General features: G+C 46.6%; 1 protein-coding gene across 2 annotated transcripts; it reads left to right on the plus strand.

Moving 5' to 3' along the window:
• Positions 1 to 52,394: 52,394 nt before the first annotated feature.
• fam83b (family with sequence similarity 83 member B) lies at positions 52,395 to 121,527 on the plus strand. 2 transcript variants are annotated; one of them, XM_078213253.1, is made up of 5 exons: positions 52,395 to 52,510; positions 54,040 to 54,533; positions 62,453 to 62,617; positions 115,555 to 115,679; positions 118,653 to 121,527. In XM_078213253.1, exons 2-5 carry the CDS (start codon positions 54,090 to 54,092, stop codon positions 120,826 to 120,828), a joined length of 2,910 nt encoding a protein of 969 aa, XP_078069379.1. In that variant the 5' UTR covers positions 52,395 to 52,510; positions 54,040 to 54,089; the 3' UTR covers positions 120,829 to 121,527. The 2 variants fall into 2 exon arrangements, with proteins under 2 accessions (XP_078069379.1, XP_078069380.1); XM_078213254.1 differs by having other exon boundaries at positions 52,428 to 52,510; positions 54,043 to 54,533.
• The last annotated feature ends 8,731 nt before the right edge of the window (positions 121,528 to 130,258 follow it).

Below are 130,258 nucleotides of genomic sequence, written 5' to 3' on the forward strand. Positions count from 1 at the left end.
TATTCCTGATGATAACTACAGAAAGAAATATTATGTTGAAACTCCCAATAAACGGCCAATACACTGACAACTTGAGACATAGATATAAAATGATAAATTTAAACTATTGTTTGGCTTTGCGAGTCTTGTTATGCATGCGAGCAGCCAGTAAGGCAGTCAGTAAGGAAGAAAATCTCGGACATGCCTGCTCTAATGTATTGTTACCATCACTGCAGACCATCAATAAACTGAAAATATGTCGAATACCCATCAATCCCAATGAAATTCACTGATGGACACGATTTCAGTTCTTAAATCTCTTGAAAAACAGATATGTAGACAGATTTTGGCAAGGTGTAAAAGTAACAGGATTGTTGTGGTGGGAGATTTTAACTTCCCCTATATTGACTGGGACTCACTTAGTGCTAGAGACATGAATGGGGCAGAGTTTGTAAGGAGCATCCAGGAGTGCTTCCTGAAACAGTATGTAGATTGTCCAACGAGGGAAGGGGCCGAACTGGACCTGGTACTGGGGAATCAGCCTGGCCAGTTGGTCGACATTTTAGTAGGGGAGCAATTCGGGAACCGTGACTACATGTCAGTAAGCTTTAAGGTACTGATGGATAAAGATAAGTGTAGTCCTCAAGTGAAGGTGCTAAATTTGCAGGAAGGCTAATTACAACATATTAGGCAGGAACTGAAGAATATAGATTAGGGGCAGATGTTTGAGGGCAAATCAACATCTGGCATGTGGGAGGCTTTCAAGTGTAAGTTGATAGGAATTCAGGACCAGCATATTCCTGTAAGGATGAAAGATAAGTATGGCAAGTTTCGGGAACCTTGGATAACAAGGCAGATTTTGTGAGCTTAGTCAAAGAAAAAAAGGAAGCATTTGTCAAGGCTAGGAGGCTGGGAACACATGAAGCAAGTGTGGAATACAAAGAAAGTAGAAAGAAACATAAGCAAGGAGTAAGGAGGGCTAAAAAGGGATCATGAAAAGTCATTGGTCAGCAGAATTAAGGAAAATCCCAAGGCTTTTTATACATACATAAAGAGCAAGAGGGTAGCCAGGGAGAGGTTGGCCCACTCAAGGACAGGGAAAGGAATCTATGCTTGGAGCCAGAGGAAATGGGTGTGGTATTAAATGAGTACTCTGCGTCAGTATTCACCAAAGAGAAGGTCTTGGTGGATGAAGAGTCTGGGGAAGGGTGTCTAGGTAGTTTGAGTCATGTTGAGATCAAAAAGGAGATATTGGGGTTCTTGAGAAACATTAAGGTAGACAAATCCCCAGGGCCTGATGGGATATACCCCAAAATACTGAGAGAGGCAAGGGGGGAAATAGCTGGGGCCTTGAGAGAAATCTTTGTATCCTCACTGGCTACAGGGGAGGTCCCAGAGGATTGGAGAATAACCAATGTTGTTCCTCTGTTTAAGAGGGTAGCAAGGATAATCCAGGTAATTACAGGCTAGTGAGCCTTACGTCAGTGGGAAGGAAATTATTGGAGAGGATTCTTCAAGACAGGATTTACTCCCACTTGGAAATAAGTGGGCGTATTAGCGAGAGGCAACATGGTTTTGTGAAGGGGAGGTCGTGTCTCACTAACTTGATCGAGTTTTTCGAGGAAGTGACGAAGATGGTTGATGAGGGTAGGGCAGTGGATGTTGTCTACATGGACATCAGTAAGACCTTTGACAAGGTCCCTCATGGCAGAGTGGTACAGAAGGTGAAGTTGCATGGGATCAGAAGTGAGCTGGCAAGATGGATACAAAACTGGCTCGGTCATAGAATAAGTAAGAAGTTTCACAACACCAGGTTAAAGTCCAACAGGTTTATTTGGTAGCAAAATCCACTAGCTTCTGGAGCACTGCTGCTTCGTCAGGTAAGTGGGAGTTCTGTTCACAAACAGGGCATATAAAGACACAAACTCAATTTACAAAATAATGGTTGGAATGCGAGTCTTTACAGGTAATCAAGTCTTAAAGGTACAGAATGATACCAATCGGTCATCGAAGACAGAGGGTAGCAGTGGAAGGGTGCGTTTCTGAATGGAGGGCTGTGACAAGTGGCGTTCCTCAGGGATCAGTGCTGGGACCTTTGCTGTTTGTAATATATATATAAATGATTTGGAGGAAAATGTAACTGGTTTGATTAGTAAGTTTGCGGACGACACAAAGGTTGGTGGATTTGCAGATAGTGATGAGGACCGTCAGAGGATACAGCAGGATATAGATCGGTTGGAGACTTGGGCGGAGAGATGGCAGATGGAGTTTAATCTGGACAAATGTGAGGTAATGAATTTTGGAAGGTCTAATAAAGATAGGAAATATACAGTAAATGACAGAACCCTAAAGAGTATTGATAGGCAGAGGGATCTGAGTGTACAGGTACACAGGTCACTGAAACTGGCAACGCAGGTGGAGAAGATAGTTAAGAAGGCATACGGCATACTTGCCTTCATTGGCCAGGGCACTGAGTTTGAAAATTGGCAAGTCATGTTGCAGCTTTATAGAATCTTAGTTAGGCTGCACTTGGAATATAGTGTTCAATTCTGGTCGCCACACGACAGAAGGATGTGGAGGCTTTGGAGAGGGTACAGAAAAGATTTATCAGGATGTTACCTGGTATGGAGGGCATTAGTTATGAGGAGAGGTTGGAGAAACTTGGTTTGTTCTCACTGGAACGACGGAGGTTGAGGAGCGACCTGATAGTAGTCTACAGGATTATGAGAGGAATCATAGAAACCCTACAGTGCAGAAGGAGGCCATTCGGCCCATCGAGTCTGCACCGACCACAATCCCACCCAGGCCCTACCCCCACATATTTACCCGCTAATCCCTCTAACCTACACATCCCAGGACTCTAAGGGGCAATTTTTAACCTGGCCAATCAACCTAACCCGCACATCTTTGGACTGTGGGAGGAAACCGGAGCACCCGGAGGAAACCCACGCAGACACGAGGAGAATGTGCAAATCCACACAGACAGTGACCCGAGCCGGGAATCGAACCCGGGACCCTGGAGCTGTGAAGCAGCAGTGCTAACCACTGTGCTACCGTGCCGCCATAATGTTCAGAGTGGATAGTCAGAAGCTTTTTCCCAGGGTGGGGGCATAGGTTTAAGGTGCGAGCGGCAAGGTTTGAAGGAGATGTACGAGACAAGTTTTTTACACAGAGGGTGGTGGGTGCCTGGAACTCGCTGCCGGGGGAGATAGTGGAAGTCGATACAATAGCGACTTTTAAGGGGTGTCTGGACAAATACATGAATAGGATGGGAATAGAGGGATATGGTCCCCGGAAGGGAAGGGGGTTTTAGTTCAGTCGGGCAGCATAGTCAGTGCAGGCTTGGCGGGCCAAAGAGCTTGTTCCTGTGCTGTAATTTTCTTTGTTCTTTTGCACTTCGATATAAAATGAAATGTATTAACAGATTAATGTTATTTTGATAGAAATTATGAATTTTACTTCAAATAGTTGATACAAAAATAAGTCCTCAAATATACAACGATTCTCCCTCAGCTACTGAGTCCACCAAGACTTGTATTTCCCAGGTGTTAGGTTCAGTTCCTTTACCCATACATGAGGTAGTCCTGAAGTCCTTTCAGGTAGCAATCCTAACACAGATACAGCAAAAGGGACAATCTTCCAACCTTCACTGCTCAGCTCTCAGATTCTGTTCTTTTCATCTTATTTTGCCAGTTTCCCACAAATTCCTTCTATATTCCTTTGAAGTTCCAAAAATTCACAATCTTCTAATAGAAAAAAAATATTTTCCTCTATCTTAAATGGGACACCCCTTACTTTTAAACTACTTCAAAATTAGTAGCTCGCCCACCATACTTAAAATTAATAATCAAGGGTCAATTGAACTTGTTAACAAGGGGCAGCCTCCCTTAGATGGTTCCCAGCCCCCTTTCTTCCTACCTGCCTGCTCTTTATAAACCACGATTCACTGCCCTCCAGCCCCCCTCACTAAACTGCCCAAACCCACCCCACTCTACCCCCCAGGCTACTAGGGTCCAAGAGTCTGATTGCAGTTCCACCAGCACTCACTGATGTGTTCTTGGCACTGCAGGGATCCATGGAGCTGCCGGCCATTCAAATGGAGCTCCTGAGAATGGGGCTTCCTTTCCCGTGAGGTGCAAAATTCTCACAAAAACCTCATTCCCCCGCCGCCCATCATCTCCCCTCCCCCCACTCCCCCAATCTCTTGTGACACTCCAGCAAGTTTTTAGGCAAAGTTCTGATGGCTTTAAAGCATCACAATGTGAAGTAACTCCTTAGATGCTGATGTCCCTTCACCAGATTCCCTTTATTTACAAAAATATCTCCAGTCCGAAGAGTGCTTCAGGTACAAAGTCAGATTGAGGAGTGCCAGTGGACCTGATACTCCTCATTATATACACAGGAGAGACTCCTTCCTCAATTAGAGACATCTTCTGGTGCCCAACCAAATAAACAAAATTAACTTAGGGACAACTCAGAAGGGGCAGCTCCCAAAAGGAGGGGGAACTGCTCATACTCCAAGAAGCCCACCTCATGGGCTTTGTCATTACACCGTGATTAATATTAAAGTTGCACTCACTTGCTTTGCCTTCTGATTGACCTCCCATTGCATTTATGAATGCTGTGCAGGTGTGATTTAGCAGGGTGCCCTGTGCTGATGCACAGGCACTTCCCTGCTCCACTCCCTGCCATTCCTCCCGACAGCCCCAGGATTTCATACGCTGCGAAAATGGCCTCAGGTGGAAAGTGAGGCAGGACTTCCACTTTTCTGACTTGGCAACCATTTCCTTCCCAATCCAAATCATTCACGCAACTGCAAAATTCTGGCTACATTGTTTGGATTTCAAATACCATGTTCCAGTTGTTAATAATTAACAGGTCACATTGTAATTCACAACTGTGAAAAAAGTTACGGTTGGATTTATAAGGCTGCAATTAAAACACATGCACCAGGAAAAGTGAATAAATACTAAACAATAATAACTAAACTAAAGAGATTTAACACCTAAATTAGCATAGGGGGCAAACTGGAGCGTTATATAAGCACATTAAGTATTCACCTGCTAATGCTGTCAATCATCTCATTCCATCTCAGTTATCACCACTTCCAAATTATCAATCTTCATGTCCTGACAGGACAAAAATGTCAATGTTTTTCATAGTTCTCTCAGGGTCCTCCACCTTGGTCAATATAATAACAGGTTCCAAAGATGTTGATCCTCCCCGGAAAATCCAATCAATGCAGACAGTGAACATAAAAGGTACAGAGAAGAAGCCTGTCAAAGGCAACAAACTCTTTACTTTAGATATTGGTGATACGTGAGATCAAGGCACAGTTAGTCCATTTGGAAAAGGCACTAAAGAGATCACTGCATTAAAAATATGAAAAGATAATTTGAACATATCCTTGCCATTTTGAATTATTAGTGATTCTGGCCAAGCTCGCAGCCCTGTTTCTCTTGTCTTGCTTTCACCATCTGTCTTGTAGAAACCTCTTGATCCTGTTTTTTTCTTGCATCTCAACACACACGCACTGTCGCTAGCTAGACTGTTGTCTGGCACACATTGGGGTGGATTTTAGTCCCCACTCGCACATTAGAAGGTGGGGGAGCTTGTAAAATAAAGCAGTTGGCCAGCCTGCTGCCTTGTCACCCATCCCTGCCCTGACAACTATTTAACAGGAGGAGTGGGCGTATTGAGGCCCTTAAGTTGCTAACCCAGCATCATATCTCTTCGAGAAAAAGTGAGAGGGAATGGGATCCAAGGGGCTGCTGCCCTGTGGATCCAGAACTGGTTTGTCCAAAGGAGGCAGAGACCGGGTATAGATGGGTCTTTTTCTAAATGGAGGTTGGTCACCAGTGGTGTGCTCCAGGGATCTGTTCTGGGACCCTTGCTGTTTGTCATTTTCATAAATGACCTGGATGAGGAAGTGGAGGGATGGGTTGGTAAGTTTGCCGACGACACGAAGGTTGGTGGGGTTGTGGATAGTCTGCAGGGATGTCAGAAGTTACAGAGGGACATAGATAGGATGCAAGACTGGGCGGAGAAGTGGCAGATGGACTTCAACCCAGATAAATGCGTAGTGGTCCATTTTGGCAGGTCAAATGGGATGAAGGAGTACAATATAAAGAGAAAGACTCTTAGTACTGTAGAGGATCAGAAGGACCTTGGGGTCCGGGTCCATAGGACTCTAAAATCGGACCCGCAGGTGGAGGAGGTGGTTAAGAAGGTGTATGGTGTGCTGGCCTTTATCAATCGAGGGATTGAGTTTAGGAGTCCGGGGATAATGATGCAGCTATATAAGACACTCATCAGACCCCACTTGGAGTACTGTGCTCAGTTCTGGTCACCTCATTACAGGAAGGATGTGGAAAAGATTGAAAGGGTGCAGAGGAGATTTACAAGCTTGTTAAACAAAGAACAAAGAACAATACAGCACAGGCACAGGCCCTTCGGCCCTCCAAGCCCGTGCCGCTCCCTGGTCCAACTAGACCATTCTTCTGTATCCCTCCATTCCCACTCCGTACATATGGCTATCTAGATAAGTCTTAAATGTTCCCAGTCTGTCTGCCTCCACCACCTTGCCTGGCAGCGCATTCCAGGCCCCCACCACCCTCTGTGTAAAATATGTCCTTCCGATATCTGTGTTAAACCTCCCCATCTTCACCTTGAACCTATGACCCCTCGTGAATGTCACCACCGACCTGGGGAAAAGCTTCCCACCGTTCACCCTATCTATGCCTTTCATAATTTTATACACCTCTATTAAGTCTCCCCTCATCCTCCGTCTTTCCAGGGAGAACAACCCCAGTTTACCCAATCTCTCCTCATAACTAAGCCCTTCCATACCAGGCAACATCCTGGTAAACCTCCTCTGTACTCTCTCCAAAGCCTCCACATCCTTCTGGTAGTGTGGCGACCAGAACTGGACGCAGTATTCCAAATGCGGCCGAACCAACGTTCTATACATCTGCAACATCAGACCCCAACTTTTATACTCTATGCCCCGTCCTATAACGGCAAGCATGCCATATGCCTTCCTCACCACCTTCTCCACCTGTGACGTCACCTTCAAGGATCTGTGGACTTGCATACCCAGGTCCCTCTGCGTATCTAACCCTTTATGGTTCTGCCATTTATCGTATAGTTCCTCCCTACATTATTTCTACCAAAATGCATCACTTCGCATTTATCAGGATTGAACTCCATCTGCCATTTCTTTGCCCAAATTTCCAGCCTATCTATATCCTTCTGTAGCTTCTGACAATGCTGCTCACTATCTGCAAGTCCTGCCAATTTTGTGTCGTCGCAAACTTACTGATCACCCCAGTAACACCTTCTTCCAGATCGTTTATATAAATCACAAACAGCAGAGGTCCCAATACAGAGCCCTGCGGAACACCACTAGTCACAGGCCTCCAGCCAGAAAAAGACCCTTCCACTACCACCCTCTGTCTTCTGTGACCAAGCCAGTTCTCCACACATCTAGCCACCTCCCCCTTTTTCCCATGAGACCCAACCTTTTTCACCAGCCTACCATGAGGGACTTTGTCAAACGCTTTACTAAAGTCCATATAGACGACATCCACGGCCCTTCCCTCGTCAACCATTCTGGTCACTTCTTCAGAAAACTCCATAGATAGATAGATAGTGAGGCATGACCTCCCTCTCACAAAACCGTGCTGACTATCGTTAATGAGTTTATTCCTTTCTAAATGCGCAGATGTTGCCTGGATTGAGTGGCATGCCTTATGAGGATAGGCTGAGGGAGCTCGGTCTTTTCTCCTTGGAGAGACGAAGGATGAGAGGAGACCTAATAGAGGTATATAAGATGTTGAGAGGCATAGATCGGGTGGACTCTCAGAGGCTTTTTCCCAGGGTGGAAATGGCTGCTACGAGAGGACACAGGTTTAAGGTGCTGGGGGGTAGGTACAGGGGAAATGTTAGAGGGAAGTTTTTCACACAGAGGGTGGTGGGCGAGTGGAATCGGCTGCCATCAGTGGTGGTGGAGGCGAACTCAATAGGGTCTTTTAAGAGACTCCTGGATGAGTACATGGGACTTAATAGGATGGAGGGTTATAGGTAGGCCTAAAAGGTAGGGATATGTTTGGCACAACTTGTGGGACTGAAGGGCCTGTTTTTGTGCTGTAGTTTTTCTATGTTTCTATGTTTCTATATCATTGCAGGGCAGCTGGATTTCTTGTCGGCATGGTGCTGGCTGACTTTTAGGTCAAGAGGGGCTGGTAATCAGTGGCCTCCTCCCCTCCCCCTGTAAAAAACACATCAATGTGCCTTGCTCTGGCTGCTGGTAGCCCTGTTATTCCTGGGTTGTCACAAGATAGGTGCCCACCGTGTCATGCAATAATGCAGATGAGCTGCCCTAACTTAACCTGTTGTGCCTAGGTAGGAAAATGCATCGAGTTCATCATCAGCCAATTAATCTAATATAGCAAACAACGACACAAATACTCAAACCAGAAACAAATTAGTCATCCTCATTCATATTTCAGTTGTTCAAAGCTGGTGCTCTGTCTCCCATGTCAGATTTCTGAATTTGGAGCCACCAGAACCTAAGATAGACAGTTGACTATTCATCAGTAATTGTAAGGTGGTCAATCAAGTATATTAAGAAGCAATGGTTTAGATATGGTGCATGAATTAATTAAACAGAAAAGGTAAATGATTCGTGACAGTTGAGAGTGGTTTATCGATCCCAGAGGGAAAATGGATGGTTAGAACAGAGTGTGTTGATCTCAGTAGCTTGTGAAAGCAGCATTCTGCTCTCTAGTCGAAGCGTCAGGGAACTCTGCCCTCGGTCATCCCCCTCATTCTCTGGACCATCTTCCAGCCCCCTCGTCCCTGTCCCTAAAACCCTCTTTTTCTGGGGAGTGATAGCTTAGCCAGTGTCAATCATTCATTCAAATCTTTCTGGCCAATGGATGGAGGACAGGTACCCAAAATATCCAGTTGTTACCTCCTCCCCTGTCTGTCACCCTCCTCGAGGTCAGCGTTTTAGTTTTACTCAGTGCTGAGGGTATTTCTTGGACCTTTCTAAACACTTGAATGGAGAAGGGAGTGCACAAGGTGCCATCCTACCACCTTAGAATGCCAACAAAGCATTTAGAAATTGCCTTTCCAGAGATAGAATCAGTGCTGTTTAGCTGATCTCATGAAAGGTCTCTACTATGCAGAAAATACCAGTTTATTAAAAAGCTCAATTTCTTACATATCAGTCAGTGCCCCTTATGGAGCTGATAATGAAGCATTTAACCTCAATCTAATTGCTCGCATGTGTTTCATAGAACATAGAACATAGAAAGTCACAGCACAAACAGGCCCTTCAGCCCACAAGTTGCGCCGATCACATCCCCACCTCTAGGCCTATCTATAGCCCTCAATCCCATTAAATCCCATGTACTCATCCAGAAGTCTCTTAAAAGACCCCAACGAGTTTGCCTCCACCACCACCGACGTCAGCCGATTCCACTCACCCACCACCCTCTGAGTGAAAAACTTACCCCTGACATCCCCCCTGTACCTACCCCCCAGCACCTTAAACCTGTGTCCTCTCGTAGCAACCATTTCAGCCCTTGGAAATAGCCTCTGAGAGTCCACCCTATCCAGACCCCTCAACATCTTGTAAACCTCTATCAGGTCACCTCTCATCCTTCGTCTCTCCAGGGAGAAGAGACCAAGCTCCCTCAACCTATCCTCATAAGGCATGCCCCCCAATCCAGGCAACATCCTTGTAAATCTCCTCTGCACCCTTTCAATGGCTTCAACATCTTTCCTGTAATGAGGTGACCAGAACTGCGCGCAGTACTCCAAGTGGGGTCTAACCAGGGTCCTATAAAGCTGCAGCATTATCTCCCGACTCCTAAACTCAATCCCTCACTTGTTCTTTTCAAAGAAGTTGATAAATTCAGTCTCACCTGATTTCACAGGGAGTCTCTTCCGTCTATTCATTAGTGAGTGGCGCAACAAAAATCCTTTGACCTCAACATGTTCTTGAAGTTCACTAACTTAACAGATTCTAGCTTCTAGTTTGGTGCTGCTACTGTCAATTTAAAATCCCCATCCCCTGGATGGACCAAAAGCATGTGCCTGTAAAAAAGGATAGGATTCGACAACCGTGGATAACCAGGGAAATTGAGGGATTGGTCAAAAAGGCAGCTAAAAATGGAGGAAGCTCTGGAGGAATACAAAGAAAGTAGGAAAGAACTCAAACGAGGAATTCGAGGGGCAAAAAGGGGTCACGAAATGTCCTTGGCAGACAGGATTAAGGAGAATCCCAAGGCATTTTATTCATACGTTAGGAACAAAAGGGTTGTCAGGGAAAAAATCGGACCTCTCAGGGACAAAAGTGGGGAATTATGCTTGGAGCCCAAAGAAGTAGGGGAGATCCTAAATGAATACTTTGCGTCAGTATTCACAAAGGAGAGGGATGTGTTGACTGGGAGAGTCTCGGAGGGGAGTGTTAACCCGTTAGAGAAAATATCTATTACAAGGGAGGAAGTGTTAGGTTTTTTAGGGAATATAAAGACTGACAAATCCCCAGGGCCTGATGGAATCTATCCCAGGATGCTCAGGGAGATGAGAGATGAAATCGCTGGGCCTCTGACGCAAATCTTTGTCTCGTCACTGGACACAGGTGAGGTCATGATGTGGAGATGCCGGCGTTGGACTGGGGTGAACACAGTAAGAAGTCTCACAACACCAGGTTAAAGTCCAACAGGTTTATTTGGTAGCAAATACCATAAGCTTTCGGAGCACTGCCCCTTCGTCAGATGGAGTGGAAATCTGCTCTCAAACAGTGCAAACAGACAAAATCAAGTTGCAGAATACTGATTAGAATGCGAATCCTACAGCCAGCCAGGTCTTAAATGTACAGACAATGTGGGTGGAGGGAACATTAAACACAAGTTAAAGAGATGTGTATTGTCTCCAGACAGAACAGCTAGTGAAATTCTGCAAGTCCAGGAGGCAAACTGTGGGGGTTACTGATAATGTGACATAAATCCAACATCCCGGTTTAGGCCGTCCTCATGTGTGCGGAACTTGGCTATCAGTTTCTGCTCAGCGACTCTGCGCTGTCATGTGTCGTGAAGGCCGCCTTGGAGAACGCTTACCTGAAGATCCAAGGCTGAATGCCCGTGACTGCTGAAGTGCTCCCCCACAGGAAGAGAACAGTCTTGCCTGGTGATTGTCGAGCGGTGTTCATTCATCCGTTGTCGTAGCGTCTGCATGGTTTCCCCAATGTACCATGCCTCGGGACATCCTTTCCTGCAGCGTATCAGGGAGACAATGTTGGCCGAGTTGCAAGAGTAGGTACCGTGTACCTGGTAGATGGTGTTCTCACGTTCTCGAACAAGACTTCTTCACCGCACAGGACCTTCAACCGATGCTATACACTAGGTACATCGATGATATTTTCTTCCTTTGGAGTCATGGTGAGCAATCACTGAAACAACTATATGATGACATCAACAAGTTCCATCCCACCATCAGACTCACCATGGACTACTCTCCGGAATCGGTCTTGTTCGAGAACGTGAGAACACCATCCACCAGGTACACGGTACATACTCTTGCAACTCGGCCAACATTGTCTACCTGATACGCTGCAGGAAAGGATGTCCCGAGGCATGGTGCATTGGGGAAACCATGCAGACGCTACGACAACGGATGAATGAACACCGCTCGACAATCACCAGGCAAGACTGTTCTCTTCCTGTGGGGGAGCACTTCAGCAGTCACGGGCATTCAGCCTTGGATCTTCAGGTAAGCGTTCTCCAAGGTGGCCTTCACGACACACGACAGCGCAGAGTCGCTGAGCAGAAACTGATAGCCAAGTTCCGCACACATGAGGACGGCCTAAACCGGGATGTTGGATTTATGTCACATTATCAGTAACCCCCACAGTCTGCCTCCTGGACTTGCAGAATTTCACTAGCTGTTCTGTCTGGAGACAATACACATCTCTTTAACCTGTGTTTAATGTTCCCTCCACCCACATTGTCTGTACATTTAAGACCTGGCTGGCTGTAGGATTCGCATTCTAATCAGTATTCTGCAACTTGATTTTCTCTGTTTGCACTGTTTGAGAGCAGATTTCCACTCCATCTGACGAAGGAGCAGTGCTCCGAAAGCTTATGGTATTTGCTACCAAATAAACCTGTTGGACTTTAACCTGGTGTTGTGAGACTTCTCACAGGTGAGGTCCCAGAGGATTGGAGGATAGCTAATGTGGTCCCGTTATTTAAGAAGGGTAGGAAGGATAACCCGGGAAATTATAGGCCGGTGAGCTTGACGTCTGTGGTCGGGACGTTGTTGGAGAGGATTCTTAGAGATAGGATGTATGCGCATTTAGAAAGGAATAAACTCATTAACGATAGTCAGCATGGTTTTGTGAGAGGGAGGTCATGCCTCACTAACCTGATGGAGTTTTTTGAAGAAGTGACTAGAATGGTTGACGAGGGAAGGGCCGTGGATGTCGTCTATATGGACTTTAGTAAAGCGTTTGACAAAGTCCCTCATGGTAGGTTGGTGCAAAAGGTTGGAACTCATGGGATAAAGGGGGAGGTGGCTAGATGTGTGGAGAACTGGCTTGGTCACAGAAGACAGAGGGTGGTAGTGGAAGGGTCTTTTTCCGGCTGGATGCCTGTGACTAGTGGTGTTCCGCAGGGCTCTGTATTGGGACCTCTGCTGTTCGTGATTTACATAAACGATCTGGAAGAAGGTGTAATTGGGGTGATCAGTAAGTTTGCGGACGACACGAAAATGGCTGGACTTGCAGATAGTGAGGAACATTGTCAGAGGCTACTGAAGGATATAGCTAGGCTGGAAATTTGGGCAAAGAAATGGCAGATGGAGTTCAATCCTGATAAATGCGAAGTGATGCATTTTGGTAGAACTAACGTAGGGGGAGCTATACGATAAATGGCAGAACCATAAAGGGTGTAGATACGCAGAGGGACCTGGGTGTGCAAGTCCACAGATCCTTGAAGGTGACGTCACAGGTGGAGAAGGTAGTGAATAAGGCATATGGCATGCTTGCCTTTGTAGGACGGGGCATAGAGTATAAAAGTTGGGGTCTGATGTTGCAGTTGTATAGAACGTTGGTTCGGCCGCATTTGGAATACTGCACCCAGTTCTGGTCGCCACACTACCAGAAGGACGTGGAGGCTTTAGAGAGAGTGCAGAGGAGGTTTACCAGGATGTTGCCTGGTATGGAAGGACTTAGTTATGAGGAGAGATTGGGTAAACTGGGGTTGTTCTCACTGGAAAGACGGAGGATGAGGGGTGACCTAATAGAGGTGTATAAAATTATGAACGGCATAGATAGGGTGAACGGTGGGAAGCTTTTTCCCAGGTTGGTGGTGACGTTCACGAGGGGTCATAGGTTCAAGGTGAGGGTTTGGGGGAGGTTTAACACGGATATCAGAAGGACGTATTTTACACAGAGTGTGATGGGGGCCTGGAATGCGCTGCCGGGCAAGGTGGTGGAGGCGGACAGACTGGGAACATTTAAGACTTATCTAGATAGCCACATGAACGGAGTGGGAATGGAGGGATACAAAAGAATGGTCTAGTTTGGACCAGGGAGCGGCGTGGGCTTGGAGGGCCAAAGGGCCTGTTCCTGTGCTGTATTGTTCTTTGTTCATGAAGGGAGTCATTTCTTCCTTCAGGCGATTTGGATGAGTACATCTGTTGCATGATGCTCGAGAAGATGCTGAAATGCTTTGGCATTTATAATAATTGAATCAGCCAGATATGTTCTTATTGGTGTTTCTTCTGCAATGGATAATCCATTGTACAGCATGGGAACAGCATGAACTTTATTTCTTACGCAACGCCTGATGATTAGTGCTGTTTAGCTGATCTCATCAACTCTGGAATCAACTAGGTTGATTCCGGAGTTGAGAGGATTGGCTTATGAGGAGAGACTGAGTAGACTGGGGCTACACTCATTGTAATTCAGAAGAATGAGGGGAGATCTTATAGAAACATATCAAGTTATGAAGGGAATAGATAAGATAGAAGCAGGGATGTTGTTTCCACTGGCGGGTGAAACTAGAACTAGGGACATAGCCTCAAAATAAGGGGAAGCAGATTTAGGACTGAGTTGAGGACGAACTTCTTCACACAAAAGGTTGTGAATCTGTGGAATTCCCTGCCCAGAGAAGCAGTTGAGGCTACCTCATTGAATGTTTTTAAGGCAAGGATAGATATATTTTTGAACAGTAAAGGAATTAAGGGTTATGGTGAACGGGCGGGTAAGTGGAGCTGAGTCCACAAAAAGATCAGCGATGATCTTATTGAATGGCGGAGCAGGCTCGAGGGGCCAGATGGCCTACTCCTACTCCTTATGATAAATGGATTTTATATATCTCATTTTGTTTAAACAACATTAAGCCACAAAAACAATGACTCAGATTTGCTCCGTGACTCACTGTAGAAACAAATTGAGTCTGTTATTTTACATCTACTTTGGATAAATTTCTACAAAAACATTCTCCTTCCAGTATTCCTACTTCTTTTGCCCTAAATATCTGCAGCTTTTACCAAATTGTTCTCAGATCAAATAGTTTGTGGAACTCAAAGTGATTTTTTTCCCCCTCAGGGAAACTGATGAAATAACCCATAACAGCAAGATCAGCCATTTAGATATAACACCATTATGTAAATAACAATGAAAAGCCAGGCTGAAAGGCATGGGCGAACCAATTGCTCAATGATTGTGGAGTTCACGCTATGTGACTAATATTGACAATAGGTTTGTGCACCTGACCGTCTGTTGTTACTGTCAACACATTGGCTATCATCCCATCATTTCACATGCGACTGCTGGGGTGGTTGTGAAATTAGCTTTGGATTGTCTGGCCCAGTTTCTGGTCGATTAAAAGATATTTTACTGTAAGGCATTGTGAAAATGTATGTTTGGCGTTTGTGTGAACAATCATACCTCAAACTTCAAGTGCATTATGTTAGTATAAGTTTCCAAAGTTCACCTCAATGCGCAAAAGACATTGAGACCAGATTGATGGGAAAGGGAGAAAAGGTTTCTCCTAATATGTTCAACAAACATAATGGGGCTGGGCCTAAAAAATGTGTTCTCTACCCATGATGGCGAGAGTTCTCCGGCCGTTCATGCCCTTCTGCTGCTGCCAGAGGATGGAGAATTTGACGCTCAATCAAATTTCCGTTCATTGCAGTGCAATGAGAGGATCCTGCCCAATGAGTTGAGCTCAAGGTTGAAGGATTGAGGACAAAAAGTTACCCTGTGCAGAGGCTGAGGGATGAAAGCGGTGAAGATATCTTAGTGAGGAAACATTTGTGGTATTAATGTCAGGTGTTACCTAATTTTCCAACGTACAAACATACGAATTAGGAGCAGGAGTAGGCCACTTGGCCCTTTCAGCCTGCTCCACCATTCAATAAGATCATGGTTGATCTGATTTTAACCATAACCCCACATGCCCACCTGCCCCTAATAACCTTTCACCTCCTTGTTAATCAAGACTCTATCTAGCTCTGCTTTAAAAATATTCAAAGACTCTGCTTCCAGCGCCTTTTTTTATCCACTGCCTTTTGAGGAAACGTGTTTCAAAGATTCTTGTCTGATCCAAATTTTAAGTAATGTTATTTTGGCTTTGACATTGATTTTATTTTTTAAGTTTCATTTGGTTTCACATTTGGCACAAGAATCATTACCAGTGAGACAGTGACTTTCAAATTCCTGTCAGCTTGTAATGATTCTTGTAACTGTCTCAGAATCCAAATGTAGACTGCTTAAACTGCGGGAGACGGCAGTTATTTTTTGTGCAATGTCTGATGGTTAATGCAATCATGGGATAATTTTCAGATTCAGCAGAGATGGAACACCTGCAGTGGTGGATCGAGCACTGGCTGTATATCTTGGTTCCATTGACCCTGATTTTACCTCCCTCTTTCCAGAGAGAGGGAAGTTAAAACAAAGGTATTCATTTAAATTAGGACAAGGGGAGATATTCTCTTTTAATCTGGTCTTTTGTGCAGATGCACAGGACATCTGCAGGAAGGGAGATGTGGCTCAGTGGTGGCACATTCACCATTGAGTCAGAAGGTTGTGGGTTCAGGTTTCACTCTGGGAGGTGTTGCAGAGAGTGAGGAATAGGGGGCTCTCGGGGTGAGACTCCAAACTTTGTCCACAGTCCTATGCGCAACCTATTGATTTGGTTCATATTGGTCAGTACCGAGATGTTCTGGTATGTGAAGTCCAGGCTTGGAAGTGTTCGGACTGAGGACCCCAGTTGTCACCTTCAGATAGAACCAGAATGCAAACCAGAGTTTGAGGAGCTAAGGCCTATTAAAAATTGCATCCAGATAAACACTTTCCTAGCTTGCCTGATCCTATCTCTTTCCAATGCTAGTGTAAAGGAGATAGAGTTATGATCACTATCCCCAAGATGCTCCTCCACTGAGAGATCCGACACCTGTCCAGGCTCATTAGCCAGTACCAGATCGAGTACAGCCTCTCCTCTTGTAGGCTTATCCACATGCTGTGTTAGGAAATCCTCCTTCCCATCCAAACCCCTTACCCAAGGGATATTCCAATCAATGTTTGGGAAATTAAAGTCTCCCATCACGACAACCCTGTTATTCCTACATTTCTCCAGGATCCTTGACTGCTCAGGGAGACGAGAGATGAAATTGCTTGGCCTCTGACGGAAATCTTTGTCGCTTCTTTGGACACGGGTGAGGTCCCTGAGGATTGGAGGATAGCGAATGTGGTCCCGTTGTTTAAGAAGGGTAGCAGGGATAACCCAGGAAATTATAGGCCGGTGAGCTTGACATCCGTGGTAGGGAAGTTGTTGGAGAGGATTCTTAGAGACAGGATGTATGTGCATTTAGAAAGGAACAATCTCATTAGTGACAGACAGCATGGTTTTGTAAGAGGGAGGTCGTGCCTTACAAATTTGGTGGAGTTTTTTGAGGAAGTGACAAAAACGGTTGATGAAGGAAGGGCCGTGGATGTCGTCTATATGGATTTCAGTAAGGCATTTGACAAAGTCCCACATGGCAGGTTGGTTAAGAAGGTTAAGGCTCATGGGATACAAGGAGAAGTGGCTAGATGGGTGGAGAACTGGCTTGGCCATAGGAGACAGAGGGTAATGGTCGAAGGGTCTTTTTCCGGCTGGAGGTCTGTGACTAGGGGTGTTCCGCAGGGCTCTGTACTGGGACCTCTGCTATTTGTGATATATATAAATGATTTGGAAGAAGGTGTAACTGGTGTAATCAGCAAGTTTGCGGATGACACGAAGATGGCTGGACTTGCGGATAGCGAAGAGCATTGTCGGGCAATACAGCAGGATATAGATAGGCTGGAAAATTGGGCGGAGAGGTGGCAGATGGAGTTTAATCCGGATAAATGCGAAGTGATGCATTTTGGAAGAAATAATGTAGGGAGGAGTTATACAATAAATGGCAGAGTCATCAGGAGTATAGAAACACAGAGGGACCTAGGTGTGCAAGTCCACAAATCCTTGAAGGTGACAACACAGGTGGAGAAGGTGGTGAAGAAGGCATATGGTATGCTTGCCTTTATAGGACGGGGTATAGAGTATAAAATCTGGAGTCTGATGATGCAGCTGTATAGAACGCTGGTTAGGCCACATTTGGAGTACTGCGTCCAGTTCTGGTCGCTGCGCTACCAGAAGGACGTGGAGGTGTTAGAGAGAGTGCAGAGAAGGTTTACCAGGATGTTGCCTGGTATGGAGGGTCTTAGCTATGAGGAGAGATTGGGTAAACTGGGGTTGTTCTCCCTGGAAAGACGGAGAATGAGGGGAGATCTAATAGAGGTGTACAAGATTATGAAGGGGATAGATAGGGTGAACGGTGGGAAGCTTTTTCCCAGATCAGAAGTGACGTTCACGAGGGGTCACGGGCTCAAGGTGAGAGGGGCGAAGTATAACTCAGATATTAGAGGGATGTTTTTTACACAGAGGGTGGTGGGGGCCTGGAATGCGCTGCCAAGTAGGGTGGTGGAGGCAGACACGCTGACATCGTTTGAGACTTACCTGGATAGTCACATGAGCAGCCTGGGAATGGAGGGATACAAACGATTGGTCTAGTTGGACCAAGGAGCGGCACAGGCTTGGAGGGCCGAAGGGACTGTTTCCTGTGCTGTACTGTTCTTTGTTGTTCTTTGACCTGTTTCCCTATCTGCTCCTCAACATCCCTGTTACTATGAGGCGGCCTGTAGAAAACACCCAGCAAAGTTATCGACCCTTTCCCGCTCCGAACTTCCACCCACAGAGACTCCGTAGACAATCCCTCCAAGGCTTCCACCTTCTCTACAGCTGTGACACTATCCCTGATCAGCAGTGCAACTCCCCCCCCTCTTTTGCCTCCCTCTCCGTCCTTTCTGAAACATCTGAAACCCGGCACCTGAAGTATCCAGTCCTGTCCCTGTCCCCAAGTCTCCGTAATGGCCACCACATCACACTTCCAAGCATCGATCCACACTCTAAGCTCATCCACTTTATTCACTACACTCCTGGCGTTAAAATAGACACATCTCAAACCTTTGGTCTGAGCTCTCCCCTTCTCCATCACCCATCTATTCTCCCTCTTACACTGTCTACAATCCTTCTCTATTTGCGGGCTAACCTCCTCGCTCTCAGTCACCTCATCACGATTCCCTACCCCCAACCTTTCTAGTTTAAAGTCTCCCCAGTAGCCGTAGCCAACCTTCCTGCCAGGATATTGGTCCCCCTGGGATTCAAGTGCCACCCGTCTTTTTTGTACAGGTCACACCTTCCCCTAAAGAGGTCCCAATGATCCAGGAACCTGAATCCCTGCCCCCCGCTCCAGTCCCTCAGCCACGCATTCATCCTCCACCTCACTCCATTCCTGCTCTCAGTTTCCCGTGGCACAGGCACCAATCCTGAGATTACTACCTTTGCGTTGCTCCTTCCCAACTGTCTACCTAACTCCCTGTATTCTCTTTTCATGACCCCTTCCCTCTTCCGACCTATGTCAGCGGTACCAATATGTACCACGACCTCTGGCTCCTCTCCCTCTCACCTCAGGATATCTGAGACGCGATCAGAGACACCTCGGATCCCGGCACCAGGGAGGCAGACCACCATCCGAGACTCCCGTCTGCCTCCGCAAAAACGCCTGTCCGACCCCCTTACTGTTGAGTCCCTGATTAATACCGCCTTCCTCTTCCTTTCCTGAGCCCTCTGAGTTACAGGGCCGGACTCTGCTCCAGAGACACGGCCACTGCTGCTTCCCCCAGGTGGGCTGTCCCACCCAGCAGTACTCAAACAGGAGTATTTATTGTGAAGGGGCACATCCACCGGGGTGCTCTCTATCACCCGAGCTTTCCCCTTCCTGGACGTTACCCACTTGTCTGCCTCCCGTGGCCCTGGTGTGACCACCTGCTGATAGCTCCTGACTAGCATCTCCTCATTTTCCCTAACCAGATGAAGATCCTCGAGCTGCAGTTCTAGTTCTCTAACATGGTCCCTTAGGAACCGCAGCTCGACACACCCATCACAGATATGGACGTCCGGGAGGCCAGGAGCCTCCAGGACCTCCCACATCCGACATTGGGAACAGCAGACTGGCCTCACACTCATAATTTCCCTTCATATTTCAAGGAACACAGAGAAACGTACTTAAGAATTTAACTTACCCCACCTTGCCCTTTCCGCCTAAGCCCTTAGAGCCATAGCCCTTCAGCTCTCACTCTGCTCCCTTCTCACTCCACTGCCCGCTCTCAACGCTGCCCGCTGGATACTGCGGCCTGCTTTTAAACCTCCCGCGCGCTGAAGAAAAATTTGACCCTTCCCAGAACACCCAGCGTCCTACTTCTGGGTTAGAGTTCAAAGTTTTTCTTTTAAAAAACACCCGCGAAAAAGTAATTTAAACTAAATGAAAAGTATTATTTTTTAAATAAAGTATTTTAAAAGTAGATCTCTTACCCCAGTACTCCTGCAATAAATCTCTCCTCTCTGTCTCACTCTGACTGAACAATGATGAACAATGATCCACACCATGAACAATCTAATCTACACTATTCTAATATCATCCATATGTTTATCCAATGACCATTTAAATGCCCTGAATGTTGGCGAGTCCACTACTGTTGCAGGCAGGGCATTCCACACCCTTACCACTCTCTGAGTAAAGAACCTACCTCTAACATCTGTCTTATATCTATCACCCCTCAATTTAAAGCTATGTCCCCTCGTGCTAGCCATCACCATCCGAAAAAAAAGGCTTACACTGTCCACCTTATCTAATCCTCTGATCATCTTGTATGTCTCTATTAAGTCACCTCTTAACCTTCTTCACTCTAACAAAAACAGCCTCAAGTCCCTCAGCCTTTCCTCATAAGACCTTCCCACCATACCAGGCAACATCCTGGTAAATCTCCTCTGCACCCTTTCCAATGCTTCCACATCCTTCCTATAATGCGGCGACCAGAACTGTACGCAATACTCCAAGTGCGGCCGCACCAGAGTTTTGTACAGCTGCAACATGACATCATGGCTCCGAAACTCAACCCCTCTACCAATAAAAGCTAACACACCGTACGCCTTCTTAACAACCCTATCAACCTGGGTGCCAACTTTCAGGGATCTATGCACATGAACACTGAGATCTCTCTGCTCATCCACACTACCAAGTATCTTACCATTAGCCCAGTACTCTGTATTCCTGTTACTCCTTCCAAAGTGAATCACCTCACACTTTTCCACATTAAACTCCATTTGCCACCTCTCAGCCCAGCTCTGCAGCTTATCTATGTCCCTCTGTAACCTGCAACATCCTTCTGCACTGTCCACAACTCCACCGACTTTACTGTCATCCGCAAATTTACTAACCCATCCTTCTACGCCCTCATCCAAGTCATTTATAAAAATGACAAACAGCAGTAGATCCTTGTGGTACACCACTAGTAACTGAACTCCAGGATGAACATTTCCCATCAACCACCACCCTCTGTCCTCTTACAGCTGGCCTATTTCTGATCCAAACCGCTATATCACCCTCAATCCCATGCCTCCGTATCTTCTGCAATAGCTTACCGTGGGGAATCTTATCAAACGCTTTACTGAAATCCACATACACCACATCAACTGCTTTACCCTTATCCACCTCTTTGGTCACCTTCTCAAAGAACTCAGTAAGGTTTGTGAAGCACGACCTACCTTTCACAAAACCATGTTGCTTATCCCTAATCAAATTGTTCCTTTCTAGATGCTTATAAATCATATCTCTTATAATCCTTTCCAAAACTTTGCCCACAACAGAAGTAAGGCTCACCAGGGTTACATAGAACAGTACAGCACAGTACAGGCCCTTCGGCCCTCGACGTTAGAATCATAGAAACCCTACAGTGTAGAATGAGGCCATTCGGCCCATCGAGTCTGCACCGACCACAACCCCACCCAGTCCCTGCACGCTAATCCCTTTTTTTTTTACCCGCTAATCCCTCTAACCTACGCATCCCAGGACTCTAAGGGGCAATTTTTAACCTGGCCAATCAACCTAACCCGCACATCTTTGGACTGTGGGAGGAAACCGGAGCACCCGGAGGAAACCCACGCAGACACGAGGAGAATGTGCAAACTCCACACAGACAGTCTCCCGAGCCGGGAATCGAACCCGGGACCCTGGAGCTGTGAAGCAGCAGTGCTAACCACTGTGCTACCGTGCCGTTGTGCTGAACCTTTTCCTCTACTCCCCTTCTTGAACAAGGGGACAACATTTGCTATCCTCCAGTCTTCTGGCACTGTTCCTGTAGACAATGACGACATAAAGATCAAAGCCAAAGGCTCTGCAATCTCCTCTCTAGCCTCCCAGAGAATCCTAGGATAAATCCCATCCGGCCCAGGGGACTTATCTATTTTCACACTTTCCAGAATTGCTAACACCTCCTCCTTATGAACCTCAATCCCGTCTAGTCTAATAGCCTGTATCTCAGTATTCTCCTCAACAACATTGTCTTTTTCCTGTGTGAATACTGACGAAAAATATTCATTTAGTGCCTCTCCTATCTCTTCGGACTCCACGCACAACTTCCCACTACTGTCCTTGAGTGGCCCTAATCTTACCCTAGTCATTCTTTTACTCCTGACATACCTATAGAAAGCTTTAGGGTTTTCCTTGATCCTACCTGCCAAAGACTTCTCATGTCCCCTCCTGGCTCTTCTTAACTCTCTCTTCAGGTCCTTCCTTGCTAACTTGTAACTCGCAAGCACCCTAACTGAGCCTTCACGTCTCATCTGTACATAAGTCTCCTTCTTCCTATACACAAAAGATTCAACTTCTTTAGTAAACCATGGTTCACTCGCTCGACCACTTCCCCCCTGCCTGACAGGTACATACTTATCAAGGACATGCAGTAGCTGTTCCTTGAACAAGCTCCACATTTCAATTGTGCCCATCCCCTGCAGATTTCTTCCCCATCCTATGCATCCTAAATCTCGCCTAATCGCATCATAATTTCCTTTCCCCCAGCTATAACACTTGCCCTGCGGTATATACCTATCCCTTTCCATCGCTAAAATAAACGTAACCGAATTGTGGTCACTATCACCAAAGTGCTCACCTACCTCCAAATCTAACATCTGGCCTGGTTCATTACCCAGTACCAAATCCAATGTGGCCTCGCCTCTTGTTGGCCTATCTACATACTGTGTCAGGAAACCCTCCTGCACACATTGGACAAAAACTGACCCATCTAAAGTACTCGAACTATAGCGTTTCCAGTCAATATTTGTAAAGTTAAAGTCCCCCATAAGAACTACCCTGTTACTTTCGCTCCTATCCAGAATCATCTTTGCAATCCTTTCCTCTACATCTCTGGAACTTTTCGGAGGCTTATAGAAAACTCCCAACAGGGTGACCTCTCCTTTCCTGTTTCTAACCTCAGCCCATACTACCTCAGTAGACAAGTCCTCATCAAACGTCCTTTCTGCCACCGTAATACTGTCCTTGACTAACAATGCCACTCCTCCCCCTCTATTACCACCTTCCCTGATCTTACTGAAACATCTAAACCCCGGACATGTCGCCCTCAAGGCCCCCCTACAGAATCTGCGGAGATTCATCAACAGAAGAGCTTCCACTTCCTGAATGTTCAACTCATGTGCGACCATAACATGAACATTATGCATGTCTGCGCAAGACATCCAGGTAGTGTGCACGATAGCTTCATTGTCAGGGGATCAGACATCCCGGAGGTATTTGAGGAGGAGCCCAGGCTGCGGGGGTGATATCGGTTACCCGCTTCAGACATGGTGGCGGAGACCCGCTATAATGAGGCCCATGTAGCCACCTGCGCAATAGTGGAGAGGTGCATTGGGCTCCTCAAAATGCGATTCCAGTGCCTGGACCGATCTGGCAGGGCCCTCCAATACAGCCCAGTGATCTCTTCCTGCATAGTGGTCGTGTGCTGTGCCTTGCACAATTTGGCTCTACAGAGAGGTGACCTCTGGAGGAGGAGGATGTGGAGGCTGACTAGCTGGGTGTCGTTGGGAAGGATGACCAGCAGGAGGAGGAGGAAGAAGAAGAGCATGCTGAAGAACACCAACCAGTTGCTGGAGGGCTGGCAGCCCAAATGAGGCATGCGAGGGCGGCTAGGGAGGCCCTGATCACCAGGCGGTTTACTCGCTCGGGGTTTGTGTCTGTGGGTTCCATCCTCCCGCCGCCCCCGCCAAATTCCTTCTATATCCTGCAATATTGTCACACCAGAGCGGTGGGCCTGGGTACTTTGTGTTAGCGAGTTTTTTGGCAGACGGGAGGGTGATGACAACTCGCTAAGCACCATTATGATGATGCCCTGATGCTAACTAGTCTGACTCCTACCTGAGCTCCGCATGCATTCAGGCACCTGGGCCCAAGTCTGTGTAGTGGGTAAGGGATCTGAAACCCCCATACAGGGCCCTGGGGCAGTTGGGATGGGGGACGGGAGGGAATCGCTCATGGGGTCTGATTTCCTTTTCTCAATGACACAGCATTGAGGGGCCTCCCCAACTGACATCAGCATGAAGAATCCCTCCAGCGATCATCAATAGAAGAGGATCCCTATTCGAGACAAATCTGAGACAAATGAGTCACAGGTGGGTGGTAAGAAAACATTTAACTGCAATAAAGGTATTTAAATAAGACATTCTAACATAAAAACTTGTGAACAGAAAACGGTAAGGTGCTTAAATATCTTTCTAACTAGTGCAGCCCTTCACCTGTGCCATCTCAGCACAACTACAACTTCCTAACCTTACGTGGCCTACCACTATGTCTCAGTGACTCCCCAGAATGTACATCGGAGGTGGAGAGGGCGAGCTCCCTACCTCGCCCCGTGGCCTGTGATGCGCGTGGCGGGTGTCCTCTGGAGGCCCTGGATCTTGAGGGCCCTGGCCTGCATCCAGGTGTCTGGGATGTTTCCATGACACCCTCTTCATCCCGCTGCCCCTGAGGTGCCCCGATGTCAGGAAGGGGGAAGTCAGAAGGTATAGCCACAGCCACAGTCTCCTGGCGGAAGGCCCCGGCAGGGCTTGAGCCCTTCCTCCTTCCTTGGGGTTCCTGTGGGCCCCTGGGTCATTCCATGAGACGGCAGTGCTTCTGCAGTGAGCTCTAGAAGCTCTGGCGTCACGTGGCACTGCCAATCCTGAAGGAACACCCGCGTCCTACCCATGGTGGTCAAGCCCTCTGCGATGGCCACTTGAGTTGGGGCCACCTCTCAATGGCCGCAGCAAGTGCCCTCTGAGACTGGGCCACACTCTGCAATCCCTCAGCCATGACCCTCTGCGACTGGGCCACGTTCTCAAGGGCTGCTGCCACAGCCCGCTGTGTCTCAGCGCTGTCCTGCTGGGTCGCCTACTCTCGAGCCTCTCAGCCATGGGCCGCAGAATCTCAAGAAGCCTGTTCAGTCCCTCAGCTGTGGCCTGCTGTGACTCGGCCATCGCTTGGACTCTGCCACTGATGGTGAGGATTCCCTGCCCTAGGTTTTCCACTGCAGACACCACACTTGCAGCATTGGCCTGGGAAGCACGCAAGACAGGAAATAGTTGGCCCACCTGAAAGCTTTGGGACTTCTCCCAACAACCTCACCGTTGGTCCAGTGTGGCCATCAGCCCCTCCTGCATCCCCTGGCTCTGTTTCTGCATCTCCAGCAGCTGAGAGAGAAGTGATCTCAGAGGCCCAGCATGTAGCCTGGGGCCAGCTGAGTCCTCACCTCCAGCAGGCCCCCGACTGCCAGAGGCCTTGGACATTCCCTCCTCCACCCGATGTACATTATTAGATGTGTCGTGCTCAGCAGAGAGTGACCCAGAGCCTCACCATTAACTGGACCCACCGACGTGTCAGTATCTGGGATGGTGAGTTGTGAGATGGAAGCTGATGCTAAAACTGTGCCCCCTCGGAGGTCCCTTCACCCATATCCTCCGAGGACCCATCCGAGCTGTCTGGACAGAATGGACGGAAGCTGCAGTATGGGCCTGAAGTCCAGGAGACCCCGGGGCTTCCGGATCTGTCCCTGCAACACAGGACACAAGGTTAAGTGCAAGGGAGGGAGAGGAATCTGGGATGCCAAACACGTGATTCACATTTCTCCAATGAACATAGACGAAAGCACCAAAAAAATTATATCACAGGAACAGGCCCTTCGGCCCTCCAAGCCTGTAGCGACCAGGCTGCCCATCTGATTTGTTACCCGCTACCCTTCCGGGGACCTTTATTCCCATTCCTTTATTCCCATTCCATTATTCCCATTCCATTCACATAGCTATAGTGATGCCCCTTAAAAGTCGCTATCATACTGCATCCGTGAACTCCCGCTGGCAGCAAGTTCCGGGCACCCACTACCCTCTCTGTGCAAATAAACATACCTCGAACATCTCCTTTAAACCTTGCCCCTCGCACCTGAAACTCATACCCCCGAGAAGTTGCCTCAAAGTCAGTGGAGGAATGACAGGTGCTCACGTCTTGATGGCAGCCCAGCCAGGCTGTCGTTGACAGCCCGCATCTCCCCTTCCCTTGACAGCTCCAGCGCCCGCTTCTCAAAGGGGATAAGGACCCGGAGGTCTGGCCCACCCCCTTCGCCCTCTCACGGGTGTTATGGTCAGTCTTCTCCTGTGGAGACAGAAGGAGCCATGAAAGAAATGATGGCGTGACTCCTGCAAAGTATCAGGTGGCGGCCCTTAGAGGGCAAGGGCAGTGGGGTTCTTGGGGGATAGGAAGGAGGTGCTTTGGGGTCAGGAGCTGGAAGCATGCAGGGTGCTGGGGATGGGAGGATCTGGGGGAAATTTGGAGGAAGATGCAAGATGGGGTTCAGCATTCACCCTTGCTGCACGGATGAGGTCATTGACTTTTTTCCGGCACTGCTTTGTGGTTCGGGGGGCCAGTGCCTCCCAGGCTGCATTTCCATCAGCCCCCCTCCCGCGGTCTGCGCCCTCCTGGGGGGGGGAAAGAGGGTCTCGCTCGCCTCTGCCACATCCCCAGGTCGCCCTCAGAAAATCGGGGAGGCTGGTCATGCACACATTTTGTGCAGGAAATGCCTGCCTGCCTGTCTATTCTTGTGTTTTTAATGGAGCTGCCCCTTGTTCGGGCAGAACAGCTGCAGGCAGTTTGGCAGAGCATTCCAGCAAGTCACATGCAGTTTGCTTGTTAGCATTGAGGGGAAGGCATGTGAGCACTTGCAGGTATGCTGCTGGGGAGGGGCATGGGTGGTGGATCGGGGACAGGGGAGAGAGAGGAAGGTGTCACACAGCCATCGGAGTCCGGAGGAGATGGGGGTCTTGTGCGGGAGGGTACGGGGTGGGGGTGAGGTGTATAACCCTGCCTGATATCTGTAGGGTGGAGGGGGGAGGATCTCTCTGTCTGAGATCACTGGGGGGGGGGGGGGGGAGAGGGAGGTCTGCTGCCACTCTGCCTGAGATCATTGGGGGGGAATGAGGGTCCACTGTCACTCTGCCTGTGATCATTGGGGGGGGGGGAGGGAGGGTCCACTGTAACTCTGTTTGAGATCATTGGGGGGGGGGGGAGGGGGGTCTGCTGCCACTCTGCTGAGATTAGTACAGGGGAAGGGGGGTCCGCTGCCACTCTGCCTGAGATCAGTGGGTGGGGTGAAAGGGGGTCTGCTGCCACTGTACCTGAGATTGGTGGGGTGGAGGGGGGGGGGGGGGAAGGGCCCAGGATCATTCTGGGTGGCAGGTGGGTGGGGGGATAAGGGGGTTAGTAATGTTGTGGGGATGGGGCAATGTCTGTGGGGGCCAGGGGGAGGCATTATCCGGCCAGAGAACGAAGTGATAGGGGAGACGCATTCAATCATTTTTATTCTGCGCACGCGCAGTTAGAGTCACCGATCGGAGCTGCAGGGTTTTGGGTGTGTTAGGCCCCGCCCACAGGCTTGTGCAGCACAATTCGGACTCGCTGATATTTTTGCAGGAAGAGTGCGTATGGAGGCGCCGGAGAACAGTCTAAAAGTCGGATCTGAAACACTCCCAGATTCAAGTCAGCCCAGCTGTTAGAATCAAAATGGTAAAATAGGGCCCATTGAGTTTGCCTCCATTTCATAAATGGCAGACAAGTGCACACATTCCAAACTGGATATTCCTGTTCCACTGTACTGGTAAAGGCTGCTGGATAAGAACATAAGAACTAGGAGCAGGCGTAGGCCATCTGGCCCCTCGAGCCTGCTCCGCCATTCAATAAGATCATGGCTGATCTTTTCATGGACTCAGCTCCACTTACCCACCTGCTCACCATAACCCTTAATTCCTTTACTGTTCAAAGGGTTATCTATCCTTGCCTTAAAAACATTCAATGAGGTAGCCTCAACTGCTTCACTGGGCAGGGAATTCCACAGATTCACAACCCTTTGTGTGAAGAAGTATCTCCTCAACTCAGTCCTAAATCTGCCTCCCCTTATTTTGTGGCCATGCCCCCGAGTTCTAGTTTCACCCGTCAGTGGAAACAACTTCCCTGCTTCTATCTTATCTCTTCTTTTGGTAATCTTACGTGTTTCTATAAAATCTCCCCTCATTCTTCTGAATTCCAATGAGTATAGCCCCAGTCCACTCAGTCTCTCCTCATAAGCCAACCCGGAATCAACCTAGTGAATCTCCTCTGCACCCCCTCCAGTGCCAGTATAACCTTTCTCAAGTAAGGAGACCAAAACTGTACACAGTACTCCAGGTGTGGCCTCACCAGCACCTTATACAGCTGCAACATAACCTTGCTGTTTTTAAACTCCATCCCTCTGGCAATGAAGGACGAAATTCCATTTGCCTTCTTAATTACCTGCTGCACCTGCAAACCAACTCCTTGTGATTCTTGCACAAGGACACCCAGGTCCCTCTGCACACAGCATAGGTGTTCAGGACCTATAGCAAAAACAGGCCTTAGATCCTTTGCATATCTAAAAAGGGGGCTTAAAGCCTGTTTCAGGACCTCTTCCAAATATTAGACAGCCCTGAACAGTATCAGTGTTGGGTCTGTTGCTTTTGGGATCATTATGTCTGCATGTGACCTAATCAGTTGTCCGAAATACAAGTTTTAATATTCCTTAGATGGCCATGGAATGCAACTATTTGACTGGAGACCACCTCCCTCCTGTATCCACCTCCCTCCTGTATATGTATTAGCATGGATAGAGGATTGGTTAACTAACAGAAAGAAAAGAGTGGGGGTAAATTAGTGTTTTTCTGGTTGGCGATCAGTGACTAGTGGTGTGCCTCAGGGATCAGTGTTGGGACCGCAATTGTTTACGATTTACATAGATGATTTGGAGTTGGGGACCAAGTGTAGTGTGTTAAAATTCACAGGTGACACTAAGATGAGTGGCAGAGCGAAGTGTGCAGAGGATGCTGAAAGTCACCAGCCTCGAGTTCACAAAATTTATGAAATCAAATGGGATCCGGCACATCAAGACGGCACCTTATCACCCGGCATCAAATGGGCTAGTGGAGTGAGCAGTTCAAATGTTAAAGGCCGGGTTGAAAAAACAGCCTGCAGCCTCATTAGAGACGAAACTCTCAAGCTGGTTATTTGACTATAGGAACACTCCACACGCCACCACGGGAATTGCGCCAGCAGAGTTACTAATGAGCAGACAGCCCGGCACCGGACTGAGCCTGTTGATGCCAAATCTGGGAGGAAAGGTGGAAAGGCACCAGGAAGCCCAATGCAGAGGCCATAACAACACTCACCGAGAGAGGCACTTCAAAGCAGGGGAGAGAGTTTGGGTCAGAAATCATGCAAATGGACCCGCCTGGGTAACCAGAACAGTCGAGTCCAGGACCAGACCGGTATCCTACCGAGTACGCGTAGGCGAGGCAGTGGTAAGGAAACACCTGGACCAGGTCTGGGCCTCAAGCTCTCCACCCGTTCCAGAGCTGAGTCCACCCTGCAGCCCTAGGGATGAGCAGAGTCCCCCTCGACAAGCCAGTACCGCCTCCCCTGCACCCTTGATGGGGACCTCAGGGTCTGAAATGGACACAGGGAACGAAGTTGCAGCGATTCCCCTAACACCTGAAGTGGACGAGGAACCAGACCTCCAGTGTTCGCGGCGGAAAAGGCCCCTGAGGGAAGCAAACCGGCGGTGGAGGGGCGGGGGGGATTTCTCAGACTTCTGCGGGGAGGAGTGTGATGATTTCAGCCAGGCTAATGAGGTTGGCTTGCTACAATATGAACAACCTGATGAGTCCTAATTGATGGTTAAATCAGGGAGCCTCATGCTGCCTATTTAAAGCAGGTGTGTCAGACTCCCAGCCTGCATTCAGCAGGGAGCAACTGGAGAGCTGGCTTATATGGTGTAAATAAAGTAACTTGGTGATGGGACCTTCGCCTCTGTGGAGTTATTATAGCGGGATTCAAACCCAGGTCCCCAGAACATTAGCTGAATTTTTGAATTAACAGTCTAGCAATAATACCATTAGGCCATTACCTCCCTCATTGTGTTCTTTTTGCTTTCTCAACTCTTCCCCTTTCTATCTTACTGTGTCACGGTATCAGGGGTCTTTTCCAAAAGCCCTCCCAGGTAGCTATTCCTCATGTGTGAACTAGGCACAGTAGATGTTGGTAAACTATGAATTATGGGAAGCGTCAGAATCAAGCCAAACCTGGTCTCACACGTATGCCCCTTCCAGTGGGGGTCACTGAATAGCAAACAGGACCAGGATCCCTGAGTGATTTTATTTCAGTCGAGTCCAGCAGAGGTGTGATGGTGTTATTTGAAACACCCTAACTCCTGCCCCAACCCAAGATAAGCCAGCTCAGTCCAGACTGGGAAGCAAACCACGAAATTTACTGGTCAGTATGGCTCAGTTTTTTCTCCATATTTAAGGAAAGTTTATTTATTAGTGTTACAAGTCGGCTTACATTAATACTGCAATGAAGTTACTGTGAAAATTCCCTATTCGCCACACCAGCACCTGTGCGGGTACATTGAGGGAGAATTTAGCAATGCCAATGCACCTAACCAGCATGTCTTTCAGACTGTGGGAGGAAGACGGAGCACCCGGAGAAAACCCACGCAGACACAAGGAGACGCGCACAGACAGTGATCCATGCTGGGAATTGAACTCGTGTCCTTGGTGCTGCGAGGGATACTTGCATATAAATTCAGCATGCTGACCCTTCAGCAGGAGCCTTATGGGGAGCAGTAAACCTTGAAATGCAGTCTAAGCTCACGGGGTAATTTTACCCAAGAAATACATACCTGCACCATCAGAAACGTCCAATAAGAACATAAGAAATAGGAGCAGGAGTAGGCCATCGAGCCCCTCGAGCCTGCCCCGCCATTCAATAAGATCATGGCTGATCTGACGTGGATCAGTACCACTTACCCGCCTGATCCCCATAACCCTTAATTCCCTTACCGATCAGGAATCCATCCATCCGCGCTTTAAACATATTCAGCGAGGTAGCCTCCACCACCTCAGTGGGCAGAGAATTCCAGAGATTCACCACCCTCTGGGAGAAGAAGTTCCTCCTCGACTCTGTCTTAAACCGACCCCCCTTTATTTTGAGGCTGTGTCCTCTAGTTTTAACTTCCTTACTAAGTGGAAAGAATCTCTCCGCCTCCACCCTATCCAGCCCCCGCATTATCTTATAAGTCTCCATAAGATCCCCCCTCATCCTTCTAAACTCCAACGAGTACAAACCCAATCTCCTCAGCCTCTCCTCATAATCCAAACCCCTCATCTCCGGTATCAACCTGGTGAACCTTCTCTGCACTCCCTCCAATGCCAATATATCCTTCCTCATATAAGGGGACCAATACTGCACACAGTATTCCAGCTGCGGCCTCACCAATGCCCTGTACAGGTGCATCAAGACATCCCTGCTTTTATATTCTATCCCCCTCGCGATATAGGCCAACATCCCATTTGCCTTCTTGATCACCTGTTGTACCTGCAGACTGGGCTTTTGCGTCTCATGCACAAGGACCCCCAGGTCCCTTTGCACGGTAGCATCTTTTAATTTGTTTCCATTGCGATAGTAATCCCATTTGTTATTATTTCCTCCAAAGTGTATAACCTCGCATTTATCAATGTTATACTCCATTTGCCATATCCTCGCCCACTCACTCAGCCTGTCCAAATCTCTCTGCAGATCTTCTCCGTCCTCCACACGATTCACTTTTCCACTTATCTTTGTGTCGTCTGCAAACTTCGTTACCCTACACTCCGTCCCCTCCTCCAGATCATCTATATAAACGGTAAATAGTTGCGGCCCGAGTACCGATCCCTGCGGCACGCCACTAGTTACCTTCCTCCAACCGGAAAAACACTCATTTATTCCGACAACACAATTTATTCCGACAACACAATAGAAGATTCTTTATCCGTCAGGAGGTTGCTGCGTGTGTGTTACATGCTCAAAGGAAGGATCCAGGAAGTCATGCTGTTCAATTAGCCATGAGCAAAGTGAATAACTCAGTGATGAGTGTTACTGTAGTTATAACAGCAGCCATGCAGAAAGGATCTGCAAAGATTTTATGCTCAGGTTTTCAATAATTGCCATTGAGAAGACTTGGCTACAGCAGGAAGTTTGTTTGAGAGAGAAAAGGTAATGGGCAATCTGACACCAGCCAAGCTCCTTTTAGATTCTATGGTATGAGGCAAGGGGTACAAAACAGGAGGTGGTAGTTCAGGGATAACATATTTGTCAGGGAGCCTCTGCTATGTCCCAGAGAGCTGTTTAACTGGAAAGGTTTGTTTGTATTGTCTTGGGCAATTCACACGAGTAAGACACCAGAGCAGTTCATGGAAACAACGCACATACAAATAAGTGTCTTCATTTCCAATACATTCACAGGATGTGGGTGTTGCTGGCTAAGCCAGCATTTATTTACCATCATTAATTGCTCTTGAGAAGGCAGTGGAGTGCCGTCTTCTTCAACTGCTGCCATGCATGTGGTGTTAGGAAGGGAGTTCCAGGATTTTGACCCAGCGACAGTGCATACAGCAATGTATTTTTAAATCAGGATGGTGTGTACCTTGGAGGGGAACTTGTAGGTGGTTGTGTTCCCATACATTTCTAATGGGATTGCAAGTTGTGAGGGAGATACAAAATGGCTTCAAGGAGATTTAGACAGGCTTAAAGCCGGGATTTGCCATTCCTTTGGCAACGAGAGAAGAAAATATCACGATAAGGCCTTAGTCGTGTTTCACATCAGCGTAACTGCAGTAAATGATTGTCCTCTCCCCCTGTCAGTGGTGGGTCACGCTTCCTGCCATTCAACATTGGAAATCCTGTTGTAATATATTAGCATATCATTATCGGGTCCATAAGCTGGAATCATATCCCCACATCAAATAATGCAAACGTGGTAACATGATATCAGAATGATGTGATGCACAACTGGTTTCAAAAGGCATGCACCTGGTGAGCAGAACTCTGAGGGGAATTTGGAGTGAGTGTACTTAAACTGGCACAGTGCTCATGGAGTGGTTCCACATCTACAGGGGGTAGAGGGGGACAGCAGTGAGACAGGGGTTGAGTGGTGGGGATAGGGGTGTGTTGGGGTTGGGGCAACATGGGGTGAACTTGGGTGCAGAGCGTTTCCTGGGTCTGGCAGCAATGGCTTCCAAGCAAACTTTGAAGTGTCCTAACTGTGTGCAGGAGCAGCCATGAAATATGGCGCCTGGATCATTGAAGTGCTGAGGCAAAGAGTGTGCAGTTGAATCAGAGGCCAGTAATTCAGTGGAACCTGTGTCTGCCAATTTTACTCTCTAAGTCCTGCACAACACAGCGGAGAAAGCCGCTATTGCCATCGGTGGGCTCAAAGCCACTTCTGCCCCATATCGGATTTGGCCGATTTCGGAGAGGCATCTGCCCTAAGTGACGGGGAAATAACACAGCAGATGTAATATAATGTGGAAAAATGTGAAATTATCCACTTGGGAAAAACAGAAATGCAGGGTATTTCTTAAATGGGGAGAAATTGGGAAGTGTTGATGTCCAAAGAGTTCTTGTTCACAAGTCACTGAAAGCTAACATGCAGGTACGACAAGCAATTAGGAAGGCAAATGTTATGTTAGCCTTCATTGAAGTGGATACGAATACAGGAATAAGGGAAATCTCGTTGCCATTAGAGCCTTGGTGAGACCACACCAGGTGTATTGTGCACAGTTTTGGCCTTCTTAATTTATTGATGAATATACTGGCCATAAAGGCAAGAAAGGTTCACTAGACTAATCCCAGGGATGGCTGGATTATCCTACGAGGAATGAACGAGGAGACTGGGTCTGCATTCTCTGGGGTTTAGAAGAATGAGAGGTGATCTCTTTGAAGTGTGCAAAATTCTTATAGAACTCAACAGGATAGATGCAGGAAGGATATTTGTCCTGTTTGGGAGAGTCTAGAAACAAGAGACAGTCTCAGAATAAGATGTAGGCCATTTAGGACGGGGATGAGGAGGAATCTTCGCACCCATAGGGTGGTAAGTCTTTGGAATTCTCTACCCTAGAGGCTGTGTGGGTTCAGTTATTGTTCAAAACAAAGGATGATAGATTTCTAGATATCAATGATGTCAAGGGTCATGGGTATAGTGTAGGAAGATGGTGTTAAGTGGAAGATCAGCCATGATCTAGTTAAATGGTGGAGCAGGTTCGAGGGATTGACCGGCCTACTCATCTACTGAGGTAGTTTGGGCTGAGGTTAGAAACAGGAAAGGAGAGATCACCCTGTTGGGAGTTTTTTATGGACCTCCGAAAAGTTCCAGAGATGTAGAGGAAAAGATTGCAAAGATGATTCTGGATAGGAGTGAAAGTAACGGGGCAGTTGTACTGGGGGACTTTAACTTTACAAATATTGACTGGAAAAGCTATAGTTCGAGTACTTTAGAGGGGTCAGTCTTTGTCCAATGTGTGCAGGAAGGCTTCCTGACGCAGTATGTAGATAGACCAACAAGAGGCGAGGGCACATTGGATTTGGTACTGGGTAATGAACCAGTCCAGGTGTTAGATTTGGAGGTAGGTGAGCACTTTGGTGACAGTGACCACAATTCGATTACGTTTACCTTGGCAATGGAAAAGGATAGGTATATACCAAAGGGTAAGAGTTATAGCTGGGGGAAAGGAAATTATGATGCGATTAGGCGAGATTTAGCTGGCATAGGTTGGGGAAGGAAACTGCAGGGGATGGGCACAATTGTAATGTGGAACTTGTTCAAAGGAACAGCTACTACGCGTCCTTGATAAATATGTACCTGTCAGGCAGGGAGGAAGCAGACGTGTGAGGGAACCGTGGTTTACTAAGGAGGTTGAATCTCTTGTGAAGAGGAAGAAGGAGACGTATGTTAAGATGAGACAAAGCTCAGTTAGGGCACTTGAGAGTTACAAGTTAGCCACGAAGGACCTAAAGAAAGATTTAAGAAGAGCCAGGAGGGGACATGAGAAGTCTTTGGCAGGGAGGATCAAGGAAAACCCTAAAGCTTTCTATAGGTATGTCAGGAGTAAAAGAATGACGAGGGTAAGATTAGGGCCAGTCAAGGACAGTAGTGGGAAGTTGTGCGTGGAATCTGAAGAGATAGGAGAGGCACTAAATGAATATTTTTCGTCGGTATTCACACTGGAGAGGGACAGTGTTGTCGAGGCGAGTACTGAGATGCAGGCTGTTGGACTGGATGGGATTGAGGTTCATAGGGAGGAGGTGTTAGCAATTCTGGAAAGGGTAAAAATAGATAAGTCCCCTGGGACGGATGGGATTTATCCTAGGATTCTCTGGGAGGCTAGAGAGGAGATTGCAGAGACTTTGGCTTTGATCTTTGTGTCGTCATTGTCTACAGGAACAGTGTCAGAAGACTGGAAGATAGCAAATGTTGTCCCCTTGTTCAAGAAGGGGAGTAGGGACAACCCTGGTAATTATAGACCGGTGAGCCTTACTTCTGTTGTGGGCAAAGTATTGGAAAGGATTATAAGAGATAGGATTTATAATCACCTGGAAAGGAATAATTTGATTAGGGATAGTCAGCATGGTTTTGTGAAGGGTAGGTCGTGCCTCACAAACCTTATTGAGTTCTTTGAGAAAGTGACCAAAGAGGTGGATGAGGGTAAAGCGGTTGATGTGGTGTATATGGATTTCAGCAAAGCGTTTGATAAGGTTCCCCATGTAAGCTTTTGCAGAAAATACAGACACATGGGATTGAGGGTGATTTAGTGGTTTGGATCAGGAATTGGTTAGCTGTAAGAAAACAGAGGGTGGTGGTTGATGGGAACTATTCATCCTGGAGTTCAGTTACTAGTGGTGTACTGCAAGGATCTGTTTTGGGGCCACTGCTGTTTGTCATTTTTATTAATGACCTGGATGAGGGCGTGGAAGGATGGATTAGTAAATTTGCGGATGACACTAAAGTCGGTGGAGTTGTAGACAGTGCGGAGGGAAGTGGCAGGTTACAGAGGGACATAGATAAGCTGCAGAGCTGGGCTGAGAGGTGGCAAATGGAGTTTAATGCGGAAAAGTGTGAGGTGATTCACTTTGGAAGGAGTAACAGGAATACAGAGTACTGGGCTAATGGTAAGATACTTGGTAGTGTGGATGAACAGAGGGATCTGGGTGTCCATGTGCATAGATCCCTGAAAGTTGGCACCCAGGTTGATAGGGTTGTTAAGAAGGCGTACGGTGTGTTAGCTTTTATTGGTAGAGGGATTGAGTTTCGGAGCCAGGAGGTCATGCTGCAACTGTACAAAACTCTGGTGCGGCCGCACTTGGAGTATTGCGTACAGTTCTGGTCGCCGCATTATAGGAAGGATGTGGACGTGTTGGAAAGGGTGCAGAGGAGATTTACCAGGATGTTGCCTGGTATGGTGGGAAAATCGTATGAGGAAAGGCTGAGGGGCTTGAGGTTGTTTTCGTTAGAGAGAAGAAGGTTAAGAGGTGACTTAATAGAGGCATACAAGATGATCAGAGGATTAGATAGGGTGGATAGTGAGAGCCTTTTTCCTCGGATGGTGTTGGCTAGCACGAGGGGACATAGCTTTAAATTGAGGGGTGATAGATATAGGACAGATGTTAGAGGTAGGTTCTTTACTCAGAGTAGTAAGGGTGTGGAATGCCCTGCCTGCAGCAGTAGTGGACTCGTCAACATTAAGAGCATTCAAATGGTTATTGGATAAACATATGGATGATATTGGAATTGTGTAGATTAGAGGGGCTTTAGATTGGTTTCACTGGTCGGCGCAACATCGAGGGCCTGTGCTACACTGTAATGTTCTATGTTCTATTCCACTCCTATGTTCTTTTCTGCTACCCTTGTCCTTTTTGCTGGTACTGCTTTGGAAGTTGGCATTGTGCAGTCATCAGCAAACATCCCCACTTCTGACCTTATGATGGAGGGAAGATTATTCATGAAGCAGATGGTTGGGCCTAGGATGTTACCCTGAGGAACTCCTGCAGTGACACCTGGGGACCTCCAACAGTCACAACCATCTTCTTTTGTGGTAAGTGTGACTCTGACTTTCCAGGTGGAAGTCATGATGAAAGTAACTTCTGCAAATCTTCGCAGTTCAACAGGATGCAGTACCAAAGTTTAGGGCAATTAGTGATAGGCAACAAATGACAGCCTAGCCACTAATGTCCATGTCCTCAGGACAAATAAATAGAAAAATGCAAATTCATTTAGAGTCATTTACAGCACAGGAGATGGCCATTCAGTCCATGCCAGCTCTCTGCAGAACAATTCAGTCAGCCCCAATCCCTCACTTGATTCCCCATAGCTTTGCAAGTTTTCTTAGTCTGCTATTTTTTCCCTCTCATTGTGCATAGTACTTATCAAACTTAGTGTTAAGGCTTGACTTATTTTCTTTCCCACAGGATCATTACAACCATTAATGGGAATCCTCCTATCTGAGGAATTATGGAAAAAAGAGGTGCTCCACAGAGGGATGGCTGGTGGGTTATACATACAAGAGAGACTCTGTGTCCATCCCACCATTTCCCATAATTGAGAACAGAGGAGCACTCTTGTTTCATTCTTCTGCCTATGTGTAAATATTGTATTTAGTAATAAGTCGAGTGAATTTAGTCTGAATTTACAATCTAACAATATGAAATCTACCACCTTCTGCAGCGCAGAGAAGAATCCAGTGGACCTTTCATGTGGTGTTTGGTGTACCATGCCATGGTAAAAGTGTCAAAATGGGTCGATGATCAGCCATGTCATTGGTGAGATTTGAATTCACTAAAAATCTGGAATTAAAACTCTACTGATGACCATTGAACCATTGTCAATTGTTGTAAAAACCCATCTGGTTCACTAATGTCCTTTAAGGGTGGAAATGATGTGATTCCAGACCCACAGCAATGTGGTTGACTCTTAATTGCCCTCAGGGATGGGCAACAAATGCTGGCCCAACCAGCGATGCACACAGCCCATGAATAAATTTTAAAAGTGCAGCCACAATTGTAACAATCAGAATCATGCAAAGGAGCACAGGACAATGCCATCCCATACTGGCAGGTAGGATACCAATATTTAAAGATATGTCAACATCTTGAGAGAAAGAGAGAAAACTGGCATCAACTGGGCGAAACACTCTTTGGTCTGCCCAAAACTTGTTGATCTTCCAGTACAAGGAGTTGTCCCCGACTGAGTATTGCAGACGGACACATTCCAAAGCCCAGGGCTACGCACTGAGGGATGCACTAAAGCTTGGGGCAACTGACACAGAGACGCAATGGGAAAGATCTTAAGATCATTGAACCACAGCGAACCACTGAATGCATACGGTGAATATTACATGTATCTCAGTTGTATTGAAGCACCTTGGAGTGCAAATTATTCTAGGAAGACAACTTTTAATTAGCTTTGCACCATTTGTAATGACCATTTTGAAATGTCTATAATGTTTCTTTGACTGTATCGAAGCACCTCAGAGTGCAACTAAATGTGTGTAAAGAACCTGAATATTGTTGCACTTTGTGATGCCCATTTTGGAATGTTTGTAATGTTCTTGCAGATTTCTTATGAAAACAGTATATATTTGAAAAACAAAGAAAACTGGCACTGGTTAAGCGAATTGCAGTGAAATGTCTTGTACATTCAGATAAATAGATTAACAACTGTCTTAAAATAGTGGGTGAACATGCTAATTGTTTGCAATGAGCATCATGTTAACTATTAGCCTCAGAACAGCAAAGTTTCTTCCCCCAATTAAAATTTTAAACGTATCCCTTCTTCACTTTCTAATCACATCTTTAGCGCGAATATGTTTTATATTTCTCAATATTGATTATTTAAGCACCTTGGCTCGGTTTACTCACCGAGTGCTGTTTGTACAGACTCCCAATGATATATTTGCGAATGGCTATGGTCAGTTGTGTCAGAGAGAGCAGTCAGCAGGAAAAGAAGGCAAGAAAAAGATTTAAAAGTTTCAAACCTTGGGATGGGGAAATAAATTATTTTCACCAGCAAAATAGTAGAATATAGAAGAAACCAGTGCAGAAAAATAATCAGCTGATTTCTGGATTCTCGTGTTTAATACGATTAGAACCCAGTTTCAGACAATTGTGTCGAGCGACAACCGGAGCACAGCCCGTCACCGACTTCCAACCACACAGCCCGTCACCGACTTCCAACCACACAGCCCGTCACCGACTTCCAACCACACAGCCCGTCACCGACCTCCAACCACACAGCCCGTCACCGACCTCCAACCACACAGCCCGTCACCGACCTCCAACCACACAGACCGTCACCGACCTCCAACCACACACCCGTCACCGACCTCCAACCACACAGCCCGTCACCGACCTCCAACCACACAGCCCGTCACCGACCTCCAACCACACAGCCCGTCACCGACCTCCAACCACACAGCCCGTCACCGACCTCCAACCACACAGCCCGTCACCCACCTCCAACCACACAGCCCGTCACCGACCTCCAACCACACAGCCCGTCACCGACCTCCAACCACACAGCCCGTCACCGACCTCCAACCACACAGCCCGTCACCCACCTCCAACCACACAGCCCGTCACCCACCTCCAACCACACAGCCCGTCACCGACCTCCAACCACACAGCCCGTCACCGACCTCCAACCACACAGCCCGTCACCGACCTCCAACCACACAGCCCGTCACCGACCTCCAACCACACAGCCCGTCACCGACCTCCAACCACACAGCCCGTCACCGACCTCCAACCACACAGCCCGTCACCCACCTCCAACCACACAGCCCGTCACCGACCTCCAACCACACAGCCCGTCACCGACCTCCAACCACACAGCCCGTCACCCACCTCCAACCACACAGCCCGTCACCCACCTCCAACCACACAGCCCGTCACCCACCTCCAACCACACAGCCCGTCACCGACCTCCAACCACACAGCCCGTCACCGACCTCCAACCACACAGCCCGTCACCGACCTCCAACCACACAGCCCGTCACCGACCTCCAACCACACAGCCCGTCACCGACCTCCAACCACACAGCCCGTCACCGACCTCCAACCACACAGCCCGTCACCCACCTCCAACCACACAGCCCGTCACCGACCTCCAACCACACAGCCCGTCACCGACCTCCAACCACACAGCCCGTCACCGACCTCCAACCACACAGCCCGTCACCGACCTCCAACCACACAGCCCGTCACCCACCTCCAACCACACAGCCCGTCACCGACCTCCAACCACACAGCCCGTCACCGACCTCCAACCACACAGCCCGTCACCGACCTCCAACCACACAGCCCGTCACCGACCTCCAACCACACAGCCCGTCACCGACCTCCAACCACACAGCCCGTCACCGACCTCCAACCACACAGCCCGTCACCGACCTCCAACCACACAGCCCGTCACCGACCTCCAATCACACAGCCCGTCACCGACCTCCAATCACACAGCCCGTCACCGACCTCCAATCACACAGCCCGTCACCGACCTCCAATCACACAGCCCGTCACCGACCTCCAACCACACAGCCCGTCACCGACCTCCAACCACACAGCCCGTCACCGACCTCCAACCACACAGCCCGTCACCGACCTCCAACCACACAGCCCGTCACCGACCTCCAACCACACAGCCCGTCACCGACCTCCAACCACACAGCCCGTCACCGACCTCCAACCACACAGCCCGTCACCGACCTCCAACCACACAGCCCGTCACCGACCTCCAACCACACAGCCCGTCACCGACCTCCAATCACACAGCCCGTCACCGACCTCCAACCACACAGCCCGTCACCGACCTCCAACCACACAGACCGTCACCGACCTCCAACCACACACCCGTCACCGACCTCCAACCACACAGCCCGTCACCGACCTCCAACCACACAGCCCGTCACCGACCTCCAACCACACAGCCCGTCACCGACCTCCAACCACACAGCCCGTCACCGACCTCCAACCACACAGCCCGTCACCGACCTCCAACCACACAGCCCGTCACCGACCTCCAACCACACAGCCCGTCACCGACCTCCAACCGCACAGCCCGTCACCGACCTCCAACCGCACAGCCCGTCACCGACCTCCAACCGCACAGCCCGTCACCGACCTCCAACCACACAGCCCGTCACCGACCTCCAACCACACGGCCTGTCACCGACTTCCAACCACACAGTCTCTCCCGAACTACAACCGCATAGGCTGTCACCCCGCACTCACAGCCACACAGCCCGTCACCGAACTACAATCACACAGCCTCTCCCCAAACTACAACCACACAGCCTCTCCCCAAACTACAACCACACAGCCTCTCCCTATAAGTTTTTTGGGCAACTCAGGCCTTTTTATGAGCTGGGAAAAGGACTTGAACCCTAAAGAACTGTGAAAGTGGCCACACTTGGCTTCAGGACTTGACCAAAAATTTCCCAGGGAGCTCAGCCAGCCTGTGTGTGTGTGTGTGAAGGGGCCCAGTCCTAAAATTTCAAGCAGCCAGAAACCAGACGGACTGCTGATTAGGTTATCAGCAGCACAAAAAGGACCTGACGATATCACCAGACTAGGCCGGCAGCAAGACAATACACCTGGTCTGGACTCAATACAGGTGATAATGGCCTTGTCCCAGAGCGAGGAGAAGCCCATTTCCATAATGGGAAAACGATTAAACGATCTCCGATGGAACAATAAAGGACAGCAAGATACCTATTACCTGGGATGGGATCATCTGGTCTCTATGGACTGTAAGATTGCAGCTACAGATAACACTAGCAAGCCTTTGTCTGTGGAACTGCCGGCTGGAAGGGGGCGGAGTTGGCAGGAAAAAAATTCAAGTTTTCCAATATAAAAAGGATGGTCAGGCCGGTCATCTCTCCTCTCTCTCCTCCTGCTGCTGCCTCTCGTTCATCTCCAGCACGCAGCCCGAAGTCCACTGAGCAATTTAAACTAGGATTGTGAGTATCCTCTGGTAATTCGCGAAGTTCCCCAGATCATCATAGTGGATGAGGCTTTGGGGAAAGGGGGTAGCTTTTGCATGCACCTTTCATAGTTTAAGACACTGGTAAACTTGTGTAAAGTAAGCATTCCCGTTGTGCCTGTTTTAGTATTCCTTCCATAGCTATAGTCTTATAGAGCATAAGGCATTGTGTGTTGTTTTCCTGGTGTTTGGTGATCCTGGCCTTGATGTTTTAATAAATATATATATATATATATCTTTGACTTCCATTGGAGTCCGTTTTGATCTTTTCAATTTCTCACCAACGATCTCTGACCAAGTCACAATATTAAATATCCCTTACCATAATTCCGGAGTCTAGAACTGAGGGTACTCTGGGCGCTTCGAAACCGCCCACTCAGGAAAGGCTGCCAGGTAAAGGGGGGCAGAGGCTTTCCTTTCCTCTCTCTCTCTCTTGGGGGCGCTACTCTAGCGGAGTAGGCGCAAGGTGGCTGTGAGTCCACTGGTAAGAGGGAGAGGATCACCCGGGCAGTGGTGGGGTTTGGACAATCGGTGTGCCAAGCCCAAAGTGAGCCCGTTGGGTGGAGTTAAGAAGTGGATCCCGCTACATCCCCAAACTACAACCACACAGCCTCTCCCCAAACTACAACCACACAGCTTGTCGCCAACCGCCAACCACACAGTCCATCGCCGACCTCCAACAACACAGTCTGTCCCCGAACGACAAACCACAGCCAAGCACCCACTCCCCCAAACACACAGCCTGTGAACCATGCACCCACAGCCCCATAACCTCTCCCCAAACTACAGCCACACAGCCTGTCACCGACACCCAACCACACAGCCGGTCCCGGAACTACAACCGTAAAGCCTGTCAGCGACCTTCAACCACACAGCCTGTCAGTGACGTCCATACGCAAAGACTGTCACCCACCCACAACCGCGCAGCCCGTCACCCACACTCAACCGCGCAGCCCGTCACCCACACTCAACCGCACAGCCCGTCACCCACACTCAACCGCACAGCCCGTCACCCACACTCAACCGCACAGCCCGTCACCCACACTCAACCGCACAGCCCGTCACCCACACTCAACCGCACAGCCCGTCACCCACACTCAACCGCACAGCCCGTCACCGGCCTCCAACCGCACAGCCCGTCACCCACACTCAACCGCACAGCCCGTCACCCACACTCAACCGCACAGCCCGTCACCCACACTCAACCGCACAGCCCGTCACCGGCCTCCAACCGCACAGCCCGTCACCGGCCTCCAACCACACGAGGGCACCGACCTACAAGCACACAGCCTGTCCCCGAACAACCAACAGCCTGTCACCCTCCCTCCAAAGACATAGCGTGTCACCACCCACCCTCAACCACACAGCCTGTCGCCCACACACAACCACACAGCATCGCCAGCCCACAACCACACAGAATGTCGCCCACCCACAATCCCACAGCCTGTCGCCCACCCACAACCAAACAATCTGTCGCCACCCACAACCAGATAGCCAGTCGACCACCCACAATCACACAGCCTGTCCCCAAACTGCAACCACACAGCCTGTCCCTCAACTGCAACAGAGGGCGGCACGGTAGCAGAGTGGTTAGCACTGCTGCTTCACAGCTCCAGGGACCTGGGTTCGATTCCCGGCTTGGGTCACTGTCTGTGTGGAGTTTGCACATTCTCCTCGTGTCTGCGCGGGTTTCCTCCGGGTGCTCCGGTTTCCTCCCACAGTCCAAAGATGTGCGGGTTAGGTTGATTGGCCATGCTAAAATTGCCCCTTAGTGTCCTGAGATGCGTAGGTTAGAGGGATTAGCGGGTAAAATATGTAGGGATATGGGGGTAGGGCCTGGGTGGGATTGTGGTCGGTGCAGACTCGATGGGCCGAATGGCCTCTTTCTGGACTGTAGGGTTTCTATGAACCGCGCAGACTGTGACCGACCTGAAACGACATGATCTGCCACCGACTTTTTTATAGAAATTATAGAAACCCTACAGTACAGAAAGAGGCCATTCGGCCCATCGAGTCTGCCAATCTTACAGCCACACAGTCTATCGCCCACCCATACAGCCTGTCACTTACCCACAACACAGCCTGTCGTGCACCCAGAACCACACAGCCTGTCACCTACCCACAACAACACAGCCTGTCGCACACCCAGAACCACACAGCCTGTCACCTACCCACAACCACACAGCCTGTCACCCACCTACAACAACACAGCCTGTCGCACACCCAGAACCACACAGCCTGTCGCACACCCACAACCACACAGCCTGTCACCCACCCACCACCACACAGCCTGTCACCTACCCACAACCACACACACAGTCTGTCGCTCACTCACAATCCCACAGCCTGTTGCCCACCCATAACCACACAATCTGTCCCCAAATCACAACCACACAGCCTGTCCCTCAACTGCAATTGCACACACTGTGACCAACCTGAAACGACATGATCTGTCACCGACCTCCAGCCACACAGCCTGTCACCGATCTACAGCCACACAGCCTGTCACACACCCACACAGCCTGTCACCGATCTACAGCCACACTGCTTGTCACACACCCACACAGCCTGTCACCCATGCACAACCACACAGCTTGTCACGCACCCACAGCCACACAGCCTGTCACCGAGTTACAGCCTATCACCCACGCACAACCCCACAGCCTCGCCCATCCACAACCACCAAGTCCCAAATTCCAACCACACAGCCTGTCGTCCACTCACAACCACGCAGCTTGTCAGCCACCCACAACCAGACAGCCTGTCACCCACTACAACCACACAGCTTGTCCTGGAACAGCAACTACATAGGCTGTCCCCCAAATTCAACCACACAACATATCACTGACCTGCAACCAGCCTGTCACCGATCTGCAGACACACAGCCTGTCACCGCCCACCACCCACACGGCCTGTCACCGACCTACAGCTACACAGAATGTCACCGACCTACAACCACACAGCATGTCACCGAGAAACAACCACACAGCCTAACCTGGTGGAGTTTTTTGAAGAAGTGACCAGAATGTAGGGGGGAGCTATACGATAAATGGCAGAACCATAAAGGGTGTAGATACGCAGAGGGACCTGGGTGTGTAAGTCCACAGATCCTTGAAGGTGATGTCACAGGTGGAGAAGGTGGTGAAGAAGGCACATGGCATGCTTGCCTTTATAGGACAGGGCATAGAATATAAAAGTTGGGGTCTGATGTTGCAGATGTATAGAACATTGGTTCGGACGCATTTGGAATACTGCGCCCAGTTCTGGTCGCCACACTACCAGAAGGACGTGGAGGCTTTGGAGAGAGTGCAGAGGAGGTTTACCAGGATGTTGCCTGGTATGGAGGGGCTTAGTTATGTGGAGAGATTGGGTAAACTGGGGTTGTTCTCCCTGGAAAGACGGAGGATGAGGGGAGACTTAATAGAGGTGTATAAAATTATGAAAGGCATAGATAGGGTGAACGGTGGGAAGCTTTTCCCCAGGTCGGTGGTGACGTTCACGAGGGGTCATAGGATCAAGGTGAAGGGGTGGAGGTTTAACACAGATATCAGAAGGACATATTTTACACAGAGGGTGGTGGGGGCTTGGAATGCGCTGCCGGGCAAGGTGGTGGAGGCGGACACACTGGGAACGTTTAAGACTTATCTAGATAGCCATATGAACGGAGTGGGAATGGAGGGTTACAAAAGAATGGTCTAGTTTGGACCAGGGAGCGGCATGGGCTTGGAGGGCCGAAGGGCCTGTTCCTGTGCTGTATTGTTCTTTGTTCCTATCACTGACCTACTGCCACACAGCCTGTCACCGACCTACTGCCACACAGCCTGTCACCGAGTTACAGCCACACAGCCCGTCATCGAGTTAAAGTTGCACAGCCTGTCGCCCACCCATAACCACACAGATTGTCCCAGAACTGCAACGAGACAGTCTGTCCCTCAACTACAACCACACAGTCTGTCACCCACCACAACTACACAGCTTGTCCTGGAACAGCAACCACACAGCCTGTCCCCAAACTGCAACCACACATGTCACTGACCTGCAGACACACAGCCTGTCACCGACCACCACCCACACAGCCTGTCACTGACCTACAACCACACAGCCTGTCACCAACTTACAGCCACACAGCCTGTCACCAACCTACAGCTTAACAGAATGTCACCAACCTACAACCACACAGCATGTCACCGAGAAACAACCACACAGCTTATCACCGACCGACAGCCCACACAGCTTGTCACCGAGTTACAGCCACACAGCCTGTCGCCCATCCAGACCCACACAGTCTGGCACCCACCCATAACCACACAGACTGTCCCTCAACTGCAACCACACAGCCTGTGACTGACCTGAGACCACACGATCTGTCACCGACCTACAACTACGCAGCCTGACACCAACCTCCAAGAACACAGCCTTTCATCAACCTACAGACACGCAGCCTGTCGCCCACCCACAACCACACAGCCTGTCACCCACCCACAACCACACAGCCTGTCACCCACCCACAACCACACAGCCTGTTGCCCAGCCACACCCACACAGTCTGTCACCCACCCACAGCCACACAGCCTGTCGCACACCCAGAACCACACAGCCTGTCGGCCACTGACAACCACACAGCCTGTCACCCACGCACAACCCCACAGCCTGTCGCCCACAACCAGACAGCCTGTCGCCCACACACAACTACACAGACTGTCCCCAAACTGCAACCACACAGCCTGTCCCTCAACTGCAACCAGACAGCCTGTGACCAACTTGAGACCACACGATCTGTCACCGACCTACAACTATGCAGCCTGTCACCGGCCTCCAAGAACACAGCCTTTCATCGACCTACAGCCACACAGCCTGTCACCCAGCCACAACCGCACAGCCTGTCCCCCATCCACAACCACACAGCCTGTTACCCACCCACAGCCTGGGGTTGTGGGTGGCCGACAGGCTGTGTGGTTCCGGGAGGGCGACAGGCTGTGTGGTTCCGGGAGGGCGACGGGCTGTGTGGTTCCGGGAGGGCGACGGGCTGTGTGGTTGTAGGTCGTTGACAGGCTGTGTGATTGTGGGTGGGCAACTGTCTGTGTGGTTGTGTGTGGGCGACAGGTTGTGTGTGGGTGAGAGGCTTTGTGGTGGTTTGTGGGTGACAGACTGGTTGTGGGTGGGGGACAGACTGTGCGTTTGTGCGTGGGCGACAGTCTGCATGATTGTCGGTGGGAGACTGTGTGTTTGTAGGTCGTTGACAAGCTGTGTTGTTGTGGGAGGGCGAGAGGGTATGTGGTTGTGGGTGGGATACAGCCTGTGTGGTTGTAGGTCATTGACAGGCTGTGTGGCTGTAGGTCGATGAAAGGCTGTGTTTTTGGAGGTCAGTGACAGGCTGTGTGGTTATAGGTCGGTGACAGATCGTGTGGTCTCAGGTCGGCCACAACCATGCAGCCTGTCAATGACCTGCAACCACACAGCTTGTCACCGACCTCCAAGCACACAGCCTGTCACCCACCCACAACCACACAGCCTGTCACCCACCCACAACCACACAGCCTGTCACCCACCCACAACCACACAGCCTGTCACCCACCCACAACCACACAGCCTGTCACCCACCCACAACCACACAGCCTGTCACCCACCCACAACCACACAGCCTGTCACCCACCCACAACCACACAGCCTGTCACCCACCCACAACCACACAGCCTGTCACCCACCCACAACCACACAGCCTGTCACCCACCCACAACCACACAGCCTGTCACCCACCCACAACCACACAGCCTGTCACCCACCCACAACCACACAGCCTGTCACCCACCCACAACCACACAGCCTGTCACCCACCCACAACCACACAGCCTGTCGCCCACCCACAACCACACAGCCTGTCGCCCACCCACAACCACAAGGACTGTCGCCCACCCACACACAACCAAAGAGAGAGTTCCCGATTACAGCCACACCGCCTGTCACCCTCCCACAGCCAAAAAGCATCGCGAGCCCACAACTACACAACTTGTTGCCGACCCACAACCACTCAGCCTGTCTCCGACCCACAATCACACAGCCTTTTTCCCACCCATAACCACACAGCCTGTCCCCAAACTGCAACCACATAGACTGCCACTGACCTAAAACCACGCAGCCTTTCAGTGACCTACAACCACACAGCCTGTCCCCCACCCACAACCACTCAGCCTGTCCCCCACCCACAACCACGCAGCCTGTCTCCGACCCACAACCAAGCAGCCTTTTTCCCACCCATAACCGCACAGCCTGTCGCCCACCGACATTCACACAGCCTGTCACCCACCCACAGCCACAGAGACAGTCTCTGATTACAACCACACAGCCTGTCACCCACACACAACCGCACAGTCTGTCCCCCACCCACAACCAATCTGTCACCCACCCACAATCACACAGCCAGTCCCTGAACTACAGCCACAGAGCCTGTCAACGACCTACAATCACACAACCTGGTTCCCACCGACAACCACAACGCCTGTCGCCCACCCACCCACAACCACAGAGAGAGTCCCCGATTACAGCCACACAGCCTGTCGCCCTCCCACAACTACATGGCCTGTCAACTACCCACAACCACACGGCCTAGCTGCCACCCACAACCACAAAGCTGTCAGCGACCTACAATCACACAGCCTGTCCCCGAACTACACACACAGCCCGTCACTGACCTATAACCACACAGCCTGTCGTCCACCCACAACCAAAGAGACTGTCGTCCACCCACATCCACACAGCCTGTCCCCGAACATACAACCATACAGCCTGTCACCCACCCACCCACAAACATACGGCCTGTCCCCGAACGACAGCCACACCCCTGGCCCCGAACGACAGCCACACCCCTGGCCCCGAACGACAGCCACACCCCTGTCCCCGAACGACAGCCACACCCCTGTCCCCGAACTACAACCCCACAGCCTGTCACCCATCCAAAACCACACAGTCTGTCACAAACCCACAGATCTGATTTGAAATTCTGGACTGAGATCCAATGGGACACCTGTGTTATGGGTTGTACAAGCCCCTAAAATCCTTGCACTGTATGGGACAAACTATCCTACTTGCTGAGTGCGCTGTCTGCTGGACCTTTAATTGGCCTCTGAAGTATTTTCCATGGGTCTCCATTGGAAAGAGTGAAAACTACAAGATGCCAAAATAGCAATAACGTTACTAATGGAGCATAAATAGCTTCAATGTTGTAATATTTGAAAGCTCTTTTTTCAGTGCATGATTCAAAATTAAACTTACTGGATCAGGGAGACAGCAAATGAGCATCAAATACAATTTATGAAAATATGAACAAAGAACAGGAGTTGGCCACTCAGTCCCTCGAGTCTGCTCCACAATTTAATAAGATCATGGTTGATCTGATAGTAATCTCAAATCTGCATCACTCCTACTCCCGATAACCTATCATCTCCTTGCTTCCCGATAACCTCCCACCTCTGTCTAAAGACTCTGCTTTCACTACTGTTTGAGGAAGAGAGTTCCAAAGACTCATAGCCCTCAGTGAAAAAAAATTCATCTCACCTCCATTTTAAATAGGTTATCCCTTATTTTTAAAACTGTGACCTAGTTCTAGATTCTCCCACAAGAGGAAATATCCTCTCCACATCCACCCTGTTAAAACCCCTCAGGATCATATATGAAGGATCATATAAAAGGTGACTCAAGTCACCTTTTATTTTTCTAAATGCCAGCGGATACAAGCCAAGCCTGCCAACCTTTCCTCACAAGACAACCCATCCATTCTAGGTATTATTTTGGTGATCCTTCCCTGAACTGTTTCCAACGCCTTTACATTGTTCCTCAAATAAGGAGACCAGTATTGTAAAAATACTCCAAATGTGGTTTCATATGTGCTCTGTACAACGGAAGCATTACCTCCTGACTTTTGCATTCAATTTCGCTTGCATTAATGGATAACAGTTACTTGCTGTACTTGCATACTAGTCTTTTGTGATTCAACTGCTGAGCTTCTCCGTTGAACATTTAACTGTATCACCTACACCTGAAAATTCAGTTCTCCATGCATTTTAATTGCTACAGAGTTAAATGCATAGGTAAAAGCATCATTAACATGGTTTACAAATACAGTAAGAAGTTTAACAACACCAGGTTAAAGTCCAACAGGTTTATTTGGTAGCAAAAGCCACACAAGCTTTCGAGGCCTCGAAAGCTTGTGTGGCTTTTGCTACCAAATAAACCTGTTGGACTTTAACCTGGTGTTGTTAAACTTCTTACTGTGTTTACCCCAGTCCAACGCCGGCATCTCCACATTACAAATACAAGCAGACTTTTTTTGTGGTGTTGCTTGTGGATATGCTGGGTAGCCTACTTTACAAATACTGATGATGAACTGCTAAATGAGAGGTCTGTTTAATCTGTTCTGTCCCTTTAAGACCAATGCTCAAATTCACTGTTGAAAAGTGATCTAAATGGGGAAGTCCTTTTGATTGTGGATTTTTGTAAGCACCACAGGCCATTTAATTGTTAATTAGTAACAGTTTATACCATTCCGGCAATGGGCCAGCATTCAGTGACCATGTTCTTGTTCTCCATTTCAAACAGAGACATTCCAAAGGCTGTTTGGCATTGAATCGACTACAAAATTATTTTATATTCCTTCCAGCTCGCAGTAAATTGCGGTTTACAAGATTAGAACGTGTAACAGGATACATCATGGTGGCATATATTTGATGTTGTTGGTCCAAAGTGAAAAAAACAAATGTGAAACTGATTCAATTATAAGCAGAAATGATATACAAATTGAAATGAAATATGATTAATTTGTATTTTGTTGGAAAACAACGTGAATTAGTTACATTAATTAAAGAAATGACCTTAAGAAATTAGTAATGTTAATTTAAAAAGAGTATGCTTTAGAAACATGTCGTCATTTTGTAGAGCATGCACCTTTGTGTAATCTGGATCTGTGTCTCAGCAGAGATGTTAAACTGAAGACTTGTCTTGCACTCTCAGGTGGTACTATTTCGAAGAAGAGATTGATTGGTATGGTTTACAGAAATATATGAAAGAGGAGTCTATGGTTCTCTCACTTTTCCTTGGTTATGACAGATAGTTAAAAGATCTCACCTTCTTAGCGCTCCTAGAGTAGACTCACCTTTCGGTGTTTGAAGTCAAACCGGTTCAGACATTTGACATTTAGATAATGTGGCGTTGTGACTTGCCACAACCGAGTTCACTCACTGGAGTTTTAAATCCACCCACCTAATGAAAAACTGGCAGGGTCAACCAGCTGCTCCTTCACATCCATCTAATTTTATTTTCCACTCTGGAAAAAAGAATCTCAGAATTGCTACAGTGCAGAAGGAGGCCATTTAGCCCATCTTGTCTGCACCAGCTCTCCAAACAAGGATTATGGCCCCTGCCTTTTCCACACACCTCTGCATAACAGAACCACAGAATAAACCAAAGTGGAGAATACCGGCAATGTGGTGCATGGAGAAATTTCTTTTTATTCAAGCATGGTGGAGAACTAAATTGAATAACTGTTTAAACACCCATTGATATGGGTGCAGGAGGCTTGCACTTGGTTGTGCTAATGGAATTAAATTATACTTTTCCCCACTCAGATGATGGCATGAAATGTTTGAGATTGTACAGATGGACTTCACTAATCAAATGTTGTTTTATTAATTAAAAGTCCTAAACCACTATGGTTAAGACCAGATCCAGACAGGTGGATGAATGTCAAGAAGAAGCATTGCACAAGGCTTTGAGGAATTAACTCCTTAAGAGCTGAATTCAGTGTTACAGGAATAGTACAAACTTAAAAACTCCAACCCGGGCAAAATCCGATTCTCTGCTGGAGAAAGACGACTCCGTTTGGGTGGGACCCATAAAATGGTTAATAAAAAGACAATTCATTCAGTAGAGGGTTTTAAAAAAAATCTAGGTTTGGTGGCCAATTGTTAGCAGAAGCAATGGTGTATGGAGCAGAAGAAACCACATCTTGCAGAGCACATCTTGGTAAGTGATTGTGGTACTGGGAGGGGGATGGTGAATATAAGCGCCTGGTCTGTTCTTTTGCTTTTGTTTATTACAGCACTTTCATCCACAGGGGGCAAGTAGCACATATTAAAAAGGACAAAAAAAAATGCATTTTTTGTACCACGGGAGGTCTCCACTAAGTGTTTCACGGCGAGTGAAGTACGTTTGAAGTGTAGCCTTTGTTATGATGTCGGACACTCCAATTCCACCAGCGTGGCAAGTAAAACTGGGCAAAGGAAAAGGTACCTTAATACAATAACCTTCAAGTATAGATTCCCATTCTCATGATTGTTTTCTTTCTGGAAAATACCTTCAATAGAAGGTATTGGTTTCAATGAGAAAGGGTGGTTCGCAGAATGAAACAGGTTTTTGCATAATCTTTGGCCCAGTGTCAGCTTGCTGTTTGACACACATATACCTTGACATACTATTGCATGTTGGAACTGGTTTCCACGCCCTGTGCCGTTCCCTACTTACGTAGCTGCTAAACTTTTCAGTCGGCCATAGAGAACACTAAACGCAGCAAGGTTGGACTGGTTGTTTCAACACTTCAGTTAGAGTGAGATCTAGGTTATTAGGAGGGCCGGACTCCCAAAACTGCCTCACACAGTAAGTAGATATTTCAGCTAACTTTGGTCTTTTAAACTTTTCTTTCACCTGTCAGTTCTATTCAGTTCTTCGTAGGCGAGCAATTGCCGACAACTTACTTCCTACCACTGTTATGACTAAATGGCAATTAACCACTTCTCATCCATTTAATTAACAAAACGGTGTAAAGCGTTGAAATGCTGTTTGGGAAAAAAAGTGATAATAGGTACATCAACACGTATAGATTTCCAGGAGAATGTAGCCAGGACAAAAGACTAATCAAACTTAACTCTGGTTTGTGTGTGGCTGCAAGTGTGGGTGTGGAATAAGACATTTCTGCTCTACTTCAGCAGTATGGCATTATTACAGCTTGAAAAAAGATCGTTTGGTTAACAATGGATTGAGTATCATGAGAGGACTTTGGATATTGTAGCCAGCTTATAATAAAATCACAAGCTTTGCTCAATTAGGATTATTAATGTTTGGCAGAGCTCCTGTGGTCCGGTTTTTTAATTATTTCATGGGATATGGGTGTCACGGGCAAGGCCAGCATTTGTTGCCAATCCTTAATTGCTCTTGAGCTGAGTGACTTGTTAGGGTATTTCTGAGGGCAGTTAAGAGTCAAGCATGTTGTTGTGAGTCTGGAGCCACCTGTAGGTCAGACCAGGTAAAGACGGCAGTTATATCCCAGCATCTGTGTGAAACTACCAGCTTGCTTGTTCATTGATGTATATTCAACATAGAGCGCTCTCACTGAAACTCCACGTATGCTTCAAACAGGTACTCAAACTGCAAACATGCTTTAACGGGCCATCTCTGCGTCTTTAATGACCTGAAGGCAGTCAAGTTTGTTATTGAAACAGAAAGTACTGGCTAAATCCAGCAGGTCTGGCAGCATCTGTGGAGAGAGAAGCACAGTTAACATTTTGATTCCAAATGACCCTATTGGGTGTGAAAGGATTGGTCCTTAATAAAGAAATACTCAGCAGATTCGGGCCATATTTGTGGAGAGTAATAGTTAATATTTTGGGTTGTGATAACCTGTTATCTGTTCTGATGAATGGTCGTCACAATCTAGAACGCAAACTCTGTTCCGCTCCACAGGTGTTGCCTGACCTGCTGAGTATTTCCAGTAAACTTGTTTTTATGTTAGACTTCCAACATCTACAGTATATTGATTTTGCATCAGTGGTCCTTTAATATTTATTAATCATAGAAACCCTACAGTGCAGAAGGAGGCCATTCAGCCCATCGAGTCTGCACCGACCGCAATCCCACCCAGGCCCTACCCCCACATATTTACCCGCTAATCCCTCTAACCTACGCATCTTAGGACTCTAAGGGGCAATTTTTAACCTGGCCAATCAACCTAACCCGCACATCTTTGGACTGTTACTTTGTCATAGTTATTTGTAAAGTAAGAGGAAAACAATATTTTAAAAAGGATTTCAGTAGAAGGAGATTCCATTGCATTTTGATTTTATTCCGCAGTGTATGTTCTGTTTTGTGTTCCTTGCTGTTCAAAATAATACTTTGTTTTCTTTCCCAAGTAGGTACAAAATTCAGCCCTGGATAGCATTTAATATTAAATTCTGCCAGCATGAACTTATCTTCCCACATCTCTTCCCTGGGAGATGAATATCGAACTGAGGATTATGTTGAGCCTCACTATAAGGAATGGTACCGGGTAGCTATTGATACCTTGGCAGATGAAGGTATTCCTGCCTATGAAGAATTTCTAGCAAAGGAAGGACTGGGTGTGTTTCTGGCTGAGGAGGAGCTTTATTTCATCAAGGACAACGTTAAAAAATTGCCTCCATCAACGATGACCTATACTCTGAATGAAGATAAAGATGGCTCCTCCTCTGGCACTTACTGGCCTGTTAATTCGGACATAGATGCCCCAGATTTAGACTTGGGATGGCCTAATGTTGCACGATGCTTGGAGACACAAACCAAAATTGATCTATGCTTTCATCCGCCTCGAGAAAACTCGCCTACAATCAAGGAGATAGTCAGGAAACTGATAAAGAATGGACGGCAGGTATTAAAATACTTTAATAGTAAAATAACTGTTGCATCCAAATTTGAAGAGCCCTTGGAGTGAGGATTCATCCATGCTCATTGGGCCCGCAGAGACTGGGGTGTATAATTGACTCCTTTATTCACATTTTGGTTTGATGTTTTAAGTTTCCTTTACGTTTTATTTTTTAAAAGTTTGTTTATTAGTGTCACAACCGGGCTTGCAATGAAGTTACTGTGAAAATCCCCTAGTCACCACACTCCAGTCCCTATTCGGGTACACTGAGGGAGAATTTAGCACGGCCAATGCACCTGACCAGCACATCTTTCGGACTGTGGGTGGAAACTGGAGCACCCGGAGGAAACCCATGCAGACTCCACACACTCAGTGAACTAAGTTGGGAACTTAACCGGGTCCCTGATGCTGTGAGGCAGCAGTGCTAACCACTGTGTCACCATGCTGCCCTGTTTTGGGCTTACCTTTTTTTATTTTGTCCCTCAGTTTGATTGATTTAGTTTATTTGATTTGCCACAAAGATTGGAGGTGAGGATTATTTGCTGTGACAAGGTTAGTGGTGAGATTCGGCTTTGGCTGAAAGCGTTCCAAGCTCATAAGGAAGGGTTGCATCATTTCGGTTCCAGCAGGGCCATTTTTAAAATGTTAATAGAATAAATAAGGAGCAACTGGTTCCACTGGTCACTGACTGGGGGGACACCTCGACGAAAGGAAATTTGTTTTTTTTTAGGCAGTGAGTTATTGTGACCTGAAATGCACTGCCTGAAAAAATGGTAGAAGCAGTTTCAATAGTAACATCCAAAAGGGGATAGGAAATTTGATGAAGAAGAATTTGCAGGACTATGGGAAACAAAAACAGGGAAATGGGACAAATGGGGGTAAAGCTTTCAAAGAGCTGGGACAGGCACACTGGGACTGATAGCCACCTTCTGTGTAGTATAGATCAGTTCGAATCATTCCTGGAGCTTTGGCCCTGATTTGTGACCTTTTTTAATGAAATAAAACTGCACAGTGGTAGGGATTTGTGTTGTGTGCGATAATTTCAATAAATTCCATGTGCAAGATGTTTAAGGGCCAATGTCAACTGCCCGGCAGGAAGCTAGCAAAAGCAGATGGCAATCTTGTCTTTGCCCAAGTCAGGCCTCATTTGAATTGAACTGTTTTTGGTGGAAACACCTGACCAGCTGGGAGGAAATAAAGCTCGGGCATCTTTCAGGCTATCGCCACTACCAAGAGGCTGCCAGCTACAGGGGTAGGGGGGGGAGGGGGTGGGGTGAGGGATGGAGAGTGTGATTTAAAATAAACTCCATTCTTAAAGTTACAAAGCCGATGTGCAGAGTGGACAGGGCATGCCCTTAATCCATTTATTTTCTCGCTTCAAAAACCAATTCATGGTCCCCACAAAGAGACATACAAGATTCAAGCTGACAAGAAAAGACATTGCATCTGATCTCGGGCTTGATCTTAACCAAAAGGCCGAGAGGTGATCAGAGTGCAATGTGAGAGAATATTTTTGCAAAGCTCTTGATTGTTTTGCAGCAGAGAGAGCCTCGTGCGGCATGGGCAACAGTCCTCCACTTGCAGCCCCACTGAGGAACATTTTATTTAACGTGCCTTTGGTTTCGGCTGGCTTCCTGATAGGTTCCCCTAACAGGACAAGCAGGGTTCCGCACCATACTCAGGAACGGGTTAAAATTCCATCAGGATCCTATGTTTATCATTGGACCTCCTGATTTGCATTTACTGTTGAGATCTGCAGACACTTCATCTGCCACCAAATAATGGTAGATCAGGGCTTGGTGCAAAGCAGGTTATAGCAAGAGAACAGCTAACATTTGTACCTCATGATTTTGACCTGAATGGAAACACACAAATTGCCCCTTAGTGTCCCACGATGTATAGGTTAGCTGTACTAGCCATGGTAAATATATGAGGTTACAGGATGGGGTGGGTAAAGGGCCTGGGTAAGGTACTCTCAGTGCAGACTCGATGGGCCAAATGGCCTCCTCCTGCACTGTCGGGATTCTATTATGATAAGCATTCTATTTTAACCACTCCCCTTACCCACCAATTGGGGAGAATTAAAATCACATTGCTAGTCATGAGGCACAACTGTAAGGATTCTTTTTTTTTTCAGTCTTATTTTCATAGAATATAATCCCTGCAGTGCAGAAGGAGCACTTTTGACCCATCAAGCCTGCACCGACAACAAACCCACCCAGGCCCTTTCCCTGTAATCCCATGTATTTACCCTAATCCCCCTGACACTAAGGAGCAATTTACACGGCCATTCAACTTAACCCACACATCTTTGGACTGAGAAGGGAAACTGGAGCACCTGAAGGAAACCCACGCAGACAGTTACCCAAGGCTGGAATTGAACCCAGGTCCCTGGCGCTGCAAGGCAGCAGTGCTAATCACTCTTCTATTTAATTCTTGATATCTTTTTGGCAATCGGGTGCTGAGAATGGGTGTTTAATGTAGCAATCAGGACAATCTTCTCTGCTCATAATGTCTCTTGGGAGGTATCAAATGTGACAACAGTGTGAAGAAAGGGGTTACAACTCCACTCCCTTTGCAATTCCTTCCTCAGGTACTGGGTGTTCTGACTGGATTCCTATCCTACACCTACCCATATCAATGTGGGGTTATTTCCAGAGACCCAGGCTGCAGGAACATGGATTGAAAACCTATCATGACAGCTGGTGAAATTTAAATACAATTAATTAAAAATTTGGAGTTGATCGCTAGTCTCTGTGATAACAACCATCAAATTATCATCAATTGTAAAACCTCACCTAGTTCACTATTAATACTTTTCTTCAGTGTTCACCAAGGAGAGGGGCCATGTTTTTCAGGAAGAGAAGGTGTTACAGGCTAATAGGCTGGAGGAAATAGATGTTCGGAGGGAGGATGTATTGGCAGTTTTGAATATCCGTTCGAGAAGGAAATCTGCCATGTGTGAGATTCCAGACCCCCAGCAATGTGGTTGACTCTTAACTCCTCTTGGGGATGAATGACAAATGCTAGCCTTGCCAATGATGCTCAAAACCCATGAATGAATTAAAAGAAAAACTTGCCTGGTCCTTTATCACACCTGAGACCCCCCCACCCCCAATCACTACCACCAGAACCTGTCCACTTATTACTCTCTCTCAGACGTTTTCCTACACAACACCTATAGGACCAATGGTAACAGCCTTTGACACCTTGTCATCTTCCACACAATCCCTCCATATCCATGAGCAAATAGGATCAAATAAGCAGCAAGGAAGAGAAACACACACAGCAGAGGCAATCAAAGAAACCGCAATATAAATGAGACAGGGGGAAGGAGAGACATCACTTCTTGTGTTCTTAGTGTCTTTAATAGGATGATGGCCTGAGGCGCCCAGATGATATCTTTTGACATTCCGTGGGCAATAACAGAGAAAGGTCGAGTAATGATCTCACTTAAAGTTAGCCACCAATAAATGGCTGGGAGCCTGTGTCCATGAAGACAGCAAGAGTCCAGATAATAGGCCCTTGTGGTAAGCCAGAATGCTCTGTATCTGGGGGCTGACAGAAGTAAAGTTGGTGGAGAGCAGCATTGATCCTCCTGTGAATCTTGACAGGAATCAATATCCCACAGTTCCCATTACTAGGAGATGGAAAAGTATTCAAAAGAGTGGAACTGGAGGGCATTGCTGATTAAATGCAAGTTGTGCCTTTTAAAAAAAAGATGTTATTGAATACAGATTCTTGGTGTGATTATTTATTACTCTGTGTACTCTTATAAGAACATAAGAACTAGGAGCAGGAGTAGACCATCTGGCCCCTCGAGCCTGCTCTGCCATTCAATAAGATCATGGCTGATCTTTTCGTGGACTCAGCTCCACTTACTCACCCACTCACCATAACCCTTAATTCCTTTACTATTCAAAAATTTATCTATCCTTGCCTTAAAAACATTCAATGAGGTAGCCTCAACTGCTTCACTGGGCAGGGAGTTCCACAGATTGCACAGCAGCATGCTTCAACTTTGTGTGAAGAAGTTCCTCCTCAACTCAATTCTAAATCTGCTCCCCTTTATTTTGAGGCCATGCCCCCTAGTTCTAGTTTCACCTGCCAGTGGAAACAACTTCCCTGCTTCTATCTTATCTATTCCCTTCATTAATCTTTTATGTTTCTATAAGATCTCCCCTCATTCTTCTGAATTCCAATGAGTATAGCCCCAATCTACTCAGTCTCTCCTCATAAGCCGACCCTCTCAACTCCGGAATCAACCTAGTGAATCTCCTCTGCACCCCCTCCAGTGCCAGTATATCCTTTTTCAAGTAAGGAGACCAAAGCTGTACACAGTACTCCAGGTGTGGCCTCACCAGCACCCTATACAGCTGTAACATAACCTCGCTGTTTTTAAACTCCAACCCTCTGGCAATGAAGGACAAAATTCCATTTGCCTTCTTAATTACCTGCTGCACCTGCAAACCAACTCCTTGAGATTCCTGTACAAGGACACCCAGGTCCCTCCGCACAGCAGCATGCTGCAATTTTTTACCATTTAAATAATAGTCCATTTTGCTATTATTCCTACCAAAATGGATGACCTCACATTTACCAACATTGTACTCCATCTGCCAGACCCTGGCCCACTCACTTAGATTATCTATATCCCTTTGCAGACTTTCAGCGTCCTCTGCACACTTTGCTCTGCCACCCATCTTAGTGTCATCTGCGAATTTTGACACATTACACTTGATCCCCAACTCCAAATCATCTTTGTAAATCGTAAACAATTGCAGTCTCAACACTGATCCCTGAGGCGCACCACTAGTCACTGATCGCCAACCAGAAGAACACCCATTTACCTCCACTCTTTGCCTTCTGTTAGTTAACCAATCCTCTATCCATGCTAACACATTACCCGTGACACCGTACACCTTTATCTTATGCAGCAGTCTTTGGTGTGGCACCTTGTCAAATGCCTTCTGAAAATCCAGATACACCACATCTACAGGTTCCCCATTGTCCACTGTGCATGTAATGTTCTCAAAGAATTCCACCAAATTAGTCAAACATGACCTGCCCTTCATGAACCCATGCTGCGTCTTACCAATGGGACAATTTATATCCAGATGTCTCGCTATTTCTTCCTTGATAGATTCAAGCATTTTCCCTACTACAGAAGTTAAGCTAACCGGCCTACAGGTACCCGCCTTTTGTCTACCTCCCTTTTTAAACAGTGGCATCACACTTGCTGTTTTCCAATTTGCGGGAACCACCCCAGAGTCCAGCAAATTTTGGTAAGTTACCACTAGTGCATTTGCTATTTCCTCCGCCATCTCTTTTAGTACCCTGGGATGCATTCCATCAGGACCAGGAGACTTGTCTACCTTTAGCCCCATTAGCTTGCCCAACACTACCTCTTTTGTGATGATGATAGTTTCTAGGAGTTTCAAGATTGAAGTTAAAATATGTCAATACCTGAAGTTTTATTGTCACAAATATCACAAGGTGGGATTTTGGGTTGCAGTGTCAGTAACACTGGATCTCTCTAATTTTATTCATCTAACCTTATTCTTTTGGACATATAACTAATATTTTATAGCAGGTATGTAAATATCACCTGAATAGAACCAAGCCAACTGTGGTTCACGTTATGGTTGTTGTTCAAGGGGACATGAGCATTTATTGCCCTTGAGAAGGTGGTGGGGAGCTTCCTTCTTGAACCATGTGGTTTTAAACATACCGACACAGTGCTTTTTGGGAGAGAGTTCCAAGTTTTTGACCCAGTGACAATGGAGGAATGGTGATATAGTTCCAACAGTAAGGAGTCTAACAACACCAGGTTAAAGTCCAACAGGTTTATTTGGTAGCAAACGCCACTAGCTTTCGGAGCGCTGCTCCTTTGTCAGAGTGGGAGATCTCTCCCACTCACCTGACGAAGGAGCAGCGCTCCGAAAGCTCGTGGCGTTTGCTATCAAATAAAGGGGTATTGAAAAAGTAGTATAAAAATATGGAGCAAAAGCAGTTAATTGATCTGACATAGATAGCTCCCAGCTCTGCCACTGGCTATTGGGCTGGATGGTCTACTTCAGTGCTGTCATTTCTGAGATTCTACAGAACCTCCAGCACTCATTTCTGAATGTTTTTTTTTTCTCCAGCTCAGGCCTATTTGTTTTTGGAGGACGGGTGACTTTTATTTTAATAATAAAATTGAAGCAACACTTTGGCTCCAGCTCTCTCCGTCAGATCCCTCAGCCAAATGTCGTCATGTTTGCATTATACACTTAAAGCTGCATTGATGTTATATCTGCACACTCTACTTTCCAATGGTTGCTGTCTTACTGAGACAAAACCCGAGATAAAAATAAAGTACCGAGTGGAAACAAAGTCCTGCCTTTGTGAAACTGCCCTGTGTTAATGCATCACCAGACCTTACTGTGAGTAACAGCAATAAGTCTGTTCTTAAGCTGAGTATTTTCTTAGAGCTACCTCCCTCTTCACCATAAAAACACTTTCTGCTACAAGGGTTTAAAATGTGAAATAAACAGGACTTGATCCCAAACCCCTGTTCAAAAGCCCGTGTGCAATTTGCGGTGGCAAATGTTGGGATACCTAAATGTCTCATGGAGTGGCGGGTTGGTTAACTAACATTTAATTTGAGCTCCCACATTGTAATTGGGAGTCTGATTTAAGATATAATGCTGATGTGCAGGTTTCTTGGGTATTGGGTAACGTGTTATAAAAAGGGAGGTGGGGCTGCTGGCTTCATAAGCTCGGAGCTTTATCCAGCACTCATTATATCTGTTCAAGGATCTTTTCAATCTCCCTCATCCCCTTGCTAACCCTATCGCTGGCTCTGATTGTTTTCCTATCAGCACCTCTGATCATCAACCTCCCCCAGCCCCACTTGCCAGTCATTGCCTCACAATCTCGTGCACCCGTCACACTCCGCCCCAATTATCAGGAACTATCCCCATTGTTCAAGTTGCCCATTAAGCTGGCTGCAGGCTGGGAAATGGACCTACAAACTGTTAATGGAGTAATAACAAAGTGCTGGAAAAAACTCAGCTTGTCTGGCAGCACCTGTAGAGAGAAAAACAGAGTTAATGTTGGTGTCTAATATGACTCTTCATTGGAACATAAGTAATACTAGACTCAATGTTGTCAGGAAAGAGACGTATATCTGACTCGAAATGCTATCTCTGTTTATCTCTCCACAGGTGCTGCCAGACCCGCTGAGCATTTCCAGCATTTTCTGTTTTCCATTCTGATTTCCACCGTCCACTGTATTCTGCTTTTTCTGTACTGATCATGTCTCAGTTATCAGTGCCTCAGCCAACCCTTCCGCCTCCCACTGAATATCAGGGCTAATGTTTCAGCAATATACCCCCACATGTTCTACGTACTGATGAGTGAAAATATCAGTAACTTACTCCAAACAGTTTCCTTGTGTTTTTACCTTCTCCTGCATACAGTAGTGACAGCACATTGAAACCTAGCTAATTTCCATAATGTATTGGGCGACACGGTAGCACAGTGGTTAGCACTGCTGCTTCACAGCTCCAGGGTCCTGGGTTCGATTCCCGGCTCGGGTCACTGTCTGTGTGGAGTTTGCACATTCTCCTCGTGTCTGCGTGGGTTTCCTCCGGGTGCTCCGGTTTCCTCCCACAGTCCAAAGATGTGCGGGTTTGGTTGATTGGCCAGGTTAAAAATTGTCCCTTAGAGTCCTGGGATGTGTAGGTTAGAGGGATTAGCGGGTAAAATATGTGGGGGTAGGGCCTGGGTGGGATTGTGGTCGGTGCAGACTCGATGGGCCGAATGGCCTCCTTCTGCACTGTAGGGTTTCTATGAGAAGAGTGCACTGTTGCCATAGTGATATAATAACAAGACACTTCCACTGCCAAGGCCTAATTTTCTTTATTTTGAATTTCAAACAGGTTATTGCCATCGTGATGGACATTTTCACTGATGTGGACATCTTTAGGGAGGTTCTTGAGGCTGCAGCAAGAGGAGTCCCAGTCTACATCGTGCTCGATGACTCTAACTTCAATCACTTTACCAAAATGTGTGAGAAACAAGGAGTTCATCTTCAGAGGCTCATGGTAAGGCTTTCTTGCTTTGGAGGCAGCTGGTCCTTCCTCACCTAAAATGAGTGTGTGTTGGCCCCAGGTTTAGTTGCAAAGGTGATGATAACAGTTGCAAAGTAAGCCCAAGGCTGGAAGTGCAGTGCCAGCCAAAGGCTAGGCTGCAGGCATTGGCTGCACAAGCTACTGCTTGCTTGTTTACCCCTCCATGGGCTGTTTACCTGACTCTTTGGACCAGCAGCTATCCTGAGGCAAGTCCCTGGGAGCACAGTTCAGCATGAGGGGGTTGTCATATGTGAGCTGCATCTAACCCAGCGACAATGAAGGAATGGCAATAAATACCAAAGTCAGGATGGTTAATGACTTGGAGATGACAGTGTTCTTCTAGGTGCAGTAGGATATGGATTTGGGAGGTAATGTAGATACCAGGCATCACAGCTCTGGTACTCCAGTGATGTTTAAATATTGACGGTGAATGAGGTCCCAGTCAAGAGGGCTGCTTTATCTGGATGGTGCCGCGCTGTCTGACCATCCAATCAAATAGAGAGTATTTCATCATACTCCTTGTCCTATGCTTGGTAGGTGCTGAAGTGGCTTTGGGAAGTCAGGAGTTGAGCCACCACCACAGAATACTCAATCACTTGTCTGTTCTTAATAGCCATGACTGTGGCTAGCCCAGTTAACCCAGAAAGAAAAACCAGTAAAACTTGGGAAAGGACTGATACTGGTCTGAATTGGAGTTCCATTTTAAGATATACATAAGCAATTTGGAGTGGTACCAATCATTCTCCAAGTTATATATATATATTTTCTTCTGGAATGTTTCAAGTCAAATGGCTAAGTCAGTGGGGACTTAATGATGGCAATGTTGTTGAATGTGCACAGTAAGAAGTCTCACACACCAAGTTAAAGTCCAAGAGGTTTATTTGGAATCATGAGCTTTCGGAGCGCTGCTCCTTCATCAGGTGAGTCACTTACCTGATGAAGGAGCAGCCCTCCGAAAGTTCGTGATTCCAAATAAACCTCTTGGACTTTAGCTTGGTGTTGTGAGACTTCTTACTGTGCCCACCCCAGTCCAACGCTGGCATCTCCACATCATTGAATGTGAACAGAAGGTAGATTTGCACTTTCTTGTTGGAGATGGCCATTGCCTGGCAATCATGTGGCATGCATGTTAATTGGCACTAATCAGGCCCAGCCTGAATGTTGTCCTTGCCGCATTTGGACACAGACTGTTTCAGTATCTGCGCAATTGCAAATGGTGAAGTAAACTTTGGGCTATCATCGACAAACGTCCCCATTTCTGACCTTATGATGGATGGAAGGTTGTTGTTGAAATAGCTGAAGATGATTAGGCCTAGGACACTACCCTGAGGATCTCCTGCAGAGATGCCCTGGGACTGAGATGACTGATCTCTTGACAACCACAACTATCTTCCTTTATGCTTGACACGACTCCAATCAATGGAGAGTTATCCCCTGATTCCAATTGACTTAAGTTTTACTCGGGCTCCTTGATGCTACACTTGGTTAAAGTCTGTCCTGGTGTCTAGAACAGTTATATCACCTCGCCTTTTCAGTCCTTGCTTTGGCCAAGGCTGTAATGAGGTCAGGAGCTGACTGGTCCTCCAAACCTAAATTGAGCATCAGTGAACAGGTTATTGGTGAGTGAGTGTTGCTTTATAACCTGGAAGATTTTGCTGTAGATTGATCAGCTGAAATTATTCATTTAGATTTGTTCAGTTTTGTTTTGTGGACACAGTAAGAAGTCTCACAACACCAGGTTAAAGTCCAACAGGTTTATTTGGTAGCAAAATCCACTAGCTTTCAGAGCGCTGCTCCTTCGTCCGGTAAGTGGGAGTTCTGTTCACAAACAGGGCATATAAAGACACAAACTCAATTTACAAAATAATGGTTGGAATGCGAGTCTTTACAGGTAATCAAGTCTTAAAGGTACAGACAATGTGAGTGGAGAGAGGGTTAAGCACAGGTTAAAGAGATGTGTATTGTCTCCAAACAGGACAGTAAGTGAGATTTTGCAAACCCAGGCAAGTCGTAGGGGTTACAGATAATGTGACATGAACCCAAGATCCCGGTTGAGGTCGTCCTCGTGTGTGGAACTTGGCTATCAGTCTCTGCTCAGCAACTCTGCGTTGTCATGTGTCATGAAGGCCGCCTTGGAGAACGCTTACCCGAAGATCAGAGACCGAATGCCCGTGACCGCTGAAGTGCTCCCCAACAGGAAGAGAACACTCTTGCCTGATGATTGTCGAGTGGTGTTCATTCATCCGTTGTCGTAGCATCTGCATGGTCTCCCCAATGCACCATGCCTCGGGACATCCTTTCTTGCAGCGTATCAGGTAGACAACGTTGGCCGAGTTGCAAGAGTATGTACCGTGTACCTGGTGGATGATGTTCTCGCGTGAGATGATGGCATCCGTGTCGATGATCTGGCACGTCTTGCAGAGGTTGCTGTGGCAGGGTTGTGTGGTGTCGTGGTCACTGTTCTCCTGAAGGCTGGGTAGTTTGCTGCAGACAATGGTCTGTTTGAGGTTGTGCGGTTGTTTGAAGGCAAGAAGTGGGGGTGTGGGGATGGCCTTGGTGAGATGTTCGTCTTCATCAATGACATGTTGAAGGCTCCGGAGGAGATGCCGTAGCTTCTCCGCTCCGGGGAAGTACTGGACGACGAAGGGTACTCTGTCCACCGTGTCCCGTGTTTGTCTTCTGAGGAGGCCGGTGCGGTTTTTCGCTGTGGCGCGTCGGAACTGTCGATCGCTGAGTCGAGCGCCATATCCTGTTCTTATTCCAAAGCTGTGTGGGTTAGGTTGATTGGCCAGGTTAAAAATTGCCCCTTAGAGTCCTGGGATGTGTAGGTTAGAGGGATTAGCGGGTAAATATGTGGGGGTAGGGCCTGGGTGGGATTGTGGTCGGTGCAGACTCGATGGGCCGAATGGCCTCCTTCTGCACTGTAGGGTTTCTATGATTTCTATGATTTATGAGAGCATCTTTCAGCGCCTGGAGGTGTCTGTTGCGATCCTCCTCATCCGAGCAGATCCTGTGTATACGGAGGGCTTGTCCGTAGGGGATGGCTTCTTTAACGTGTTCAGGGTGGAAGCTGGAGAAGTGGAGCATCGTGAGGTTATCCGTGGGCTTGCGGTACAGTGAGGTGCTGAGGTGACTGTCCTTGGAGATGCGTGTGTCCAAGAATGCAACCGATTCCGGAGAGTAGTCCATGGTGAGTCTGATGGTGGGATGGAATGTGTTGATGTCATCATAGAGTTGTTTCAGTGATTGTTCACCATGAGTCCAAAGGAAGAAAATGTCATCGATGTATCTAGTGTATAGCATCGGTTGAAGGTCCTGTGCAGTGAAGAGGTCTTGTTCGAACCTGTGCATGAAGATGTTGGCATATTGAGGTGCGAATTTGGTCCCCATGGCTGTTCCGTGTGTCTGGATGAAGAACTGGTTGTTGAAGGTGAAGACATTGTGGTCCAGGATGAAGCGGATGAGTTGTAAAATTGCATCTGGAAACTGGCAGTTGTCGGTGTTGAGTACTGAGGCAGTTGCAGCAATGCCATCATCGTGGGGGATGCTGGTGTAGAGTGCCGAGACATCCATTGTGACTAGCCGTGCTCCTGGTTCAACTGCTCCATGTGTGCCGAGTTTCTGTAGGAAGTCCGTAGTGTCGTGATAAAAGCTGGGGGTTCTTTGTACAATAGGTTTCAGGATGCCCTCGACGTAGCCGGAGAGGTTCTCGCACAGGGTCCCATTGCCTGATACAATGGGGCGGCTGGGTGTGTTGGCCTTGTGTACCTTCAGGAGGCAGTAGAAATCGCCAACGCGGGGAGTACATGGGATGAGAACACGGAGGGTGCTCTGAAGGTCCGGATCGAAGGTCTTGATCAGAATGAGTTGACGGGTGTGTTCTTTGGTCTGTAGTGTTCCTGGTTGTTCAGTTGTCAGTACACTTCTTTGCAGTAATCCGTTCTGTTCAGTATGACGATGGCCCCTCCTTTGTCTGCTGGTTTGATGACAATGTTGCGGTTGGTCTTGAGAGCGCGGATGGCGTTGTGTTGTGCTTGGGTGATGTTCGGGGCTGTCTTGTGAGTGCGGCTGATGAATCTGGTGTTGACAGATCTCCTGACAGCTTGGGCATACATGTTTTGTGGACACATCCATACATGGGCAATTTTCCATATTGTCAGCCATGCTTGCATGCACGCACGCGAATCAAACCCGGGTCCCTGAAGTTGTGAGCCAGCAGCACTAACTACTGTGCCGCTGTTTTGGTAGTGTTGTAGTTGAATTGGAATGGTTTGGTTATGGGCACAGTCCATTCTAGAATACACACCTTCATCACTAAAGCTGGGAAATTATCAGGGTAAGAAGTCTCACAACACCAGGTTAAAGTTCAACAGCACTGCTCCGAAAGCTTGTGTGGCTTTTGCTACCAAATAAACCTGTTGGACTTTAACCTGGTGTTGTGAGACTTCTTACTGTGTTTACCCCCGTCCAGCGCCGGCATCTCCACATCAAAATTACCAGGGCTCAGAGAAATTGCCATGTTCGATGCACTCAGTCACACCATGAATCAAATTAACTGAAAATTGATATCCTTGGTGATAGGGATCTCAGGAGGAGGTCAAGAAGGAATATTTCCTTCGCACTTTTTTGTCTGAAGGTGGTTACAGATGCTTCATCCCCATCTTGTGCATTCACGTGCTGGGCTCGTCCATCATCGAGGATGGGAACCTTTATGGAACCTCTTCCTCCCATTAGCTTTTTAATTGTCTCGATCACTTATGACTGGATGTGGTAGGGCCACAAATCTTTAGCCTGACCTGTTGGTTGTGAAATTGCTTGGTTCTACTTATAGCCCAATGGAAGATTTTGCTGTAGATTAATGGGGCTGAAATTGGTCATTTAGATTTGTTCTGTTTTATTTTGTGAACACATCATACATGGGCAATTTTCCATATTGTCAGCCGTGCTTGCACGCACATACACGAATCGAACCCGGATCCCTGAAGTTGTGAGCCAGCAGCACTAACTACTGTGCCGCTGTGTTGGCAGTGTTGTAGTTGAATTGGAATGGTTTAGTTATGGGCACAGCCCGTTCTAGAATACACAGTTTAACATGCATGTTGTTCTGTGTTTCCAGGCATGTCTGATTCTGCTCAAACATGTGATAGGGGCGCAAGTAAAGGATATGGGTTGGGTGAAACTATCAGAAAAATCAGACTAGCTTCCAATTGACACTTCTGAGTTTGTTTCGAAAGCATTTTTGTTTGGTTTAAATAAGAAAGTATTTTATCAGAGTGGAAACGCCCTCAAACAACTTTAACATGGATAAGCCAGCAAATTCCATTCTTCTGCTAAAAGTACATATGCATCTTATTTACAGTACAGAAGACAAAGCTGCTACTAAATACCTTCTCTGAATATTGCAATTCGGAGTTGATTGCTTTACATGTTTGGACTGATTTGTAAGGTGCATTAACATTTGGAAAGCACAATAAGAGAAAGCTCAGCAGTGTATTTTTTAAAATATATAACCATCACAAACTACACCCAAGTGATGAACATGAAACGCAGTGAGGCACGTCCTTCATCCAGGTATATATTACAGCAAACCACATGATTTTACAATGTGACAACAGCATTGAATATGCCGTAACTGAAAGTGGTTAAATTCCTCGACTAATTACCTCATCAGGATAATAAACACTTGAGTATTTCTCCCAGTTTTAGTATCAGCTTGTGTTTTACTGATTGGAATGCAAAGGTTCTAGGCAGTGTTTCAATGTTCAGATTATAAGAACTTCATTCATAATTGTTACATTACTTACCAACATCTGTCGCCATTCAAAACTGATAAAATCGAACACGGCAGTAAATTTCTTGTTATGCTGATCATAAGTAGTTGGAGACCTGGAGTTTGGCTTCCAGTGTTTGCATCATTATGTTGTAGACATAATGCAAACTTGATGGGCCGAATGGCCTCCTTAAGCACTGTAGGGATTCTATGAACTCCTGTATCCAAGGAGAAGATTGCGCAATTCCAGACAGAAAGCTGGCTCTTCTAAGCCTCTGAAATGGCTTAGAAAATAGTTCAGTAGCATAAAAACTGTTACCGGTTGTGGCACTGCAAGAAAATGACTCAAGTTATTTACAGTACAGAAAACATTTAGTTTACTGTACTGTCACAACGTAACCTTTTGCATTGGCCTGCCCTCTGTTCAAACACCAAACTTGGAAGTCACTGGGCAAATTTTTCTTCGAAGTATGAAGTAATTGTTAAGAATCATATTCAGGGATTTGGACATCCCTGGTGAGGTCAGGACTTATTGTCCAACCCTAATTGCCCCTTGAGAAGGTGAATCATTTTCTTGAAGTGCCGCAAGCGGTTGTAGCAATTTTTATGCTACTGAACTATTTTCTAAGCCATTTCAGAGGCTTAGAAGAGCCAGCTTTCTGTCTGGAATTGCACAATCTTCTCCTTGAATACAGGAGTTCATTTATCACAGAATCCCTACAGTGCAGAAGGAGGCCATTCAGCCCATTGAGTTTGCGCCGACCACAATCCCACCCAGCCCCTATCCCCTTAGCCCCATGTATTTACCCTGCTAGTCCCCCTGACACCTAAGGGGCAAATTAGCACGGCCAATCAACCTGACCCGTACATTTTTGGACTGTGGGAGGAAACTGGAGCACCTGGAGGAAACCCATGCAGACACGAGGAGAATGTGCAAACTCCACACAGACAGTGACCCAAGCCAGGAATCAAATCTGGGTCCCTGGCACTATGAGGCAGCAGTGCTAGCCACTGTATTGCCCTGTTGGGGCGTCTTGTTGAAGTTGTTCACTTGGTAAGTGATGCGCGACAATCAAGCACGTGGAACAAGGCTTCAGCTATTGAAGGCTTTTATTAGCAAACAATGGAACTAACTACACGAGTACACCAGTTCAGACTGGAGGGGTCCCGCCGGAGCAGAGGGTCTTATACCTCTCCCCAGGAGGCGGGGCCCGACCGGGATGTGCCATAACAACATCTACCACAGGTAAACACCCTAACCCAACAACATTATACAACCCCCACAGTGGCAACCCCCTAACCCAACAGTAACATAGGAATAACCCACAGTGGTAACCAACGATGGTTCACCACATTCACCCCTCCTTTAAAAACAAAGGCCGGTGGGGTGCGAAAACAGGTCACATATGTACAAAATTCACAAGTCCAGACGGTCTGGAGGACCGCACCGTCGCTGTGATCTCCTCAACACCGGTTGCGACACCGGAGCAGGTGCTTGCGGTGGCGTTCTCTCCAAAACAGCGTCCGGCTGTCCCCTCGAGGACTCCCGGGCCGGTTGACCCTGGTGAGGCGATGGTGCAGGGGATCCTGGAACCTTCTGTGGTGGCGCCGATCTCTGAGTCTCAGGCAAGCTGTACATGGGAGTATAACTGTTATGCACTGGTCCCGGTGCTGACCGCGCCACGTCTGGGGAAGAAATAAGTGATAGGGGATTCGTGACAGGGGGTATGGGAGCGACAGGAGTTGCTACGTCCCCTGCGGGCGCCAGGTCTCGAATGGAGACTGTGTCCTCTCGCCCGTCAGGATATGCCACATAGGCATACTGAGGGTTGGCGTGGAGGAGTTGGACCGGTTCGACCAAGGGGTCGGACCTGCGGGCCCTCACATGTCGCCGCAGAAGGACGGGTCCTGGGTCCGTCAACCAGGCTGGTAAGGAGATCCCCGAGGACGACTTCCGAGGGAATGAGAACATCCTCTCGTGGGGAGTAGCATTGGTTGCCGTACACAGGAGGGAGCGGATGGAATGAAGCGCATTTGGAAGGACCTCCTGCCAACGGGAGACTGGAAGGCCCCTGGATTTCAGCGCCAGTAGGACAGCCTTCCAGACTGTAGCATTCTCTCTCTCCACCTGTCCGTTACCCCTAGGGTTGTAGCTCGTGGTTCTACTAGAGGCAATCCCGTATGAGAGCAGGAATTGCCTCAAGTCGTTACTCATGAACGACGAGCCCCTGTCGCTATGTATGGAGCAGGGGTACCCGAACAGGGTAAAAAGATCACTGAATGCCTTAATCACTGTGGCAGTCGACGTGTCCGCACAGGGGACAACAAACGGGAACCGGGAGTACTCATCTATTATATTGAGAAAATAGACATTCCGGTCCGTTGAGGGAAGGTGGCCCTTAAAATCCACACTCAGCCTCTCGAAGGGGCGAGTGGCCTTGACCAATTGTGCCCGGTCCGGTCGATAAAAGTGCGGTTTGCATTCCGCGCAAATCCGACAGCTTCTCGTCACTGACCTGACATCCTCCACCGAGTAGGGCAGGTTGCGGGCTTTTACGAAGTGGTAGAGTCGGGTGACTCCAGGATGGCACAGGTCATTGTGGAGGGCCTTCAAGCGGTCCTCCTGCATGATGGTGCATGTTCCGCGCGAGAGGGCATCCGAGGGCTCATTGAGCTTCCCTGGACGATACATAATATCGTAATTATAGGTGGAGAGCTCAATTCTCCACCGCAAGATCTTATCGTTCTTGATCTTGCCCCTCTGCGTGTTACTGAACATAAACGCCACGGATCGTTGATCCGTGATCAGGGTGAACCGCTTCCCCGCCAGGTAATGGCGCCAGTGTCTGACGGCCTCCACAATGGCCTGAGCCTCCTTCTCCACCGCTGAGTGCCGAATTTCGGGGCCTTGAAGGGTGCGGGAAAAAAACGCGACGGGCCTGCCTGCCTGGTTTAGTGTGGCGGCTAGGGCGAAATCAGATGCATCACTTTCCACCTGGAAAGGGATGGATTCATCCACCGCGTGCATCGTGGCTTTCGCAATGTCGCTTTTCAAAGCCTTGAAGGCCAATTGGGCCTCTGGCGTGAGTGGGAAGGTCGTGGACTTGATGAGCGGACGAGCTTTGTCCGCGTAGTTGGGGACCCACTGCGCATAATACGAAAAGAAGCCGAGGCATCTCCTCAGTGCTTTTGTGCTAGCGGGCAAGGGAAGTTCAGTAAGGGGGCGCATACGGTCTGGATCAGGGCCGATGACCCCGCTTTCCACCACGTATCCAAGGATAGCTAACCTGCGCGTACGGAATACGCATTTCTCCCTGTTATAGGTCAGATTCAGGCGAGATGCAGTGCGCAGAAAGTGTTGGAGATTCGTGTCATGGTCCTGCTGGTCATGGCCGCAGATGGTGACGTTATCCAGGTACGGGAAGGTAGCCCGCAACCCGTTCTGGCCCACCATTCGGTCCATAGCACGCTGGAAGACCGAGACCCCATTGGTGACACCAAATGGAACCCTGAGAAACTGGTATAGACGACCATCCGCCTCAAAAGCCGTGTATTGTCGGTCCTCTGGGCGGATGGGGAGTTGATGGTAGGCGGACTTAAGGTCTATGGTAGAGAACACCCGGTACTGCGCAATCTGATTGACCATATCAGAAATGCGCGGGAGAGGATACGCATCCAGCTGCGTATAACGGTTAATGGTCTGACTGTAGTCGATGACCATCCGAGGTTTGTTCACGCTTTTAACCACCACGACCTGCGCTCTCCACGGACTAGCACTGGCCTGTATGATCCCTTCCTTGAGGAGCCGCTGAACCTCAGATCTGATAAAGATCCGGTCTTCAGCGCTGTAACGCCTACTCTTAGTAGCGATGGGCTTGCAGCCTGGTACCAGATTCTTAAATAAAGAAGGTGTGGTGATTTTTAGTGTGGAGAGATTGCATGCGGGGCGCTTTGGGCAATTTGGAGGCTGTGGCTGATTCCCTACTGCCAGTGAAGGGAGCGGCCCACCGTACTGTAGGATCACACTCTTCATGTGGACCATAAAATTTAGTCCGAGGAGAATTGGCGCACAAAGGTGCGGTAACACAAGGAGCCTGTATCGCTCGTAAATTGTGCCCTGTACCTCTAGGGTTACCATACAACGTCCTTGGATCGGTACAGACCGGGACCGTGATGCCATGGAAATTGTCTGTTTGGCAGGTAGAACCCGGAGTCCACACCTTTTTGCAGTGTCAGGGTGAATAAAACTCTCGGTGCTCCCACTGTCAAACAGACAATACACAGTACAACCATTTACCTTGATGTTCATCATGGAATTATCAAGCCTGTGGTGCTTTGTCTGGTCCAGAGAGATCGACGCCACCGTTGGCCCCAGGGCGTCACTGCATGCAGCCGAGGTTGATACTGAGGACCCCTGCTGGTCGCTCCTAGTCGTCGTTGACCATGATGGCCGCCCCCATGAATTGCACGTGGGTGAGGGCGCCAAACGTAGCGACTCCTGGTGGTCATCCTCCTCCTCCGTCAGCCACGATGGCGCCGTCCTGGATTCGCACGTGGTCGGACCTCGTGGGTACTGCGACGCCGAAGGAGATTGTCTCCGCTCTGGAGGGTCATAGGCTGCACTGCCGTTTTTGGGCTTTGACCTGCAAACTTTAGCATAGTGGCCCTTTTTACCGCACTGGCTGCAGATCGCCGTTTTTGCAGGACACTGTTGCCGTGAATGCTTGGCTCCGCCGCAAAAATAGCATCGCTGGCCGCCTGGAGCTGCCGCCGTCGTCGGATCGATATGGGAGCGTGAGCCCGTGGGGCGAGGAGGGATTTGTGCTTGCTCTTGCCACGTTGTCTCCACGTGGTCTTCGGGGTACAGAGCCAAGCTTTTCGACGCTGCCTCCAGCATCTCAGCCATCTCCATCGCTTGGGTCAAGTTGAGGTTCCCTTTCTCTAATAACTTAAGCCGGATGTACGAGGACCCTACCCCTGCTACGAACGCATCTCGGGCGAGGTCGTACATATATTGCTCTGCTGACACATCTTTACAGTCGCAACCCCTGGCAAGCTGCAAGAGCTCATTGGCGTAGTCCTCCATGGTTTCGCCCGACTGCCGACGTCGTGTAGCGAGGAGGTAACGAGCGTGGATCTCGTTGGGTGGTCTTGTGTATCGTTTCTTCAAGAGCTCGATGGCCCTCGGGTAAGTGGTGGCCGCACGAATCGCAAGATAAATCGTGTCGCTTACCCTCGCGTGGAGGACCTGGAGTTTGTCGTCGTCTGTAGTAACAGCTGCAGAGGCTGCCAGGTAGTCTTCGAAACACTTCCACCAGTGGTCGAAGGTGTTAGCGGCACCGACCGCACGTGGGTCCAGCGCCAGACGCTCTGGTTTTAATATTTGTTCCATACTCCCTTTTTACTGTTGAGAGTTTTATGTTTGCTAATAAAATTGATGCGCGACAATCAAGCACGTGGAACAAGGCTTCAGCTATTGAAGGCTTTTATTAGCAAACAATGGAACTAACTAACACGAGTACACCAGTTCAGACTGGAGGGGTCCCGCCGGAGCAGAGGGTCTTATACCTCTCCCCAGGAGGCGGGGCCCGACCGGGATGTGCCATAACAACATCCACCACAGGTAAACACCCTAACCCAACAACATTATACAACCCCCACAGTGGCAACCCCCTAACCCAACAGTAACAGGAATAACCCACAGTGGTAACCAACGATGGTTCACCACAGTAAGGCCACTCTTGGAATATTGTGTACAGTTCTGGTCATTCTATTAGTGTGCAGAAAAGACTTAACAAAGAACAGAGAAAATTACAGCATAGGAACAGGCCCTTCGGCCCTCCAAGTCTGCACCGACCAGGCTGCCTGACTTAACTAAAACCCCCTACCCTTCTGGGAACCATATCCCTCCATTCCCATCCTATTCATGTCTTTGTCAAGACACCCCTTAAAAGTCACTATCGTATCTGCTTCCACTATCTTCCTGAGCAACGAGTTCCAGGCAGCCACCACTCTCTGTTTTAAAAAAAATTTGCTTCGTACATCTCCTTTTAAAGCTTGTTCCTCGCGTCTTAAACCTATGCCCCTTAGTAATTGCATCTTCCACCCTGGGAAAAAAGCTTCTGACTATCCACTCTGTCCATGCCCTCCATAATCTTGTAGACTTCTATCAGGTCGCCCCTCAACCTCTGTCATTCCAGTGAGAACAAACCAGGTTTCTCCAACCTCTCCCCACAGCTAATGCCCCCCACACCAGGCAACATCTTGGTGAATCTTTTCTGTACACTCTCCAAAACCTTTACTAGGATGCTACCGGGACTTGATGGCTTGAGTTATAAAGAGAGGCTGGATAGACTGGGACATTTTTCCCTGGAGCGTAGGAGGCTTAGGTGAGATCTTATAGAGGTCTATAAAAATAATGAGGGGCATAGATAAGGTAGATAGTCAACTTATTTTCCCGAAGGTAGAGAAGTCTAAAACTAGTAGATTTAAGGTGAGAGGGAAAAGATACAAAAGGGTCTAGAGAGGTAATTGTTTCACTCAGAGGGTGGTGAGTGTCTGGAGCCAGAGGTAGGAGTAGAGGTGGGTACAATTTTGTCTACGTATTTAGAAAGTTACATGGGTAAGATTGGTATAGAAGGATATGGGTCAAACAAGGGCAATTGGGATTAGCTTAGTGGTTAAAAACTGGGCGGCATGGACAAGTTGGGCAGAAGGGTCTGTTTCCATGCTGTGAACCTCTGACTCAAGAAAGAAGAGGGTTTGTCAGTTTTGTGAAGTGTGTAAGATATGAGGTGAGCAGGAGTGAGGGTTGCTCATGTGGTGAGTGTCTGAGGAGATTGACAGGTAGGGAAATGCATTGCAGTAATTGTGAATGGGGAAAACAGAGAATTGTGAGTAGTGAAGCTGGAGATGGTAAAGGTAATCAGATACAAGACGGTAATATTCTTATCAAAAGCAATATACCACAGATGCTGCAAATCTGAAATAAAAATAGAAAATGCTGGAAATATTCCAAAGTCTGGCAGCATTTGTGAAGAGAGAAATGCAATTAGTGTTTCAGGTCTGTGAACTTTCTTACCTTGGTAACTCTGAGATCATTGAGCTGTTTCCAGAATTGCAGCCATGTTCTTGGAGCTAAGATTCAGGTGCTGACTTGTTCTGCCTCAGTTTCCAATGTGAGATAGGAGGGGTGGGGTCTGCCTTTGGGAGAACAGGATCTCTGTCTCTGTTCACCACCTGCACCAGGGCTTCCCAAGAAGCTGGGAGAGTCTAGATGCTGTTTCAGTATTTGCTGCATTTGTTTCTCCCCTTCCAAGTGTCTCCTTTCTCCTGCAGCCAGAACGTACCTCTAAGTGGCAGCAGAGAGGTCTGATATCGCCCCTCTCTCCTTCCAAACTAGTATGCTGCCAACAAATAGTACTGATTGGGCAACGGTACTGAGCAAGCTGCACAAATGTTGTATGCTTTCTTTGACAACTTAAACTGACTGTAGTGAACCCAATATCCTCTATGACCCCATTATCAGTGCAGTTACATTACTCAGTCATGGGGGGATGATTTTGAGCCCACACACTCCATCTTTGGGAATGGCAACACGTGCTCAAAATCTGGAGAGCACTATTTGCGTGGCATATTTCTGAGTTCTGATCTTAGAGGCCCCTCACTGGTGGAGTGGCGTCAAACACACCACGGGACTGCAGGTAGCTCAGCTTAATACATTAGTGAGCACTCTTTCCCCCCCCCGCCCCCAAAAAAATTGCCAGTCTCTTAATCCTTCAATTGCATCTAGGTGTATCTCCAGGATCCACAGCTGAGGTTGAGGCAGCCTGCTGACTTCCATACACTTTTGCTTGAGATGATCTTGTTGGGCCTCCCCTGGGGTCCAGGACCTCAAGGATCCTGGCCTGCTTTCAGGCATGATGTGGAGATGCCGGCGGTGTTGGACTGGCGTAAGAACAGTAAGAAGTCTCACAACACCAGGTTAAAGTCCAACAGATTCATTTGGTAGCACAAGCCACAAGCTTTCAGAGCGCTGTTCCTTCATCAAGTGAGACATTCAGGCATCATGGATGTCTGATTACTCCCCTCCTCGGTGTCAGGGGCTAGAGGTGTGTCGCTCACAGGGAGGGTGTTGTCAGATGGGCTGGAGGCTTGGAATACAAAAGCAGGGATGTACTTCTGAGGCTTTATAAAGCACTGGTTAGGCCCCATTTGGAGTACTGTGAGCAATTTTGGGCCCCACACCTCAGGAAGGACATACTGGCACTGGAGCGGGTCCAGCGGAGATTCACACGGATGATCCCAGGAATGGTAGGCCTGACATACGATGAACGTCTGAGGATCGTGGGATTATATTCATTGGAGTTTAGGAGGTTGAGGGGAGATCTGATAGAAACTTACAAGATAATGAACGGCTTAGATAGGATGGACGTAGGGAAGTTGTTTCCATTAACAGGGGAGACTAGGACGCGGGGGCACAGCCTTAGAATAAAAGGGAGTCACTTTAGAACAGAGATGAGGAGAAATTTCTTCAGCCAGAGAGTGGTGGGTCTGTGGAATTCATTGCCACAGAGGGCTGTGGAGGCCGAGACGTTGAGCGTCTTCAAGACAGAAATTGATAAATTCTTGATTTCTCGAGGAATTAAGGGCTATGGGGAGAGAGCGGGTAAATGGAGTTGAAATCAACCATGATTGAATGGTGGAGTGGACTCGATGGGCCGAATGGCCTTACTTCCGCTCCTATGTCTTATGGTCTTATGGTCTTATGGTCCCTTGGCTGGAGGGCCCAAGCTGTACTCCTGGTGATCCACTTCCCTTCAGGTTCCCTGTGCTCCTCCATGCACACTCATGGATTGCCACCAGTGCCTGCACCATTCAGTCAAAGCCTTGGACCATCGTGCGGACATCTCCTGCCATGGAATGCATGCCCTGCACCAAGATCTCCACTGCGGACGCCAACTCGCAGTGTTTGCCTCAGTGTGCTGCAGTGACAGCACCATCTCCTCAGAAGTTGATGGAACTCCTGCAATCGGCCTTGCAGTCCGAGAAGGGTTGCCTAACAGCACTTCGTGATACTCATAACTCTGTCTTTGCAGCTCAGCGGATGTGGGATAACCGGGCCCAAGGGCTCAGCAGAGTTCTGGGCTCTGGCATTCCTCCATGTGCCGGTTCCCTGGGATGTCCCTGTCTCTGCCTACTGTGGATCTTCAGCTGAGAGGTGTTCACCAGGGAGTGACCCTAATGCCTGCCTACAGTATCTGCGTTGGTGCCAGGTGTGAGTAACAGCTGTGATGCAATTTGAGATGTTGAAGTCCAGTGGGTTCAGGAGGATGGTCCGGCGTGTTCCACTGATCAGCCTGCAAGAGAAAGGACATGACATCAGTGCATTACGGGGGATACGGAGGGACCGTTGATTATTCATTTGAGACTTGAGGAATGACAGCATGTGTGTTGAAGATTCTCATGTTTCTCTGCTGCCCCCACTTCACCAGCAGCACTCCTCCCCGGCCATAGAAAGATAGAATGCCTACAGTGCAGAAGGAGGCCATTTGCCCCAAAAATGCGTGAAGGCTCTCAACTCAGCAAGACATCAGCTGGCTGCGCCCACAGATACCTGTTGTGGTTGAGTTTGTCTTGCAATGAGGCAGAGGGGACAAGTGTACGTGGGAGTGTTGACATTTAAGATGGTGATGAGGTGTGATAGACATGGGGCCTCAGTGGGAGCATAGCAACTACTGGGGGAACATGCAAATTGTGTGATGGAAGGGGAATCTCGTGCCCGGTGTGGCTGAGTGAGAGAAAGGGTTGGGGATGTTAGGGTTGTGCAGGGGGGTCCAGTGGGAGACTTGCCCTGGCTGAGGGAAGAAGATCATTCATCTTCTTCAGACACTGCTGCCCTGTCCTCTTCTGGAGTGTGCTTGCATTGATCAAGGCTGCGACTGCATCCCTGGTGGAGGTGGTGACCCTGCTGGAAGGCCGTCTCCTGGAGTGGGGGTAGAGGGTGTCCCGCCTCTGCTCCACTCCATCCAGCATCCTTGTGAGGGCCCCCTCTGAAAAGTGCAGGGCTGTGTTCTTGCCTACCATCTCCTGCAGTCATTGTGGAACAAGTGCTGGGAAGCCATTTATATGGAGCTTCCCGGTGCTTGTAGCAGTTAAGTCATTGCCGGGCGAGTGAATCAGAGGGAAAATGCTGCTGGAGTGGCATGAAACCTGTGGGCTGAAAATTTTTCGCCAATGAGGCATAAGATTCAGCCAGTGCCATCAATGGGAAAAACTCAGTTTTTTGGGCAGAAACTAACACACTGCCATTTTTTGGTAAGCTTTCGCCCATAATATTGGTAATGTTACTTAACAAATGATTTAACAATTATTTAGATGACAAATTTTCTTCATGTTTGTAATTTTGCATACATGACAAAAAATAGTGTCTGGGTTGTCCTGATGTGCTGCCCTTAATTCTGTAAAGATCAATAGAAACTCTGGATTGAGGGACTATGTGGTTTTCTCTGGGATTTCTGCTGCGGTTATGGCGGAAAATTGGAAGAGCTCCCAACCTTACCACATTACCACTGAATGTTGCCACTGAAGTTAGACTGACAAAGTGATTGAATGAATAAATATGAGCTGATCTGAGAGATTTTGTATGGATTTACTAAGGGTTAGTCTTGTTTGACAAGTTGAATTTTTTTGGGGGGGTCAAAGACAAAATACTGCAGATGCTGGAAATCAGAAATAAAGACAGCGCATCTGTTGGAACACAGTTAACATTTCTGGCTGATCTTTCATCAGAACTGGGAAAGGTTAGAGATGTAATAGGTTTTAAGCAAATGAAAGTTAGGAGGATAAGATAAAGAATGAAAGAAATAGGAGTGTTAATGGGACAAGTAAAAAAAACCATAAGTCTAGAGGGGTGAGTAGCGGAATCAGGAACGGCTGCCATCCAAAAGCCAAAGAAGAGGAAAACAAGGCAGTAAAACAAAAACCAATGACAAGGAAGCAAACAAAATGGATTAGAGGCTACGTTCTGAAATAACTGAGCTCAGCATTGAGCCTTGAAGACTGCTGCTGATCCTTGAGCTTTGTTGGAACACTGTGGCAAGCTAAATGGAACGGTCATGTTAGGAACAAGGTGGAGAATGAAAATGCCAGGTAACTGGGAGTTCAGGGTCAGGCTTGTAGACTGAATGGAAGTGTTTTGCTAAGCAGTCACCTAAGCTATGCTTGGTCTCCCCAACATAGAGGTCCCCAACATCACATTGTTAATAGCGAATACAATATAATAAATCGGAAGAAGGACAAGAAAAGCCCTGCTTTCCCTGCATAACACCATTTGAACGGTGGGAAGTGAGGAGGTAAAAAAGCAGGTGTTGCAGGATGTGGAGATGTTGTTGGGGGTGATTGAGAAATGAACCAGGGTATCGGGGAGGAAACAATCTCTTTGAAATGCTGAAAGACAAGGGTGGGGCAAAATGGTTAGATGGTGGTATTATGCTGTAGGTGACAGAAGTACCAGAGGATGGTCCATTGAATACGGAGACTGTCGAACTGGAAAAGCACAACAAGGGAAACCCTATCAAAGTTCTGGGAGGAAGAATGGAAGCTTAAGCGTCTGGAATGGAATGGACATGGTTGAGGGCTCTGTCAAACACAATGGGGGAATCCTATGCTGAGGAAAAAGACAGGTAGATCAGAAGTGATGCTATGGAAGATTGCCTTGTTGGAACGGATGTGGCAGAAAGAAAAAAACAGGAGAATGGAATAGAGTCCTAACTGGAAGCAATATGTGAGGGAGTGGAGACCAGGTCACAGAGTCAGTGGGCTTTTTGACAGCAAGTTCCAAACCTGTAACCTTTACCACCTTAAAGGACAAGGGCAGCAGCTGCATGGGAATACCATCACCTGAAAATTCCCCTCCAAGTTACATACCATCCTGATTTAGAAAACTTTCACTGTTGCTGAGCAAAATTCCTGGAACTCCTTCTCTAACAGCACTGTGGGTGTATTTGCATCACATAGACTGCAGTGGTTCAAGAAGGCAGCTCACCACCACCTTCTTGAGGGCATTTAGGAATGGGCAATAAGTGTTGGCCTAGCCAGCAACACTCCTGTCCCATGAAAGAATAAAATGTAAATATTGGATTTTTTGTGAGTTTATCAATGAATATAAGGGAGTGCCTATAGATGTTATCTGTATGGACTTAGAAAAGGCGGTCAATAAGGTTCCACTAACCAGATTTATTTTTCTTTATTCATGCAAGGGATGTGGATATTGCTGCCTCGGCCAGCATTTATTGCCCATCCCTAATTGACCTTGAACTGTGTGGCTTGTTAGGCCATTTCTGAGGACATTTAAAAGTTAACCACATTACTGTGGATCTAGAGTCACATGTAGGTAAGGACGGCAGATTTTCTTCTCTAAAGGACATTAATGAACCAGATTTTAACAATGGTCATCATTCGATTCATAATTCCAGATTACTATTGAATTCAAATTTCACCATCTGCTGTGGTGGGATTCGAACCCAGGTTCCAGAGCATTACCCTGGGTCTCTAGATTACTACTACATTACTGCCTCCCCAATAGAAAAATGGTACTGCATAAGGACTTTTAACTTGTATGTTTGGGAGGTAGAAGATGAAGGGCATTGTCAAAGGTTTTTCTTTTGTAATATACTCTGGTGGGTCGTCTGGATTTGTTCTGGGTCTTCAATCTTTCACCATGATTATTAATGGCTCGATTAAAGGAATAGAGAACCATATTATCCAGATTTGCAAATTACACTAAATTAGAAGCGTTAGTAATTACTGCAGAAAGTTGGAATGGACATAAACCGATAGAAAAATATGAACGCATTCACTTTGGACCCAAGAGGGCTAAATCAGAATATTTTCTAAATGGCGAGGAGCAAAAAAAATGTGAAAGGTTATTTCTACAAATCACTAAAAGCCAGTAAATTGGTACAAAAACAGTCATAAGAAATGATTGAATAAGTCTTTATTAGACAAAGGGGTGAAAGTTACATTGCAATTACATAAAGTACCAAGCAGACCTCAACTGGAGTAGCATATTCAGTTCTGGGCATGAACGTCAGGAAGGATGGATTAAACTTTAAGCAGGTGTAGTGTCGATTCACTAAGGTTTTATCAGAGCTAAAAGGTTCAAATGTGAATAAAGGATTTAATGGAGTAGGCAGAGATAAACCATTTCCTGTGGTGGTTGAATCCAGACCAAAGGGGCATACTCTTAAAATTAGAGCTAAGCTATTCAGGGATCATGCCAAGAGGCACTTACTCATCAGAGGGTAGTAGAAATCTGGAACACTCCTAAAGCTGTTGAGATTAGGCCAATTGCAAAATTCAAAATTGAGACTGATAGCTTTTCACTCAGTGCAAGGATCTTAAGGGTTATGAAGCAAAGTGACAAGATGGATCTACAATACAGAGCAGCTGTGATCTAGTTGAATTGCAGAACAGGTGTGAGGGGCTGAATAGTCTGCTGTTTCCATGTAGCACTGCAACTCATTTTGCAGACCACACCTTGAACTGAATGTATTGGTCTCAATGGGATATAGTGTCTATTCATTTGTAAATTAAATTCTGAAAGAGAGTTTGCATAAAAATGACATCATTGAGGGGTGATATTATTCTTTTTCGATTTAATCCAATGTCACATTTGAGTTTTAATTCATTACTGACAGAAATCCCTGTTTAATCAATCATTACAGAGTAATTCGATTAACAGCACCAGTGGCAACTATTAAATCAATTAACACAGGTAATGAAGTGTTTGAAATGCGAAATGGATTTGATCGGGTTGTGATAGATAAATAACATAATCTGGTGAGTTATTCAAGAACAAAGTTGATTTATTAGTGTCACAAGTAGGCTTACATTAACACGGCAATGAAGTTACTGTGAAAATCCCCTCATCGCCACACTCCGGCGCCTGTTCAGGTACACCGAGGGAGAACTTAGCATGGCCAATGCACCTAACCAGCACATAGTTTGGACTGTGGAGGACACTGGAGCACCTGGAAGAAACCCACGCAGACACTGGGAGAACGTGCAGACTCCACACAGACAGTGACCCCAAGCTGGGAATCGAACCGGGGTCCCTGGCGCTGTGAGGTAGCAGTGCTAACCACTGCGCTACTGTAATCCCAGAGGATTACAATCTGAAAATTAGAGCCAATACACTCAGAGTAAAATCAGGAAGCACCAATAGTCAATGACAATTTGGAACTCTTTCCTCAAAAAGAAGTGAATAGATGCTAGGATATTCAGGGATTCAAAGACTAACAGTGATAGAGTTTACTGTTGTAAGAGTGTTAAGGGATATGAAACCAACTGAAAACGGGATGGCGAAGTAGATCAGTCATGACCTAATCAAATGGGTGTAGTGAGAAAATGGAAAAATGATATCTGATCAATTTAGTTGGATTTGTGGTAATAGCTTTTTTTAAATTGCTGGATTTAAAAATGTGTGATTTGAGTGGACAGTTTTTCGCAGTAGTTTGCAGAATAGAAGTTTGGGTGGCATGGTGGTTAGCAATGCTTCCTCACAGCTCCAGGAGCCTGGGTTCGATTCCTGGCTTGGGTCGCTGTCAGTGCGGAGTTTGCCCATTCTCCCCTTGTTTACGTGGGTTTCCTCCGGGTACCCCGGTTTCCTCTCTCAGTCCAAAGATGTGCAGGTTATAGAGTCATAGAGGTTTACAGCATGGAAACAGGCCCTTCGGCCCAACTTGTCCATGCCGCCTTTTTTTTAAACCCCTAAACTAATCCCAATTGCCCACATTTGGCCCATATCCCTCTATACCCATCTTACCCATGTAACTATCTAAATGCATTTTAAAAGATAAAATTGTACCCGCCTCTACTACTACCTCTGGCAGCTTGTTCCAGACACTCACCACCCTCTGTGTGAAAAAATTGCTCCTCTGGACACTTTTTTATATCTCTCCCATCTCACCTTAATCCTATGCCCTCTAGTTTTAGACTCCCCTACCTTAGGGAAAAGATATTGACTATCTACCTTGTCTATGCCCCTCATTATTTTATAGACCTCTATAAGGTCACCCCTCAGCCTCCTACGCCCCAGAGAAAAAAGTCTCAGTCTATTCAGCCTCTCCTTATAACTCAATCCATCAAGTCCCGGTCCTAGCATCCTAGTAAATCTTTTCTGCACTCTTTCTTTCTAGTTTAATAATATCCTTTCTATAATAGGGTGACCAGAATTGCACACAGTATTCCAAGTGTGGCCTTATCAATGTCTTGTACAACTTCAGCAAGATGTCCCAACTCCTGTATCCAATTAGCTTTCGGAGCTCTGATCCTTCGTCAGATGGAGTGGAAATCTGCTCTCAAACATTGGGTTTATGTTACACAGCTTGCCTCCTGGACTTGCAGAATCTCACTGGCTGTCCTGTCTGGAGACAATACACATCTCTTTAACCTGTGCTTAATGCTCCCTCCACTCACATTGTCTGTATCTTTAAGACCTGGTTGGCTGTAGAGATTCACATTCTAATCAGTATTCTGTAACTTGATTTTGTCTCTCTGTGCCCTGTTTGAGAGCAGATTTCCACTCCATCTGACGAAGGAGCAGCGCTCCGAAAGCGAATGGCATTTGCTCCCAAATAAACCTGTTGGACTTTAACCTGGTGATAAAACTCTTACTGTGTTTACCCCAGTCCAACGCTGGCATCTCCACATCATAATTCAATATCACCATAGCTGCTCCTTTTTCCACTTGAATCTACAGCAGATTTTCTGTCTGCACTACAAAGATTTTAATTAGATTCTTGGACATTTGCCTAACCAAGAAGAATCCAATACTTTGTCTCATGCCAGATGGTCCATGAAAATTAAAATCTGAGACAAATTCCATGATTCCCATGCTTAAATGGGGTATGGATCAGAGATCAGAGTCACATAGAGTGGTTACAGCTCAGGGGCAGGCCATTCGACTTGTGAAATGTATGCTCGCTCTCCAAAGGAGCAATTTACCTTGTGTCATTTCCCCGCCTTCTTCCTGTGGCCCTGCACATTCTTTCTTTTCGGGTAATCCAATTCCTTCCCAACTGCCTGAATTGATCCTGTCCCCACCACACTCTCAGATAGTGTGGGTGGGATTTTATGACCTTGCTTGAGCGAGACTGGAAATTCCCACCCGAGGTCAACAGAAATCTCTGTTGTTGGACCCTCACCTGCTCCAATTCCGTGGCGGGCGGGGCGGTAGAGTTCCGGCCTATCTTCCAGATTCTAACCACTCGCTGCATGGGGGCGGGGGGGGGGGAAAAACTTTCCACATGCTGCCATCTTTTTTTTGCCAATTATCTTATTCATGTGCCTTCTTGTTCTCATTTCTTCCTCCAGCGGGAACAGTTTCTTCCTATCTACTCTGTCCAGACTCTGTTTTTGAATACCTCTTATTTAATCTGCTCTCAACTAAGAAAAACTAAACTTCCTTCTCTCTGGAACCATTCTGATTAATCATTTCTGCACTCTCTCTCTAATGCCTTCAAAAATCTCCTATAGTGTGGGGCCCATGAACTGGACCAGAAATGCTTTAGTGGAGGCTGAACCAGTGTTAGAACATAGAAAAACTACAGCACAAAACAGGCCGTTCGGCCCCACAAGTTGTGCCGAACATATCCCTACCTTTTAGGCCTACCTATAACCCTCCATCCTATTAAGTCCCATGTACTCATCCAGGAGTCTCTTAAAAGACCCTATTGAGTTTGCCTCCACCACCATTGACGGCAGCCGATTCCACTCGCCCACCACCCTCTGTGTGAAAAATTTCCCCCTAACATTTCCCCTGTACCTACCCCCCAGCACCTTAAACCTGTGTCCTCTCGTAGCAGTCATTTCCACCCTGGGAAAAAGCCTCCGAGAGTCCACCCGATCTATGGGATGTACCCCAGGTTACTGTGGGAGGCGAGGGAGGAGATTGCGGAGCCTTTGGCGATGATCTTTGCATCGTCGATGGAGACGGGAGAGGTTCCGGAGGATTGGAGGATTGCAGATGTGGTCCCTATATTCAAGAAAGGGAACAGGGACAGCCCGGGAAATTACCGACCGGTGAGTCTAACCTCAGTGGTTGGTAAGTTGATGGAGAGGATCCTGAGAGACAGGATTTATGATCATCTAGAGAAGTTTAGTATGATCAAAAGTAGTCAGCACGGCTTTGTCAAGGGCAGGTCGTGCCTTACGAGCCTGGTTGAGTTCTTTGAAAATGTGACCAAACACATTGACGAAGGAAGAGCGGTGGATGTGGTCTATATGGACTTCAGCAAGGCGTTCGATAAGGTCCCCCATGCAAGACTTCTTGAGAAAGTGAGAGGGCATGGGATCCAAGGGGCTGTTGCCTTGTGGATCCAGAACTGGCTTGCCTGCAGAAGGCAGAGAGTGGCTGTGGAGGGGTCTTTCTCTGCATGGCGGTCAGTGACCAGTGGAGTGCCCCAGGGATCTGTTCTGGGACCCTTGCTGTTTGTCATTTTCATAAATGACCTGGATGAGGAAGTGGAGGGATGGGTTGGTAAGTTTGCTGACGACACCAAGGTAGGTGGTGTTGTGGATAGTTTGGAGGGATGTCAGAAGTTGCAGCGAGACATAGATAGAATGCAAGACTGGGCGGAGAAGTGGCAGATGGACTTCAACCCGGATAAGTGTGTGGTGATCCATTTTGGCAGATCCAATGGGATGAAGCAGCAATATAGTATGAAGGGTACCATTCTTAGCAGTGTAGAGGATCAGAAGGACCTTGGGGTCCGGGTCCATAGGACTCTTAAATCGGCTTCGCAGGTGGAGGATGCGGTCAAGAAGGCGTACGGCGTACTGGCCTTCATTAATCGAGGGATTGAGTTTAGGAGTCGGGAGATAATGCTGCAGCTTTATAGGACCCTGGTTAGACCCCACTTGGAGTACTGCGCGCAGTTCTGGTCACCTCATTACAGGAAAGATGTTGAAGCCATTGAAAGGGTGCAGAGGAGATTTACAAGGATGTTGCCTGGATTGGGGGGCATGCCTTATGAGGATAGGTTGAGGGAGCTTGGTCTCTTCTCCCTGGAGAGACGAAGGATGAGAGGTGACCTGATAGAGGTTTACAAGATGTTGAGAGGTCTGGATAGGGTAGACTCTCAGAGGCTATTTCCAAGGGCTGAAATGGTTGCTACGAGAGGACACAGGTTTAAGGTGCTGGGGGGTAGGTACAGAGGAGATGTCAGGGGTAAGTTTTTCACTCAGAGGGTGGTGGGTGAGTGGAATCGGCTGACGTCGGTGGTGGTGGAGGCAAACTCGTTGGGGTCTTTTAAGAGACTTCTGGATGAGTACATGGGATTTAATGGGATTGAGGGCTATAGATAGGCCTAGAGGTGGGGATGTGATTGGCGCAACCTGTGGGCCGAAGGGCCTGTTTGTGCTGTGGCTTTCTATGTTCTATGTTCTATGCCTCTCAACATCTTATATACCTCTATTAGGTCTCCTCTCATCCTACGTCTCTCCAAGGAGAAAAGACCGAGCTCCCTCAGCCTATCCTCATAAGACATGCCACTCAATCCAGGCAACATCCTTGTAAACCTCCTCTGCACCCTTTCAATCTTTTCCACATCCTTCCTGTAATGAGGCGACCAGAACTGAGCACAGTACTCCAAGTGGGGTCTGACGAGGGTCTTATATAGCTGCATCATTATCCCCGGACTCCTAAACTCAATCCCTTGATTGATAAAGGCCAGCACACCATACGGCTTCTTAACCACCTCCTCCACCTGCGGGGCCGATTTTAGAGTCCTATGGACCCGGACCCCAAGGTCCTTCTGATCCTCTACAGTACTAAGAGTCTTTCCCTTTATATTGTACTCCTTCATCCCATTTGACCTGCCAAAATGGACCACTACGCATTTATCTGGGTTGAAGCCCATCTAATTGAAGTCTATATAATTTTAACATAAATTCTTTAAGGCAATTTTTTCCTTAAAATAATTGAGTTGTTTCAAGTCTTTCCAAGTTATTTAAATACATTTCAATGTAAATTTTTCTTGCAAATGTTCTTAATTCACTTTTTTTACTTCAGAGAGTCAGCATAAGTCAGGAATAGCAACAAGAGAGAGTGAGAATGACAACAAAACGCAGTGTTCTCAATCTACTTGGGCTGTTGTGGCTGGGCAGGTGGGTGTTCTCGAGTGTCTGAAACCAGAAAATCTGAAGTGGTAGCTTGCAATGGGGGCGTGGTGTGGTGGAGTGGGGAAGGGGGTGTTGGCAAATGGGTCAGCAAGCAAGATCTTCTCCAATAAGATAGAATCTTGATGCTAACTCGGAGCCTCTGACCACTCAGTATATTGGACCACTAGATTCACGCTGTTTTGCCTTGATGTCACTGAAAGATACAAACCTCATGACTGTAAAACCAGTAGCAATATTTACCAATCACTACACAAGGAACCTTGTTCCTCCCTCCTCGTAAACTCTCATCCCCAGTTGTTTCCAGCATGCAGATGGAGAATGGGAGAGTGGAATTCCCTCCAACCCACAGCACTAGGTATCAACCATGTGCCAGGGTACAAGGAAAGGCTGAAGAATGGTATTAAGTCATAACGCTCATTTGGCGAGCTGGTGCAGACATGATGGGCTGAATGGCCTCTTCCTGTGCTGTACCAATTCTGTGATTTTAGGCCCAGCTCCGGAGCAGGTGCCAAAACGGGAATGTTCAGAGGGGTTTGGTTACACAGGTATGGGTGGGATGCATAGAAATACATAGAAACCCTACAGTGCAGAAGGAGGCCATTCGGCCCATCGAGTCTGCACCGACCACAATCCCACCCAGGCCCTACCCCCACATATTTACCCACTAATCCCTCTAACCTACGCATCCCAGGACACTAAGGGGCAATTTTAGCATGGCCAATCAACCTAACCTGCACATCTTTGGACTGTGGGAGGAAACCGGAGCACCCGGAGGAAACCCACGCAGACACGAGGAGAATGTGCAAATTCCACAGACAGTGACCCGAGCCGGGAAGCGAACCCGGGACCCTGGAGCTGTGAAGCAGCAGTGCTAACCACTGTGCTACCGTGCCGCCCCATAATGAGATAATGAGAGACATGTTCTCGCATCCACAGTTGAACACTGGGGTTCAGAGGATGAAATGAAGTTAGTTTCTTGTCAGCTTGCGGCATCGACAACCCAGTGTCTAGATTCAGAGATGTTCATGGAAAGGGGATCAATGCAGGAGTTGTTGGAACAACAGATTGCATTGTTGGAAACTTACTAGTGGCTAGACGGAGGCCAAGGAGGTGAAACCATACACACTATTATTGTTATCACCAGTGGTCTAACAGCTTCAACTTCTTCCCTTTGAACGTAAATGTCCAATTGTCAAGAGCTCGTCCTGGTCTTCTGCCTGCTGGCCAACACAGGGTTCATCTTTACAGGTCAGGAATGCAGTTTTCCCTTTGCTGGAAAAGATGTGCATCAGTCACTGAAAGTAAGCGTGCAGGTACAGCAGGCAGTAAAGAAGGCAAATAGTATGTTGGCCTTCATAGCGAGAGGATTTAAGCATAGGGATAAGGATATTTTTCTGCAATTGTATAGGGCGTTGGTGAGGCCACACCTGAAGTATTGTGTGTAGTTTTGGTGTCCTTATCTGAGGAAGGGTGTCCTTGTTATAGAGGGAGTACAGCGAAGGTTTACTAGGCCTGGGATGGCAGGTCTGTCATAAGAGGAGAGACTAAGTCGATTAGGATTATATTCACTATAGTTTAGAGTGAGAGAGGATCTCATAGAAACTTATAAAATTCTAACATGGTTAGACAGGGTAGTTTCAAAAAGAATGTTCCCAATGGTTCCCAATAGTCCAGAACTAGGGGTCATTGTTTGAGGATAAGAGTAAACCTTTTAGAACTGAGGTGCGGAGAAATTTCTTCACCCAGAAAGTGGCGAATGTGTGGAATTCACTTCCACCAAGTAGTTAAGGCCAAAATGTTGTCTGATTTCAAGAAGAAATTAGATATAGCTCTTGGGGCTAAAGGGATCAAGGGATATAGGAAGAAGGGGGATCAAGATATTGAATTCCATGATCAAGATGAATGGCAGAGCAGGCTCAAAGGGTTGAATGGCCTACTCCTGCTTCTAGTTTCTAAGATTGCATGTCTGTGGATCAGCAATTAGGGAAGACTCGTGACCAGAGAATGGAAAATCCAGTACACTTTTTAAATAGCAGCACATATTCAATTTACAGGCAGGGCAGGGGGAGACCTACTAGCAAAACCAAAATGTGATTGATCATTATTTGCTTGGAAGAGCAAATATAACTGTAAAGGAATATCGAATTTGGGGATTGAGATAAAAAGATGGAGTTCAATAAGATGATACATTTTGGTAAAAACAAACAGCAGTAGTTATATTCTGGATGTAGGGTCAATGCCGAGGAGAAGTCAAGGACTTGGGGTATAGGTTTACTAGCAATGTCAGCATTCACAATATTGGGTTGATTGGAACAGGAAAAGGCCCTTCAGCCTCTTGAGGCTGATCTTCATGAAATTAAATCAATGTTAATTTGTATCTTAATTCCATCTACCCTGTTTGGTTCCATTACCCATGTCTAACAAAAATCTTATCAGTCACAGTTCTGAAATTTTGAATTGACCGCTAACCCCCAGTCTCCCTCTGAGAAAGGGAGTTCCTGATTTCTGCTAGCCTTTTTGTGAAGGAGTGCTTCCTGACATGTCTGAGTATTAATTTTAATGTTATCCCCACCCAGCAGGCCATCTTATCAGAGGAATTGTTTTCACGCACGCAGAGTAAAATCAGATGCATACGAGCTGGAGTGAAAGGGCCAATTCCGTATTGTAACTTCAAATGCTTCTTGCTGTCAGTACCTAAAAATCTGTGTCTCAGCTTCACCTGGGGGTTGATTCCAGCACATTGACTGCCAAGACAAACAAAGCGACTTCTATTTTGAAAGTTCCCATGTAACGTGAAGGTAATGATCAGTCTGTGAAGTGACTCACCACAAACATGCCATCATTTGCATAATGGCCTTTGGCTGCTAGATAATCTCACTCAAAATCAGAGAAGTATTTAGGAGAACCAGCTCTGGAAATGCAAATAAGGCACTTTGCTGTCTGATTGGAGTCATCATCCCATTGGAGCAGGTGTTGAAAGAATGTTTTGGAACATTTGATGCACACACTTGCGTGTTTTGTTGCTGGTATAGTGACAGAGAGAGAAAATTTTCAAAACCTATCCGAGTTTGGAGCCAGTTGATTGCATGGTGCATTTTTAATTAATTGACATATATAATTGACACATTTTCCAAAATCTCAAAAGGGGACAAGTATGCAAGAAGTCTTGTCTTTCAAATCATAAATCTGGATTTTCATGAAGAACAAATTTATGAAGCTACAGATATCCTGATAAGCCATAGAGCTTGTTAGACCCTACTTGCGAAATGAAATCCCAGAATGTTTACTCCATTGTCTACATCTATAAACCCTCTTACATAGGCAGTGATGGCTCCTTCCCTTCTGGCTTCACAGCCCCGAACCATGAACTCTATCTTTCATCACAGTGATCAATATGTACAATCGAATGAACTTTTGCATTTAAACAGAATAAAGAGATAGCTTGTCTGTTTTAGATGGCAGCCTGCATCCCTATCTGCAATGTGGATTCCTTTCATTAAAAAGAAATTAAGTTAGCAGAGCATTTCCTGAAGATGTAATTTGGAGAATCCATTGCAAGGTGCCACAAAGCCACACAGATTCTTCATCAAAGTACATCAAATATCGGAGCCATTTTTGCAACCTTTGGCTGCACGGTGATAGAACTCTCCCAAGATGCTTGCACCTGAATGAGCTCAATTTGTTCCATAGTGTGAGATCAGCTGTTTTACATGATTCAATACAGATTTATGCAATGATTATAGTAACTGGACTGACAACCTCGAGGTCCAGAGTTCAAATTCTGTCATGGCCGGTTATAAAACTAAGTTCCATTTAATCTAGTCTGTGGGATAACAGAAATGTGGATATGTCAGAAACCCAAATAATCCACGAGGATGGGAGGCTAGCCACTCTACCCTATACATGACTCCAGTTCCACACAATGTGATCTAATAAATCAATCACTACAAAAGTTACAAATACCAGAAAAATAAGTCTGGTCTATAGCCTACAATCCCAACATCATATCAATCTTAAAATTACACAAAGTACAGCAGAGAAGGTGGCCATTCGGCCCATCGTGTTTGCGTCAGCTGTATGAAAGAACTATTCAATTAGTTTAATTCCCTTGCTCTTTCTCTGTAGTCCTGGAACTTGTTCCCCTTTCTACAAATTCTCTTTTGAAAATAATTACATGCTGTGTTTAAAAACATTCTCCTTGTCTTGCTCTGATTCCTTTGCTGATACTTTAAGTCTGTGTCCCAGGGGCAAGTCTTTATGCCACATTGTACTGGGAACAATTTCTCCTCCTTTACTCTGTTGAAGCGCTTCATGATTTTTGACACATGTATTCAATCCTTCAATCCCCTGAACCTGCGCTGTGATAAAGTGAACAAGCCCTGCCTCTCTAATCTCTTCGACATAACTGAAGTCCTGTATCCCAGGTTCCATTGTAGTGAACTTCTTCTGCACCACCTCTAAGGCCTTCACATCCATCCTGAAGTGTGGTGCTCAGAAAGAGGGGGGGGGGGGGGGAATACTCTGGCTGGAACTTCACTACTGATTTATAAAGCATAACTTCCTTGCTTTTTGTACTCGGTGCTTCTGTTTATAAATCACTGAAACAACTATATGATGACATCAACAAGTTCCATCCCACCATCAGACTCACCATGGACTACTCTCCGGAATCGGTTGCATTCTTGGACACACGCATCTCCATTAAGGACGGTCACCTCAGCACCTCACTGTACCGCAAGCCCACGGATAACCTCACGATGCTCCACTTCTCCAGCTTCCACCCTAAACACGTTAAAGAAGCCATCCCCTACGGACAAGCCCTCCGTATACACAGGATCTGCTCGGATGAGGAGGATCGCAGTAGACACCTCCAGAGGCTGAAAGATGCCCTCATAAGAACAGGATATGGCGCTTGACTCATCGAGCAACAGTTCCGACGCGCCACAGCGAAAAACCGCACCGACCTCCTCAGAAGACAAACACGGGACACGGTGGACAGAGTACCTTTCGTCGTCCAGTACTTCCCCGGAGCGGAGAAGCTACGGCATCTCCTCCGGAGCCTTCAACATGTCATTGATGAAGATGAACATCTCGCCAAGGCCATCCCCACACCCCCACTTCTTGCCTTCAAACAACCACGCAACCTCAACCAGACCATTGTCCGCAGCAAACTACCCAGCCTTCAGGAGAACAGTGACCACGACACCACACAACCCTGCCACAGCAACCTCTGCAAGACGTGTCGGATCATTGACACAATGCCATCATCTCACGTGAGAACACCATCTACCAGGTACACCGTACCTACTCTTGCAACTCGGTCAACATTGTCTACCTGATACGCTGCAGGAAAGGATGTCCCGAGGCATGGTACATTGGGGAAACCATGCAGACGCTATGACAACGGATGAATGAACACCGCTCGACAATCACCAGGCAAGACTGTTCTCTTCCTGTGGGGAACACTTCAGCAGTCACGGGCATTCAGCCTTGGATATTCGGGTAAGCGTTCTTCAAGGCGACCTTCATGACACACGACAGCGCAGAGTCGCTGAGCAGAAACTGATAGCCAAGTTCTGCACACATGAGGACGGCCTAAACCAGGATGTTGGATTTATGTCACACTATCAGTAACCCCCACAGTCTGCCTCCTGGGCTTGCAGAATCTCACTAGCTGTTCTGTTTGGAGACAATACACATCTCTTTAACCTGTGTTTAATGCTCCTTCCACACACATTGTCTGAACCTTTAAGACCTGGCTGGCTTTAGGGATTCGCATTCTAATCAGTATTCTGTAACTTGATGTTCTGTCGCTGTGCACTGTTTGAGAGCACATTTCCACTCCATCTGACGAAGGAGCAGCGCTCCGAAAGCTTATGGTATTTGCTACCAAATAAACCTGTTGGACTTTAACCTGGTGTTGTGAGACTTCTTCCTCTGTTTATAAAGCCAGGGAGCCAGTATATGTGTTTTATCAGCCTTCTCAGCTTGTTCTATAATCTTCAATGGTTTGTGCAAATATCCCCCTGGGTCTCTCTGTTTCTGAAAATTCTCTTGAAAATCATACCATTTTGTGAATATGCCTCTTCTGGGCAGTGTTTTACATGCCCTTGCCAGGTATGCTTTGGTTGTGGGAGACCTTAAAATCGGGCAGGTGCCATAATCAGCAGCCTGCCTACCATATTCAAATAAGTAATCAAAGGTCAATTTAGGCCTGTTACCAAGTGAATTGACACTGGGCAGGAGTGGGCAGCGCAATCTTTTAACAAAGTTTTTTTTTAAAGGGAAGAACTGAGTACAGTACTCAGGGAAGTTGTGTTTCTGATAAAGCGCTAAACCAAAGACCAAGGCTCGCTTGCCCTCCCTAATGAATGTAAACAAACTTGTGGCACTATTTTGAATGGACTAACCTGGTGATTCATGTTGCTGTTCTTGCAGCATAACAGAATAACAGCCTTCTTCCTTCACGTCATCTGTTATCAATGATACACACACATCCAGATGCAATGGGGTAGTTCTTTAAGACCTTGTCTATTAACATGTTGAATGGACAATACAGAGTTAGCAGCCTGTTTCATGCCCTGCCTGACTTGGTTTTCTTCTAACATTAGTGGAAAAGAGAAAACAGAAGAGTTGCAAAATGCTGGCTGCTTTTCCAAGGCAGCGGGAAGTGTAGACAGACCGGATGGGAGGCTGGTTTGTGTGATGGACTGGGCTTCATTCATGACCATTTGTAGTTTCTTGCAGTCTTGGACCAAGCAGGAGCCATACCAAGCTGTGGTACAACCAGAAAGGATGCTTCCTATGGTGTATCTGTCAAAGTTGGTGAGAATCGTAACAGACATGCCAAATTCCTTAGCCTCCGGAGAAAGTAGAGGCATTGGTGGGCTTTCTTAATTATAGCATCAGCGTGGAGAGACCGGGACAGGTTTTTGGTGATCTGGGCACCTAGAAACTTGAAGCTTTCCACTTCATCCCCGTTGATGTAGACAGGGGCATGTCCTCCACTACGCTTCCTGAAGTCAATGACTATCTCCTTAATTTTACTGACATTGAAGGAGAGATTATTATGTTTGAACCAGTTCACCAGATTTACTGTTTCTTTCCTGTACTCCGTTTCATCATTGTTTGTGTGTGCGGGTTAGGTTGATTGACCATGCTGAATTGCCCTTCGTGATGGGGGATTAGCATATGTGGGGTTACAGGGATAGGGCCTGGGTGGGATTGTTGTCGGTGCAGACTCGATGGGCTGAATGGCCTCATTTGGCAATGTAAAGATTCTATGAATACAGGCTGTTTTCCCATTCACCATCCAATTAGTGAGTGATTGGCCGTGTGATTGACAGTGTTATATTTTAAAGGAATGTCAGAAATATATGTACTGCCAGCCCCAGTAATGATTGCCCCCTCTAAAGCCCCCAGCAATTATCCATGTCTGCATTGTTGGCTCTCATCTATTCATGGAGAATCATTTGTTTTGAATATTTTTAGTCTTTCTCAGGCTTCCCACTAATTTATTCTGAAGTTAGTTCCACTTGGAGTGACATTACTGAGGAAGGGGCGGCTGCTCAATATTTTCTCCTTGCATTAATTAGAAAAGGAGTCATTTATTATACCAGTGACCTCAGGCGCATCCTCAGATTCTACTTTGTTCAGATCCCTTCACCTACCTTCTGACTTTTATGAATGGAATATTTCCTTACTGTTCGATTTGTATCTCAAGTTATAGTTTTTACAGATATTTCTTTGTCGCTCTGTTTATCCTCTCATTATGTTTCTGTATTCATCCCAGTGAACAGCTTCATCACACTCCCTACAGAATTAAATAGCTTATTCTTCCTCCTTACCTGGTTCTGATTAATTAATTTATTTAGTCCTGCCCTGCACCTTGTAGTTTTGCCCCAGTAACTGATCTGAATGACTGTCAGTTGCAGCAGTGACTCCAGCTGTGATTTTTGGCTGCTCTGAGTTGATGAGCTCCTGCCACAGCGTGAGGCCTGGGCAACATCCCAAATGTCTCATCGGGCTGGTGAAATAGAGGCTAGTTATACATTTAATCAACAATATTGGCTTCCCACCTGCTGAGAGGGTATCTGTTGCTGCTGGGTGCCTGCCTTGAGTAAAAGCTTAACTATGCAAAAACGCAATGGAGAGCCAGCCTGGTGTTTCTTCTTTGGATATTTTGTTGCCCTCTCACTACTTCCTCTACAACGCTGGGAAAGTTCCAGCCAGAAACTCAATGACAGGAGATCAGATTGCAATGCAGAGCATTTCAATCAAATGAGTTGTTTTGGCCTGGATGGCGTTATGATCTCAGCTGATATTACTGGAAAAGTCAATCCAAGCAAGTGGAGAGTATTCCATACTCCTGACTTGTGCTTATAGATGTTGGAAAGGTGTTGGGCTGTAATGACTTCACTGCAGAATACTTAGCCTCAGATCTGCTCCTGTAACCTCAGTATTTGGCCCTGTTAAGTTTCTAGTCAATGGTAACTCCCGGGATGTTAACGAGGATGGGGTGGTGGAATTCAACCAAGGCAATGCCATTGACTGTTGAAGGGGAGTGATTGGATTATCTTTTTGCAGTGGTCATTGCCTGACGCCAGGGATGTTGTTATTTGTCACTTATCAGCCCTCATCTGGATGTAGTCTGGGCCTTGATGCATACAGGCAATGGGTTGCTTCATTATTTGAGGAATTTTGAATATAACTGAACACTCTATATTCATCAGCAAACACTTGCTTATGATGGAGGGAAGAAAATTGTGTCCTGAGACTGACGTGATTGACCTCTAATAACCATGACCATCTTTCTTTGTGCTACGTATGACTTCAGCCTATGGAGAATTCCGCCCCCCCCCCCAAATCCCTTAACTTTAATTTCACTAGGCTATTGGTGACACGCTGATCAAATGCTGCATTGATGCCATGAGCTGCTAATCTCATCTCACCTCTGGAATTCAACTCTTCAGTCTGTGTTTGGACCAAGGTTGTAATGAGGTCAGGAGCCATTTGTTCCAGACTGAATCCTAACCTAGCACCTTAATCCTAACCATAGTGAGAAGGTTATTGCGAAGGAAGTGCCACTTGATAACACTGTCAGTGACTCCCTTCTATCACTTTCCATCATCGGTAAATGTGGATGTAGAGTATTCAGTTCCACTCATAACTTATCAAATAATGAAGCCTGTATGCATCAAAACACAGACTATATCCAGGTGAGTGACAAGGAACATCCCTGCCACACAACTGTGGCAATGACGACTGCAAAAAGATAATCCAATCATTCTCAAAGAGAACTAACCATTCCCCCTCGACAGCCAATGGCATTGCCATGGTTGAATTCTCTCGCATTAACATCCTGGGAATTGCCATCGAGCAGAAACTTGATGCTGTGGTTATAATTGGACAGTTTGGATTTGTTCTGTTTTTTTGTAGACAAGCCATACCTATGCAATTTTCCACATAGTTGGATAATGTCAGTGTGTCGATACTGGAACAACTTGACTAGGAGCACGGCTACATCTGGAATACAAGTTTTCAATACTACAACTGGGATGCTGTCAGGGCCCATAGCCTTTGCAGTATCAGTCGCGCTTGGCCATTTCTTGATATCACGAGTGAAATGACTTGTCTGAAAATGTGCATGTGTTTTGTGGGATGTCAGGAGGAGGCCAAGATGGATTATTCACTCTGCAGTTCTGGCTGAGGATCATTGCTTCAGCTTTGTCTTTAGCATTCATGCTGGGCTATCCCATCATTGGGGATGGGGATACTTGTGGAGCTTCCTCCTCCAGTTAGTTATTTAATGTTCCACCACCATTTATGACTGAAAGTGGCAGGACTGCAGAGCTTGGATCTGATCTGTTGGTTGTGGGATTTCTTAGTTCTGCCTACAGGATGTGCTTCCGCTGGTTAATATGTTTATAGTTCTGTACTGTAGTTTCACCATGTTCACACTTCCTTTTCAAATGTGCCGCTCCTGGCATTCTTTCCTACTTTTCTCACTGAACCAACACTGATCCCCTGGCTTGATGGTAATTGTTGAGTGAGCTAGTTGAGTATACTAGTTCATAAACTTACAGATTATTATGGAAACCATTCTGCTGCTGTTGATGGCTCACAGTGCTCAGATTTAGACTGATAGTTGTGTTCTGAATTTAGTGTTTAGCATGGTGGTTATGTCACAACACGCTGGAGAGTGGCTTCAAAGTAAAGACAGAATTTCATGTCTATTATATGTGCCCCTGTGGACTTAGAATCATGAGGTAGGCTTGGTAACTTGAACAGCGGGAACTCTTTAGTTGCGGTGTGCATACATTACAATCAGGTCTAAGACTGCCCAACAGGGTTCCACATGGAGGAGCTAATTGCCCAGGGGTCACCTGACCTACACAATTAAAGGAGCAGTCCACACCCAAAACACCAAATATATTACACCCTCCACCTTAAATCCAAAACTTCCCCAACCAAAACATATATACAAACAAGGAAGAAACATGTATATAATGACTGATTGCGGCCATTTTCAGGCCTTGGTAAAGGGGGAATCCTTTGGTAAATCCTTGGTAAAGAGCAGATCGCTCTACTCTCCTCACACACGACTTTACCAAATTTTTGCTCCTGAAAACGGGCAACTCTGGTAAAATCGGTAAAATCTATTATGTCTGTGAGCTATCAAGGGGATGGCAGTTTTGTAGAGGCTGTTTCCTATTTCAGGAAACTTTGTAAGAAGTTTCACAACACCAGGTTAAGGTCCAACGGGTTTATTTGGTAGCAAAAGCCACTAGCTTTCGGAGCGCTGCTCCTTCGTCAGGTGAGTGGGAGTTCTGTTTACAAACAGGGCATATAAAGACACAAACTCAATTTACAAAATAATGGTTGGAATGCAAATCTTTACAGGTAATCAAGTCTTCAAGGTACAGACAATGTGAGTGGAGAGAGGGTTAAGCACAGGTTAAAGAGATGTGTATTGTCTCCAGACAGGACAGTTAGTGAGACTTTGCAAGCCCAGGCAAGTCGTGGGGGTTACAGATAGTGTGACATGAACCCAAGATCCCGGTTGAGGCCGTTTGTGAACAGAACTCCCATTTACCTGACAAAGGAGCAGCTCTCCGAAAACTAGTGGCTTTTGCTACCAAATAAACCTGTTGGACTTTAACCTGGTGTTGTGAGACTTCTCACTGTGTTTACCCCAGTCCAACACCGGCATCTCCACATCAGGAAACTTTTCCAGAGTGGTCTCCCAGGATTCTGGAAGATCCTGCTGCTCAACATGAGGGTCCTTCTCTGACGGACCGCAGGTGGCTGGTGTTAGTGATGCTGCTTCCTCCCTTGGAGTGACCAGTTCTGACTCTGAAATACCCCAGGCTCAGACAGACTCACTGGAGCCACTTGTTTGTGGGGCTTCCCATCACTGATGAGGTGCTGGTCTGCATGTCTTCTCCAAACCTGCTCATCTCTGGTCTGTACTGTGTGGGACAAAGGTCCCATTTGTGTATCAATGGTAGCCGATCACCACTTCTCTCCAGAAGTATAATTCTTGGCCAGAACCAACTCCAGTCTCTGAAAATTCCTCGTCTTTGCATTTTCTGCTTTTCTGGCCATCTGTCCCTCAACTGGAGCAGGTCGAACATTATTCTTAATTTTTGGTTGAACATCAACAAAGCTGGCAAGCACTGGGTTGTTGCCAGTGGTGTGTTGCAGTATGTACTCAGGAATTTATTTAGCCGCCCATCCTAGCGACCCCTCCCCTTGCAATGACTGCAGAGACTGTTTCAAGTTCTGAACAAATCATTCCACCAGACCATTCATTGCTGGGTGATATGGTGCCGACCTCACATGTCTGATTCCACGGTGCTCCATGTGCTTGTGTAGCAAACTGAGGTCCATTGACCATTTGTTCTGGATTGCCAAACCAGGCAAATATTTAATTGGATTTGTCTAGCATTGACTCCACTGATGTGGACTTCATAGCCACAACCTCTGGCCACTTGGAGTGGGCATCCATTACCACTAAGAGCATCTGCTCTTTTATCGGCCTAGCAAACCTGGGTTTGCCTACATGTGACTCCAGAGCCACAGCAATGTGGCTGACTCTCAACTGCCTCCAGGCAACTAGGGATGGGCAATAATGTTGGCCAGCCAGCTACATTCATGTCCCACGAATGAATGAAAAAAATAAGGATTCGCTGCCACAGCGATTGGGGCCATTCCCATGGATGAAGAGGCGACAAGGGCCGCGCATTCCAAGCCAAAGTATAGGGTTCACATAATCCCACTTTTTCTTCAGTTTGTGCATCAACATTCGGCCAGCGAATATAGCTTCTTGCTATTTCCTTCACTCGCACCATTCCTGGGAAACCTTGGTGTACCTGTCCAGCACCTTTCCCCTTAATGATGGGGGGACGATGACTCTCATTCCCCATATTAAACATCCCTTCAATACGGACACCTCCCATCTTTGGGACATATATAGCCGAAACGCCGGATTATTTCTACTCCTCAACCTCCGTCTCAGGACCAGGTCCACTACTTGGCTCATAATTGGATCGTTCTGAGTGGCATTCTGCACTGCTTAGTAGTTACCGGAACTTTATCTTCCTGTGTTAAGTACGTTACCTTTAGATTCCAGCCGGAAGCATCTTCATCTCCAGGCAATTGCAGCCTTGACAGAGTATCCGCATTGACGGGTTTCTCTGACTGATGGTACCAGATCTCGTGTAAGTAGGCTGACAGCACTAGTGCCCACCTTTGTAATTGAGCTGCTGTCACAAACTGTATTCCCGTGTTTGGCCCTAAAATGGATGTCAACAGCCTATGGTGTACGAAATGCCTGCCACACAGGAAGTGATAAAACCTCTTGACACCAAAGAAGATGCCCAAGCCTCCTTTTCCTCGGCTTTTGTCAACTATCTGGTAAGGATGTAAATGGAAAGTGGGAGGCCTTCAAAGGAGAAATTTTGAGAGTACAGAGTTTGTATGTTCTTGTCAGGATTAAAGGCAAAGTAAATAGGAATAAGGAACCTTGGTCCTCGAGGGAGATTGCAACACTGATTAAGAGGAAGAGAGAGTTGTATGAAATGTACAGGCAGCAAGGAACACATCAGATGCTTGGAGTATAAAAAATGCAAGAAGCTACTCGAGGGAAATCAGGAGGGCTAAAAGAAGGCATGAGGTTGCTTTGGCAGACAGAGTGAAGGAAAATCCTAAGAGCTTCTATAGGTATGTTAGGAGCAAAAGGATAGTGAGGGATAAAATTGGTCCTCTTGAAGACCAGAGTGGTAGACTGTGTATGGAACCAAAAGAGATGGGGTAGATACTAAATGGATTTTTTGCATCCGTATTTACTGAGGAAACGGGCATGGAGTCTACGGAAATAGGGCAAATAGGTAGGGAGGTCATGGAACCTTAACAGATTAAAGGGGAGGAGGTGCTTGCTGTCTTGAGGCAAATCAGAGTGGATAAATCCCCAGGACTGGACAGGGTATTCCCTCGGACCTTGAGGGAAGCTAGTGTTGAACTTGTAGGGGCCCTGGCAGACATATTTAAAATGTCAGTATTCACGGGGGAGGTGCCGGATGATTGGAGGGTGGCTCATGTTGTTCCGTTGTTTAAAAAAGGCTCCAAAAGAAATCTGGGAAATTATAGGCCAGTACGTTTGATGTCGGTGGTGGGCAAGTTATTGGAAGGTGTGATAAGGGATAGGATCGACAAATATTTGGATAGACAGAGACTTATTAGGGAGAGTCAACATGGCTTTGTGCGTGATAGGTCATGTTTGACCAATCTATTAGAGTTTTCCGAGGAGGTTACCAGGAAAGTGGATGAAGGGAAGGCAGTGGATGTTGTCTAACTGGATTTCAGCAAGGCCTTTGACAAGGTCCCTCATGGGAGATTAGTTAGGAAGGTTCAGTCACTGGGTATGCATGGGGAGGTAGTAAATTGGATTAGACACTGGCTCAATGGAAGAACACAGTAAGAAGTTTAACAACACCAGGTTAAAGTCCAACAGGTTTATTTGGTAGCAAAAGCCACACAAGCTTTCGGAGCTCCAAGCCCCTTCTTCAGGTGAGTCCCACTCACCTGAAGAAGGGGCTTGGAGCTCCGAAAGCTTGTGTGGCTTTTGCTACCAAATAAACCTGTTGGACTTTAACCTGGTGTTGTTAAACTTCTTACTGTGTTTACCCCAGTCCAACGCCGGCATCTCCACATCAATGGAAGAAGCCAGAGAGTGGTTGTGGAGGATTGCTTCTCTGAGTGGAGGCCTGTGACTAGTGGTGTGCTGCAGGGATCGGTGTTGGGTCCATTGTTGTTTGTCATCTATATCAATGATCTGGATGATAATGTGGTAAATTGGATCAGCAAATTTGCTGATGATACAAAGATTGGACGTGTAGTGGACAGTGAGGAAGGTTTTCAAAGCTTGCAGAGGGATTTGGACCAACTAGAAAAATGGGCTGAAAAATGGCAAATGGAATTTAACACAGACAGGTGTGAGATATTGCACTTTGGAAGGACAAACCAAAGTAGAACGTACAGGGTAAATGGTAGGACTCTGAAGAGTGCAGTTGAACAGAGGGATCTGGGAATACAGGTACAGAATTCCCTAAAAGTGACGTCACAGCTGGATAGGGTCGTAAAGAGTGCCTTTGGTACATTGGCCTTTATAAATCGGAGTATCGAGTATAAAAGTTGGAGTGTTATGGTAAGGCTATATAAGGCATTGGTGAGGCCGAATTTGGAGTATTGTGTACAGTTTTGGTCACCTAGTTACAGGAAGGATGTAAATAAGGTTGAAAGAGTGCAGAGAAGGTTCACAAGGATGTTGCTGGGACTTGAGAAGCTGAGTTACAGAGAGAGATTGAATAGGTTGGGACTTTATTCCCTGGAGCGTAGAAGAATGAGGGGAGAGTTGATAGAGGTGTATAAGATTTTGATGGGTATCGAGTAAATGCGAGCAGGCTTTTTCCACTGAGGCTAGGGGAGAAAAAACCAGAGGGCATGGGTTAAGGGTGAAAGGAGAAAAGTTTAAAGGGAATATTATGGGGGGGCATCTTCACGCAGAGAGTGGTGGGAGTGTGGAATGAGCTGCCGGATAAAGTGGTAAATGCTTTTAACATTTAAGAAAAACTTGGACGGGTTCGTGGATGAGAGGGGTGTGGAGGGATATGGTCCAGGTGCAGGTCAGTGGGACTAGGCAAAAAATGGTTCGGCACAGACAAGAAGGGCCAAAAGGCCTGTTTCTGTGCTGTAATTTTCTATGGTTCTATCTATAAGTGAATGCTCTGGGTTTTTCCTCCCCATTTGGCATGATATGAGATAGGACAGCCTCAACCCCATTGAGCAAAGCATTACATGGAAGCTGCAGTGGTAACTTTGGGTTGAAGTGAACTAACACTTCCGACCTATTCAAAGCCTGCTTTACCGCCAGGTAGGCCTCCTCACAGTCTACTTCCACAGCTGCACTTTCCCAGCAACAGACGCATCGGTTTTAACACCGTTGCCAGATCCGGGATGAGGGTGGCACAGTGGTTAGCACTGCTGTCTCACAGTAAGAAGTTTAACAACACCAGGTTAAAGTCCAACAGGTTTATTTGGTAGCAAAAGCCAAAGTCTCACAGTGCCAGGGACCCGGGTTGATTCCCAGCTTGGGTCACTGTCTGTGTGGAGTTTGCATATTCTCCCCGTGTCTGCGTGGGTTTCTTCCAGGTGCTCCAGTTTCCTCCCACAGTCCAAAGATGTGCGGGTGAGGTGCATTGGCCATGGTAAATTCGCCTTTAGTGTACCTGAACAGACGCCGGAGTATGGCGACTAAGGGATTTTCGCAGTAACTTCATTAAAGTATGAATGTAAGCCTACTTGTGACGAATAAATAAACTTTAAAACTTGGCCAAAGCTATTAATAAGTCCCACAAACGACTTCAATTGGGACACATTTTCTAGTCTCAGGGCCTTCATGATGGCCTCAATCTTCTTAGATGCTTTGTGTAATCCATCACCATCAGTTACATGACCAAAATTTTCAATGGAGTCCTTAAAGGACGCAAATTGATCTCTCTTAACTTGTAGGCTGTGCTCTTGCAATCTTTTTAAGGTATTCTCCAGGTTTTTTAAATGCTCCTCCTCTGTTGAACTTGTAGCCAAAATCTCATCCAGATAACACTGGACTCCTGTCAATCTACTCTGGAACAGAGGCGGAGCCGACATAATGCCAAAAGGAAGCCACTTAGAATGGAACAGGCCCGTGTGTGACTATCGTGAGCAGCGACTGTGAATCCGTCACTACCCCCATCTGCAAATAAGCCTGCGATAGGTCCATTTTGGAGATTTTCTTTCCCTGTGTCCACTTCCACTTACATGGTTTTCACCTCCAGTTTAGGGGGAACCCAGACCGACAAGGGAAGTAGAAAGAAACTTGAGTAAGGAGGGCTAAAAGGGATAATGAAAAGTAATTGGCCAGCAGGATTAAGGAAAATCCCAAGGCTTTTTATACATAAAGAGGGAGAGGGTTGGCCCACTCGAGGACAAGGGAGGGAATCTGTGCATGGAGCCAGAGGAAATGGGCGCGGTATTAAATGAGTACTCTGTGTCAGTATTCACCAAAGAGAAGGACTTGGTGGATGATGAGTCTGGGAAAGGGTGTGTAGATAGTTTGAGTCATGTTGAGATCAAAAAGGAGGAGGCATTGAGGTTCTTGAGAAACATGAAGATAGACAAGTCCCCAGGGCCTGTTGGGATATACCCCAGAACACTGAAAGAAGCAAGGGAGGAAATAGCTGGGGCCTTGAGAGAAATCTTTGTATTCTCACTGGCTACAGGGGAGGTACACACAGTAAGAAGTCTAACAACACCAGGTTAAAGTCCAACAGGTTTATTTGGGAGCAAATGCCACTAGCTTTCAGAGCGTGCTGCTCCTTCATCAGGTGGAGTGGGAGATGTGCTCATAAACAGGGCATACAGAGACACAAACTCAATTTACAGAATAATGTAGGGGAAGTCCCAGAGGATTGGAGAATAGCCAATGTTGTTGCTTTGTTTAAAAAGGGTAGCAAGAATATTCCAGGTAATTATAGGCCGGTGAGCCTGACATCAGTGGTAGGGAAATTATTGGAGAGGATTCTTCGAGAGGATTTATTCCCACTTGGAAGTAATTGGACATATTAGCAAGAGGCAACATGGTTTTGTGAAGGTGAGGTCACGTCTCACTAACTTGATCGGGTTTTTTGAGGAAGTGACAAAGATGATTGATAAGGGTAGGGCAGTGGATGTTATCTACATAGAACATAGAACAGTACAGCACAGTACAGACCCTTTGGCCCTCGATGTTGTGCCGAGCTTTGTCCGAAACCAAGATCGAGCTATCCCACTCCCTATCATTCTGGTGTGCTCCATGTGCCTATCCAATAACCGCTTGAAGGTTCCTAAAGTGTCCGACTCCACTATCACAGCAGGCAGTCCATTCCGCACCCCAACCACTCTGAGTAAAGAACCTACCTCAGACATCCCTCCAATATCTCCCACCATGAACCTTATAGCTATGCCCCCTAGTAACGGCTACATCCACCCGAGGAAATAGTCTCTGAACGTCCACTCTGTCTATCCCCTTCATCATCTTATAAACCTCGATTAAGTCGCCTCTCATCCTCCTCCGCTCTAAAGCGAAAAGCCCTAGCTCCCTCAACCTTTCCTCATAAGACCTACCCTCCAAACCAGGCAGCATCCTGGTAAATCTCCTCTACACTCTCTCCAATGCTTCCACATCCTTTTTATAGTGAGGTGACCAGAACTGCACACAATATTCCAAATGTGGTCTCACCAAGGTCCTGTACAGTTGCAGCATAACCCCACGGCTCTTAAACTCAAACCACTTGTTAATAAACGCTAACACACTATAGACCTTCTTCACAGCTCTATCCACTTGAGTGGCAACCTTCAGAGATCTGTGGATATGAACCCCAAGATCTCTCTGTTCCTCCACATTCCTCAGAACCCTGCCGTTGACCCTGTAATCCGCTTTCAAATTTGTCCTACCAAAATGAATCACCTCGCACTTATCAGGGTTAAACTCTATCTGCCGTTTTTCAGCCCAGCTCTGCATCCTATCAATGTCTCTTTGCAGCATACAACAGCCCTCCACCTCATCCACTACTCCACCAATCTTGGTGTCATCAGCAAATTTACTGACCCACCCCTCAGCCCCCTCCTCCAAGTCATTGATAAAAATCACAAATAGCAGAGGACCCAGCACTGATCCCTGTGGTACACCGCTGGTAACTGGTCTCCAGTCTGAAAATTTTCCATCCACCACTACATGGACTTCAGTAAAGCTTTCGACAACTACTTGACTACCTTCTCCACCTGCGTTGCCACTTTTAGTGATCTGTGGTACCTGTACACCCAGATCCCTCTGCCTATCGATACTCTTAAGGGTTCTGCCATTTACTGTATATTTCCTATGGCAGACTGGTGCAGAAGGTGAAGTCGCATGGGCTCAGAGGTGAGCTGGCAAGGTGGATACAGAACTGGCTCGGTCATAGAAGACAGAGGGTAGCAGTGGAAGGGTGCATTTTTGAATGGAGGGCTGTGACAAGTGGCATTTCTCAGGGATCCGTGCTGGACCTTTGCTGTTTGTAATATATACATAAATACATATACATAAAGAGGAAAATAAACACATATACGTAAAGAGGAAAATGTAACTGGTTTGATCAGTAACTTTGCGGACGACACAAAGGTTGGTGGATTTGTGAATAGCGATGAGGACCATTAGAGGATACAGCAGGATATAGATCGATTGGAGACTTGGGCACAGAGATGGCAGATGGAGTTTAATCCGGACAAGTATGAGGTAATGCATTTTGGAAGGCCTATTACAGATAGGAAATATACAGTAAATGGCAGAACCCTTAAGAATATTGATAGGCAGAGGGATCTGGGTGTACAGGTACACAGGTCACTAATGGTGGCAACGCAGGTGGAGAAGGTAGTCAAGAAGGCATACAGCATGCTTGCCTTCATCGGCTGGGGCACTGAGTTTAAAAATTGGCAAGTCATGTTGCAGCTTTATAGAACCTTAGTTAGGCTGCACTTGGAATATAGAGTTCAATTCTGGTCGCCACACTACCAGGATGTGGAGGCTTTGGAGAGGGTGCAGAAAAGATTTACCAGGATGTTGCTTGGTATGGAGGGCATTAGCTATGAGGAGAAGTTGGAGAAACTTGGTTTGTTCTCACTGGAACGACAGAGGTTGAGGGGAGACCTGATAGAAGTCTACAAGATTATTAGGGGCATGGACAGAGTGGATAGTCAGAAGCTTTCTCCCAGGGTGGAAGAGTTAATTACTAGGGGGCATAGGTTTAAGGTGCGAGGGGCACGGTTTAAAGGAGATGCGTGAGGCAGGTTTTTTACACAGGGTGGTGGGTGCCTGGAACTCGCTGCTGGGGGAGGTAGTGGAAGCAGATATGATAGTAACTTTTAAGGGACGTTTTGACAAATACATGAATAGACGGATACGGTTCCCAGATGGGTCGGGGGTTTTAGTTATGTCGGGCAGCATGGTCAGTGCAGCTAGGACGGCCGAATGGCCTGTTCCTGTGCTGTAATGTTCATGTTCTTTGTTCTTTGATTGGCTTCACCTTGCAGTGACAGAATATTCAGCCTGAAATTTGTTTCTCTGGGCTGTGTGCTGCCCTCCGTCACCAGGCCCGGCTGCCTGCTCGCCCTCCGTCACCAGGCCCGGCTGCCTGCTCGCCCTCCGTCACCAGGCCCGGCTGCCTGCTCGCCCTCCGTCGCCAGGCCCAGCCGCCCCCCCTGTGCCTGGGCCGGCCGCCCCCCCGCCCTGTGCCCGGGCCGGCCAGCCCGGGCCGGCCACCCCACCCCCTGCGCCGGCCGGCCGGCCAGGCCACCCCCAGGCCGGCTGGCCGCTCCCCCTTTCCCCTTCTCCTGCCCCGGGCCAGGCCCGGCTGTCTGTGCGGTATGGACCTTTTTGTTGTCTCTCTCTGGACTTTGCCTGGAATTGACAAGTGCAGCTATGTGACCAATATGCTTGCGACATTTGGCCTCGTGTGTCTTGCCACATCAGTGGTATTCTACTTGCAGCGCCGAAACATGGGATCATCTGCTACCTTATGAACCCGGGCGCTGACATCCAATTTTGCTATTTCTTTGGCGACTAATTCCATGGAAGTTGTGATCTCTAATGCAGACTTAAACTGTAAATTATTTTCAGCCAATAACTGGCTTTATGCCAGAAGTCGCAAACCAACTGGTCCCATATGTCATCCTGGAGTACTTTTCCAAACTCGTCGTGCTCTGCTAGTTTCTTCAGTTACAACAAATTGAACAATGGACTGCCCTTTGAGTTGGTCTCATTTATAGAATCGAAAATGCTCAGCTATCATCAATGGCTTTCGAGTGAAATGAGCTTTGAATGCATCACCCAATTCTTGGTAAGTCTTCTCAGCCGGTTTTTCAAGTTGTACCAAACTTCTCAAAATAGCAAAATGTTGCTCCCTATAGTACTTAAGAAAACCAGTCCTACAGGTCATTGCGTTATTTGCTGCTAGATCAGCACTGAAATGCGCTGTATAAGATATCCAGCTCTCTGCTTCTTCTTCGAAGAGCCCTATGGTATCGAATCTGGCTGCCATTTTGTTTTTCTGCTGGCAGAAATTGTCCCGCCAAACGAGTGTAGTCCTGAAGCCACCTCCTGCCATTGCCAGAAGCTGCCCACAACCTGAATTCCCTCGGCATCTGCTACCCAAATCCCCCTCGGCGTCCACTTCCCATGACGACTACTCCCTGACATTATGCCCTCTGATCCTGGGCGCTCTCAAGGGGATTTATCCTGTCAAGCCCCCTGAGAATCCCAAATGTCTCAATAAGGTCACCTCTTATTCTTCTAAGCTCCATGAGTGCAGGCCCTCCCCTGAATGGACTGTTCAAAAAGAAATAACAGCAGTCTGAACACTCCTACCCATTCTTCACGGGGTTGCCACGCTGCGGTTCCTTTCTAGTGCCTTCCTACGAAGTCTGGGGTGATGCTTGATCTCCTCCCCCTTTACCAGAATGGAACGCCAGCAGGATGCATAGGCCATGAAGCAGCCTCGTCGTCAGTTATTATGTGTGCTCCTATGGACTAAGGGTGCATAAAGAATCATGAGGTAGGTTTGGTAAGTTGATCGGTGGATCTTTTTGTTTGAGGTGTGCACTCATTCACAGTCGAGCCTAAGGCTGCTCAATAGAGTCCACACTCAGTGGTCACCTGACCCGCAATCTTAAAAGGGGCAGCCCAAACCCCAACATACAATACATACACAGGTATCACAACATCCACCAGTATTGATCAGTGCTCAGTGCTACCATGGACAAATGTAAATAAGACAAAATCAAGGCTTTGTTTTTCTCTTTGTATTGGTCCTCTGACTACCTGCAAAAGCCCAGTCTGGCAGCGGTATGCTTCAGCTATGTTCTTGGCCAGCTCAGTCAAGAGTAGTGAGATGCAATCAGTGATTGACATTGAACTGTGAACAGTTATGGTCCCCTTATATAAGGAAAGTTTTACTGGCATTGGAAGCAGTCTAAAGTTCATCCTGGCTATGGAGGGATTAAAGAGAGGTTGAGTAAGTTGGGCCTGCACTCATGGAGTTTAGAAGAATGAGAGGTGACCTTATTGAGACATTTGGGATTCTCAGGGGGCTTGACAGGGTAAATCCCCTTGAGAGAGCCCAGGATCAGAGGGCATAATCTCAAAATAAGGATTGTCTGTTTAAGACAGAGATGAGGAGAAATTTCTCCTCAAAGGGTGGTAAATCTGTGGAATTCTTCACCGCAGAAAGCTGTAGAGGTTGGTTCAGTAAGTATCAAGTTCAAGACTAAGGTAGACAGTTTTTTAATCAGGAAGGAAATCGAGGGTTATGGGGAAAAGGCGGGAAAGTGGAGTTGAGGATTATTATACCCAATCAATGATGATCTCATTGAATGGTGGAGCAGACTCAGTGGGCCGAATGGCCTCCTTCTTCTCCTACATCTTATGGTCTTAAGTTCTCCAACCTGAGTACATTCTGTGCTCTTGGAAGAATGCCAATTGGTGTTCCGATTCATCAGCTGTGGGAGGATGATAGGTCGTTTCCCTGATTGTGTTTAACCTGATGCCATGAGACTTCATGGGGTCCAGATTCAATGTTCAGGACTCCCAGGACTGTATACCACTGTGCTGCCAAATCTGGTGGGTCTGTGGCATGATACCAGAGATTGTGATGGGAGGAGTCTGGGGAATTGGCCAATAGCTATGATTTGCTGGATATTACTAGTTGCTTGACGAGTCTGTGGCATAGCTTCTCCATATTCGCCATATTTCTAGATGTTAGTTAGGCAGATCTTGCTGGGTTAACAGGGCTGGGTGTAGCATTATCGTCTCTGAGTTCATTGTTTAGTTCAATGCTGGGTGATTTTTTTTTTGGTTTTATTTCTATTATTTCTATTATATTTCTTTGCAGGTCAGTGGGACTAGGCATAAAATGGTTCGGCACAGACAAGAAGGGCCAAAAGGCCTGTTTCTGAGCTGTAATTTTCTATGGTTCTATGGTTCTAGTAGTTTGATACAACTGAATGGCTTTTTCAGCCAGTTAAGAGGGCAGTTAAGAGTCCACCACGCTGTTGTGCATCAGGAGTTATATATAGATCACACTGGGTATGGATAGCAGATTTCATTCCCCAAACTAAGGATATTAGTGAAACAGATGGACTTTTGTGACAATCTAATAGCTTTGTGATCACCATTATTGATACTAGCTTTTTATTCCAGATTTTGTTTTTAAACTGACTGAATTTAAATTCAAACTGCCATGGAGGGATTTGAACTCATATGCTCAGATTATTAGCCCAACCTCCTGGATTACTAATACAAAAGTGAAAAGGGAAATGCTCAGCAGACAAGGCAACATTTGTGCAGAGAGAAACAGTTAACATTACACGTTGATGACGCTTCGTTGCTGGTATGTGATGTAATGAGTTTTCAGTAAGTACAGGGGCAAGGGAGAAGGCAGGAGAGGGGAAAGAACAAAAGAAAATGAATGTGATACGGCGAAAGGCAGAAGAAAAATTAAATGACAAAAGTGATGTTGGTTCAGGGCCAAGGGGGATAGCAATGAGACCAGTAAAGAAACAAAAGATTTGTCTGGAGGAGATACAAACAACAGCAGCAGATTCGGTAACTGCAGCTACTGTCTAAAAATTTGGGAGTGGTGGTTTTGATCGGAAAATATTGAACTCCGCGTTGCATTTGGAAGGCTGCACAAGTTCCAACTTGAGAGAGGAGGTGATGATCCTCGAGCTTATGCTGAATCTTATTAGAACAGTACAGGAGGCTGAGGACAGAGGTGAGACGGAATTAAAATGGTAAGCATCCAGAAGCTCAGAGTTACGCTTGCAGGTCAAATGGAGGAGTTCAGCAAAGCAATCATAAGAGGGAGAGGTTTAATGGCAAGGGGGAGGTATGGTATTGTCACTGCACTAGAAATCCAGAGATGTGGAGTAATGCTATGGGGACCTAGGTTCGAATCCCACCACATCAGGTGGAGGAATTTGAATTCAATTTTTAAAAAAATCTGGAATTAGAAGTCTCAAGGTGACCATGAAACCATTGTTGTTTGTCATAGAAATACATCTGCTTCAGTGGGCAGACAACCAGCATGCTCCCTGGAGACGGGCTGGCACTTTAAATATTATAGTGAGACTGCAGACCTCCTAAATTAAAAATGTTGAGTAATACATGGCTGGACTTCCTGCCTCTGGGGGAAACCTGGCAGCTAAACTCAGGTGAGAATTGCCGAATGCAGGGGATGAATGTCATAAATGTCTTCCCACCCACCTGGTGGATTCAGCATGTTTGCCGTCACTGTGCGCTAGCTCCAACCCACCATCGTACAGCTCCCAACTACTTTACCTTCCCTTGACCTACCACCCTCTTTGCCCCCACTCCCCAGGGCTCTTCTCTCCTCCCAAGGCCTCTGATCATCAACTGCCCCAGCCCACCTCACCCCCGCACCCCAGTGCGCACACATCGTGGAGGGACAAGGTCTTTGAATTCTGGAATTCCTACAGTGCAGAAGGAGACCATTCAGCCCATCGAGCCTGCACCGACAACAATCCCACCCTATCCCCATAACCCCACATTTACCCTGCTATTCTTCCCCAAAACCAGGGTCAATTTAGCATGGCCAAACAACCTAACCTGCACGTCTTTGGAGTATGAGATGAAACCGGAGCACCCGGAGTAAACCCACACAGACATGGGGAGAATGTGCAAACTCTTTGTCCACACAGACGGTGACCCAAGCCGGGAATTCATTTACGGGAGAATAAAGGAGATTTTTTTACATGATCGATGTACTCAGATTATTAATTACAATATTTCATTTAGAACCTTAGAACCATAGAACATTACAGCACAGAAACAGGCCTTTTGGCCCTTCTTGTCTGTGCCGAACCATTTTTCTGCCTATTCCCACTGACCTGCACCTGGACCATATCCCTCCACACCCCTCTCATCCATGTACCTGTCCAAGTTTTTTTAAAATATTAAGAGTGAGCCCGCATTCACCTCTTCATCTGGCAGCTCATTCCACACTCCCACCACTCTCTGTGTAAAGAAGCCCCCCCCTAATATTCCCTTTAAACTTTTTTCCCCCTTCACCCTTAACCCATGTTATTTTCTCCCCTAGCCTCAGTGGGAAAAGCCTGCTTGCATTCACTCTATCTACACACATCATAATTTTATACACCTCTATCAAATCTCCCCCATTCTTCTACGCTCCAGGGAATAAAGTCCTAACCTATTCAACCTTTCTCTGTAACTCAGTTTATCAAGTCCCAGCAACATCCTTGTAAACCTTCTCTGCACTCTTTCAACCTTATTAATATCCTTCCTGTAATTAGGTGACCAAAACTGCACACAATATTCTAAATTCAGCCTCACCAATGTCTTATACAACCTCACCATAACATTCCAACTCTTATACTCAATACTTTGATTTATAAAGGCCAATGTACCAAAAGCACTCTTTACGACCCCATCTACCTGTGACGCCACTTTTAGGGAATTATGTATCTGTATTCCCAGATCCCTCTGTTCTACTGCAATCTTCAGTGTCCTACCATTTACCTTGTATGTTCTACCTTGGTTTGTCCTTCCAAAGTGCAATACCTCACACTTGTCTGCATTAAACTCCATCTGCCATTTTTCAGCCCATTTTTCTAGCTGGTCCAAATCCCTCTGCAAGCTTTGAAAACCTTCCTCACTGTCCACTACACCTCCAGTCTTTGTATCATCAACAAATTTGCTGATCCAATTTACCACATTATCATCCAGATCATTGATATAGATGACAAACAACAATGGACCCAGCACTGATCCCTGTGGCGCACCACTAGTCACAGGCCTCCACTCAGAGAAGCAATCCTCCACTACCACTCTCTGGCTTCTTCCATTGAGCCAATGTCTAATCCAATTTACTACCTCTCCATGTATACCTAGCGACTGAACCTTCCTGACTAACCTCCCATGCGGGACCTTGTCAAAGGCCTTACTGAAGTCCATGTAGACAACATCCACTGCCTTCCCTTCATCCACTTTCCTGGTAACCTCCTTGAAAAACTCTAATAGCCTGGTTAAACATGACCTACCACGCACAAAGCCATGTTGACTCTCCCTAATAAGTCCCTGTCTATCCAAATATTTGTAGATCTTATCTCTTAATACTCCTTCCAATAATTTACCTACTACTGATGTCAAACTTACCGGCCTATTATTTCCCAGATTTCTTTTTGAGCCTTTTTTAAACAACGGAACAACATGTGCTATCCTCCAATCATCCGGCACCTCACCCGTGGATACCGACATTTTAAATACATCTGCCAGGGCCCCTGCAATTTCAACACGAGTCTCCTTCAAGGTCTGAGGGAATACCCTGTCCGGTCCTGGGGATTTATCTACTCTGATTTGCCTCAAGACAGCAAGCACCTCTTCCCCTTTAATTTGTATAGGTTCCATGACCTCCCTACTTGTTTGCCTTATTTCCATAGACTCCATGCCAGTTTCCTTAGTAAATACGGATGCAAAAAACCCACTTAATATCTCCCCCATTTCTTTTGGTTCCATACATAGCCGACCACTCTGATCTTCAAGAGGACCAATTTTATCCCTTACTATCCTTTTGCTCTTAATATACCTGTAGAAGCTCTTAGGATTATCCTTCACCTTGTCTGCCAAAGCAACCTCATGTCTTTTAGCCCTCCTGATTTCTTTCTTAAGTAGTTTCTTGCGCTTTTTATACTCCTCAAGCATCTTATTTGCTCCCTGTTGCCTATACATGTCATACATCTCTCTCTTCTTCTTTATCAGAGTTCCAATATCCCTCGAGAATCAAGGTTCCTTATTCTTATTCACTTTAATCCTGACAGGAACATACAAACTCTGCACTCTCAAAATTTCTCCTTTGAAGGCCTCCCACTTACCATTCACATCCTTGCCAGAGAACAGCCTGTCTCAATCCACGCTTTTTCGATCCTTTCTCATTTCTTCAAATTTGGCCTTTTTCCAGTTTAGAACCTCAACCCGAGGACCAGATCTATCTTTATCCATGATCAAGTTGAAACTAATGGTGTTATGATCACTGGAACCAAAGTGTTCCCCTGCATACACTTCCGTCCCAACTTGTTTCCTAATAGGAGATCTAATATTGCATCCTGTCTAGTTGGTACCTCTATATATTGATTTAGAAAATTTTCCTGAACACATTTTACAAGCCGTCCAGACCCTTAACAGTATGGGAGTCCCAATCTATATGTGGAAAATTAAAATCCCCTACTATCACAACTTTATGTTTCCTGCAGTTGTCTGCTATCTCTCTGCAGATTTGCTCCTCCAATTCTCGCTGACTATTGGGTGGTCTATAATACAATCCCATTAATGTGGTCATACCTTTTCTGTTTCTCAGCTCCACCCATATGGCCTCGGTCCTGCCTGAGCACTGCTGTAACAATTTCCCTGATTAGCAATTCAGTGCCAGAGATCCAGCTGCCGCAGCTTGCCCCAGGTAAGGCATCTCCCACAACAGTATCCAAATCGGTATACCTGTTGTGGAGGGGAATGGCCACAGGGGAACCCTGCTCTGCCTGCCCTTTCCCTTTCCCTCGCTTGACGGTAACCCAATTACTTAAGTAATTGTGCCTTTGGCGTAACTGCCTCCCTGAAGCTACTATCTATCAACTCCTCATTCTCCCGAATGATCCGGAGGTCATCCAGCTCCTGCTCCAGTTCCCTAACGCAGTTTGTTAGGAGCTGCAGCTGGATGCACCTCCTGCAGGTGTCGTGGTCAGGGACACCGGAGATCTCCCTGACTTCCCACATCCTGCAAGAGAAGCATTCCAACATCCTGCCTGGCATTCTTTCTACTCTGAAGAAACAAAAACAACTTACCGGAACCTACCCTCGCCTCTGCCTGTTCACGCCGAAGCCTGTTTGAGCCAAAGTTGTCCCACTCTGCTCCCTCTCACTCCGCTCACAACGCTGCCCACTGGATAGAGCAGCCTGCTTTGTAAACCTTCCGTGCGCTACTGGCTGACGTCAGGCGCCTGCGCAGTCTCGTGTTCCACTCGCTGCCTCCCTTGCTCCAACTCAAAAAATTCACTGGGGCCTACTTCCGGTTTTACACTCCCGGCTGCCTTAGAGAAAAAAAAACCACTCCGAAAAAAAGAGTACGTTAAAAATACCTCTTACCTACTAGTCCTCCTCACTTGAACCACCACTCTAGCTGCTCGTCTGGAACAATTTCTATCTGTTAACAGATTTAATAGACTAACGTGCAATTGCATTCCAGTTTGTTGCTATTGAATGACCAATGCCAATGGCTTGAAACAATTCCTTCTAATTTCAACCACCCTTCTTTAACAGAACATCAGAGTTCGGACAGTCAAGGGGTTAGATTACCTTTGCAGATCTGGAAGCAAATTCCATGGGAAGATGATGGAGAAATTTCTTCTGGTTGACTGTAAGACCGTGGTATATGGAACATACAGGTAACTTGCTATATAATTATATATACAACACTTTTGTGGGAGACTAAAACTAGAGGCAATAAATATAAGATAGTCATGAATAAAGTATTAACCATGTTAACAAAGATAAATAGCAGTTATGTCACGTAAGCAAATATTTCATTTAAAATCAACCCACATGGTGCCTTTCTCAGAGGTTAAGGAGTAGCAGGGCATTTGTTTGGGCTCTGAATACTGTTTCAGAGATTGTGTATCCTCCTGAAACAATAACAGCTCCATTTATATAGTGCCATTAATGGAAGATTGATCTCAAAAGCATGATAACGTGACACAAAAACAGAAAATGCTGAAAAATCTCTGCAGGTCTGTGAAGAAGGAACAGAGCTAACTTTTTGACTCTTTGTCAGAGCTGAAGACAACTGCAAATAAGATGAGATTTATCCTGTTCTGGGGGTGGGGAGGGGGCACTTTGGGAGCTGGATAGAGGGCCAGCTGTAGGTGGAGGCAAGGGAGAGACTGACAAAGATGCCATGGCCAAAAAAACAAAAGGAATGTAAATAGTGGTGATTGTGGCCAAGAAGGGTGCTGATAGTGGCACATTGAATGTGGTAATGGCTGAACAAAAGGAAGCAGTGTGTCAAAGGACAACTTGGAACAGGTAACAGATGGCCCCTGTGAGGTGGAGGGAGGAGAGACAGTGGTAAGGGAAATAAGATGGAAAGTGGGATTAAAAAAAGGGGGTGAAATTGAAAAAAATGAATAAATGGAAGAAATGACGAAAGATAAAGTATTTAAAAATAAACAAATAATTTGAAGGAAATGGGCTGATGGTGAAGGTGTGTGTTTTGGTCTGAAGTTGTTGAACTCAATGTTCAGTCCAGAAGGCTGTAGCGTGCCTAATCGGAAGATTTGATTTTGATTTGATTTATTATTGTCATATGTATTAACATGCAGTGAAAAGTATTGTTTCTTGCACGCTCTATCGACAAAACATACTGTTCATAGAGAAAGAAACGAGAGAGTGCAGAATGTAGTGTTACAGTCATAGCTAGGGTGTAGAGAAAGATCAAGTTAATGCAAGGTAAGTCCATTCAAAAGTCTGATAGCAGCAGGAAGAAGCTGTTCTTGAGTCGTTTGGTACGTGACTTCAGACTTTTGTATCTTTTTCCTGAAGGAAGAAGGTGGAAGAGAGAATGTCCGGGGTGCATGGGGTCCTTAATTATGCTGGCTGCTTTGCTGAGGCAGCGGGAAGTGTAGACAGAGTCAATGGATGGGAGGCTGGTTTGCGTGATGGATTGGGCTACATTCACGACCTTTTGTAGTTCCTTGCGGTCTTGGGCAGAGCAGGAGCCATACCAAGCTGTGATACAACCAGAAAAAATGCTTTCTATGGTGCATCTGTAAAAGTTGGTGAGAGTCTTCTGAGAAAGTAGAGGTGTTGGTGAACTTTCTTAAGTATAGTGTCGGCATGAGGTGCTGTTCTTCCAGTCTACAATGGGTCTCACTGGAACATTCAACAGACCAAGGATGTACATGTGGACACGAAAGTAGGATGGTCTTTCAGGCAAGTGACAGAAAGTTCTGGGTCCTGACTGTGGACAGACAGAAGGTGTTCTGCAAAGCGGTTGCACAGTCTGTGTTTAGTCTCTGCTGTTGTAAATTGAAATTTGACACTGAATCACATATGGCAATTTTAGGGCAGGTGACCAGAAGCTCAGTCAAATTGTTAGGTTTTAAGGAGCGTCTCAAAAGAATAAAAAGGTTAGAGAGGTTTAGAGGTGATGTTTGCACAGGATTTGGGATGAGTAAGGATACAGGCAGCAGAGTTTTGGGATAACCACAGGCTTATGGAAGGTAAACTGTGGGAGACCAGCCAGGAGTGCATTGGAAGCATCAAGCATAGAGGTAACAAAGGAGTGAGTGGGGGTTTTGGCAGCAGATGAACGAAGGCAGGAGTGGAGCCAGGCGATGTTACAGAAGTGGAAATAGAGCAGTCTGAGTGACAGTGCAGACATGTGGTGGGATGTTTATTTCAGGATTGGATTATATGTGACACAGGGGTGCTGGTGATTAAATTGGTAGCTGGGGAACAAATTTTCTAGGGGGGGGAAATGAGATTTTGGTCTTCCCAATGTTTAATTGGAGGAAATTTCTGCTCATTCAATATTGAATGTCAGATAAGTAGTCTGATCATTTTCAGTAGTATTGAGAGAGATGGTGGTGAGGTAGAGTTCAGTATCATTGGCATACAAGTGAAAATTAACCCTATGTTTTCAGATGATCTCACGTGAAGGGGCAGCATGTCGATGAGAAATAGGAGGGGGCAAAGGATAGATCCTTGGAGGGACACCAGAGACAACAGTATAGGGGCAGGAAGAGATGCCATTGGAGGGGGTTCTCTGGCCATGATCAGGTAGATAAGAATGGAATCCGATGAGTGCAGTCCCACCCAGGAAGACAGGCTATAAAGGGGGCTGGTGTGGTTTAATGATGTCAAAGACTGCAGATAAAGGATGAGGAGTACTAGCTTGCTGCAGTCACACAAGATGTCATTTGTGACTTTGATGAGAGCTTTTTTGTACTATGGCAGGGATGGAAATCTGATTGGAGAGATTCAAACGTGGAATTGCAGGGAAGATGGGCATGGAGTTGGAAAGTGATGACATGTTCAAGTACTTGGGAAAGGGTGCTTGGAGATTGGATAGTTTACAAGGTTGGTGGGAATCACTGACATGATAGTCAGGAGGGGAAGTTGGGTCACCAGCAGGTTAGTACCTTCAAGAGATCTGCTATCTGCATGAGGGAAAAAAGTCATGAATATTAAGCTCACTCCCCACTATCTGTGATGTATTTTAAGCACAACTGTGTTACTGAAAGTAAGAATGAAGTGCAACTAATTTCTGTAGCATTCTTCAACAACTTTGAAATTTCCAATTATTGATGTGCTGGTTATTTATCTTTTTGCAACTAAATAGATAAATTATTTATTTTCAGCTTCATGTGGTCCTTTGAAAAGATAAACCTCAGTATGGTACAAGTGATCACCGGCCACTTGGTAGAATCTTATGATGAAGAATTCCGGACACTCTACGCTCGATCAGATATCCCTGCTATGTTTTCAACTGAAGACTCTGTATTATTGGGAGAAAGAAAGCAACTATCATTGTGGCAAAGTAGTCGTAACACCGGAATCTACCAGCATTCAGTCTCATCATTTGCTTCGTCATCTAGCCAGAATCGACCATTCAGTAGAAATAATCCCCAGAGGCATACACTTGACACATTATACCAAAAACTTAATGGAAGGCAAAACATGCATCAAAATGAGTGGAACAATATTGATAATAAATTCAATCTACGGAATTCACATATTAGACCTCCCATTACAAATGGTCAGGATGCAGCCAACAGAATCAGTCGTCTGCAGACTTATGAGAGAAACGATTACTGGAAAAGACATAGTTACGCTGGCGAGCAGCCGGAAACATCGTCCTATCTTTTGCTGAATAGATCAGCAAACCAGAGGCCCTTATTTCAACGAAGTAACCACAATTTGCTTGAAGAGAATGAAAGTGTTACTTCTTCATCAAGAGGTGAATTTATGTCCAGCACCATTAGAAATGCTCTTGAGCGTCTGAAGCAAAACCGGCCAACGCCGAACTTTGAAAGGAGCTCAAATATTCGGAATACATATCATGGGCCTAAAACTCTGCACCTATCTTCCACCCACAAACTGCCAAGCCTAGAAAATATGAAAAAGGCGGGCTTACGAAACTGGAGAATTGAAAGCTACCTAAATGATAATGTTGGACCTCCAACGAATTCCATCACTGATTCACTTGACAATACCACTATGAATACAATGGACAAGTTTGAAAATTCAGTAGGTCTCAGGACACAAGTAAATTTGGAATTGGTGAACAGAATGGAAATTAAAACCAACCCCAATTTGTCACATTCCCGACTGCGTTCTTCACTGGTTTTCAGGACTCCTGTGACTGGGCAGGCTGATGTCATCAGCCCCGATTCTTCTGAATCAACAGTTTCAACTATTGGTGCAAACTCAGGATCAATAACACCCCAAGAGCAAACATTGAGCAGTATTGGCTATTCATTGTTTAATTCAGATAAACAGCATTCATCAGATGAATTGAAAACTCCAACTCAGGCAGGTATTGAGCAACTATCTAGTGTTTCATCATATTTGCACAATGACACAGAAATGAATCAAAGACCCAATCTCCAACACCAATACAGTTATAGTCAGAGTTTCAAAACACATCTAACTGATCAAAACAGAGAACCAGATTACCAAGAATTGGGACACCTCACATTACCGAAAACAAAGTTTGATTCATCTTCAAGGAGGACTTCGTCAATTCACTCTCTAACTAATACAGAGGGAAATGAATCTCCCAAGATGTGGCATCTGGGGAAAGACAAAAGTCATGAGCAACATGTAAATTTCCTTAGAAGAAGTTCAGAGAAGATCAGATCTCTGCTCAACATCTCTCATGATAAAAGAGATAATGGATCTAGAAGTAGAGGGTCAGTTGCTTCGAACAATATGAATAGCAGTACTGATACATTGACCTCTGAGAGTGACCAGCAGGAAAGGAGAAAAATAGCAAAATACACATGGAATGAGCAGAAAGTAAAGACAGCAAGCATATCTTCAAATTCCACAAGCACTCCGAAATTTACTCGTGCCAATAACCAAGAACAATTAAATGCACATGCTCAGTTGCATGAGAAGAATGCCATGAGTCAAGGAGATGCATCAGCTCCAAGATTTGCTACGGAACAACAATCAGGCATAGGTAACAGGGAAGAGAAACCAGATTCCAATCTCTCTTCACTTGCAAATAACCAGAAACCTGAAGAGTTGAAAAACAACATTAATATCACAAAATCAAGCTACCAACCTAATGAACGGAGAGTGTACAGCCGTTTTGAGAATGTGTATATGACGCAAAGGGATAACTTGAAACCAGAAGAGACTGACTCAACTCCACTGCAAGTGAAGTTGACAGATAGCAATAACTCTGTTCTCAGGAATCAGCCACGCCATAATTCAAGATTTCTCTCAACTCATGCAACCCCCCACAATGAAAATAAGTTTGAAAAATTTATGCAGCGGTTTGTGGGGTCATTCAAACATAAAAAGTAATGAGCTATAGCCTTGATATTACATTGCAAAGTAATTTGTGTGCATTCCTCTGAAATTCCTCATGCTACTATTTTCTTTTTCACAAGTGCTAGCAAGTTTTATATAACATAACACCAGCATTAAAATAGTACTGAGAATGCACTATCAGTGCACCATGACCCCATGTGAATTCAAGTCCAATGTGTAGAATACAATGATGATATACAAGATACAGTGAGGAATAACTTTGGCTGCTCTAGATTGCTTTAAAATAAACAACTTCGGAAGATTAGAATTTTCAAATCTAGTTTAATAGATTTAAGAGTGCGGGATTATCTTGCTCTTGTATTTCATGTATTGGATGCACAAACTTTCCTACATTCCAAATCTTTCCCATGGTGTCTTGCTTTTTTTGCATCTACAATGCCTTGTTTTATAAATTAATATTGATGGAAAGCGGAGAAGTGCAGAAAATGCTCAAGCTGTTTCTTAAAGCTGAAAATGGTTATTTGGCATTCGGCTGTTGCTAAAATTTCCAATGGGTACAGCCACACAGACTTTTCAATATGCCATTGTTTCCTGTAAAATAGTGCTAAATCCAAGAAGGTAGAAATGTTTTCGAATTATAGTTACATTTTTTTGTACAGTGAGACTTGTGAAAACTGGGGAAGATGTTAAACTTTGGGGAATTTTAAAATTAAAATCACATGTATCATTTAATACTCGAATGACGTTTTGCTTTCCACTATTTGCAAACTCAAAGCTTTTGATTTAGTATCCTATTCCTCCAAATTTCTGCTCTGCTGTCTTGAAGATGCCGACTCATCCTGTGATACTTGTCAGAGAGGGAGTGCAGCAAAGGTTCGCCAGGCTGATTCATGGGATGGCAGGATTGTTGTATGAAGAGAAATTGGGCCCATATTCACTGGAATTTAGAAGAATGAGGGGAGATCTAATTGAAAGGTATACAATTCTGACAGGACTGTATGCAGTGATGATGTTTCCCCTGGCTATGGAAGATAGGGGTGTCAAACAAGGGCCCACAGTCTCCAGATGCCAGGTAGACCATTTAGGACTGAGATGAGGAGAAACATTTTCATTCAGAGGATAGTGAACCTGTGGAATTTTCTACCACAGAAGGCTTTGGTTGCCAAGTCATTTAAATATATTTAAGAAGGAAAGAGATGAGATTTATGGATATTAAAGGCATCAGTGGTTTGGGGATAGCGTGGAAGCATGGTGTTGAGAAAGAGAATAAACCATGATTATATTGAATGGTAGAGCAGGCTTAAAGGGCTGAATGGCCTACTCCTTTTTTTTATTTTTCTGAGAAAGTTCCTTGTGCTCTGGCTGCCCTGAGTTACTGACACACAGTGCAACAGCTCTTTAGGCTTGGATGCCCTCATGTATCAGCAAAATAACAATTCTTCATGTTAAGTGAGTTATGGGAGGGGGGGAGTTGGTGGTGGCAGTTAGCTCAGTTGGCGAGACAGCCAGTATGTACATCAGATTAACATCTAGAGTCATAGAGGTTTACAGCATGGAAACAGGCCCTTCGGCCCAACTTGTCCATGCTGCCCTTTTTTTTAAAAAACCCCTAAGCTAATCCCAATTGCCCGCATTTGGCCCATATCCCTCGATACCAATCGAACCATGTAACTATCGAAATGCTTTTTAAAAGACAAAATTGTTCCCGCCTCTACTACTACCTCTGGCAGCTTGTTCCAGACACTCACCCTCTGTGTGAAAACATTGCCCCTCTGGACACTTTTGTATCTCTCCCGTCTCACCATAAACCTATGCCCTCTAGTTTTAGACTCCCCGACCTTTGGGAAAAGATATTGACTATCTATCTGATCTGTGCCCCTCATTATTTTATAGACCTCTATAAGATCACCCCTCAGCCTCCTACACTCCAGAGAAAAAAGTCCCAGTCTATTCAGCCTCTCTTTATAACTCAATCCATCAAGTCCCGGGAGCATCCTAGTAAAGCTTTTCTGCACTCTTTCTAGTTTAATAATATCCTTTCTATAATAGGGTGACCAGAATTGCACACAGTATTCCAAGTGTGGCCTTACCAATGTCATGTACAACTTTAACAAGACGTCCCAACTCCTGTATTCAATGTTCTGACCGATGAAACCAAGCATGCCAAATACCTTCACCACTCTGTCCACCAGTGACTCCACTTTCAAGGAGCTATGAACATGTGTCCCTAGATCTTTTTGTTCTGTAACTCACCCCAACGCCCTATCATTAACTGAGTAAGTCCTGCCCTGGTTCAATCTACCAAAATGAATCACCTCGCATTTGTCTAAATTAAACTCCATCTGCCATTCGTCAGTCCACTGGCCCAATTGATCAAGATCCCATTGCAATTGAAGATAACTTTCTTCACTGTCCACTGTCACCAATCTTCGTGTCATCTGCAAACTTACTAACCATGCCTCCTATATTCTCATCCAAATCATTAATATAAATGACAAATAACAGTGGGCCCAGCACTGATCCCTGAGGCACACCACTGGTCACAGGCCTCCAGTTTGAAAAACAACTCTCTCTACAACCACCCTCCGAAGCCATTTTTGTATCCATTTGGATATCTCACCCTGGATCCCGTGAGATTTAACCTAATGCAACAACCTACCATGCGGTACCTTGTCAAAGGCCTTGCTAAAGTCCATGTAGACAACATCAACTGCACTGCCCTCATCTACCTTCTTGGGGAACTTGTTGGGGAACCCCAAGTTACCTTCAAAAAACTCAATCAAATTTGTGAAACATGATTTTCCTCTCACAAAGCCATGCTGACTGTCCTTAATCAGTCTTTGCGTTTCTAAATGCCTGTAGATTCTGTCTCTCAAAATACCTTCCAACAATTTACCCACCACAAATGTGAGGCTCACTGGCCTGTAGTTCCCAGGCTTTTCTTGGGAACTTGGGGTGGCACGGTAGCACAGTGGTTAGCACTGCTGCTTCACAGCTCCAGGGACCTGGGTTCGATTCGCGGCTTGGGTCACTGTCTGTGTGGAGTTTGCACATTCTCCTCGTGACTGCGTGGGTTTCCTCCGGGTGCTCCGGTTTCCTCCCACAGTCCAAAGATGTGTGGGTTAGGTTGATTGGTCATGCTAAAATTTCCCCTTAGTGTCCTGAGATGCGTAGATTAGAGAGATTAGCGGGTAAAATATGTAGGGATATGGGGGTAGGGCCTGGGTGGGATTGTGGTCGGTGCAGACTCGATGGGCCAAATGGCCTCTTTCTGCACTGTAGGGTTTCTCTGATTTTTCCCTGCAGCCCTTTTTAAACAAAGGCACAACATTTGCCACATTCCAATCTTGAGGCACCTCACCCGTGACTATCGATGATTCAAATATCTCTGCTAGGGGACCCGCAATTTCCTCCCTAGCCTCCCACAATGTCCTGGAATACACTTCTTCAGGTCCTGGGGATTTATCTACCTTGATGCGCTTTAAGACTTCCAGCACCACCTCCTCTGTAATGTGTACACTCCTCAAGCCGTCACTATTTATTTCCCCAAGTTCCCTAACATCCGTACTTTGTTTCTCATCAGTATTTACTGGTGAGAAATATTCAATTAGGATCTCACCCATTTCTTGTGGATCCGCACAGAGATGACCTTGTTGATCCTTAAGAGCATGGGGTTTGATCTCCATTCTGGCTGAGGTAGCGTTGGGACCTGCTTCCTCTTCCTGCCCCATAGTAAAAAAAATCACAGCACTTCATGCTTTGGTGAATAATTGCCAGGGTCAGATCGACCATGGGCAGGGAACTCGAACAGAAGAATGACAGTAGACTGTCTGATTATGACTGGACATTGCTGCTTCATCTAATCTTCACCCAAAGAGGAGGTGGGTGATAATGTGAAGAATACTTGCCATTCAGATATCAATACCACACATGAATTTTGTTCTTTGAGGCACACCTTTGTGTAGATTTACTTGAATAAATTTAGACCATAAGACATAGAATCAAAAGTAGGCCATTTGGCCCACTGAGTCTGCTCCACCATACAATAAAAGCTAAACTTAAGGTTAATAGTTAACAAAGACACAGATCATCTAAGCCAATTTTGTATATGGTAGAACACACAAAGGAGAGGGACACGTTGATTAATGGTGTCTCAGAGGGCTATGTAAACCCTCTAGAGCAAGTCATTATGAAGGAGGAAGTGTTAGTGTGCTAAAAAGCATTAAGGTAGACAAATCCCCAGGGCCAGATGGCATCTATCCCAGATTACTAAGGGAGACAAGATGAAATTACTGGGCCTCTAACAGAAACCTTTGTTTCCACGTTGGCCACAGGTGAGGTCCCAGAGGTTTGGAGGATAGCCAATGTTGTCCCATTATTTAAGAAGGGTACTGAGGATAACTTGGGTAATGATAGGCCAGTAAGCTTGACATCAGTCATAGTGAAATTGTTGGAGAAGATTCTTAGGGATAGGATCTATACACATTTGGAACTGAATGGTCTTATTAGTGACAGACAGCATGGTTTTGTACGAGGGAGGTCATGTCTCACTAATTTGATTGAGTTTTTTGAGGAGGTGACAAAAATGGTTGGGGGAAGGGCCATGGATGTTGTCTACATGGACTTTAGTAAAACATTTAACAAGGTCCCTCATAGAACAAAGACAAAGAACAAAGAACAGTACAGCACAGGAAACAGGCCCTTCGGCCCTTCAAGCCTGTGCCGCTCCTTGGGTCCAACGAGACCAATCGTTTATATCCCTCCATTCCCAGGCTGCTCATGTGACTATCCAGGTAAGTCTTAAACGATGTCAGCGTGCCTGCCTCCACCACCCTACTTGGCAGTGCATTCCAGGCCCCCACCACCCTCTGTGTAAAAAACGTCCCTCTGATATCTGAGTTATACCTCGCCCCTCTCACATTGAGCCCGTGACTCCTTGTGATCGTCACCTCCGACCTGGGAAAAAGCTTCCCACTATTCACCCTATCTATACCCTTCATAATCTTGTACATGGTAGGTTGGTACAAAAAGTTAAATCGCACGGGATCAGGGGTGAGCTAGCTAGATGGATTCAGAACTGGTTTGGCCATAAAAGACGGTGGAAGCGTATTTTTCTGAATGGAGATCTGTAACTAGTGGTGTTCCAGCACTGATCCCTGCGGGACATCTGTTGTTTGTAATATATATAAATGACTTGGAAGAAAACATAGCTGGTCTGATTAGCAAGTTTGCGTATGATACTAAGATTGCTGGAGTTGTGGATAGTTATGAAGATTGTCAGAGAATAGAGCAGGATGTAGGCTGGAAAATTGGGTGGAGAAATGACAGATGGAATTTAATCCGGACAAATGTGAGGTGATGCATTTTGGTAGATCCAATTCCAGTGGGAGCTACAAAATAAATTGCAGAACCATCAGGAGCATAGACAGACAGAGATCTGGGCATGCAGGTACTTAAAAGTGGCAGCACAGGTAGAAAAGGTGGTGAAGAAAGCACATGACATTCTTGCCTTCATTGGCTGGAGCATCAAATATAAAAGTTGGCAAATTATGTTAGTTATATAAAATGCTGGTTAGGCCAAATTTGGAACACTGTGTCCAATTCTGGTTGCCACACTATCACAAGGACATGGAGGTTTTGGAGAGAGTACAGAAAAGGTTTACCAGGATGTTGCCTGGTATGGAGGGTATTAGCTATGAGGAGAGATTGAATAAACTGGGATTGTTCTCCCTGGAAAGATGGAGGCTGAGGGGCAACCTGATAGAAGTTTATAAAATTATGAGGGGCATAGATAAGGTGAACATTTGGAAGCTTTTTCCCACGGCAGAAATGATAATTACAAGGAGGCACAAGTTCAAGGTAAGGGGGAAAGGTTCAGTAGAGATATGCGGGAAGTCTTTTACACAGAGGGTGGTGGAGGCCTATATTGCACTGCCAAGTGAGGTGGTTGAGGCAGACATGTTAGTGACTTTTAAGACTTATATGGATAGACACAAGAACAGGCGGGGAATAGAGGGATACAGGCAATTGGTCTAGATAGGACAAATTGATCGGTGCAGGCTTGGTGGGCCTAAGGGCCTGTTCCTGTTTTTTGTTCTTTGAACGTGACCAAATTTGTCTTGGTGAGATCTCCATACATCCTGTCGCCGTGAACGAAGAACAAGGCTATGAAAGGAGCCAGATGCAGTCTATTCTGAGAGCCCTAACATCATTATACAAAGTAACAGGAAGCTGCAGGAGGATTGTGTAAGCGGACACAAATTTTTGTGATTCCTTAGATTAAATATTTCTTAGAATAAAATCAAATAAATGAAACAGGACAAAGCAGCACCCAGGCACAAAGTGTGAACAGACAAGCAGGTCTTTTAAAACGCAGAAACAAGGCTGACAAAAGGACTCAGGAACTCACAATAGCATATGCTTCCATTTAATTAAATTGGCTCCAAGGATATCAGGAAGCCCTTATCAAACAGAAGGTCTTCTAGACATGAAAGACTTCCTGATAAAACACCTATTGTATAAGAAACTCCAGAGATCTCAGACAATTATCACCTCCCTCGACTGGGCAATCACCAGACTTAACACATCAACTCCGCACCTAAAAACCCATTAAACAGGATGACCATATCAGAACACCATAAACAAACCATTTACACATCAACCACAGAATGGTCAGAGTCAAATACTGTAAACAAAACATTAACATTTGAATCATACAAAGTGTCAAAGTTCGAGTATAACTGTAGCCCATTGTGGCAGGCTTTCAGAGTGCTTTCGGGACAGTGCTGTTTGTGTGTCCTGATTGTACCTCCGTCGACGTTAATAAAGCTGTACCGCTGTTGAACCTGACTCTGAGTCCGAAGTGGTCGTATTCGCCCACTCGTGCTAACAATTGTTATAATAGGAACCATGCCCTCCATTTAACAAACATTTATAGTTCACACTGTCATCTCTCTTTTTATTTAAACAATTGAAGCAATTTTAACTCTAGTCACCCTGCAGGGAGCTGCTGCTGGATCACTTCCCCCACCACCACCCCCGCCCCCGCATCTTGTGCTTCAGAAAGTTATTTTCTAAAGGTGATATCACAATCAGTATAACCAAACACAGATTGTCTGCTCATTATCACATTGCGGTTTGTGGGCGCTTGCTGTGCATGATTTGGATGCCATCTTAGAATCTTAGAAAACTCTACAGCACAGAAAGAGGCCATTTGGCCCATCGAGTCTGCACCGACCACATCCCACCCAGGCCCTACCCCCATATCCCGACATAGTTACCCGCTAATCCCTCTAACCTACGCATCCCAGGACACTAAGGGCAATTTTAGCATAGCCAATCAACCTAACCTGCACATCTTTGGACTGTGGGAGGAATCCGGAGCACCCGGAGGAAACCCACGCAGACACGAGGAGAATGTGCAAACTCCACACAGACAGTTTCCTACATTACAATAGTGACACTTCAGAAAGCATTTCATTGGCTGTAAAGTGCTTTGGGACCTGCTGCAGTTAGGCTGCTATATAAATGCAAGCATTCCTTCTAAATGTCATTGGTGTGGTGCCTTGAAGGAGAAACCTAATGACTGGCATGTGTTGCTGTCCTTCCCAAATTCATCATTGCCCTGAATCTATGAGCTCTGTTTTCCCAGCCCCGTGGGTGGGCTGGGGCGTAGCAGGACTGGTAATGTGGTGTTGGGGAAGCAGCAGGAGAGGAGCCTGACATCTTCCTGCTGCCATGTCATATGACCAACAGAGGAGCCTTTGTGGTGAGGCTCGACTGCCTGCTGGTGGCAAATAGAAGCAGTAATTGGCCAGTGAAGGGCCACTTCCGGCCTTGCCAACATTTTTCCCACACTGGGAGTGCTTCTAACAGGGCTGGGCTTAGGGGGCGTGGCCAATTGTGGGTAGGGTATTTGGCGATCGGTGGGGGGTGCCACTGCCACTCTGCATTGGGATTGGTTGGGGCTGGAGGGAGGCCAGTGATGGGGGGGGGGGGGGGGTCATCAGGGCCGGCCCGGGAATGCTTGTGCGGGCCACGATCGGGCCGTGGGGGTGTTACGAGGGGCAGCACTGTGGGGATTCTAGGCTGGCCAGCGATCGGGAGGCTGACCATTCGGGGCCACTGCGCACGCGCAGAGGCCCGGAACTGTCGGACTCTGGCGTGAATAGGCCCTGTCTCCGCCCCCCCCCCCCCTCCATTCCCCCCAAGATTTTAATGATATTCACGATTATAACCTCTGCAGTGCAAGTGTGGGAGATTCGAGTCTGAACTCCCACTGAAAAAACAATTTAGACCATTTTTCCCGCCCATTCAGCACTTCGAATTTTTTTGGGAGAATCATTCTTCAAGTGTTTTGTCCTCCTATCACCCCTGTGTTTTTTGGCTTCCAGTCCACCAACACCTCCACTTGAATTTTAAAATGTTCGTGTTCAAATTCCTGCACGATCTTGTCTCTCTCCCTGTTACCTCCTCTAGGCCTGCGAGAACTCTGGGTTCCTCCAAGCCTGGCTTCTTACTTTCAACCATCTCAGCTCTAATCTCTGGAGTTCCTTGCTTAACTTTTCCACAGCTCTCTCTTAATCTCTTTGATCAAACTTTCCTCCTAATTCCCTTACAGGTATAGTAACAACTTTTTCTGAAGACTCTTTTATGGAGCTCATTCAACTGGATTTTGCTGTTAAATAAACATTATAAATGGAAATTGCCTCCAATTTGCTGTGTTTCATTCAGCACTGTTGGAAAGTTTGGGCACAGTAAGAAGTTTAACAACACCAGGTTAAAGTCCAACAGGTTTATTTGGTAGCAAAAGCCACACAAGCTTTCAGAGCCTTAAGCCCCTTCTTCAGGTGAGTGGGAATTCTGTTCACAAACAGGGCATATAAAGACACAAACTCAATTTACAGAATAATGGTTGGAATGCGAATGCTTACAGCTAATCAAGTCTTTAAGATATAAACAATGTGAGTGGAGAGAGCATTAAGACAGGTTAAAGAGATGTGTATTGTCTCCAGACAGCACAGCCAGTGAGAAAGTTTAGGAACAGGGGTAACTCATTTGACCCATTGAACCTGCTCTGCTGTTCCATTAGATTATGGCTAATCATCCAACTCAATGCTACCTCCCTGCGCTATCTTCATATCCGTTAATGCCACTTCCCTGCACTTTTTCCATAACTCTTGATTGGTCTTCAGGAATCCATTGATATCCTGAACATGCTTATTGATTGAGCTTATGTATCCTTCTGCTTTCTCCACAGTGCTCTGCTCTTCTTGTTAAAAAGTTACACCAAAAGGTCTCTCGGGTGATTGAGAGCACACCGGTGGATGTGCCCCTACACACCAAGTACTCCTGCCTGAGTACTGCTGGGGGGGACAACCCGCCTGGGGGAAGCAGCAGTGGCCGTGTCTCCGGAGTGGAGTCTGGCCCTGTAACTCAGAGGGCTAAGGAAAAGAGGAGGAAG

Source organism: Mustelus asterias, chromosome 5, assembly GCF_964213995.1.
Source record: "Mustelus asterias chromosome 5, sMusAst1.hap1.1, whole genome shotgun sequence".
Classification (NCBI taxonomy): Eukaryota; Metazoa; Chordata; class Chondrichthyes; order Carcharhiniformes; family Triakidae; genus Mustelus; species Mustelus asterias.

Coding starts and splice junctions, on each gene's coding strand:
- fam83b (XM_078213253.1), top strand. CDS start 54,090: ATGAACTTATCTTCCCACATCTCTTCCCTGGGAGATGAATATCGAACT. Junction 62,618..115,554: donor TTCATCTTCAGAGGCTCATG/GTAAGGCTTTCT, acceptor CTTCTTTAACAG/AACATCAGAGTTCGGACAGT. Junction 115,680..118,652: donor GTGGTATATGGAACATACAG/GTAACTTGCTAT, acceptor ATTTATTTTCAG/CTTCATGTGGTCCTTTGAAA.